The sequence below is a fragment of the Pezoporus flaviventris genome, unplaced genomic scaffold (assembly GCF_033815535.1).
Source record: "Pezoporus flaviventris isolate CSIRO_AGI_PZ_B2104156 unplaced genomic scaffold, CSIRO_AGI_Pfla_v1 ptg000040l, whole genome shotgun sequence".
Lineage (NCBI taxonomy): Eukaryota > Metazoa > Chordata > Aves > Psittaciformes > Psittacidae > Pezoporus > Pezoporus flaviventris.
Genome location: NW_026892588.1, coordinates 6,293,856 through 6,438,034, shown reverse-complemented (window position 1 = coordinate 6,438,034; position 144,179 = coordinate 6,293,856). Strand labels below are relative to the sequence as shown.

At 36.9% G+C, this 144,179-nt stretch overlaps 1 long non-coding RNA gene across 4 annotated transcripts; it reads left to right on the top strand.

The window, feature by feature from the left end:
* The first annotated feature begins 76,425 nt into the window (after nucleotides 1–76,425).
* LOC133275539 (uncharacterized) lies at nucleotides 76,426–137,341 on the top strand. 4 transcript variants are annotated; one of them, XR_009745581.1, is made up of 6 exons: nucleotides 76,426–76,978; nucleotides 105,925–106,038; nucleotides 115,999–116,112; nucleotides 133,170–133,461; nucleotides 135,752–135,890; nucleotides 136,543–137,341. It is a non-coding gene; the product is annotated as an uncharacterized LOC133275539 (long non-coding RNA). The 4 variants fall into 4 exon arrangements; XR_009745579.1 differs by lacking the exon at nucleotides 115,999–116,112 and having other exon boundaries at nucleotides 76,446–76,978; nucleotides 136,543–136,755; nucleotides 136,840–137,341; XR_009745578.1 differs by lacking the exon at nucleotides 115,999–116,112 and having other exon boundaries at nucleotides 76,450–76,978.
* The last annotated feature ends 6,838 nt before the right edge of the window (nucleotides 137,342–144,179 follow it).

Below are 144,179 nucleotides of genomic sequence, written 5' to 3'. Positions count from 1 at the left end.
AAGCTTGTAGAAAGACAGGTCATGAAATGAACTCCCAAGAGATGTGGAAACCTATGTTATCAGTCCTTTTTCCACTGGAGGGAATACACTCCGATATGAATGTCGCTCTTGGAAGCTATAGTTTCATGTGTTAGCAAACACATGCTTCCTCTAGATAACCTGGAGCATATTCATCATCATATTGACTCTATACACCTATTTTATAAAGGAATCAGCTACATAACAACACGAGAAAAAAAATAATTAAAAAAAAAGGCGTAAAACAATAGAGTCTACCTTACTGCAAAGCGGTGTTTTCTGCACTTATGCTTGGGCAGAAAGGATGACTGGGAATTCTAAATCCAGGACAGCACCTATTTGAAAAACAGATTGTCATGCGCAATGTATAAGATCCTGCATACTACTGTATTCAGCAAACACAAAAGAACTTTCAAATCATACTGTATGCCAGGTTTCAACACAAAACAGGAGCAAGAGTAACAGATGATTACGTTATAGCCTCTTTTGCTATGGTCCAGTGCTACCTCATGCTGCCCTGCCCCATGAAAGTCACCTGTCCCAGTCACATTCTGACTTCTCCCAGTCAGGGTCATAACAGAGTCACACCAGCTCCTGACAGCCAGACTGACAGTAGATTTAATACCTGGAATCAGAGTGACCGTAACATCTATGTGTGCAGATGTGTATGCATATATACATGGAAATATAGACTTATACACACATAATCTATATATGATTTATTAATACATATTTTAAGAAAAATAACAGGGATTGAAACCTTTTTTCTTATAAATGAGCATTTGCTTCAAATCCTGCTTAAACTTGGAGCAGAAACACAGAAAAAATGGCTTTTGTTAATCATGCTTTAGGGCAGTCTCCCAGAGAGATACTGGCCTGGCAGGAAAAACTGTGCCACACCTACAGAGGATTACCCAGGTCATCCCGGGGAACAAGTCCACTCAACACTTCTCAATGTCTTTGGAGCAGGTCAAGAGGTGCAGCCCCCTCTGCTCTCATCCATGTTAAACAAGGACTCCACTAAGAATTCCTGACACATGCATATGTGTCCTGAGACTACCCACAATAGGGATTAAAGAAATGTACAATTTAACCTCAATTCATAATCCTGCTTAAATCAGGAGGAAAATAAATCACTAAGAGCAATGACAGTACTGTTCTCTGTGCTCTGCCTGTGACCCCACCAGATCCCTTTGGAAGTACAGGAAAGACTGCTGCAATCACTAAAGGAGCATGCTGCATATCCACTACGTGCTGCACGCTTTCCGTGTTTCCAGATGCAAACCATGGTACAGTTAGCAATCATAGATTGCTGACTTTCTCCAAGAAATAAATTACTTACTAGACCAAGTTAACTGAATCCCATATATATTCCCATTTGTTAGACAAGGCATGCCTCTCTGCTTCTGCAACTGTTGCTTACCCTCAGAGGCTATCCTTCTTTCTGCTTTTTCATTACTAGTATTAGCAGATTTTTGATTCCACAATCCTGGGTGCCAGCTGTGTCAGGATGCCTTCTAATCAGGATGTTCCATTTACTGGGCAAATTTACAGGAAGAATGCGGCAGTCATTTAACAGCTGAGATCACTGAAAAGATGAACTTCAGGATTTCCAGCCTTTTTGTGGGCATCTTAGCATTTGCAGTTCACTGGGCACTTGTGATCTGACCTTATTCAGGTCAGAGCTGGCAAAGCATAGCCTTTGTGTTTTCTTTAAACAGTGGAGTTGTTCTCCCCCTTTTGTGAGGAGAGGATTTCTGTGAGATTCATCCAGTCCAATATCAAACCATAAAGTTATTTCTGTAACAGCATTTGTATCTAAACAAAATAAATACCAGCATTTAGAGCTATGAAGACATTTTGTACCACTCCACATCATACTGAAATGAGTTTTCATCCTGATTCAGTCTATGCAGGTGCCCCCTCTTTGCCTTTTATTAAAGTGCATTTTTCTCGGTGTGTGCTCGTGTGTGTAACTGGAATACTATTCCCTGCCAGAAACCTATGGCTCTGGAAAAAAAAATAAAGTAAAAAATTGCCTTTTAAGGAAGAGCTTAATCCCATTAAAGGTCTGATACAGCTGCAGGAGAGATAAACTGGACAGCCATTTAGAAATTTAGGTTGGTTATAATAGCCTAAGCCAATCTATTTCTTACTCACTGTATTTCCTAATTCCTTTCCTAACACATTGCCTACAAAATTTCATGGCAAATTACTATTTTTTAAACATTATATGTTAGCAATAACTGGGGTGTTCAGATCTGCACCTTCAGAACATTTGAAGACGTGTTCAGAGATGAGTTTTTTCTCCAAGCATGTTGGATGGGGGATGGGTGCAAATTTATATTGATTAGATTTATTCATAGAAATAACTTCTCAGAAATTTGACATATAAGCTGATTTTTATAGTCTCTAGGAATTATTCAACTCCCCTCATCCAAACTCATGAAATCTCTCTCATTCTCTCTCATCCATAGTCAGATGATCTAGTCAGTAGTCTGATCCAGCCGTGCTCTACTTTCACACTGAGTGACAGTAAATGGAAAGGAGCATTTGCACCACTTCATGATAGCTGCAATCACACAGTGATAACGGCTTTGACTTGGATGGGATGAGACAGAGGCTTCACATGTGCCACAGTGACTGCAAAAATGCTTGCCTAATACAATGTAACACTACATTATATAGGCACCTGTGCAAAGGCGGTGTAAGATACTGCCATTCAGATTCATATTTAGAGAGAATTTATACCCATTGTGCTGTGTTTAGAGTGGCTTGTTACTTGGGGGAAGCACAGCAATGGATCCATCTCGTTGTTGCTGGGCATAGATGAGTGAAAAGACCACAGAATAAGAAGATACTCTGAATGTATTCTGTAAAAGCAGAGAAAGAACTATTTTTCTTCTTTATTTCCACAATACCTCTTTTCAGATTTATAAAACATTTATATGAAAAGTTTGGCAGGAAATGCAACTCCTTCTCCTGCTCAAAAATGAGCAAGGAAATTTCCAAGGAAATTTGTTGTTTATTTTGATCCAGCTGTTTCTTATTTTGTTTCCAAGCAGAAGCAGAACAAAAGTTACAATTAAAAGAAAATTCCAATCCAAAAATAATTAATTACTACTTTTACCAGACAAAACTTCTGGTTTTGATTTAAACTCCAACTTTTGTTGGCAAAACATTTTCAGGCAAAACATTCCAGACAGCTTGAAACTTGAAGATAATTCGAGAATTAGAAACATGACCACCCACCACATCTGTAAATGCTACTTGTTGCAGACCTTTAAAATGTGAATAACCATCCTTGCAAGTAAATAGACTTGCCCACAGACAGGACTTCTTCATCCTAGGTAACATTTCGAAAAGCTTCTTAACTGAATATTTTGGGCTCTTGATAGCCCTATTTGTAATGCTAATGGAGAGCTTCTGTGCATGAAAGCTGAAATCAGCCTTGCCATGCAAAGGTTTCAGAAGCTCTGTTGCCTGTGAGCAGGGACACACCATGCACAGCCTAGAACAGCAGAAACCCACCGCCCCTTGGCTCTAGGGTTTTCCTCCTGTTCACACTCATCTTTTAGTGCAGCCTGCATACTAAAAAGGAGCAGATAAACCATCTGTAAAAACCACTTCTACCATGCAACTTCCAATGTTGTATTTTAAATCAAAATATATATTTTCATACAGATGTAAAACGTAAGGAACACCAACAGTGTTCCATTTTAGTAGATGCACTTTAGTTTCCAAAATCATAGAAAATAATTGCCAATAACCACCTCAGTGCAGACGCATTGGGGTGGATTACAGTAAAATATATTTCATTTCTTTCATTTCTTTGTTCTACCTTAGTGCCATTTAACTGTCTCCCTCTTTACACATATCCACACTGCTTTTGTTTATCCTTCATCTTATAACGTGTGCTTCACCAACAGGCTAAGTAAACATTTACAGTGATATATAACGCTTACTGACAGCGTCAAGCCAAATAGACTATGATCCAAGAACAGGCTTGATTCCCCTCAGTCTCCTCTCCTCAGGCAAAAGTTTGAGTGAATGGATGAACCCTGTTCTGCACCTTGAAGGTCGAGAGAATAGCTTTGACAAGCCAACAGGGAAACAAGTTCTGGGGCTGACAGACTTACTCCAAGAACCATCCGCCTCCAGCATTCCAATAACTGAACTTAAAGATTGCTAAGAAAATAACCCATTTAATATCTATTATCACAGCACAGGATTAGAGAAAATCACTGACACCCAGATAATCGGCATGCAAGCTACAGACCCAGAGCTCCTAACCAACATTCTAAATTAGGCTACTTGAATGTTTGGTATTTGAGAGCAATTTCTTGTTTCTGCTACAGGGTTTTCGTACAGTTGTAGAGGCTTCAGTGCTCTGGCCTTGATGTTTTTTAACCCCTTCAATAGTTCTAACATATTTAAATATCAACTTGAATTAGCAAGTTGCAACAAACCATCCCCTGTGTACTATCAAGCTGCTTCTGCTTTTACTTGGTTTAACATCCATTTTCAACTCTTCCTTAGATCCCTCTTTCCCTAAAAAAAAAAAACATTAAATTCAGTTCTCACCCTGCCTCTGATTTCTAATTGATTTTACAGATGTACCAATAGTTTGTCCAATGGACTACACAAGCTGTACTGTGAGGTTCCCTGGCAGAAGCTGCAGCTCCTCATTCTGGCACAGCATGCTCACCAGCCCCACGCAGGCAGAGGGAATGATCCTAATGAGCACGCACAGTGTGATTGCCTGGTTCCTGGGCTGCACAGTTACGTGCTTTAGGCTGTCACACTATCAGCTAAGCAGCTGATGAGCTGTATAGCTTCTGCAGCACATGGGTCACTGATGCCACTTCTGTGGCCACCTTTCTCCCATACCCTGCATGTCTAGGCTGACTTCTGAGGCCTTCATGACAGCACAGGTATAAAAACGAGAACATGGCAGAGAAAAGCTGACATAATGCCTTCCAGGAAAGTGATGCAACAAAGAAATTAATGTTTGGATTTTTGTCCTCTTTGATAATATTAATATTGCTATTTAAAGCTGTTTAAAAGACAGTTCATCTGCACTAGCTTCCTTCAGGGGTTTCCGAAGTCAGGGGTATTTTGGAAGAAAAAACCCCAAATCAACCATGAAACATTTAAAAATCTTTCAGAAAGATATTCCCCTATTTCCAGTCCCCATCTCCCTCTTAATTTGCACCACTCAGCCTTATGTCCTAGTGTGTGGTCTAAGTGTAGCAGGACCCTGCTGTTGATGCCAATCACAACCATCCTGAGCATGTATATTCTTGAACTCCTGGTTCAATAAGAGCCCTGAAATACCAAAGCACAAAGTACCAGCCTTGCTCCTGGTTCAGGCAGTATTTGCACAGCTATCCACACACAACACCAGCAGGAGGGTGAGAACCACCTGCAGCTACTGGGGGCACCACCAGCCAGGAGGCACCGAGCTGCTGCTGCTGGGGATAGGAGAGGGCTGTCTGTACCTGCCTGGTAGACCCTCAACAGCAATCCTCTCCACTGCTCAATTCTCTAACCAGAGGAAAATGAGCTTTTCCATTTTGTCTATTTAGTCACACCTTGGCACACTTTAGCTGGTCATAAGTTAAACTTTGAGATACTCTATACTAACCCAACACTCCTTGTTCTTTGTTGAAAAGCTTTAATCAAATGCTTCTCTTTTGTTGCTGGTCTTCTTTGTTTGTTAATGAGGGAAAATAATATAGCCCTGAACATAAAGTCACAGAAAATTCATTTTTTTAAAGTGTTGTCATTCTTTCACTCGCTGCTTAAAGCAATGAAGAGTAGCCTGAGACTTTTCTACAATATAACTGCATGCACTTTATGGAATTCATGCCTTGCCTTTGATTGACTTAAAATTTAGCTTATTTCTGTGTTCTCCATTTTAGTCATTTTCCCTAAGGTCCTAATAGTAGGTAAATTTTAGTATAAAACATTCTACTCATACTTCTATAAATTATTTCCATGCTGCCATCTCGCTAGCAAAAAATGAGAGTGGAGATGTCTGCTGTAAATTTAATGTAGCTGATTATTTTTGTGCAGATGGACACAGTGACAAATAGTGTCACAAACATACACCTAACCTGCCTGTTTTAGGTATTACATTTCTGCAACTCAATTTTATTTAAATGCTAGGTAGTTCTGTTTTCAGTACATGCCAGAATACAGTGCTCCAATCATTCCAGGACAACCATTAAATCTTCTGTCAGGCAAAGAACACTGAGTTTCAGCTAGGAATCATGCTGGCATTAGAGAGAACAAGTTTGTAAAATGGAAAGGAAGTCCTTGCTTTTTTGTCAATGAATCCTGCAGCTTTATATTTCCTATAGTCTTAGAAAACTATATTCAAGATTTTTTTTGTGAATTGCCCTCCTACTTTCTTTTCTTTCTCATCAACTCACACCCCCCCGCCTCCCTTTATCTTCTCCAGCAACTTGCACATTTCCTTTTCCAGAAGCTCTGAGAGAAAATACCTCTTCAATGCACTTGGGACATCACGTAAGTGATGCTACCTAAATAACTGACCCACTTCTTAACAGCTTTTAAATGCTGTTGACATTTTTTTATTTATTTCTAAATCTTAGTTGGGAAAACTTTTAAAGAAATTTCAAGATAAATGTCTAAAACCTTCTGGGTTTGAAAGTCTAAATCCAAATTCCTTTTTCAGTATTAGATTATTTGATTCTCATGACAGAAAAGCAATTTTGCATGGTCCCAGCATATTACAGGGTTAAGAGAAACTCACTTTGCACTGCACAAGCAATTCTGGGTTGAATGCATGGAGGCATGACTGCCATTTCCTTTAACTTCACTCCCATAAAGCTCAGGAAGGTGGATTTACTCCCTCCTTACCATGCTTGCAAAAGGAATACAAGCTTGCCAGAATGAGATGGCATGGGCTATCTCCTCCTCAGAAGGCACATGGAAGAAAATTGCACTAACACTTCGGTCAAGTCTGCACTCTAACATTATTAGTGAAACTACATAGCACCTACTTTTCTTCACAGTATTTACTGCATTCTTTACAATGATATTAAATCACTTTTGTTTTAGGTCCCTTCCACAGATCCTGGTTTTAGTTCTCTTTGCTAAGCTAAACCAAACTTTTTTTTTTTTTTTTTAAGAAACTAACTCATTGCACATCTCTTTTGTGTCTGTGCTGGAAACTGCAGGTGCTCCTGCAGTGCTAATGCACATATGCCACACTGTCCCTTCACTATTGCAGCCTCTCCAGTACCGCAGGGTGCAGATAGCCATCATTTTTTAAAATACTGGATCCTCTGTATTTGTCTGGTATATTGTCATATCAGCTGGATGACATGAATCTGTATGAAGAAACCCAGCAGCAGCACGGGTGTCCCTTCAAGTGTCGAGTTCTCATGGATCTGTTTGACTATAGGTACTTAACATAACTGGAGGGATGAACAGAACCCTTAGTTTTTATTTTCTTCTTAAGGGCTGTTTTTAGTGTGTGTTTGTACATACATTATCATGGGGGAGGGCACTCCCTCCCTGCTCCAAGAGGCCACGGCTTCCCTCAGCTCCCAGCCATCACATCAGGAAGGATTAGCCTCACTCCCCCGCACTGCAGCATCTCTGAGCACAGTTGTCCCACTCACCTCCCTCCACGTGGCCTCACCTTCTCTCCCCTTTCGAGTCCAATTTCAAATGACAGGTTTCCTCCTGCTGTCGCGCTGGCCCTTGATCTACAGCGGTAGTGGTGCAAAGAGACCAATCAACCTCTGACAAATATTGTGATGGGCCTGGGGGATGGTTTGCTTTTTGGAAAGAGTTTTCCAATATTGCTGCTTGAACACTGCTGTGAAAGCCATTTGACCCTCTAGTTTCACAGATTTGTGGTGGAAAAGAGGTAGTGTTTTCTGTTTTGGCTAAAACTACCCTATAAATACTTACAAAGTTAATCATGGTGCCAAGTGCTAGGACTTGGAAAAAACCAAAATCATAGGTGCTGTGATAAAAGGAAGTCAGTAGTATATTGTAGCATTCATTGCTTTTCTGATTCCAAAGTTCTGTCTCCTGCTTTATGGAAGTATTTTCTAGTTCATTTATTTATCTTAGCACTATCAACATACCACTTAACTTTCATTTCTCACCCATCTAAACTGCTGATAAAATGGAATACACTGCCTGATTTTTTTTAACCCGCTTTTTGATTTGAATGATTTAAATATTTCAAAATAGAGTACATGAAAAAGAAAATACTTTCGCTTTCTGCTGTCACAATCCTGTTACAGGGAGGCCATGCAGCTCAGTTTCCCATTGTAAGAAACAGACATTCAGCTTGTATCTGTACTTCCCCCCTTCTCTCTATTTTAGGCCATGCACAGAAGGGGACACAGTCTATTAGGTATAAACTGAGCTCTGGTACATGTTCACAACAGTCATCATCACTCCAAATTTCATTTTAAAGGAAATTTTACTGTGTGAGCATGTCTGAAAAACACATAAAGACAACATTGTTCTACAAGTGAAAATTGGAAGTCAAAACCTGAACTATGCAGTATAAACACAAACCATACATGCTGATGATTCGAAAGAAGTAAAATGGTGTTTTTATGAACTCTTTGCAGTACAATAATGTCATTTACATAGAGCATGGAAACTTCCTACGTTAGTTCCTATATTTAGACCAGCTATAACCTACCAGTATTTACCACAAGTACATTCTAAAATAACGTTATACTTTGCCCTGTTATCAGCTTTTTAATTACAGAACTTCTGTCACTTAAAAACTGCTGTGAGAAACTGAATGCATTTTAAAATTATCCTCAATTTATTACAAAGAAAATAAAGATAGATCAAGGTCAGTTTCCTGATGTTATATATATCTTTCAATTTTTTAGTAAAGCAGGAAGCTGCAAGAACTTCTACCCATCTCTTCGAGTCATTTGTACTTCCATATTTATTCTCCTGACCTATAAAACATGCATAAAGTTTCTTTCTACTAATAGCAGCAGTAATATAATTTTAAGCAGTCCTAGGGATCTCTGAGTCTAAGGAAGATGGAGGTCCTTCTCCCACATCCCACAGGCTCTGCAGTACACCCTGCACTGGTGTTCACATGCATGAGACAGCTGTACTTGGCAATATTATGCTTAATTCTGCATTTTGAGCTCAGGTTTCAGTGCGGCCCACATGGTGCTTAGGGCCAGGAAGAGCATCTGTTCCTGTTGCCCAGACACACCTGTCCCCTGCCCTGGTGTGGCGGGGTAACCTGTAGCACCCTTCAACCTAGCCCTGCTGTCTTCCCCTGAAGAGCATGGAAAAGGCTGCTCTCCACTTCAGCAATTTTTCCTTCTAAAGCTCATGAAAGATCCAGAGCAATTCTGCTCCAGAGTTAAACAATATGGCAAATATGAGTACAAACAAAAGTATGGTTCAGAAAAAAAAAAAAAAAAAAAGACTAGATACTTAGAATAACTGCAGAATTAAAAAGAAGGAAGCAAAGACAAATGTGTCAAAATAATCATAATTTACAACTCCTGAGTGTTCATAATTGCCATGAATCAGAGAGAGGTATTTTGACAGAAGAAATACAGAAGTACTATAACACGGGTAAAATTCCTCCACCAGCTTTGAGTCTGTTAACTTGTATTAACTAATTTTGTTGAAATTTACTCATACCATGCAAAATCCTATGATTTAAACCCACATCATACCACAGAAGGCCATGGTAAAGAATTTAACCACCAAAGAAACAGAGACTGCAGCTTTAATCAAGGTAAGAATTAATTTCAGCAGGTGCTCAGTTTGAGTAAGTTCTGCAGATTTACACCTGCAAACTTGTATGTTGGTGAACCATAAAGTTACATGCTAGACCTAATATAAGATGTTGAAATACTATTTTTGTCTGCTAACTAAGTAACCCCCCCCAAACAAGCAACACAACCAAATAAAATAAATGTTTAAAAATCACCACCAACCCCCTCCTCTAAACAACCAAAGCAGAAAAACTCCTAAGAGGAGCTTCACCCCTTCTGACTAGAAAGTGCAGAACTACTGAAAATGAAATAAGCTTATGGAAAGCAGAAAAACTACTTTAGCTTTTTCAGGGGCGAGAAAGCCAGAGGCAACATACTTAGGGTTACACATGACAAGTGACTCTGAAGGACTGTGAAAAGGAATCTTTGGCATCCGAGCTGACGGAAATAGCTAAGGAGAAAAGGAAGCAGAGGTCAGGGGAAAAACTATGAGTTAGGTGGTATCCTTCGACACTAAAGTAAATGTTTTTTCAAAATGAGAAACAAATATGTTAATTTCTCCTCTCAATAGCATAAAATGTCTTGTTTTCTGCAATTCATTGATGGATTTTTATCTGACTTCCATGAGAAAGGTGCTTGAATGCTTCACAAAAGGTGATCTAGTCACCTTCAGAATATATTAGTGAAACAGGGCGTTGCTGCTCATTTTACAGATTGAGAAGACAAAGAAACTAAATCACTGACCCAATGTGTCACAAATAATCCCTGGTAAAACACAAAATGGAGGCCGCACCCTAGATTATGTTGCTAATCACTGCAGAGCCATCATTTCAAACTGAATTACGCCGCGATTAAATAATACCATAATGAGAAATGGATAACACATGCAGATTTGGAGGTTACTTGGCTCTTCTTATTTTTTTTTTTTTTTCATATACCATACATCCCATTAGCATGCAAGACAGTTTGGTGGGGGTTTGCAACTGACAGAAGAAAGTACTGGCTTGCTGATGGACAGCTGAGGGTTACAGTAAGCATCTTCATGCCATAAGAATTATGTAACTTTGGTAACACAATCTCAACATTGAAACACCAGATGGAAAATAAATTCTTCCCAACATGCCTAAGAAGGCTGTATTCTTGCTCATGAATGCAAGAATTAGGACAGTTCCCTAAAATATTTTACAACACGGTCTGGTAAACAGGTGCCCAGAATGTATAATCTAAAGCTGTCAACAAACTGAGCATTATTGCTTTTCTCTCTGTAAGGCATAAACTGAAGAACACTTTTGTACTACTATTCCTTAAAAATTGAAGGGGATATTTTTTAGATCCAATACCCATCTTCCTAAAGTCTCAATATAAAAAAATGTCTAGGCAGAAGCAAGGCACTAGATCTATCTGAAAATATCAGAAAAAAAAAAAATCACTTTAACAAAGGAAGTCTATAATCTAGTCAACATACAAATATATAGAACAAGTCAAAAAGCATGAACAGACAACTGTGCATACTGCCAATAAAAAAATCTCGACATACCATGCATACATCTTCAGTAGCTTAGGATTCATATGACAAAGACACTGTAGCCAAATGAAAAAGAATGAATGTATAATTCATGAGGAATGGCTTTTTAAGACACTAGAGCTTTTGGCTGTCTAAAAATGGAATTGTGAAACATAAGAAGCAATAATATTGTCCCTAACATTACAATCATGTTTTACTTTTCTAATATTGTCCTCAGTAAACCCTATGGTTTGGAGATGATTTCTGTGTTTTGTAGAGACTTTTTCTCCTGTTGACTTATGTATCTATACTACAAGGCATAACCTTATCCTTACCTTTATTTTGTTCTATGTAAATGATTTAGAAAAGACTATATTTACTAGATTTAAAACATTCCTTTGAGCTATGATTTTCTTATATATATATATGGCACATATAAGACATGAGATCACAAAATGCAGCAAAACATATTTCACACAGTCAAAGCTTTCTCCCATTGTACACGATGTACATAAGATAAAGCAACAGTTGAGGATGAATGCAATAAAGACTATCCAATCTGACCCTTCAGTTGCCCTTTGGATCCCCTTTTCCACCTTCCTCTGCCTTTTCTTTTTTTTCCCCTATTCAATGTAAAAGTCTGTCATATAAATGAATTGCAGTGTTACTAAAAGAAGAAACCCATCTTCTTAAAAATATATGCAAAAATTAAAGGAATTTATTGCTAAATAACTAGACAAAGTAGAACAACAGAAGCAATGAAGAACAGAAAGGAAATATATAAACACAGACTTATGTAAAATAAAAATGTAACGCAAGGAAAACTATAAATTATCTTTTTGTTTTTTAAATATAGCAATCAGGTAGCTTTGAAAATTAAAATAAATCTCACCCAGCTGACAAGAAAGCACCTCTTAGAGGAGATTACGCACAAGTACACAATTAATGTTAAATACTAGAGACTTCCATCTTTATGTTAATACACAGATCTTAAGCCTACTACAGCCCAATGGACATACAGAAGCTCAACCCCAGAACTGCCAGGTTATATTATTTTCAGTACAGCAATTATTTCAGTGACCTACTTTTTACTTGACCACTTTCCTACTCTAGGCGAGAATCAAAGCATAAAGCAGGAAAGTTTTTGTTAATATTATGAAAGATTTCCTCTCTAGTTTAGACTCTTACCTTTGAGTCAGCAGGAAAGAAATTTGATGTGCACATTTCTGGTTAAATTCTGCAATTGTAAATCAAAGCAGGTAACACACAGGTTTCCCCATGTAGGAAACTTGGTTTTACATTGATTCCTCCTCTAGCTTTTCCAGTGATTAAATGGTGAATGGAGAGGCCAGGGTGTGGAGCAGTGCACTTAGTTTTGCCAGTTGAGGAGTCATAACAGGAAACGTGTGACTTAATGCAGCTCATTACTTTGATTTTAATATGTACTTTCAGCTTGAGAAATAAGAGAATTAATAATGGTCTCATCATTTAAATGTCATGTCCTTATTAACATAAGTTTACATTTCACTGTTATTTTCTGGTTTCCTCCTTGCTTCAGGAGCTAAAGAAACCCAACACATTACTGGTGCTTTATAACTAGCAGCTTGCCTCCTGGTTATTCAGAACCACTTACACTAGGGATACATGTGAGCAAGATAAGGGCTGTGTTTAGGAAAGGCTCTATCCTTATGTACCATAGCTGCTTCCTATCACCTGCTGGTGAGCATAACCCATTCATAGCAACAGCTGTAATTTCAAATTACATCACTTTTCAGGCTATGATAACTAAGGACCAATCTTGTCCTTTATTAAATCTTTTACATGTGTCATCAACAGAAGTTTTCGTTTATTATTTAGATTTCTATGTAGGAAGAAGCCTCCATTCACAGCTGTCTGTAACTGTTTCACCATCAAAACTGTCACTACTTTTAAACTTGCCAAGGGCTAGTTCTCTGAGCTCTATTGTCACTGACTCATCAAATCTGAAATGATGTCTCTGACCTTTGAATCAGTTGTCTTATTTCTCTTTTGACACCAATGACAACTAGAGGAAAAATGTAGATGAAAGAGTCAGAAAACAACAGTGAAAGCAAGCTGACAATGCCAAACCCATCCAGGAAAGCATCAGTTCTTAAAATATTGAATGTTCTCTGTGAAATAAGGATTCTCTCAGCAAATGCTGCTTCACTGGAATTCATTTGTTAGGCTCTAAATACTATAACTAAAAAAAATTGAAAATCAGAGGAATACCTGCAGCCTTCTCCAGTAACTTTCAGTGAACACAGTGGACTCAAAGTCCTTGCAGAAAGCCTAGTTTTACATAAGGCTCAAATCTCTCACAGACAATGGGGCCAAAGTAAACTATACAGAGCATCTGCAACAGCCAGTCCCTTTTCAGCTGTCTCCTATTGCCACTGTATTCACTGTACCTAGCTAATTGCAGCTCCCCAGAAATTAGGCTGTGAGGATGCCTCCCCTCAAGCAAAATTATTTGATCTGTCCACGTCCAATATATTTGCCCTTTTGGACCAGCTACAATGTATCCTAAAATTATGGAAGTTGTATAACAAAGCACAATAATTAACTTCACACAGCCCAACGTTTGAAACCTGAATGCTAATAAATACTAAGCCAGTAAAAACTCATTTGGGGTCATCCAGCCCGAAATGCTCCGCTGAGCTTTAAACACAGTCAAAATTCACCCCAGCTATTGATCTATAGATGAATCTCATTTAGAAATTATGGTTCCCTTTAAGAATCAATTTGAATTCTCCCAGGCAAATGGGAAGACTTGAATCTCACATGTTCAATAGGTAATATTATCTAGGAAGGAAGGCAGCTCTCGCGTATGGTAACAAATCAGTTCTGAATAATTCTTCCTCCAATGCCTGTCCTTCTGATCTTTGGCTTCCTTGCAGTGTACTTTAAATATGGACATCACCTCTCAGATGTTTTCTTTTTTGTTCTGATCTCACTGGCAGAGACTATCAGAACAAGGCAGTAACGTTTCAAGAGAAAATAAAATGCAAAACTCCAGGGAGAGCACTACTCTGAACTGTCAATTACAATAAATTTTAAGTATGTAACAAGTATCAGCAAGATAAATGAATTCTAACATACTGGGAAAATGAGGATGCTGGGAAAAAAAACAAGTGTGTTGGTAGTAAGAAATGTATGAATGGAAAAAGAGAGAAATGCCAGAGGAAGAAAGAATTTATCCTACTTCTGTGACTTCTTTAACAAATGAGCTATTTCTAGTTTGAACCTGAATTCTCCCAAAGAACTACCATTACCCCAGAACTGGTTCCAAAGTTCAGGCTGCAAATTAGTCTGATATTATTGACAGTATTAGAGAGAGTTTGCTTATTTGAAATAAACATGGATATTAATCAGTTGATTACTAAATTTAGGCAATTAGTGTGAAGTTGTAAAACAATATATTAAACCCACTCTCACTGTGTGATGTTGTCTCAGAATATGTAATTCATGTACAGAAACAGAAAGAGTTAGCAATGAATGAAGGACTTGTGTTCCAAGATAAACCAAGGACAAATGCCTTCATGCAATATGGGGTAAATAAGATAATTACTTGCTCCAAAGCAGAAACTTCTCTTCATTCCTTTTGTAGCTCATTTCAAGTTTGTTTTTTGAAGTTTCATGTCTGTGCTTGCCTTGGGAATTACTTTAATTTCTGTTCCAGCCACAGGGTTTTTCCTCCTAAATATCCATTTTCAATAAATATTTTTGAATAAAGGTGTTTTATGATTCTCACCCACCTGCTTACAGGCATTAAATATTTTACTTTTTTTTTATTTAATTTAATTAAAGGGCAGTACAAGAAATAAAACAAGTTGTTTCTAACAAGAGCTTTAGGAGAGACTTTGATGAAAACATAAATCTAATTATAACTCTCATTTTCAGCACAATAAACTATATAACGGTAGTATTTTCACCTCATACATTATAAGGAAAAAGGAGTGGGCATAGCATTACACACAGCCTAAACCAGCCTGTAGTTTGAAAGAGAATCATAAACCAAATTTGTATATTCCACTTGATTTAATTTCCTCCATTTAAAACTTCTCAATACTCAAATCGATCATCCTGAATATGTATCATCTCTAAATTTAATATTAGCCGCTTCAGGAAATGTCTCTCAGGCTAACAATCAGCATGATACCATAAGCACTGTGTAATATCTCATGTTACTGAACAAAAAACCAATCCAGCATGTGCTCTATACTCAATGGATAGTACAGATATTTATGATGCATTACTGAATGTAATTTAGTCTTGCATGACTTCTAAAATACATATTTCAAAAGATTCTAGCATACAAGTCTGCGGTTTCCGTAAGTGCCATGAACTTTTTCCTTGCCCCTTTTCTGGCTTATTTATTAAGCAATAAATTCAAGTACTGAGAGAACTCACAGTTTGTCCATCTAGCCACAACAAACATGTAACAGAAAAAAACATAACCATCTTCATAAAAAGAAAAGCTAAATGTTGAAAATTGCATTATACTCACTTAATGATGTGTTTCATCCATGGTGAAACTGCGTTATTACATAGGTAGGCTGATTTTCAAATCTATATTAAGGACATATACACTGGTTTCTTGAGAATAAGGCATTCAAACCTTTTGAGTGTTTAAACTGTTATCCACTTTATGAAGAATTAGGGCAAACATTGGTTGCCAGAGATAGTTTGCACTGCCAAAATCATTACAGTTCTAAATGTCACCAACATTCTGTTCTGCAGGTGTGAAAGGAAAAATTCCTATAGGAACACTATTTTGTTTGAAACATCCACATACTTCCAATAAAAATTCTTCAATTTTTCAGTATTACTGAATTATGCAAAAGAAATAACATCTACTTACCAACTCTGTTTGGATATGTATTGCACATTTTAGGTTCAAGTATTTTTGGTAAAACAGGTTTCCAAGCATATAAAGGCATTCAGAGATTTTGTAAAAGACAATACAGGGGAACATCAATGTTTTTGCAGGGTCTATTTTTTAAGAAAGCTACAATATTTCACAGTGTGTCATAAATATTAGCTCTAGAACAATTCTGAAAACCTCTTTTTTTTTTTAAAAAAAGGGATTTTCAATGCATGTTTTCTATTTCACATAAAGTCTGTCTGTCACGTATAAGGAACACTGTGTCCTGGAAAATGGGAATTTTATTTTATTCTAAACAAGAGAACAAGAATTTTCAGATACAAAAATCAGTTTCCAGCTAGCACAGTCATTAAAGAATGAGCAATTTACTAGGGTAACATATGCAGGAGCTTGCTTGTATATATTGTCTTCTGCCTGAAAAGAGTTAAATAGAGCATATAAATGATGAATACAGAGCATCTTGGGATACAAAACAACTAAAATGGGTTAATTAGTGAAAAACATGCATCAGAGTGTAAAGACTGAACTGTAAAGGTTATGTTTTTTTAAACCTATTATATCTGCTGATTGTATTTAGGATTATGGGTAATACCAAAATAAGAGATGTTAATTTTCTATCAGAGTTGAGTAGAACATATTAAAGAGTAAGAAACATTCATTGTCTGAATAACCGTTCAGATGCATTCCCATTAAACATACATTAGTGAATATATTTCTTTGACATGCTCATATAGAAGCGCAATATGTAAGTGACCTAGATAATACAGACCTTGTATAATCAATGACAAAAATACTGAGACAGATAAGCCCTGAGATCTTTGATCAAATATATTCTTTGGCAAATAAACAAAACATGTTATCCTGACAAAAAATATTCTTTGGAGTATTGGAACTATGAATCCCCCAAGCACAGTCCTCAGAGGCACTCTGCGGGAGGCTTGCTGTCAACACTAGATGGGTGAGAAGATACTGGTCTGGCTAACAGCATCCCCCTCTACTCCAGTCCCCTTGTGCAGGGGAGTGCCCTCATTCCTGTCTGACGCTGCCTATTGCCAGCTTTCTGAGTGAAGACTGTATATCCCTTTGTGCTTTGCCATGTTACATAGAGCTGACCCGGCTGCTGTCATTTTGACAAACAAGAAATACACTCTCAGGCTGGTAGAAAGATAAGTCTTATACAGAGAAGTAATAATCTGATTCCTCTCTGCTTAAGTGCTGGCAAGGTGTGTTAGGATTTTAAGGACTTTTTCCTTTTATCTAAAAGGGTCCTCTCCTCAGTGCTGTTGCTTCTAAATTGCTATGCTGTTCTCTCCACCAAATTAGTGAGATGTGTAGGCTCTCTGAAATGCATGCTAATATGCCATTTAATTCAAAATGCTCCAAGTTTTCTCCTTTGCCTCTCTGCTTGATTTGCTGTGTACATATCTGTGGGCTTTGGAAGGAAAAGTCATCAAAATATTTCTTTAGAAGAGATAAATCTCCTCAAAGATCTGTAGACTCATGAGAGCCCAAAATACACTAACTCAAGACAACAGCAGTCATTTGGTTAAAACTATCTCCTGGAATTGAGAAAATTTGCAGTCATAATACTGTTTTGTAAAGTCTTTGGAATGTAATGCATCATGACATAGTTGTGTGGCTATCCATTACCTGTGATCACCCTGTTAAATTTATCATCTGTATAATGAGCTCATAGAGAACCCTAAGCAGGAGACAAGAACAATGCTAATAAAACGTGAACTCATCAACAGAGCAGTAAAGTTTGCCATGGTTTAAATAAAAGAATTAGTGACGTTTTCAGTATTTAAGAAATACATGTGGTTTTTAATACCAACACTGAAGTAAAACTGTTAAGCCTTCTTTTTAACACATGCATTTTAAAAGTAAAAACCATATAACAATTCTAAACATGTAGACGAAGTCTTTTTTTATATGGATGTTCTCAATTTGGGTTAGGCAACCGATATTTTAAATAGGGGTTGGAAAAGGATATACATCAGAGTATGCAGATAGAAATGTTAAAATACATATTTTATTTTGACAAGTAAAAGCTCTGTCAGGAGGTCTTTGATTCACAGAGCTGGAATACATTCACAGTTTTGAAACATGATCCTCTATCATATTCATTTCTTAGACAGGTTAATGTCTTAAATACAAACAAATGTACATCAGACAGAATCCTAGCCTGATTGCTTGAAGGGCTGTAAGAATAATAAAAAAGCCCCATTATTAAGTAGATTTAGCATGAAATGGAGTGATAGGTGGTTTTTTTTTTTCAATTTTTACCTATTTCTCTGAAAAATGAACTCTGCCATTATTGTGTCTAATACAGGAGGTATCTAATAAATGCATACAAATTATCACTTTTTTCATTCAAATGTGCTGTCTAAATATTTCCTATTTCCCAGATATAACTGAATGGCAGTATTACAACCAAATATTTCAGAACAACCCAAATAAATTCACCGTACAAAGAAAATAATTATGGCTTATACTAAAATATTTCCATTGGAGAAACAGATTGCAGCTAACATTCAGTAAGAGAATTATTTTTTTAGGAGAAGTATTAAATCACTGGTTCTTCTGAAAGTGCCACCTTCCAGTGCTAACAGTATTCCAAACTGTTTTCTTAAACACTGCAGATTTTTTTTTGTTTTACTTCTTACTTTTAGTCATCTTGTAAATCATCCAGATAGATCCAATATGTAACTAAGTATGTATAAAATACATAGAAACTAAGAAACTATCAAAAGTCCAGGTTGTTTTTTTTTTTTTCCTTCTCAACAACTTTCCTTTCAAACAACTGAGTATTTACCACCCCCAAACACAGTGTGTAGCTCCTTATTATATCCTAGGAAAACTCCTTTACTTTGAGTACCAATGGTGTGAGCTTTGTACCATCAGCACTAGCTGGCAGGTCTTCAGGGCCTTTGGACTGATTTTGTTGTACTTACTAACGAGCAAGAAAATCATGTGATAGATTTTCCTGCAAAATTCTGTTGATAAGCTTATGATAGTGTCCCAAAGCTACTAATTCAATTAAAACCACACTGAAAACCAAAGTGAAGCTGCAAAGTTGCTGTGAGTCGGTGCCTGAACAAGCTGCAGATCTTTTTCCTCACAACTATTTTGTGATGACAACATGTAATAAATAAAAATGGATACAACAGAGCAGAAGTCTACCCAAGGAATTTGTATTCCCAAAGCACAAAGTCACTAGACACCATTTTATCTGTGTTACTGTCAACATCATCCCGATAAATGCTAACATTCTCACTTGCCCATGGATAATCTTTGAATCAAATACAGATAATCAGCACAGAGACTACCCAGTACAGTTTTCTGTAGTTTCAGAAATGTGATTATCTGTCAAAAATCTGTATCATTTCCAACCCTTAACTTGAGCTGGCTTGAGGCATGGCATGTTTTAGAATCATAGAATAGGTTGGAAAGGACCTTAAGATCATCTAGGTCCAACCCCCCTGCCATGGGCAGGGACACCTCACACTAAACTATATCACCCAAGGCCTCGTCCAACCTGGCCTTGAACACTGCCAGGGATGGCGCATTCACAACCTCCCTGGGCAACCCATTCCAGTGCCTCACCACCCTAACAGGAAAGAATTTCTTCCTTTTATCCAATCTAAACTTCCCCTGTTTAAGTTTTGACCTGTTACCCCTTGTCCTTTGACTACAGTCCCTAATGAAGAGTCCCTCCCCAGCATCCCTATAGGCCCCCTTCAGGTACTGGAAGGCTGCTGTGAGGTCTCCACGCAGCCTTCTCTTCTCCAGGCTGAACAGCCCCAACTTTCTCAGCCTGTCTTCATACAGGAGGTGCTCCAGTCCCCTGATCATCCTCATGGCCCTCCTCTGGACTTGTTCCAACAGTTCCATGTCCTTTTTATGTTGAGGACACCAGAACTGCACACAATACTCCAGGTGAGGTCTCACAAGAGCAGAGTAGAGGGGCAGGATCACCACCTTCGACCTGCTGGTCACGCTCCTTTTGATGCAGCCCAGGATATGGTTGGCCTTCTGGGCTGCAAGCGCACACTGACGGCTCATGTTCATTTTCTCAGTCACCAACACCCTCAAGTCCTTCTCTGCAGGGATGTTATGAATCACTGCTTTGCCCAACCTGTAGCTGTGCCTGGGATTGCTCTGACCCAGGTGTAGGACCTTGCACTTGTCATGGTTAAACTTCATGAGGTTGGCATCAGCCCACCTCACAAGCGTGTTGAGATCCCTCTGGATGGCATTCCTTCCCTCCAGCGTATCAACCGAACCACACAGCTTGGTGTCATTGACAAACTTGCTGAGGGCGCACTCAATCCCCCTGTCCATGTCAGCGACAAAGATGTTAAACAAGACTGGTCCCAACACCAATCCCTGAGGGACACCACTCCTTACTGGTCTCCAGCTGAACATTGAGCCATTGACCACAACTCTTCGTGTGCAGCCATCCAGCTAGTTCTTTATCCACTGAGTGGTCCATCCATCAAATTGATGTCTCTCCAATTTAGAGACAAGGGTGTTGTGTGATGTTCTATTACAGTATAAGCAAACATACACTCAAACTACTAGCAGGTAAACTAGTGAAAGCTAACCCTTCTCCTGGTTTGCATGCTCATGCAGTCAGCCACAGTATCAGGACTCTCTGAAAACAGCAGTGAAAGCACTTTCCCACCTCACATTTAGAAGACAAAGGTGAGCTCTGCCATACCTATCCCTCTTGAAGTCAAAATAAAAGCCAATATCTTTTTAAGTGTTACACTGGATAAAAAGGTTATGCATAGCCTCAATAGCAATATCTCTTTTATCCCTATACAATCAGACTCAGTGACCTGTTTTTTACTACAAAACTGCATAAGGACTTAGATAAATTCATATAAAAAATCCTTTGAGCTGATAAAACCATCAGCAGGTGTAGAGAACGAAGTCAGGGAAAACATGAGCTCGTATAAAGAGAGATTTGTCTGGTTTTATCTCCACTGCAGGGGACAGGGAATGCATGTGGGCTCAGGGTTGCAGGAGCCCCTGTAGCTACACCAGAGCTGCTCAGGCTCTTTGTCAGAGGTAGTGTTTCAGGGAGGGCTGGAGTTGTTGCTTGACTGGAAACATCAGATACCACATTGATACCATGGCTATGCAGAAGTCAGAAATAGGCAGGCAAAAAAGCAGGATATGACCTGTAGTGTGAACAACCAGAGGCTTCACTTTTGGGAGACAAGATGATGACAGCAGGTTATTTCTGCAGCAATTAGAGGAAAGAAAATTCCTGTGTACTTTCAGTACACAGGAATTGGATGTAGAGTACTATTACTCTATTATTGGATGTAGAGTACTATTACGGCCATGGAACTAGATCCAGTGCCTGTACATATACAAATGTACCTCAGTGTTGTTTTCTTGGGAAATTCCCATACCAAATACAGAGTAAACTGAAATTATTTCAAAGGTATATATGACAAATAAGTAATTGGTTTTGCTGTGCAGTTACACAGAAGTAAAGATGTCCCACACCTATATAATAAAACTCCACTGAGCACTGCAGCATATGTGGCAATTGGCCAATTGCACAGCTGGGACACATTGGCACTACGTTTCTCAGTAGATGGGTCAGTTAAGTTCTCAGGACATAAGGACCATCTGCCTTTTTAAGTTCATATTTTTCCTATCTTGCTGTCTATCACTCCATACAGCGATCATCTGTCTCTCTTAGGGTGCATTTCCCCACTTTTATGGTTCAGTAAAACTAGTTTAGGTTCTTAACCTGTTGCTATCCTGCTGGGACTGAGGGAGAGCTCCCTGCCTTACCCCTTTACTTATCCCTTTAGTGACTGAGCCTATGAAGCTGCTCCTGACACTGCAGAAGAGGACAACCTCTGCAACTGCTTGTGGACTGTATATAGGTATAACAAGCTTTTTATATTCCTTTGTATCACAGCGATGCCCCAGGTATCACCAGAAAGACCCATTCAGATAGGTAACAGGAGTTAGATGTTTTAGGAGTTAATCAAGTATTTCTGGAATGGATAAAAACTCTATCACATAACAGAGCTAAATGACAATAGCCTTACCTTATTCTGGGCTAGAGACTTCAAGAATCTTCTCTTACACTACTACTCTAAATGAAGGAATAAAACAAAGCAGACTACGTAAATTGTCTACTAGAAAAGCTGCAATTAAAAATATGACCAGGCAGGAGTAACCCCGCCTTTAAAACATAATTGCAAAATTTGCCTTATTAAAAATCAAATATCCTAGCCACAGCCACAGAGCAAGAATCTGGATCTTCAAAATAAAATTTCTATTCCATTAAAAGAATATTGTCCATATTAAAAGCAATTGATTCGCCGCAATCAAATTTCAGTCTCTCATTAAAAGAAAATGCAAGAATCAATTAAATACAAAGAAAAGTTAGAGGGAAAAAAAAACCAAGATGGAATGTTAGCAAATGCAAACTCCAGAGTTTAACCTTTTCTTGTAGATGATCAATATGCTCAAATTATTTAATTGAAACATCACGTGTCCTACAACATGGTGTTCCTTAACCAGTGAACACATACATACTATGTTTGCAGGATAGAAAAATTCTTGGGAATCATGGCTTTTATAGGGAGATGAAAATGACAGATGCATTTTAACTTGAGGAAGGATACACAGATCTGGGGAATTAGCAATGGTCACTTTAATTAAAAGCATGGCCATATGACCTGTTTATATCACACAAGAGTATTATGAAAACATTTAGATAAATGTTTGCACTCTCACTTTTTAAACTTTGTCAGACTGCATATAAACCCTAATTCTAATAAAATACATTGTAAAACCTTGCAATCACTATAACAAACAGCCTTGTAAGTGGATGAGTAATTCCATTATTCCCTCTCATATTTAACTTCCCCATTAGCAGGGGTGCAATCTGATAGGCGAGCAAGATGTGTTAAATATTTTGGTTCAGCTTATTCTAAGTGCCATTCAAGAAAAAACCAACACCTCAAACAGTCAAATCCCAAGATTACATTCCAGCAATTACAGAAGAAAAAGACTGCAGGTTTGATTTCATAATACTTCATACTAATTACAGTATGTTTTCATCATTCATATGTCAGAAATATGGGCCCTTGTCTTGGTGCACAGCTACATCAAGACAAACATGCTGCCAACATATATCCAGTAGTTTGACTTGAACCTGCACGCTCATGAAGTAAGCCAATAGGAATCTTCTCCTCCCCGCACGCCTTGGCATGTAACTGCCATTCATAACGGTGGGATATGTGCACAAGCTTCCAAGTGGGAAAATGTGTTTCTGCCTTTTATATTCCACACAGTGCAGTCTGTTTACTGAATATTGGTTAAAGATAAACCATCTTTCAGAAAGCTTTATTGCATTCAACATGTGAAGGCAAGTTAAATAAGACCAAGTAAATAATCCTATTTTAAGTTGGCAAAAGAAGGACTTGGGTTTTGATACTAAATTTACCATAGAAAATCAATGGTCTGTTTTTATCCTCTCTTTAGGAAGTTTTTTGGTTGCCAAGGATTTCCTTGTCTGGGTTCACCAAATACCACCTTCTGTAACTGTGAGTGAACCTTTACCCAAAGAAATCACCTCTGAACTATAAAGCAACCTTTCCATTCATAACTGGCCAGCTGGCAAACTCTGTATTGACCTCTATACTGATCAGTTCACTAAAGTAGATATGGAAGTTTGAAAGAAGACACAAGGAATAAAAATTAAATGTAGCAAAAGGAGGCATGCTTTGTGTCTACATAAAAGCAACAAACAAGACAACTCCTTTTGTGCTGCAGTCGTATGATGCTCAGAGAGCACCACTTCTATCATGTAAGAGGAGTATAGGGAGGCCCTAGATTTGCTTGGAGGTTACACTATTGTAAAGGGAGACGGGAACAATTAAACACACTTGGCAAATTCTGTAGGATCTGAGTATATCCTGAGGGCTTCTAATTTTGCCTAGTAATTTTATAATAAACTGTAGAGAGCCTTTAATCTGTGCTTTGTGTTCAGTGAAGTCACATCAAAGGAAAGAACAGATCATTTACAACCATATGGAAGCTACTCACCATACACCTGGGCAAAAGATACTAAAGCACTGCTAAACACCCTATCCTCAGCAACCCCCCTCCTTCCCTCTGTCATTAAAAGGAAAACTTGCATACATATAAAATCAAACTTCAGGAAGTTTGATTCAGCAGACCATGCTCCCTTTGTTCACCTCTAATTACTCAAAGTCTGCAGCCTCTAGAACCTCTCACACCAATCACCATAGTTTGCACTCCCAAGCTTCTGCCCAGCCATTTCAACTCTGGGTTATGGCAAATTCTTCACATTCAAGCAATGAGATGCAACTGTGATACTGACACCTTCTAATTGCTGACTTAACACGTTTGTAGTGCATCTGGAGTCACAATGAGGTCCCTGAGCTCACTTCTTTCTTGAGCATGCATGCAACTCCATAGGAGAAAAGGATCAAAGTTTAGTGAGAATTTTCTCTTAAGAAGTTTAACAAGGAAGGAGAAGAGTTGATGTGATGCCATTTTACATCCTCTAATGAAACTCTTTGTTCAGTTCTAGGAAAAAGATGACTGCTTTTCACAAGGGAATATTTCTCTGTATCAATTAGCACTGATTTTAGAGCCTCCACTGAACAGGTGGAACAAGGGGGCTGTTATAACCTCTGTATATCTTCAAATTCTAAGTAATCTTTCTGGCCTATAAGAATCAGCTCATTAACTCAAATATCTCGTCAAGTTAAAACTGAGCTAGCTCATAAAAAAAAGCTTTCTGTGAACTACAATCAAAACTTCAGTTAAAGACAAGAAGTTTCTAATTCTTTTAGTCATGAAGATTACATTCAAAGTTTCAAAGGCAGTGTTCTAAGAAGCATATAGCAGAGGTGATAGTTTTGAGAGGGATTAGTTGTGTCAATTCACCAGAGGGAAGAATTAACTTCAAATCCATTTGATCAACTGAAATATTGATGCTAAAAGAAAATACAAAATTAGAAACGTTGCTGCTCACAAGATCTTCATGCATTTTTGTTATATAATTTTCTCATGTACTGAAAAGAATTTGTAAAAGTTCCAACATTACTAAGTTCCATTAAAACAGATTTATTCTTTTCTACACAACTGTATTCTCTTTCTGTTTTCCTGCTTAATAATTTTTACATTCCACATCTACCAGTCAAAGGACTTATTGATTTAAAGAATACGACTGTTATCACTATTTTTCTTTTTTTAAACACACATTATTCCATTAACAGTTTCCCCACAAGTGTCATACCATATATATACGTGTATATACACATTATATATATAAAAAATAGTATTTCACAAGCTATAGCAAGATCTTTCAGAAGGGTTGACGACTTCCAGGGACAGAAAATGTCATACATCCATAAGTAAAATCACACCATGTTTACATACTAAAAATGCGGTAGGATCGATTTCTGATGTAGACACATGTATATATAATAGCAATCTAAATAATTAAAAATTAGAATTGCAACTTTGATATAAAATATGTAAAATGTAGACAAATATTATGCTAAATCTGATTAAAATAAACCAAAATAAAACTGAGTGACTATTAATCAACTGTCACTTCACCATAATTTTGTTTTAATAATAAAATATTAGAGTTTGAGAAATAAGAATAATCAATGACCAGAAGTATTAAATGTTTTAAAATGTTTCAGAAAGCGGTATGACATTTCTCCTAAATGCCAAATAAAACCATATGACTATGTATACTGTGAAAATAAGGCACCTAGTCTTTAAAAGCCAGCAACGACTACAGCAATAAAATGAGCTCTTCTATAATAGCAACAACTTAAACTATGAGCTTTTTTGGCACTGAGCACACGAGAAAAAATGAAGCTCAAGCATCTCCAGCAGTGTTAAGTTTTCACAATTTGGAAATGCAGTCATCAATTCTGCTGAAAAACAGCCACCGAATCAGGCTGTGTAGAACAGCGCCTTTGTTGCACTTGGTATGCACTGACAAAAGACTAATTCTTTGCATTGTTAGAAGGACTAGCTGCTTCAGAACAAACCACTACTATTCCAATCGTCAGAACAAGCTTAGAGAAAACTAGATAAGAGCACTTGGGTGATCTGTACAGAGAGACAATTGAATTGGAAGTGAAGTTACATACACGAATGAACTGTTCTGTGGTACTGCTTTAATTGTCTGAAACAATTCCTTGGTCTTGTTTGTAATGATGATATTCTGTTTACTAAATCTCTTATTTGATGGATGTTTCAGGACATACAGCTTGCATGCTAATGGTCTTTAACAAATAGTATGCTGGCAACATGTGGTGCCAGGCACTTCCTATACAGTATGGAAACATTCATTTCTGAAATATGCAAGCTTGTTTGAGTTTAATAGTAAATGAGGTAATTTATGATTTTAAATACCTGTGCCACACAATCGCTACACAATACATGACATTCAGGAATGGCTATAAATGGAGATTTCCTGTACAAAAACCCAGATCACTATGTACTGCACCTGTTGCTACCAGTCAGACAACCTTGCACTGTAAGTCGAATTAGTATTTAGCTGTTCTTCCCCAACAGTTGGTATAAACTGAGGCACATACATCCCTTGAGATTTGAGCCAGCAGCAACCTAAGCACATACATTACTACATGCATACTTGTAGCCTCACTTGGATGTCAAACAAACTTGGAGCATAAAAGAAACAGGTACATTCATTTAATGAGGAGTCATCTTTGTACCTGTAAAACTCTGGCTGGAAGAGGCTTCCAGGGAAAGCGAGTTTTCTCCAGATGTAACCTAAGGGTGGAGATCTTTTTCCAAGTGACACAGAGAGAAGGGACGTAGGGGCACTCTATGTCAATGCTGTAAATCTAGATTAGAAATTAAGATTTCGAAATAAAGCATAATGACATGCACACAATCAGCCAAACATACTGTCCCAGATAGTGTAAGTGAAAATGAACATACAGGATCAGATTAACAGAAGTGGTATTTTGGGGGACAGCTTTCCAGTAAGAGGGCTCCAAAAATGCATAATCAGAAACACCAATGCTAAATAAATATGCTCCTTCTGGTACTGTCTATGTAGTTTACTCACTTCAGTAGAAATAATGGCTACCTAATCCCATGCAATATTTTCTGATATCAAATCATTCCTAGTTCTTCCTTTTCAGCAAGTACGAGCTTAATTAGTTTTATATTATGTGTATATATCTAACTCTGGTTGATATTTATCTGATTAATACTTATAATATTTTCTACTGTCCAGGTACTAACAGGTACAACTGGATCAAATAATAGATTTCAGTGCATCAGCACTTCCATACCAATAAGCACTTCATGCTTATTTTCATGTTTGGAAGAAGCTGAAATGTTATGTCAATAAACATCTGTAAATAAATATATAATACTCTATTGGGCCAAATGGGCCAAGAGTCCTGCACACAGAAGGGTGAAAGAATTAAGTCTGCTAGGAAGTACATTCTGTGTTTGATGTTTTTACTCCAAGCTTAGGAGATAACATCAGACACCTGTTGCATTTCTCAAGTTCTTCAGGAATTCTCATTTTAGCTATGAAAGGTTAATTTCCTTGCATTGTATTTCTTAGTATTTTTCTTACATGCTAGATTGATATAAATGCTGGGAGGAGGACAGCATGATTAAACAAATATATGTTTTTATCATTATAGCTATTTTCACAGCATGATGAATTATATTTTTAAGGGTAAATAATACTACTCCTGTAGAATTCCACATGCATAACAAAGGTTTGCTTTACAGAAATCCATCTACAGTAATACTAGTTGTGGTAGGGGTTTGTATCCTAATAGTTCACATGAATCTTCATCCAAATTAAATATTAATATGATTTTAAAAAATTAAACTCTCATGTTTTGTGCCAATTTCCTTTTGTGATTCTAATTTCCTTTTATTGTGGGAGCATAGTAGCTGACAGCTTATTCCTGAATTAGGTCCTGCATACTGTTTGCGACAGCCGTAGACTTGAATCATCCCCTGTGTGAGTAAAACACAAATTTCCTAGACGTGCATCAAACTGCGTTCAACCAAAATGTGAGATGACTGTTAAAACTATAGCCCCCAAGCCTTCAGCAAACATAAAGCCTGTCATGTGAAATTCAATGTGGATCTTAATGTGTGGTGTTCTATTGAGCTACTGTACTTGATTTGAAACTAAATTTAGGTATCGGAGAATAAAATTATAATCACAAAGCCTTAAGGGGAAAAGAGAGAACACGAGAATAAAGCAATATTTTCTTAATGTAGTGGTAGTGAAGAACCATTCCATATAAAGATAATGCCTTTCTTTCTTCCCTCCCTAAAAAATCTATGGCCAAATTTATTCCAGATATTATTCAATGACCTCATTGCTGCTGCTCCTATAGTCTTAGCTGACATTGCCAGCATTTGCCACCTTTGAAAAAAAAAAAATATAAAAAGGTATCTTGGTTCATATATGAAATGACTACACTTAGAAAGGGAATTAAAAAAAAACAAAAACCCTACCTGATCTTAGTCATAGCAGGCAATAAACCTCAGGGATCAAAATGTCTGCTGAAAGGCAGGTTGAAAAAGTGTTAATGCACAAACAGAAACCCGAGTCAACTTTCTGAAGAAACCTTGAAGGTTTCCAGAACATCACTTGAACCTGAGATACAATATACAAACTTATGGTATAAACTTTCATTGGTTTATGTCTATATTAAAGTGCACAAAAACTTTGTAAAAGCTTACTGAGGCTGGAAAAGCATCAGTATTTTTATATCAAAGCTTCCTCATTGCTTCCAATAAAGGGAAAGAAGTTATCTTGCACCCTCAGCAAGCAGACAGGCATTTTCTTCAAATCAGCCATTGCTGTTAGGTGCTGGATAAAACTATGTGCTACTTAATTTTCCAATACTCTCGGCTTTCACAACTCTGATTCATTTACTCAGAACATTAATTTCAGCTTAAAAACTCTACATAAATTTTTAGTATATTTCAGGTTTGTTTGGTATTTATGTGCTTTTAAAATTTTTAAGATGTAAGCCTTCCTGCCATTTACACTATACCCATAGTTACCAAATGTATTAATAACTCTGCAGAATTATTTTCAGCCCAGCAAGTTTAAGAGACACGGGGATATCTAACATACCTGGGAGCATGGCAAAGGAATCAGGAATAACAATATAGGGAGCAGAGCAAGTGAAGGGATACAGAAGATAAGGGCAGAAGGAGTTTAGTGATGTGGGATGTAAATCCATCGGATTTACAGGATCCATAAAACTGGACTCTGCTCTTCATAGAATGACTTGCTTGGGTTAGCCATATAATGGATGGCGTCGCTTCAAATAAGTTAACATGTATAAATACTGCAAAATACACCAAACCACGCTAGATCTATACTAGCAATAACTTCTGCTCCAAAGCTATTTCCATCAAAACTCAAGAATCACTATATTTAGAAAGGGAAAGCAGCCACAGGCTATTGTAAAATTAGAGTTGGGTGATGTTGGAGTCCAATCCCTTTCAAATCTTAGCATTGGGCCTTTCTACCTAGAGGGGGTGAGCTGAAATCCAAGATGGAGCTAACTTCTCACACTGGGAAAGTCTGGATTCAGAGCTTCTGACCTTTTGGGGTTTTGGTCTTACACAGTTTGTGAGCTGGTGTGGAGATAATACAACAGAATTTAAGAAAAAGATCATAATGGTACTACAGTTCCTTTCCAGTGCTACTGAAACATTAATTGTTTAAGATAGCAATTAAAAAATTCCCATCTGAATGTAAAACCATTGACTTACATAGCTATTAATATGGGAGCTGAGAAGATTAAAGCCTGGGAAATGCCACAGTGAAATACAGACCTGAATGAATCCAAGTAAAAGAACAACTCCTTTACCTAGCAACTCCATCACCTCACCCTCTGTCAGACAGAGCATTAGGAACATTTTCCCTTCACACTTCTACAGGATGCTGTCTCCCCTTCAGGCCTGAGGAACATTACTGGTAAGTTAGCCTGATTCAAGGTTTTCAAGCTGCCAAATCATGTTCACTCTCCGAGTATACACACGGAAACTCCTGTCTGCTTAAAAATACACTAATGCTAGAGTTTATATAAGGCTCGGATTAAAAGAGTTGGATTAAACAGCAATATATCCATCAAACTGAAATTAGGCCTCTTTCAACATCTGAAGCAGAAAGGAAGTGGGTCACTCAATGCTCTATCCTTAAAATTAGGCATTTAACTTATATCAGCTTATACCAAACTCTTTAAATCATTCATGGAAATTTACCCGTCATTCAACTTAAATATCTGAAGTAATGAGAACTAGGCATCTAGAGACAGACATTAATTACACATCGGTTAATAACCAGGTTTTGATTTAACAATCAAACATGCATCAGACTTCTCAAAGGTACGTTTAAATTACCTGTGTTTTGAGAAGGAAGGAGTAAAACAATTTTCTTCTGTTTTGCTCAGACCTATGTAGCTGAGAGGAGAAAAACAGTCTCTGTGAGGAGAGCTAGGCTGCTCAGCCTCATCACATTCTCAGCACAACATGTTCAGGTGTGACAGAGAAATGGGAATGAAAAGTGTAGGGTATTAAAAGGTGCTCAACTTCATTGCTAATGCTACAAAGGTGGTGTTAATAAAGGTCTAATATAGGACCTTACCTTATGTTTCCTTAAAGTTCAGAGTACCTTAGAAAGACCAAAGTCAGGCTAATAGATACTAGTTTCAGTGAAGAAGTATCACTTAAAACAAGCCTATACTATTAACAGGTGTGATTAATCACCACCTTGGATAATTGTTGTGGTCAAATATTATTTACTCAGAAATAGGCCACTCAATAATATTCGCAAAAGAAAATACTTAATACTTAAATACCTCAAATTTGCCATTAACATTTATTTTTAGTTTTTTATTGCAAGAGTATTTCAGGACATGTTTAACGAGGAGACTGTCCTAATGATACAAGTGTTCTTGAATTCTGGTTTTGCTTTATGCAACCGTAATGGGAGCCAGCTGCTGATGTTAGATGTGGATTGGTTTTGATCTTTACCAAACACAGGAGAAGTACGCTTTCTACGTTTCTTTTTAGTTCTCAACTTCATGGTCAACAGAATCCAGAGAAACTCATGTGTCTGACCTAACTGCTCAGTGGAAAGGGGTACAGCGCACATGAGAGGCAGCTCTCTGCAGATACAGAACATAGGTACACTCAGTAAGGGGGTGACAGGATGGTTCAAAAGGACATTTGCAGCAGGATCTTGCAGCTTTTCTTTCCATCACCTACTCTCCACAAGGTGACGTAATAGCTAACTTCTGGGGTGTTTTTCTGTGGAAACGTAGCTGTGGCTAGAAATAAGAACAGAACATGTTAGCTGATATAAAGTCCCTGAAGCTTGTGTGATGCTTGGCTCAAGCATTTACAGATTGCCAGATTGCAGCCAGGAAGAAATTTCCCCCTAGGGCTGCCTGGCAGAAGTGCCTGAGCTGTTGGTCTCCCCTGCTAGAGCAGACCCTGACTTGCATCTGAGGCTCACCTGGAAATTTCACTTAGCAAGCTCCCTGCTACTGCCGTGTCCTGTGATACCTATAAAGCTTCTGAGGTCTCCTGCCTTCTTCCTATGGCACATTGTAATAGTGACCACAGATCTTTTATCATGGTTTTAAGCTTGTTACAGGGTATTAGAAGCGCTGTGCAGCCTCTGGGAGGAGGAGCAGATGATGTCCCCTGGGTCCGCCTGGATTAACTGCTTGTTACACAATTGTCAGTCTGACAGCCCAGTTGGTCCTTCTCATGCTCGGTTTTCTAACGTGTAAATCATGAACCCGCCCTAGTTACAAGAAAAAAATTGTTGATTTTTTTTGGTGATTTTGTTTTGTTTTCTCTTGGCGTGACCTTCTCTCGATCCACTTTCTTTTATTTCCCTCCTGCACAGCAGTTCTCTTCTGAGACAAGACACAAGCAAAATCAAGCTTAAGCCTCCCCCCCCCAGCCTGTTCTAGTTAAACAGATGGCTTAAAAACTAAGGCTTAAAATGTCTTATTAACCAGTGTAAAACAACCTTTTTGAAAGGAAGAGATACATTTCATAACATTACACATATCTTGCAGAAGCACAGAAACTGAAGCTAGAATCCCACCACATAAATTATTCATTCCCTGCCAAGGCAGTTCCTTGTAAGTTTTGAATAGTTGAAAAGTTAAAAAGGTTTTAAACTTAGAAAAGTTTAGAAGTTAGAAAGGTTTTAAATACTTGCCAATATAGGACAGAAATCAAGCATTCCATAGCTTCTCAGCAAGATAAACCATACAGATATTAAAGCACTATTCTAGTCTCCCTGTTTATGTTTCTGTCTTGGACTGTTTTCTTTTGCTAAAATATAGTTTTTACTCAGAATAACAGATTATTTGTTGTTACTTTTCTCATAACAATGTAAATGAAATAGTTGTATGCGACAGATTTATGCTGCCTTCTCAAAGGAGGAGCAGTAGTTTGGATAACGAATTCAGGAGATGAAAAAAATACAAACTAAATTGCAGACCTCCCTAGTTGTGATAAAATGACACACATAAGTAGACCAGACATGCAGTTTCCTGTTCGTTTCATTTCAGAGAACAAGGAGGTTGACAAACATGTTTGTAAATATAATAATACAATGTTAGCCATCTTCTATCACTGGATCTTTTCAAGTCAAGTAACATTATAATGGCAAAAAACATTAAGATTGTACATTTTAATAGCCAGAAGTAATGATACTGATCTGACATTTACTTACTACCTGCACCCTTTTGTATACATGTCCATAACTTCTGCTCTATCTTTATAACATGGATTTCTGCATTGCAAAGACCATTTGCTTAATAAAATTTAAATTTCTGTCCAATGAATAATGAAACTGTATGCTCACACACTATGCAAAAACAGTGGCCAAACGAATTCAATTTGGGTAGCACCATTATAAAAGATTAAATCACATCTTTGTTAGTGGTCTGAGAAATCTTGTATATTAAGAACGTGTCTGACAAGTTTCTGTGTATAGATTTTGAAACTCTGCTGTAAAGAGCCCTTTCCCCTGGTTAAGAACTAACAGTATTAGGACAAAGCACAAATCACTTTTATTTGGCAAATATCACTTAAGGGTGCCAATAAACAATAAACAATGTATATTTTATGTACTATTCTTCCAGCAGAGGCCATGCCTGCTGCACAGCAGTGCAGGCTGAATAAGGATCCCCATTTTAGATGCCAAAATGTTGCAGAAAATAGTATCTTTGAGGCTAATATTAATTCTAATTACAGGGGAAAAAAAACAACAGTATTTTCAGGGCAACAGAAAAGAAAGATTATTCCATTCCTTTGAAACTTTGAAGCCATACAGCTTTTTAACGTCTCACTACCTAGTGGGTGAGAAATCCTGAACAACCTGCAACAGTCAGCTTCTACCTGATCTGTATCTCGGTGCCTAAACTAAACAGATTCATTTTGGAAAAGCCTATACAAGGAAAGAGTAAAAACTATTGTGCTTGATTTTCTTCATGACAACTGTAGACAAACATGCTCCTCCCTCATTTTCCACGCAAGGAAAACAAGTCTGAACTACATGTCTATCCTGATGTATACAAATTGGAATAAAACCCTTCCTTGTTACCTTGTAAAACCTGGGAAATAAAGGGTGAGGAAAGAGCTAGTAGTATTGTACACCTCCCCCACTACATATTTCACAGTCAGGTGAAGGTGAGGCTGCATGGCGGCCCCTCTGCCTCACCCTCTTGAGCAATATGGCTAGTGACCACCTAGTGTGTGATTCCCACATCCTTCATTCTTCTGCTCTAAGCAGGAATTGAAACTTTACCTTCATTCAGTTTATGCAGGGTGATACCAGGGTTTGTTTGTGTTTGGTTTTTTTCTTTTCCCCAACTCTTTACTGCTCCATTTAGAATTGCAGCGCAGAGACTGTATGTCTGATATTAATTATACAGTAGAATTTAATGCCCTTCCCAGACTTGTTACGTGACTGTTATCACGGAAGGGAATTTTATGTTTGAAGTCTTGTGCAGACTGAATAAAACTGCAGATTAGGTCAAAGAGAAGGTTTGTTTTAGATAACTTCTGTCATAACTTCCCAGCAGCAGTGAGCATGCTCAAATACATCCAGTAAATTCCCTTTAATTCTCAGTAGGGTAAAGAGGAGTCTCCCTGTAATTGCAATGGTTAACACATATAAAAGATGTCTGATGCTTGTTAGAAAGGACAGTAAGTCTCATTCCTGGATTTTCCTTTTCAGGTTATTTATAATTCAAATATGCTTTCCTCATTCACTCATTTAAAAACAAGGGCTCTATCAAAAGGAAACAACACACTAGGAAGAAGCACTGTGCTACATAATCAGTTTTCAGCTGAGACTTCATTTACCATACTGAACTAGTTTCACACAATGAGACAACCTTATGACCAAATGAGACAAAAGAAAATCCCTTGTGGGGATGTAGCACTGATCAAGGGAACTCCTTTTGCCAGAAAAGACAGTTTCATCATGGCAGTTAGGGGCTTTCTGACTAGAAAGAAAATTATGTTGGACAAACAATTCTGCTAGAATTGCATGTACCGCATTGTTATGACAGGGGCTTTAATTTATTTTGTACGCTACTGTAGTGTAGCCCCACATAACAAAAGAAAATATTACGGGATATGCTTATGTTCTAGTACTGAAAGGAAATGACATCTTTACATTAAATGCTTTTCAAGTTAAATATATGTATTTTGATTCCACTGTGATAAACTAACACTATAAATTGTCCTTTTATTTCCAATAGTCTTTCAGTTCTTCAACTTAAAAAGCTAAATTTAAATAGATCCAGGCACAAAGACTCACAAAAATCTAAGTGATCCCAAATCTTGTGGCAGAATCCTCCTTCACAGCATTCCCATGGTAGAAGACAGACACATGTTGAGAGTTTATTGTTTCAGACTGCTTCAACCTTTGCTGCAAATTTTGGTAAACATTCAACTAAGTTACTAAGGCTTTGGTGGTGTGGACAGACATTTACCATGCCCAAAGGGGAACCTTTAACTTTCTAATCTTAACAGAAACACTAGCCTGCACCACAAAATAAAACCCATAAAAAAAGAACATACATATTTTATTGTAGGTTCCCATATTGTTCCTGTAGCTACATCACAACAATGAACTCTGTATTCTTTCATCACAGCATATTGTCATGCTGGTCCTAGCTCTTGGAAAAAGGGAAATACAGAACACACATGTGATATAAAAGTAAAAACATATGCTTTAGATTAAGCTGATCTCACGATGTTAAATCCCAGACCAGCTTCATAGAGAAGGAAAAATGGGTATTAGCACTGTATGATAAGCATTCAGTTTAGGACTAGACCATAAATTGTAACATGGTGTATTTCCTAGATAATGCATCCTAATTTGGTTCCATCCTACTTCCGAGACACACCGTCTCGTCAACATTTATTCAGTTACATTCATTACACCAGTAAGAAGTGCAGCTATTTTTCTGGCAGCCTGCTGCTCCCTCTTTTTATCCAATGTTGAGTGAGATCATTGTTCTCATTTGTTGAGAGTCAAGCAGTGAGCTACTTATGTCTCTTGACATTAAATATTTACTGGGCTACAGAAGTTGATTCTACAGACACCTTTGGTTTGGTGTTCAATTATAATGTGTAAGGTTTAAATAATATTTGACATTTCCCTAGAAAAAAATTTTTGGTTTAAGTTCACTTTGCCTTATCTATTCTTCTACTTTGTTATAGCTGAAGAATTAAATATATTAGATTTTCATACCTTTTCTTACCATATGCATATTCACCCACAAAAACAGTATTTACCCTCATTATTAAATTCTTCTGATAGTTTTTTATATTTTTAATTGAGACTGTAAACTGGCTAAATCACTACTATATTTCTTAAATGCTCTTTGGAGCACTTCCCCCTCACAGTCCAACTTTGGGTGACTCATAAGGACAAATCTTCCTAAAACAGCTGTGAAACAATAGGTACATACGTATATCTTAAGAACGCGTGCGCAAGTAACTAATAGACTTTCCTAATTAGAATGACATAATTTGCCAGAAATATCATTAGACAATTCACCAGAGAAGAAGAGGAGAGGAAACAATAGGACTATATGAGATCTAATGTTTTCCTCTAACTAGGTCCAGTTGAATATGACTGGCAAGATACTGAGATTACCAGGTTTACAGCATTTTTCTGATGTTCCGTAATTTGTTCTATTACACAACAAAATAAAACAGACTCTTCACAATCAGTTAAAAATACAGTAAGATTAAGAGTGGTTCACTTGTTTTCTGGAGCAAAGCTTGGACCTTGTGTCACCACATGTCAGGTAATTAACACAAATACCTGGGCCTTCTGGGCTCCTCTGTTCCCCCTCTCCTTATTTCCAGCATAACCCCCACCAAAGTCAAGAGCTTCCCATGAGAAGCTCTGTTTTCAAGTAACCAAGGCTTCTGGACAGGGGAATGCTTAGTTAAAATATTTCTCACATAGTATGGTTTAGTTTGGAAAGGAGCTCTGAAGATCCTATGGTCCAACTCCATGCTCAAAGCAAGGCCAACTTACAGTAGCTTGTTATATTATTGGTTTAAATGTAAATGCTGATAACCTTTATAAAGACTTTTTACCTTCCTCAGCTATGTTCAATAATTGTGCACCCCCTTGCAACTGTAATTATCAGAAATAGTCTGATGACTATCAGTAGATCATTTCTAGTCAACACCTACGTAGAAAATCAGTTGAAGAGATTATATTTCAGGTAACACTACATCATAAATTTCCCCACTGGGTTTATTAGAATTATTGGTGCAGCCAGCACTTTCCAGTCACTCAACAACTCTCCAGCTGCTCCGTCAGGGTACTGTAAGGAACAGTTTGCGCTGTGTTCAAAGGGGTGTGTGTAAGAGGACACATTGGTGAAATTGGCCACAAGCCAGTGTTACACGCTTATCTTCTATCACACAGCTGGCCCAACTTTTGGACAGTGCTCTACAATATTATTACTCCACAATATTTACATAACCTTAAAATACATTCAGTCCTTCAAAATGTGACTATTTGTACTGGGAATGTTCAAAATTTTAGGAATGTGTAGGTACTTTCCAATAGATCCAAGTGTGAAAGGGGAACAACCACAAAAATTGCGCTGCTCAAATTTTATGAACTGTTTGCAAACAATACAGCAAGAAAATTATTTATCCTATCCATTCAGTGAAATTGAGGAATAACAAATACATGTGCAGAAAGAAAACTCCTTTCCAAACCAGGCCCTTTAATGTTTGGTTGGTTTTTTTTGTTTAAAAACTAGCCAATTCTTCAGATAGCACAGTGACTTTAATAAATGAATATCAGCAGCTTGACAATCTAGTTACTCAGACTTTGAGATTTAAACATGACCTGCCTAGAATTTAAAAAAATAATTAAAAAAGCTTCAAGTACTAAAGTGTTGTCATTGTTGTTTTAAATGACAAATTAGTGGGATGGAATTCAAGACACTTAATTATCACATTAGTTAGCCAGATGGTTTATTTGAAATACCAGCAGATGAATATCTGATTTTTGCTTTAAGTTGTGCTCAGCAAGTTTCCAAAGGCAAAGGACAGCAAGAGTATCTGACTTCCTTTTGCTTGCTTTAACAAAAAAAATTTTGTCTGCTCATCCCCCTGAGCAATGTTTCAAAAAGAATTTATAGCAATAGTGGTAGCCAAAGGAATATGAATGTTCCATGACTTCTCAGATATCTTTGATCACTTAACAGTCTTGTTACCTCTCTGATGCTAATTTTCCACTAACTTTTTCAAAGAAAGGGATTTAGAAGAAAACTTCCATAACAATAAGAAGTGTTTTAAACAGTCTGCACCATCTTTTTACTGTCCCCTAAATGTTTTGGAAACAAATAAGATTCCTTGTTGGATGACTTCAAGGGTGGTGTGCAGGAGAGAAGTCATGCATCAATAATCACAGAATAAGAGCTGCTGGTATGGCTTGGCTTGACTATGCTGTTTCAGCAGTTTGCTCTCTAGTGGCTTGTTCAAAAGGTCTCAGCACATTCACAAGAGTTTCCATTAGTGTCTGCTCCAGACGTGAGAAGAATCCATCAATTTCATTTTCAAAATGTCATAGCATGTAATAACTGCCTTTGCTCAAGCTTCTCTTAATAAAGAATGTTAAATTCTGTCTGGTAACTGCATCCCGAATAAGTTTGTCTTGGGGAACAAGTCATTATTCTTGGAAGAGTTTCAGAAGTTTTTTGGCTTTCACAGGCTGCCTGAACTATGGACAGATAGCATCTGCTCTTATAAGAATACACATCTCCAGTGTATCATCATACTCATGTAATGAAGTATATAGACTAGACACAGAAGGGCAACATCTTAAATCCCATCTCCACTGTGAAAGTAAGTGGAAAAGATCTTGGTACTTGCTTTCATTTAGTGGTTGAATTAGAGGAGTTGAGATATTAACAGCAATTAAATGACCCAAAAATATTTCTCAGATGACCCTTTAAGAACAGAAGTGGCACCTGATGTACGCAGTTAGATGCAGCCCTTTACATAATCTCTAAAGTTATAATACTGGTACAATACATGGAACAGAATATATGGCAAACACACTAACCAAAGATATTTTCCATACAATCATAAATACGGTAGCCTCTGTAAGGCGATATTCTCAAGTAGAGAAATATGACAACATGCCTTTACTTAGCGGATACGTGAAGAACAGAAATATTAAATGACTTTTCCAAAATGACACGGGCATCTGTGTCACAGCAGAGTCATGCCTTGTTTCCCATGTTTCAGGCCACATACCTTTTGGATATCTGCCCAAAGAAGTTAAAACTCTTGTTTTATGTACTGCTCTGATGTAGTAACTGGTGGAATAATGAAAAAAAAAAACAAAACACAAAAAAAAAACAACACAACAAAAAAAAACAAAAAGCCCAAACCAAAATAACCAACCTCAAAAATTCCAATCCTAGGGATTTTCAACGAGACTAAAATTTTTTAGTGATGAAATACAAGTACTTTGAGGTGTTGCCCAGGAGGAACAACACGTGGAAATATTAACACAAGCAAAACATTAACTAGGATTTCCAGTAAAGACAACACAGTCAATTGAGTTCTCTGTATCAAATAGCAACATCTGTACTAAGCTAGGTGTATACTACCCCCATCACTTTTATTTCACATAGAATGCAGATTGTCAGTATGAGAGAGATAGGGCAGGACATTAAAGTCAAGCTAATGCATACCAAATACATCATCTATGTTTTTTTATAGTGCTGTGGTTGCCTGCATAGTAGAAAAGTTGTTTTTCTCTGAGATTAAACTTGCAGAGGCTAGATATCATGAAGAACTGTAGACTATACCATGTCCCTTCTTCCAGCGGGGGGGGGGGGGGGGGGCACTTCTTTTCAGTTAACATACAGGTGCTCAGTTTTGCCTAGTCACAACAAAGTTTTTTTGATTGCTATCACCCTTCAGGAGCTTTATTCTGAATGACTGTAGTATAGAACTCGAAGAACCATATCCCTGTAAAAGCAATATTACCTAAAACCCACAAGTACCTCACTTACTATGACCATAGTTTGGGAATAACCAAAGTAATCTACAGTAAAACCACAGACTATTTGAAAGTAAAATTTCCCAAAAGGCCCCTGTCTATTATTGCCTTGAGAACCTGAATTCCAACAATGTCAAATTAATCCTGTATGGCATTGCTGAGTTTCCCATTTTCAGTTAGGCTCCAGCTCCTGACTGTAGCAGTCTGCAGCTTTGCACCTCTCAATATCCGTGAACTATCATGTCTCTGCCTTCTTTTTCACCCTTTAGCATATGACATTGTGCAGCCTATTCCTAGCATGCACATTACTCCTAGATAAAACCTTTACCTGTTAAATTAGAAATATGCATCAATACAGGATGTCACAAGTATCTCGAAACCAAATATTATAAATTAATTTATGGAAATACACAACACACAGAAACCTGATGCTTGCACTATAGAAGGAAGATAAAAAATAAAATCAGTTTTGTTTAATATTTAAGACACCTACAAATCTTAGATCATTAATTAGCTCTTGGAGAATATATTTGCGCTGCGGTTTTGCTTCAGAAAACCTCTACAAACATGCCACCCATACGCAGGTCAGTTTTCCTAGCACTGGAGAGGAGCAGCTCTTCAGTGTGTTTAAAAGACACGTTGATTTGAGTGTCACAAAGAACAATAGGATGTAGCTTCTACTTAGAGGTAGGGGGAAGACAGTCTGTTCTTTACAGAAGAATGTCACTTTAAACTGTTATTGAAAAAAACATTTTTAAACCTGAAAAGAAAATGATCAAAGGTGGGACTGCGAGTCTTGCCATTACACATACACAAAGAGACATTCACTACACAAGACAATTTACTAAATGTTGCTCCAAAATATAGACCAAAAAAAGTAGTGACCACCCTTGCCTTGGAAAAAACAAAAGCAGAAATGTCTTCTCTAAGATGATGTAACAGGCCAGTAACAGAAGTAGGACTATAAAATGCACCATCAGTTAAGTGAATCATGCACTACTCTTATAAACTATCATATTGTTTCCCTTAAATCTTACTTGAAAGAAAAATATTGGCTTAAAGAACATGCTGGCCTGCTTTGTCTCCAAATACATACTTCAAAGAAAACTTGCAAATATTTATTCCAAGGGTGCTAGTGGGCAATATTTTAGAACCAGAATAGCTACCAACAATATGTCATGTGAAAGAAGTGTTGAAGTTACTTAATGGCAGAACATTGGACATTTATGTGGGAAAAATAATCTGTCTAGTTTTTGAGACAGACTAGCAGGAAGAGGAGGAAAAAAGAGGAACTCCGAGCTCTCGGCTCAGAACCCTTGTAGGTAACTGAATGACTTGAAGACAGAGGGAAAACTTGCCCAGTCAGAAGCAAAATGTAATAGCTGAAAGAGTAAAGAAATCACGTGACTGGGTGAAGAGGAGATACTGTCATAAATGGTTTTAAATGTGATTTTTGTGTAAGTTTCACTGGCATTACTTACTGGCAAAAATGTTTGTAATAAATTAGGGAGCTATGTTCTTTTTCAAAAATCAAAGATCCACCATTTAGCTTTCACATTTTGTCATTTTCTTTGCAAAGCTTGCAGGCCATCCTGTAGAAATTTGATTACTTATTTGCAATTTATTGTTTCCTTATTGTTAAATCCATCTTTTCTGTGAAAAAGCTGAGCCTTTGTGAGAGCTGTAAAAGGACTGCAGCTAATCAGTCCTTTTTCTGGAAGGACTCTCTTAGCTAGAAATGAGGTATAAGAACTGTGGCTTTCAAGTTCTACTGCCTAAATTGTTCTTCCGCAACAGCTGGGGAAAATGCTTTCAAGAGTTTTATGTTTCTTCCTGTGTGGTGATGCAGCTTTCCTCTAACGACTATTTCCCATCAATACCCACAGACACCTACCTTCTTAACCACTGGTTTAACGGTTTGTTACCACTTCCACCTTTCCGGAAAAAAAGATAAAAAGACAAGACTTGTCTGGGAGAAGGTTTACAAATATCTGCACACCAGGCTGTTGAGGGAGATAGTATCTCGGTGAACTTCAAATTAGGTATAAAACTCTTGTCTGAAGAAAATAAACCAAAACTGTCCTGAACGTGTGCAGACAGCAGATGTGAGCAAAATGATCAGTATATGCTCTTTCCCATGCTAAGACTACAGTGGTCTACACTGAAAACTACACAGCAAGAAAAAATAAATGACCTTTTTCCATAAAGGTAATTATAGAGATAAATAGAGTGAAGTCTATTGCTCTGAATTATCCCATATTCTTTTGATTTACAAGAAACTTTGAAAAGTAAGTGTTTCTTAAAAGCAGCAAAACACATCAAAGCTCTGTTTTTTTTTTCTCCAAAAGCCTCTTGGAAAGCTGCTACTGACTTGTCTGGGAAAACAAATGTTTGCTTCATTTTCCAGAAGACTCTGGAAATCCACCCAATAAACTCATCCTGAATTAACAGAAGTATATTTAACCTTCTTAGGGTAAAATTTTCACCTACACATTTATTAAAAATTGGAGTGAAATATTTAACTAGCTGGTGTTTCTTTCGATAGTAACTGAGTGTACCATAACAGCCCAGTAAATCAGTGTGTTATAATACTGACATATACAATATTTGAATAATTAAGAGTATGCTCTCTCTCACATCTGGTTAACTTGTTGTAAAGAAAATTAAAAAAGACACCTGCATCAGAAGAAGCCTGTACATGACAGTCTGGTAACCGTTCATACAGACCACTCTTCCGCGAAGCATGCCTAAACTTCATTTAGGGTCAAAGATGATTACATGATTCAAAAATTCTAAACTATCATCTGTTTTTAGACCTGCTTCTAATGAAAATACAAACCAGTTTCTATACACAATGCTAAGGATTGCCCCCCCCCCCCCCAAGAAAAGAGAGGCATTTCTATTTAAATCAAAACATGCAGAATAAGAGTGATGACAAAATATCACAGAAAAGCTTTTATGCTTTATAAAATCAAAGGCTAATTAAAAGAAAGAATATAAAGTCACTGCTGATATCCTCTGATCTCATAGAACACAGATTGCTGACGTCACTAAAAGAATAGTGAGTAGACAGTAAAGACTAAAGCTGAAAAGTGCTAGCATTTGCTGAGTAGTAGGGATATTTTCTGCAATCAAAGGGGAAATAAATATTAAAATACCTATTTTAAAACTTTTTTTTTTCCATCTGAAAGTAGAAGGTTGTTCACAACCAGAGGATTTCAGTCAGTCAAACTAATACAGAGAAGTGGATTAAATGTAGATTAAAAATAAATTCTTATTATCCAGAAAGGTCAGTTTTGAGACAAAGAACAAGACAGCAAAATGGATGATCAGGGTTGACAGAGAATCTGTAAAGATCTGATCTGTGCATCAACATCAAAACAGTCCAGTACTCTGGCATTAAAAATCATGCCCAATCAAGAACCTCAACTGCAGCTCAGTAGCTACTCAGCTACTGCCAGTGTGGCAGCTGGGAGCACTTTCAAGGTTGGTCTCTGTGGCTCTTACAGACTTAAGGGGGAAAAGGGCATTCTAATCAGTTTGTGTTTATTAGCATCACTTGATTATGGAATGCTTTTGCTAGTGCTTAAACACAACAGTCAGCATCTCCTCTCCCTCCAACAAAAAGCATTACAGAAAAAGCTTTAAAGCAATGTGTCTTAACATTAGAAAGAGATGCTGCAAATTCAGTTTGCCAGGCTAGAGAATGGATTCAAATTTATTAATTCCATTATTGTAAGAGGCTCTGTATTATAAGAAAATGGGAAAAATGAAGAATGACTTTTGTAAAAATGACAAGACTAGAAGTTAGGTGAATTGTTCAAATCTAAGTGGAAATTCACAATGAATTGAATCCTTAGAAAGATTTTTATGGTCTAAGAATGAGAACCATTTGTGCTTGCTTGCCTACTACAGCAGTTCAGCAAGGTGTGTTGGATACTGATTTGGGGAAGTTAGTAATAGAGAAAGGACTAAAAAACTTATAGTAGGAGGAGAAGAATCGCTCAACAAATATTCAGCAAAGGCAATAATATAAGTAGGTCACTATTTTTATTCCCTCTACTTATTTAGGAGGGTATCTTGAAGAAAAATACTGAAATCCCAGGTTTGTATTTATCACAATAATTCTTATCATGCAAAAATCTGAAGATGATTAGCAGCAATGTTTTCATAGCACTTAATGACAATAGATCTACTTCCAATGCATAATTATACGGTATGATGTCAAGGTTATTCATCTACATTAATGCTTGTGTTAAAACATCAGACAAGTTCATCCTATGGTTTATGTTTTCACTTTTCTAATTCTTAAAACATTTATTGTTTTCATGTTAGAAATTCAGATGAGATACTTAGTAGAACTGACACAGAATTTTTCTGTTGCAAAAGTCTGTGTCATTTTCTGCCTTTACTACTCACAAAGAAAGCAATTCATTATTTAATATTTGCTAGTTTTGTATTTTTTTACATTAACTAAAGTTATGGATATGACCTTAATTCAACAGAAAGTTTTAACTTAGACACTAAGACCTTATTTAAATATTATTTTTAAATAGAAATTTTATTTTCTAATCTTTTTCAGTGAATGAGAACATTTGCTAGTTTTCAGAGACAGCAAAGATCATAGACATTTTTTCTTGCAAAAATCTTAAAAATTAGGACATTTTAATTATATTGTGCATGCAACTAGACTTGTAAAGAAACAGCCACTTTATACATTTTTGTTTCATTTTTTAAATAATAAAACTATAAAGTACTAGAATTAGAAATAGCTCATTGTTTTGTGTACAAACCATATGGCTGTAACAAAATGAGAATCAGTTTTCAACATGCACATTCAACAAGTAAATTTATGCCCTTATCAGATCATAAGCATTTGACTGTTTAGCTTTATACTTCACTAACAGCTTATTTGAAAATTTCTTATACACAGATATGCATATATTTGTCAGTGCAAACACTAACCACTAGCTTGCTAGCTACCAGTTCTTCTCTTCCTCCATGACAAAACATGTGCAGAAACAAATGGACCCTTTTGTCTTTCCAAGCTCACCAATGATCTGCCACAATGCACTTTGTCAGAGCACAAAACCTAGATTTCCTTCTGCATTTCCATACTTTGTGTAAACTCATTTTGCAATTTGAAGATAGAGTTTAGATTTTGTAAACAGCATTAAAAAAAAAAATTAAGATTACAAGAATGTAAAACAATCTTTTCTCATTTCTTCTTGTGCCAGCAACTGCAATAAGATGAGGAGCTTTCACTGACACTCCTTTCAGGCCTCATTCACTGCTCCCATACACTGTGTTATTCACAATTTATCCCTGCTTTCATGGGTAACAATAGCATCAGCTGATAGTATGCCAAACCAATGGAGTCTTGTTTCATTCACTTAGGGATAGCGTAAAGTCTTAACTGGTGGATTTTTGGTTTTGGACTAAAAAAGCAGGGTGGAGGGAAGGCTGGATTTTAGAATTCACATTTAGGATTCACATGCTTTCTTTTGTGAAGCATTAGCAGAAACTGAGATGCAAGCAGTTTTTGAAAGTAAAAAAATTAACATACATAATCCAAGGAGACAACACAATAACTTGAATAGCACCCATTCACACAGAAAACTGAGTAAAGATAATCCGCCTGTACTGTAGATATTTTATGCCTCCATCTGTACCTGGTCTTTCTGTAGATGGCTGATACACCAACCCTTATTACATTTCTCTAAAATCTCATGGCAGAGAGAAAACTTCTGTTTATCTTTCAGCTCTCTCCCCAAAACAGCCTGCAGACATCTCCATGCCTTCAAAACTGTTAGGAGATGACTGACAACACCACTGCAGTTTTAAGGTGATTTGTCCAAACTGCACCAGAAGGAACATCCATAAACAAGGTGTACAGCATCCCAAGGTAAATGTGCCAATACATCTCATAAGCTTAGTCTCCACTAGGATACAAGCATGACAAATTACAAAATAACTTGCAATTAAACTTCCTTTGAATGTGTAATTTGAAGTTGAAGAATTCAACCTTCGGTCATTCACACTTGCAGATGCTACTTTCAGCTCTCACTGTATGAATCAAGTCAGGACTCAAACATCTCATGTTACTGCCTGCCACCACAAGAAGAACTCAAATCCAGAGGCACAAAATTCCAAATAGGGAGGGTCACAAGAGTTTCTGCCATTCTACTGTATATTTTACGTTAAGTTTTCTACCTCAATTTATTCATCTTTGGTGAGATGAAAGGTCGGTGGTAAGATCTCGTGAATTCTCACAGGCCACCAGGCTGGCATATACAGCTGACAAAATACATGGCTGCCTTCCTCCCTCTCCTCCCATTTGAACATAAACCAAAAATATTACCTTTGTATTACACAAGCAATCCTTTTCCTGCAGAGTCTAGAGCTGTAAGCCTTCCATCAGTCTTTTTCACCACACTTTTAAAGCCACTTCAACATCAAGGAGCTCCATAACTGCATGGCAACTGGCTGGCTGCCAACCAGCTGCAAAACAAACACCCCTTGTATTGACATTAGATGTTCCTTGATCATATTCAATAAAGCACCTTTGATGTTAGCACTATTGGCTAATATCATCTTACAGTCTTGAGGGAGAGCTTATTGAGTCTGTAAGACAAATCGTAAAGCCAGAAAGGACCCTATAGTGTTAGAATAAAACAAAGTTTGTGTCTCTTGAGGCAAGAGTAGTATTTATAGGTGAGAAAATGTCAAAATACACACATCACCTATTTTTTGTGTAACATTTGGCAAACCACAGATACTAAGTCATATTCTCTTGATATCCAACCTTAACAGAGATCTCCCCACAGGACACTAAACAACCAGCCATGCTTGGGTTCTTTTCTGTCACTTCATATCCCCCTGACTGTCATCCCATATCCTCCTGACCTTCTTTACTGTAGCAAGGCAGCTGCCTCTTTCTTCCCCTTTTTGGCATGCTCTCAGAGCAAAATCTGTCACCCTGCCCACAATGTGGGACTTCAACACTCAGCAGACACAGAGCAAGACTTCTAGTGCTCTGGCACTGTGAGCTGTCCTGTTTAGTGACACCTCTTTAAGTACATGAAATTGTAAAAGCAGTGAGACTGACAAACCTCCTGAAAGTTTCCAAAACAAAAGGAACGCTGGCCCAGGAAATAAAAAGACACAGTGCCTTGCTTCAGCATCCTCTGGTCTGGGGAAGGACCTCTGGAAGCATTGAAATCTTTCCTCATCATTTACTGAAATATGGAACCTAGAAGGTTTTGGTGGTGGCAGAGTCGGCTTTATTTCTCTCTTGCTTCATTACCTTGCATGCCCAGCCCTGTAGTGGAAATCATCTCCACTGACAACTCAGTGAAATCATCATCATTTCGTCTCATTTTCGGTTTTCTGCTCTGCTGTGGGAAACACCCCAGAGGTACAGGCTTCTTGTCCTCTTTTTCAGCTATCACAAAATTTCACCTTTCCCAGCCCTCTAGACCTGGAACAACATCTAGTTAAATGTCATTGCCTGGAAGATTCCTTCTAGTACTAAACTGGAGAAAACAATTTCCCTAAGATATAGTATCTTTTTGGCCATATCATTTTATTCTGGGCCAGGTCTGTTTTCAAGCAGGTAAAACGACCCTAATGGAAGAACCTGAAGTGTTGTGGCCTACCTCCAGCATTGCTATCAACAGATGTTAGTGAACAAGTACCAAAACAACAGGTTTTCTGTTATATGCTTCTATTTTGCAATAACCAGTGGTTTATTAGCTCACAGACGACAACAAAAACAAAAACAAAAAAAACAAAAAAAAAAACAAAAAAAACCAAACTAAACCTCTTTTCCTTTCTGATAACAGATAAAATTCAGGAAAAGGCTGTAATTTACAAGAGAAAATAAGACATTCCTTTTTGTGAAGCTACACAGACACAGATGGAGATCATCATCATCTGTTAAATGCTGGATTACACTCTCATATAGGCCTGATTTATTCAGCAAGGCATAGTCATTCTCTGTCATTACACCTAGCCCCATATGAAACAACTGACATTATTCTGTTCCTTGCGCCAGTTCCTCCCTCTTACTCCTCTGTCTCCCTAGTTTAAGGACATCCGTTTTGCTTTTTCAGTCCCACCACCTGTCCACATTCAGTGATTTTTTCCACCACAGGCTCAGCACCTTGGGCACATGTGGGTCTGCAATACCTCCCACCTCATGAACACTGATAGCACAATGCTGTCCACTTCTCAACACTGGTGAGTAAAACCCTGGGAACAGCAAACTCTGCAATATAACTCACTCTCATATATCACAAAAACAGTAGAAAAGGATTTCCAGCAATAAAAATATTTCCTCATAAATTTGCACACTGGGAGGGGCACCTGTGTGTTTATTTCCCAGCCTCCTAAATGAGATGTTTAGCCTAATGATTTGATGCTATCAGGCAGATATTGTAGAACAAGTAGCAGGTGTATGCACTTCAGACATGAACTATTCAAGTTATTATACTGCATCAAGCCAGCATTTAAGCACTGTCCCACAAAACAATCTTAGCAATGAGGAATTTCCCAGTGCTGCAGCCTCTGAAAGAAGCAATAATGCCTCATTCCTGCATTTTTGTAGGATTGTTCTCCTTCAACTACATTCTTCAGGTGAACATGCGAGTTATTTTACATTCACTTTGGTGAGAATTTCTTAATAGGACTTGCTTTCTTTGAAATAGAAAACTGTTGAATAAAATAATCAGAATAAACTATGACCATACTACAATTAAAAATCCTTTTAGCAGAAAAAACAAATCATAAATGAGTAAAATTTCTAATTTCTGAAAGAACTGAGTAGGTACCCATCTCCACAAAGAGTTAAAAATGTAAGATTACCCCAATTTTTTTTTATACCATGACTATGGCTCAGTTGCCCTTTAGATGTGTGTATTCATGAAATCATTAAAAGTTGTCAGTTCTTATTAAAATTCATTAAAAAAAAAAAACCAAAACACAACACCACCAACAACAAAAAAATCAACAAACAACCAAAAAACAACAAACCCAAAGGAATAAGAAATTTCCTGAGATTCAAAAGCAAGTTTCTTCAGAAGAGGGGAAAAAAGAGACTTTAGGAGTAGCCAGCAAATTTTATAGATGGAAAGAAAAACAAATGGTACACCCAATAGCATTATTTCAACTTCATAAATTAATTTTAACCACCCTTTCCAAATATTCACTTTTGAAGTGACTCCTCAGGAGGAATGAATTCACTGAATGTTCTCAATAACTCAATACTTGGGTGCTGTTTTTTAAAAATTAATCTTCTCAGGCTACGTCCATGTCCCCTTGGCAACCAGCTCCATGTAATAGTCTACAGGACTTTAAGCTCAAATGCTTGCGGAAGATAAGTTCAAAGGCACACATGTAAGTAGTCAAGGAAGGTATTCAGGTTCATCAAAAGTATTTGCAACAAGAGTACTTATCCACTTGAAGAACAGAAGCTTTGTTACAAAGATTAACTGACCATCCTAATTCCAACAGCACACACCAATTGCTTGCACAGAACACCTGATAGTAAATCAAAACAGGATATTGCTCCCAAACAACTCTAATTCTCCCCTCCCCATAAATCAATACATTCTGGTAAGCAATTTTCTGAGCACCAGAAAACACTTCTGGTAGGGAGGAAAACCCTTAGAAGAAGGAAGAGAGGGTTGCAGTTGAGCTGTAGCGGAAAAAAAGGGTTAAAGAACAGGAACCTCTGGAACTGTCTTTTTCAGTATGTTTAAGAAGGGGTATAGAGGCATAAAAGGCAAAAATCCTACGACAGTATCAAATTGCCCTGACCTGCAATAATCATTAATGATTTCAACTGGTAAAAAAAAACCAAACCCACATGTACAAAATAATAATGTCTCTAATGGTTGGTCTCCTTTCTAAAGGAAATCAAAAGTAAATAGCTTAGAGAACATTGACGACTACTTCTAATTGTGAAAGCTTATTAGAGATCAAAATGAACAGCTGAAAAGTCTAAAGAACCCAAAGAAAGGTACTTCCAAAGGCAGACAGTTTTCAGGGGAGTAAGTGAAGAAAGAAGAAAGTGGAAGAGTTCGAGTCCTGATACTTCTAAATAATTTAACAAATTTGAGTTGAGCCAAAATGCAGCAACCAGTGTGCTTTCAACATTGGGTGAATAAAATTAGATCTTTTAAAAATACTGAAAACGTTCCCTGCTTTTTTGGTATTTCTATATCTGATTTGTGGCATATACTAAGCTATTATTTTTGTAATTCTGGCTTTACACACCTGATCTCCACTGCTGCTAAGACAGAAAGAAAACCAAAGGATCCTCCTCACATTAGACAGGATTCGGGTAAAGGGTTAGGAGCAGAAAATTCATTAAAAAAACTTAATGAAGTGAGATAACCATTTTAAGTATTAGTGTTCCAAGAAATTCAAAGTTGTCTAGTTTATATGAGACTTATCTGCCATTACAGGCAGTAAATGTTGAAGATAAGATGTCTACTGCCTACTTTCATTTTCCTATTAAAGTCTTTACAATTTATAGTTGTATTTTTTCTTTAATTTTCTTTCCATAATCCTATAAAATCAAAGAGGTATCAGTGATTTAGCACATTGCTTATATCTGACAAACCTTAATATGTAAGAAATAAATGGTATTTGAGAACATTTTAACAGCTAGAAGGATCTGCACTATGGACATTTAGTTTTTCACATTTCTGTAAACCAGACAAATTTCCTTTTTAGAATTGCAATTTAGTATAACAGTCATTTAATATTAAATACTAATGTTAATAATGGAATTTTAAAAGGCAGGACACTTGTCTTCACTTAAGTAACTACACTAAAGAGGAAGATTTTTGCTTCTTTAGTGCAAGACGAGTTTTTGGTTCACAAAATAAAAAAGCTGAAGCCAACAACCTGGGCGTTTTTGTTGTTGTGTTTTTTTTTTTCCAACCTACTATAGGTTTTTCTAAAATAACAAATTTAACCCTAAAGATGAGTATGGCATAAAAGAGGCAGTCAACTGGTAGTTTACTTTACTTTTTATAGGCACATTACTCTTTATTTTCACTGAACAAGGCCACACAGCAATTTTAAAGCCTGATGACTGTCTTTTTTTAGTGAAAACCCTCAGCCCCTCCCTGTCTCCTCCCCAAATCCTCAGACTGTCTGGTGACTTGAACAAAGTATTGCTTTTTCTGCGCAAGCGTCTCTCTCCTAAGTCAACAGCTATATACCGATCCAAACACCGCAGTCCAGCCTATACCCTGGTGAAGGTAGCTTGTCATTTCCTGTCATAGGATACACTTCTAAATTACACTTTTCTTTTTAAGAGTTCAGAAAATCATGCTTCAAGAAATGACCATTTGTATTTCCTTTCTGATTTAACATGTTAAAAATAAACACCAGCCATTCCTGTTAAATCCAGAGCTAGATGAGGTTATTGTATATCAAAAAAATAAACACCAAATTATTTCTTCTCCCAGCTATAACAACTTACATTTGAAGTTGCAAAAGAATGCAGTCTCTAGGCTGGATATCTTCAAAGGTATACAGAAAAGTAGAAATGGTATTTGAACAAATTGCAGCAAACTGTTTCCCCTCCTTTTATGTTGGAGCATGCATTCTTCATTGATAAAAAACAAATGTCTACAAGAATGCTTAATATACCTCAATTTTAAACTTCAGTAATCCAAAAGGTGTTGAAAGTAAGAGTAGTTAAAAGTTGCAGGCTTTCACACCAAGATGTTTTGCCTTGGAGTGGCCATGGGTTTAGACTCGGATGAGGAATTGCCACATATGCTGTACAGTTTTCACAATTTTCATCTCAGAGGAAAAGTTACAGCCCCAAATTCCAAGCAATGAAACTGAGAATGGAACTTTGTGAAAAATGGATCTCTCAGTAGAGTGGCCAAACCAAAAACTTTTAAGCAATAACAGATTTAAGCCAAATGGTAATAAAATATCTTCATTTGCAAATTAACTAACCTTTATTAAAGCTTCATTTCCACTATAGTTTCAACCTAAGAACGTCCTTTTTAAACCTGCAAAAATTTACTTAAAATCAAATCATATCATTACAGCAAATGAGCTATTCTTTCACATTTTCCTTGACAAGGAAGTCGGGATACCTCTTGATCCATTTTATTACCAATTTACAGGTCACTAACAACACCTGGCCAGGCAAACCCTGCTGCAGCAGAGCCAGCTGAACTTGGCAGGATACAGGCTGGCCTGTGCCTCACGGTTTGGTGTGCAAACATTCATTTAGGACACATGCTTACCCAGAAAAGAGAGATCTTATACAATCCTAAAACCATTGGCATGGCAAATTGAGGACTTCGATGCAACTTTCCCATCTCTACAGTTCTGGTCATGCAAATATGTCAACACATGTTTAGCCTCTTACGTTTGAGCAATCCTATTTATTACCAAAGTTAAGCACATGTAGATTCTGATTGTCAGTTTCCATACACAGTTAATTTTATGCCTGTCAAGATAATTTTAGAAATATCTATGTTTTAAATAAGGTCATTAATAATCATTCACCCAAAATTACAGCTTTAAAATACTTGTTGAGGATTACAATGGAAACAGAAAGTGTTCAAAGTTCTCCCATTTCTCAACTAACCAATGATGTAAAACTAATAATATTACAAAAGTCTTTGTTTGCTAGTATCCTTAATTTCTGAATAACTTGGTTTTTTGTTTTCACATCTGTTTTATATTGACCTTTCACTAGAGATTCAAATGTGGTGGTGGGACTAAACAAATGGTCATTCTTTCTTCTCTAAATCATAAGGCAAAGCATCAACATGAACAGTAAAATGTCTCATGCCAAAACAAATATATGCACACATTTTAAAACAGGGGTGTTCTGCACAGTCCCTAATTAGTCACCTCATTAATTCATCTAACTTTTACTATTAAGCCTGCTTTAGTGTGTTGGTCAGTTTCTGAGGTCTCTAATAAGGCCTCCCATCACAAGAGTGGAATTTTTCTTAAATCTGTTGAAGGTTATTGAACATGAACCTGACTGCAGGAAATTCCCTGTTATAGAAAAGCACACAGACAATTTTCCAGAAGTGAGAAAAAGCATGGGTTTGATATACTGTTAATTTAGGTTAAGGAAATCTGCAAATGTGTTAAAATCAGATCACGACTACAGATGTGTTTTCCACCTTTACTGTATCTATCTAGGTCTCACATATGACAGATCTTCATTACATTGGATGCTCCTTTATTATTAATGAACACTCCAGTTTTACCTCTTGTTGTATAAGAAAGGCTCATGAACTTGCAGAGACTGCTTTTCTTCTCTGAGATAACTGAGGTCATTACTAGCACACTCGGACTAATGCAGTGCTCTGTATACTTATTGCCTTTGCTTACATTTGACAATGTTGAGATTTCAGTAAAAACATTATTGGTGCAACAGTAAACTCGGCATAGGAAAACATTATCATTGGTGTTTCTTTTAATTATGAAGTGAAAGAAAAGCTTTAGGGTAAAATACAGCTTTTCCATTAAGCTCCTTTTCCAGCTATTCAAAAATGATTCTGTAAAAACTACAGTGGCTTTTCTAATTCAGTGACTGTTAATTTACAATCAGATCAAAAAGTAAGATAAGGTGTTTGAATTTTCTCTTTCCTCACTGACATATTTTAACTAATTTCACCAAACAAAACGTCAGCCTTACTTTAATAAAACCTCATTACTTGCTAAAAAGAAAAGTTGAGTAGTTTTCTATTTGGATCCTCTCATTAAGTTTAAAACAGGTTCCAGCTCAGGCATCTGTATGTTAGTAACTAAACAACCAAGAAAGATGGATGGCTCTTATAAAGCTGGGGGCATTTGGCATGAGCTTTTTGCCACTTAGCATGTTAACATATGGGTATCAATGACTTGGAATACAAACAAGAGGCATCACAGTATTTCACTGAAGGGACTAACAGCTACTGAAGTCCTTAATTGATTTTGATGAGAGGTCTGCAATTTTTAAACTCAAGAAACCTAAACAGAAACCTAAACAGATAAAAATCCCGTTGTAATATCTGAATGAATACGGTCTTAAATTCAGAATAACTGCAAATATTTACAGATGCCTTTTATTTAACCTTTATCTTTAACTGTACAAAACCCAAATGTTCTGCTGTTTGTTTCTATCCTTCCATGTTCTCAGCTTTTCCTCTACACTAGAAGTCAAGCATTACTTCCAATAAGGGTTAATAAGTAAAAACACATAACTGGCTTTTTTTTTTTTTAAATTAACACCAGACAAATTCAAATTTTATTACAGTAAATTTTACAATAGAAGATCTAGCTTTGAGCATACTTTAGCTTTGTTTTTTAATTTCTTCAAGAGAGAATTTTGTATTACTATTTAGAAAAGTAAAATCCTGATGTGGTCCTTAATTTTAAATCACGAAAAATGCCTTTGACTTTAATAAAATCCCACATGCAATTAAGACAATAATTGTGCATTACACACCCTAGACTTTGTCACAAAATTTCATCCTAGTACTGCATGTTCACAATAAGCCACTTATACATGTTGACATGTCAGGTTACTGTTGGGTTGTTTGTTTTTTTTGCTCATGCATGCAAGTACATAATTAATATTTGAAAATTAATGCAATCTACAGCCATAAACACAATGTTTTCTACACCTATATTACAGCAAAAGAAGCTGTCCATGCAATGTTAATGAATACCTTCTAGTGTGACCAAAATAATTTCTGAAATGATGGAATGTGCATTAATAGGCATCACTGTGATTTACATAAACAGGCTACAGACACCAGATACAGTGAGCAGAGGCTTGGACTATGCTTCATAGCATCCCTACAGAGAAGGACTTGGGGGTGTTGGTTGATGAGAAACTGAACATAAGCCAGATTCAGTGTGCCTGAGCAGCACAGAAAGCCAACTGTATCCTGGGCTGCATCAACAGGAGCGTGACCAGCAGGTCGAAGGAGGTGATCCTGCCCCTCTACTCTGCTCTCGTGAGACCTCACCTGGAGTATTGTGTGCAGTTCTGGTGTCCTCAACATAAAAAGGACATGGAACTGTTGGAACAAGTCCAGAGAAGGGCCATGAGGATGATCAGGGGACTGGAGCACCTCCCGTATGAAGACAGGCTGAGAAAGTTGGGGCTGTTCAACCTGGAGAAGAGAAGGCTGCGTGGAGACCTCATAGCAGCCTTCCAGTATCTGAAGGGGGCTTATAAAGATGCTGGAGAGGGATTCTTCATTAGGGACTGTAGTCATAGGACAAGGGGTAACAGGTTCAAACTTAAACAGTAATAGTTCAGGTTAGATATAACAAAGCTCTTTACTGTTAGGGTGGAGAGGCACTGGAATGGATTGCCCAAGGAAGCTGTGAATGCTGCATCCCTGGCAGTGTTCAAGGCCAGGTTGGACTTAGCCTTAGGTGACATGATCTGAAGTTCCTTTCCAACCCTAACCATTCTATGATTCTATTATCTATCATCATTTGCCATAGACTAATTCACCCGCTGCTAGCCACATACTAATAAAAGCACTAACATGGTAGCTAGACTTTCAAATCTGCAGTGCTTCTGCATAATCCCCTCTTGCACTGCCAGCAGTGTGCAAAATAAATATATAAAAAGCTTACCATGATTAATGGTAGCCAGAGGAAAAAAAGATGTAAAAGAGTGGAAGGACAGAATCAAAAAGCTTTAGACTTGAGGGAGTTACCTACAATTTGCAAAGTGAACTTTTTATTTCAATTGTGATTTAAAATTATTGGTAATCAAAAGACCGAGCTGCCAGTGTGCTCTTCCTCAAAGAGGTCCCAGAAAGCATATAAACACTTGCTCAAAAGCCTTCCCTCCCTGTCATCAAGAATTCCTTTTCCCGTCACATTCATTTTATACCACTCCTCCATTTTTCAAGCCTCCCACTTTTCCTCTTTTATGGTGGTAAACCCTCAGTGTCCTGACATTTTCTTCCTAGTCATCGACGTTTTCTACCGAGAGGTTTCTCATTACCTCTAAGGCTCACTTTTTGCACAGACAGCTCCTATGCTGCCCTCCCTTCTCCCCGCCCCCAAGCTCAGTGCCAGTCAACTGTGCTAAACCCAGACATTCCAGATGCCACAGATACTTGTCCATTACATTATCTCCCTTCAGCCCATCTGCTAAAATCAAATTCGCTGGACTGAGGACTGAACAAATGCTTCCCCTTCCCTGGCCTCTGGTAGCACTAACAGCAGAACTTTGAACTCTGGACTTTTGGTTTTGCCTGAAGATGACCAACTCAACAGATTAAAATTAAATGAACAAATAAGCTCTCTAATCATATTAAGTACTGTTATTTGTTTAAAAATATTTCCAAAACCTCATCTTTGCACTATAGTAGGATATAAGTTCAGTGTTCAAGCCCTAGGATGGAATCAGAGCTTCTTAAATAAGAAGTGGCAGTATTTGTCAATGCAGTCAACTTCATAGTCCTCAATAACCACACTACTATTTTGTATACACATACACTGCATACCATCTGCTGATGCTTATTGTAATTCACCAGGAAAGGTCTGTGTTTAAGTTGGAATTTAAGTGACAGAATCAGAACAAAAGGAAAAGGGCAGCAGAATAAACTGAATAAATTCCAAATATGACTTGTAAAGGCAGACAATATAAAAGCTATAATCTTAGTTTAATCCCTGCACTTTTTAAACATAGTAATTACTAGACATCTGCTGGTAACACAGCCTTGCTATTGGATAACCTTAATTACCCTGTAATATTTCCTGACACTCCCCAAAATATGTCCTATGGATAATAATTCATTCACAGTTCAGCCCCATTATTAGCTACTAATTCAAATAATCAAGACAAAGACAATGAACAGATGACCTTGAACAATTACCCACTCACTGAACAGAATTTATTTCATGCTTTTCAAAGACTTTACTGCTTTTCTGGTTTCATAAGTACCAGTCAAAAATTAACAAAATACAAGCAAGAAAAGAGCTGCAGAATAAAAGGAGATTTGCTGGGGTACCCCCGTTCCCTTAAACATCATTTTCTTGCATTAACAACATAATGGCTACTGCAATAGATTTCATTTTCTACGATTAAATAGAGACCTAGGCAGACTAGGTGCAAAACCCGATATAATTGTTTTATTATACTGTATTTGTAAGCTTTTTACTTATCTGCAAGAAAAGTATTGGGAAACTTGGAAAAAATAATAAAATAATTAAATGCATATAGGTAAAATGAATGGAATTCAAGCAACTGTTGCAGAAGCAGATACAGCATCAGTGCTGAAACAGATGACTGCAAATGTCTGAGGCTTCTCTGTGGGCTGCCCAGGAAATATTTCAAGCCACAGATCACACTTTTTCCTCATTTCAGCTGCCATAACTTCATGCCCTTCTTTCTGATTGTATAGATAAAATTAAATCCATACAATGAACCATTAAGCCAAATAAAACTGATCCCTAATATTTTGGATGATTACTTGTCTTATTTTGAGAAATTATTGTTTTAATGAACATTAAAGGGGAAATGGCTTTAAAAATTATTATTATTACTGTAATCAGGTTTTGGACATAATTTCTTCATCTTAAGATAAGGATAAGGTGTGAAAAGTTATACTTTTCCCTGTACCTCAATTAATTCTGTCTTTGAGACTCTAGGAGGTCCGTTGCAATCTATCTGAAAGCCAAAACATTCAGGTTCAGCTGGAAATAGGACTTGAATTGCTGAACTGGTAGGAAAATAAGGTTAAAACAAAATCCAGGAAGAAAAGAAAATGTAATTGAAAAGTCTAAGTCAAAATGACATCATCATTTCTGAAGCGGTTCTGAGAATGACACTGTCATTGTAGGAATCTAGTTGAATTCCTTAAACACTTAAAGTAAATGGCAGAAAAAAAGATACTAGAAATAAAATAAAAATATAGATGCTACAAAAGTTCTCCTTGTCAAAACCAAAAATATAGTAACTTCTAAAACCAATTTATTTTTTTATACACACAAGTCATAACTACTTTAAAGATAAGATTTTTTAAATGTAAAGTACCTAAGAATGAACAACCTTTTGGAGCTTAGAGCAGCAGCCAGTTCCAGCCAATCTGAAAGCCACAGGTAAAAGGACAGCTATAGTTCTCCTTGATCTTAAAAGGTATGCAGTCTGTAAACATAAACCACTCCAAGAAAGATGTAGTGGAAAAGGATTTTCTTCTCCAGTGAAAAACACGGGACTGCAATATCTTCAAAGAAAAATAGTTGTGTCCACATGGCTTTACAGACTACTTGAGGCTTCTTGTTGAAGCTATGGCCCTGAGCATGCTTTACTTACCAAGAATGCCTAACAAAACTTCTAATATTTAAAAGTCCACCTCCCAGAAACAAGGCATAGGTGATGAAATTTTTCTTCTAGTTCCAAGCAGAGTTTTCAACTTTTCCACTGCACATCTGAACATTGTTTTTAAGGGCAGCATTGAAGTGTTAGCACACCTCCCTATAGTGCTGTACTTTTCTACTGTAGTAAGAAATGAAATTCTCACTTCAGGACTGGACACCCTAATAAATTATTGCTTTCAAAGCATTTTTAGTAGCAATACACTGGATTATATTTGATTAATTTCTCCTGGCCTCAAAATTGATTAATTATACCAACATTCCTCCTAAACTTTTCTTTTGGCCATTACATGATTCACATACAAGCATTTAGAATTTTCATGACGAATTACATATTTAATATCTAGAACTTCTCTGGTAATGGACATTTGACATTTCCTTTCTCGAACTAAAAGTAGCCTTTCAGGTCATAATCAAGCATCTAAGAAACAAACCTGTTATCAAGACTTTGTAAGAACATTATGCTCTGTTTCAAAAATCACTCATGTAATGGATTGCCAACATCAAATATTTTCATGTGGATAAATCAACAAAACAATCTCTTGGCCATGGGTCAGGAATGGCCTTTTCTAATGCATAAATATTCAAATTATTATTTTTTTATGGTAAAGTTTGAAGTACACTTGTTATTAATTTCTATACAGACCAAATTAATGCAACTTGCCTGAAGCTCATGTCCTTGTTCATTCAGGAACTGAAATGTCATGTACAGAAGATAATCTTTTCTTCTAATTAATGTGGTCATGAGACAAATGAAACACAATAGGCAAGTAAGAGCTATGATAATTAAAGAAAATGTTGTCGCTCCAGGAACAAAACACTCAAAATAAACTAGATTCATATAGTTGATTTTGAAAGGCCCATCTGTTAAAACTGAAAGTGTTTTGCTTAAATTACTGGTTACTAATAGGTATTGTGTTCCAATTATTTCAGGGAAACTTAAAAGTCTCTGTTAGAGTTCAGGTCCAGAACAAGCTGCACAACTAGGTTCTTGTGTGTTTAATCTTAGATGCTGGGCCAAGCTCAAAATTAAATTCACATTTCTCTTCACATCTAAGAAGCTTCCTAGCAAGTCGATATTAATCTAGATAATTCCTCTAAACAAATGTGATGCAACGAAAAGACACATTAAAGAATACAGAACCTCATTTTTAAACCCTTAATCTTATGATTGCTACAAAATGGCACAATACCAACACAAAACAACCAAACTTATTTAGAGTGAGAGGTCCTTAAAAAATAGGATTCTAAGAAAAATTACCATTTTGCATCAGTGATTACATTGTTATTTAGCATGTTTGACCTAATATCCTGGAGCACATAATAGTGAGTGTCTTCACAATTACTTTAGAAAATACCCATTTATTAAATGAATGGTAGAAACAGGACAGAAAAGTGACCAGATTCACCATCAGGAATTCTGATTCAAGCATTTATTTAGCCAACTACTTCAATGGCGTCCGCTCAGACTGGAAAAGATCAAGCTGGTTACTAACATCTTCATATCAGGAATTAGACCTTCCTCCATGTTATCCAATGTGAGTTATGACAATGGATCTACAACCAGTTTTACCTACTGAACCCTTCTGGGGTGGGACATCACATACTTGTTCAGTAATCATCTGTTCCTCACTGAAGCCTCAAAGAAAACGGCTCCATCCTGTGACCCTGGAAATTTTTGGTTTTAAAAATATTCCATTTCAGTGATCTCTTTCAAGATGAAAACAAGACAACTCCATTTCCTCCAGAAAACCCAGAAAGTGACTCCAGTTGCCTGGCATACAAGAAACTAACATTTCCTGGAATGAACCAGATACAATAAGACCTGGCATGCAAATTTCTCCATCATAATCACTTGTTCTTACCACCAAACTGTGCTCTTTGTTTCACCAATCTAGACAGAGAGACCTTTTTGAATACAACCCCCATCAAAACTGTGATACTCCCAGGAGAAGTCTTAATGTCAAATTATTGGTATTTTTCAGTAACACATACTTCTGCTTGGTTTTTCAAATGAGAATACGAAGCCACTTAGAAAATTACAGGTACAGAAAACAGTCTCATTGCAGTGAGAAATTAACCATCATCAGTATAGGCAAAGACAATATTCTAACAAAATATACCTTTTAGGTGCAAGAGAGATGTCCAGACCCAGAAAATGCTTTGAGAGCAGCACAGTTTCTTTTCTTCTCAGCTAGACTGTTAAGCAATCAAGGCTTCAGATCTACTAAGGCCTAATCTACACAACTCAATGAAAGAGCTGAACTTCAATTGCTACCACCTGCTTTTAATTTCTTGTTTGTTTTTTTCTTGTTTTCCCCAGCTCCCCTTCACATGAAAGCTTATTTTTCTTTCTTAGACTCCATGTTTTTTCCTGCTTATGGTTTGGTTCTCCTTCCTGGAGTCATGACTGCTTTTATATATAAGGTAGCCAATTCCTAGTTTATACTATTACAGTGTATGTTTTTTAATTGAAATAAACAAACCTGTCTACTTTCGCTTCTCACTGCTTCTAATATCCCCTCTATGGTGCCAGATTCCATCCTCTTTTCTTAATTTCTACCTTTTTTTCTTGAAAAATTGATTTGCTATATCATGTACACCATTATTCCTTATTATCTTTATTATATTTTTCTCCCCACCTTTATTTTCATTCACTGTTTCCAATGTTCCAATTTGGTTTAGATTTCAAGGCTGTTTGGGTTTTTGTATTTGTTTGGAATTGTTTTTGTTTTGTTTGTTTTCAAAAATAATACTTTCAATTCCTTGGCTTCATGTTGAAGCAAAATATGTTTGGTTGTTTGAAATTAGCAGATATCATCCCACCTTCTGAATGGTGGATACCAGCTTGAATCATTCAATCTTTCCTCTCTGAAGCTGTGTGCTAAGATTTCTGAAGCATATTTAGAAGTTGTGTCTTTTAGTTTTGCCACTGATATATCAGTCTGTTTTCTAGTTTTTTATCTGATGTGAAATCTCCTGTGTACTAAACATTCATAATTTTAACCTATTGAAGTCTGACTTGAACATTTCTTCCTGAAGATTTTTACATCCGCTCACTACAATATAACCCGTACCACTGCAATGGGCAGAAATTATCAATATCAGATTTTTATTTCATATATTTTCTATGTGAAATAGCAATTATGACCATGCATAAGAAGCCATTGCTGGTATAAGGAGGCAGTTTTAGCAAAAACAATGGTTTTTCCACTGCTTATGTTACCCACTGAAGCTCAAACATTGTCTGGCAACTATCCTCGAGGGCAATTGTTTGGCCAACTTAACAGTGGGCCCCCTGCCATCCTAACAGATGGGCACCAAGTGTAAGTAGCCATAAGACCATATAAGTGCATTTAGTGTGAAACTTGGGGCATAATTCCCAGCCTTGATCACCATATGGCTTTTCCATACTGGGTTTGTGATAAATGGGATGTGCAGTGCTAACCTAACTTTTAACATGAACAGCATTAAGTAAAATAATAAGAATAGCTCTCACCATGTAATATGCAGGGACTAAGTTTGGAATTAGCAGGAGCAGTAGAAGAGTAGGATTATTATATGCCAATATCTTTCCCCACCCTTTTATTTCTGTTGATCTGCTAAGCTTTCCATGAGAATCTCAACTTTTTAAAACAAGGAAATCTGCTCCTTCACTTCCTCCATACTCCTTTTTCAGGGAAAGAGAATGCAAAAGTTGTGAAAAACAGCGCCTTCAAGAAAAAACCTTGAATTGATTCACTTAGTCTTGCAATTGGACTGAATCTATATTGCACAGTAACTTCAATCTTGAATTCTACAGGTCAGTTTTACAAGAGAAGCTCAGGATAACATAGACTCATTTACCACCCACATATTAAAGCTTTTACCATGTATACTGATTGGATATGGAATCCCAATCATGTCATTTCAAGGAAATGTTTTTTTCCAATAACTGCCAAGTCTAATGATCATGTTAAAAAGAAAGCCAGTATAGCCTATGTTTGCGCTCACCATCTTTATTCTAAGTAATTCCAAGTTGTGTATGCCTCAGTGAGTGTGGATTTCAGTTATTGTAACAAAATTCATTTGGATTTGTTAGCAGGAAGGATTGAAAACAAACAGCAAGTAGTGAAACACTGATTCAGGTCCAGGAATGTGAATCTTTTAAAATTTATACATTGGCTTTGAGTATTTTTAAGCAGCACTTCTGAATTCTAGTTACTGTCAAAAAAGATGCTGTTTGTGACCTTTGAAGAATGAAAATGATAAAATTTCATCAAATCTTGAGAAAAGAGTGGGAACTTGGATGAATGATTCATTCAGATTTAAGAGTTTAAATTACAGGAAACCATATAAAAAAAATTATCTGGTTTTGTTCTTGCCTTTTCTCTCTATCACACCTTAGGGCAGAATTCATGCTTGATTTACACCAATTTAAAACCATTAAAAAGGAGAAGTCTCACTTCTCCCATCCCCAGTTATATATTTCTGCTGGAAAGGGCAATGCTGCCTTTCAGTGAGGCATGACTTGAGTAGTTTCAAGTATTTGCAGAAATATTGTCTTAGATAAAAGCAAAAGAAAGAGAGGCTTACTCTGGTGTACAGTAATATAGGTGGTGCTGGAAAGTTACAGATGTGCAGCTGGAGGTCTAACAGAATATATCTCTCTAGGTTCACTTCCTAGATCAGAAAGAACACCTTTCATGAATATTCATGTGAATTTACTTGCTTTCCAACTATACTCAAATAGTCAACTCTGTTGGCCTGAACACAGAAAGCAAATGTCAAAGTTGCTTATGTGAGCTTTTCTGGAAGAAAAAAAATAAATCTGGCCCTCCAAGAATGTTGGCTGAAACATTTATCTAATTAGGAAGAGAGATAACTGACAGGCAGCATTTCATCAGAATCCTGAAGCAATCATAATAGAGAATCAGAGTCATGCTTTTGGTTGACATATATGAACCCTTTCTGAATTAACATCCTACTTACCTGAAAAAAAGAATTAAATTAGTGCCTATTAATGTACTAGTTACTTAGGCTACCAATATTTTTTCTCTTATATGGTTACATATGACTAGAGCTCATTATGTTAATTTCCTCTTAAAAAGACTGGATCTTCTCATTTTCTTTTTAACTATTAACATATAAAGCCTGAAGCTGAATCAGGTTATGTTTTGAAAATCTGGGAATTAACTGGGCATAATTAAATAGTATATTTTTGCAGACCTATGCATCAACAAGAGGCTTCAAATGCTTATTTAATAGCTGAACAGGTGGGAGAGACAAACCAAACATACCAATAGAATATGTCCTAGTCAGCATCAGAGTACAATTAATGCTGTAATATCTCCTTGGAAATACAAGCACTGGGAGATCAAGTTCATGACAAAGAGCACGTCTGTGTGCTTCAATTCCGGCTGTGTTGAGAAATGTGTCTAGAAGTGTCACCACTTCCTGTTTATTATCTTTCAGAAACTTCCAGGTCCAATTCACTCAGTTTATCTGAAAAATATTTTCCTCCATTGTCAGCACTTGAAGATTGACCTTAAATATGAGCCAAATCATGGACTCCTCATGATGAGTGCAGCAATGAATGCAGTACTGAAACCCATTGCTGGAATTACCATTACTCCCCTTTCCTGATATAAATTGCTCTATAATCTGTCCATTGTGAAGACTTAAGCATGCCAATTTTGTTACACAGAAAGAACAAAAGAAAAAGGACTTGACTAAGATAAAGCTAGGCATGAGTGAAGTAAAAATAAAAGGCAAGAAATGCTGTAATAGGCATTTATTGGCCTATAAAAGCACAAATACTGTACTTCTGATAAAACTGAAGTTACAGAAGTTCTCTTTTGGTTACAAAGACAGGTACTTTTCTTACAGCATAACTAAACCTGCAGAACTCACTACCTACAAGTGATTAAGCAAACCAAGAGTTTCATTTTTTTAATGGCTCAGATATTTGTCTATATAGTGAAATTAAAGAGGGTCTTTGCAACAAGAGAACAGTGCTCATCAACCCACTGTTCCATGTCATAAATCACAAGCTTGTGTGAGGCCAGGGCTGAGCATAAATTTCCTCAGTGGACAGCTGACGTGCAGAAGTTTCTGACGTTGGCAATTATAAGAGCAGCGAAAGTCACGCACTGAAAGTCACACACTTCTTGGCTGCATTTACAGGGTTTCAGCTTCTTCACATTCTCCACTTAGTTGAGGTGTGCGGCTTCACTGCCAGCACAGATCATGATACAAAGCAAGCCAGGAGGGACACAGTCCTCCATCTGCACCCTGTTGGGCATCTGCAAACCAGCACAGTGTACATGCGCTTTCCAATGCCCATGTGACCTCAGAGGTCCAAAATCAGAATTAAAGTTATGAACCTGCTACAAAAGTAAATTATAAAATATTGTGTGCAGCAGATACATTCAGAATATTACCCACATTTTCAGAATTAAGTAGCAACCTACTCTCTTGGAGAAAGCAATACATCTTTGAATGAAATTGCATTGCATACAAAACTATCAGAAACACACTTACAAACTTGTGGCAATTGTAGAAGTCTCCAAAATGCCTTATTTCTGCTTGTGTTTGCTAGTATGGTTTCAATCGTTGTCAGCCAAAACAGCAATGCATTGCAATTTAAGCCTTTAACTGCTGGGATCCCGTCAGTGGCCCGCTAACACTGACTGGCTGCCCGTTTGCTTTCCCTCACGTCACAGCTGTACCGAGGGGCTCCTGAGCGCTGCTCGTCTGACCCTTGACACAGCCGGGAGCTGCAGAGCAGGGGGGCTGAGGAGGCTGCGCTTGCCTTGCTGATGGCAGTGCTGAGCCTGGGGCTCTTCCTCCTTCTGCTGCCCCCATCCCTGCACCAGCGGTTCACAGCAGCACAATGTCTCCAATGCACGCCAACATCCAAAATGCTGTAGGTTGCTGCTACTCCTCACTAATACAAAACACAGTGGAACCCTCATCAGACAAAACTAGACCCATAATGGAAAGAATGAGGGAATTCTAGTTTGTTTCTTTGTTTTGCAGTATTCATCTCGGGTCATAGTTTTATGTAGTCTACTGAATAACCTGGTGTCCTTTGCTGTAGAAAATAGGAATTAAACTTCTTAAAGACCTTTTGGAAAATTAATTTCAGAAATAATACTTCCTTATTGCTCACCTTATAATAAATTGGCAACATTTTAAAATGTGTCCAGATTTCTCCCTAACAAGTTTTGGTATAAAGTGTTAAAGACCCTGAAATGAGAAATAAAGGCAACAGAAACAAGGTGGTTGGTTGTTGTGTTTTGGTGGGGGTTTTTAATGACATTTTTCTTTTTTCCAAAATATTTTATTTTCAAAGGAATTGATCATTTGTTAAAAATTGCAAACTGGACAGTACACTGCCCCTTTCAGATTCCACTTTTATAATCCACAGAATCTTTGTGGTTAATCTTCTGTTAGACCCTGAAGTTCTTTGATGCATGCACATTATTTTCTAGAGATCGCCACCACATGAAAAGGGTGTTAATCCTCTACTAATTAACAACTTGTTGAGGTCGGTGGGGGTCAGCACTTTACATTTTTGACTTGGTGAATTTTTTGTTCATTGGAACTTCTTGTTCTCAGCAGTTCAGCTATTCCATCTTTTTTTTTTTTCTGGGTGTATTTTGTTCCATGTCAGCGATAGCATCTCCCTGTGCTGTTAGCCCACTAAGAACATACTAAAAGCTATTGGTTTGACATGGGATTCAGTTTCTTGTGACATTTGAGTAGCCATAGTACCTATTCTACAATTACTCTGATTACAAAGCCTGTTGCTTCATGCAGTTTAGGTGTTTTGTCTAGTTAGGAAATGGAGTTTCCACTGCTTTTGACAGCCATACTATGGACACATTTCACTGCATGCAACATTCCACAATAAAAATATAATAGAATACTTCCTCAAAATCATTAACATATTATAAAAAGTATAAAAAATGTTGCTATGGTAGAAACAAAAAAGTTAAAGGTCATCCCTTTTTATATAATTGGTGATATTTATATAAATATTTATTAACCTGAATTTAGTTTAATTAACTTCAGATAATACTCTTTCACCATTGCCTTCACTGAGTGCAATGGCTTACACATACTTGAAATTGTATTAATCAGATTTCAAAATCAGACTTATTTCCCTTGGTGGCTTTCTTTATGGAAAACGATACATGGCAAAAGTGTTCTTATATAAGCAACATCAACAAGATCTACCTTAGTTTTTCCATAACATGCCAGTGAATCCTGTTTGTTTTCCAAACGACCACATAACCACCTTTCAGAGTACTGGCGAAATATAACTATGCTGCCCTATCTGTATATATTTTTTAAAAGGTTCTGCAGTTTGAAGCAGTGTAGATAGCAAGACAGTAGATGTTTTGTTTTGCATTCAGATCCCTCAAACTGAGAAAGGTACGTGAGAAAAGGCATCATAGAAGCAGATTAACAAAACTTGATGGGAAGGGGGGGGGAGAGACTAAGAATGAATGAAGAACAAAATAGAAGAGCATCAAAACTGTCTGTATCCATACAGTAATTAAGAAACAGGTCTAACCTATGACACTTCAACAATTTAATTACACATTGTATGAAAAAGCACATCCTTTCCTAAGAAAAGAATTTGATTTTTCTCTATTCAGATTAGATAGAAGACCTCTCTCATCCCTTTGGAGACAGACAAGGAACATAGGCATTCCCAATCTCTCTCCTCTACAAGCTTCAGTATTTGGCAATTTTATTTTCCTCATAACTCATTTTAATTCTTCTGCCTTCTTAAATAATCAATCATTATCTCTGCAGTCTCCTTCACCTAACTCCCCCCCCCCCCATTTACTCGATTGCTTTCGTCATTATTTGAACACCCATATTTCTAAAATAGCCTAACAAGAATGAGGAAATTCGTTTTGGAAGCTTGTTTCTTGGTCCAGCTTAAAATAAATGGAAACTGCTTAGAAAGAAAAACAAACAACAAAACAAAAACACTAAAACAAAACTCAAGGGAGCCCTGTGGCTTTCACTCATAATGCCTTCAAAAACGCTTTAAAAAATACTAAACCATCATCTAAAACTGAAGTACAGATGCAGCAACATGCCTGCCTAGACACTGTGACTAATTACATGTTATGTAAACGGTATCTCGCAGACAGCACTGTATAGATGATAGACCATTAAGACAGTTTACAAAGGGAAGTGAGTGATCTTACCCTTCTGAATCTTGATTAAAGGAAAAAGAAAATTGTATAAATTGCTTGTCTTAAAATGATTTTGTTATCTGAAGCTCTGTAAGATCTTAGCACAACAGAGGTGACTCATGATCCAGAACTTGCCCTTTCTTTTGTTTTTGACAAGCAAAATACCTCCAGGGTACTGAAGCTCTGTGACTCTTCCTCAGGCATTATGAATGATGGGAGAATGAAGGTTTCCCTGAAGTACCTCTTATGAGTGCACACCTTTGGCTCCTATTACACAAAGCACTAATTATCTCCATAATTATTTTTGAACAGTTAATATTGGCTGTTGAGAAGAAGCAACTTCTGAGATTCCATTTATGCAGATGTATGTAAATATTAAAATAGCTGAAGAAAAAAAACAAAACACTTGTCTTCCTTTTCAGTATTCTCTTTGCAGAACTTCAGGAATTTCCCCTTTTTATTTATCAGCATCACTTTTCATTCCTTCACCTATTCAACAGTAGTAATAGATTTTCATGCAGATAAACTAATAATTCATTTGAAAGGCAATTCTTTCCTCAGCCTGTTAACAAAGTAAAGAATTTCCGTGTAAATATTGGCATTAAAACAGAGCTATCATTTCAGCATTTTAAAAAGTTTCATTACTTGAGGAACTGAAGTATTAGATAAAGTTAAATTAGGCCACAAGAAAATATTTTTTTTTAAAAAAGACGATGACCTAAATGGTGAATTGCGACAGCAGCCAAGTAAATAAGTTAACAAGAAAAAGCTTTGCAGAATATTGATTTAATGCATCACTTAAGCAACAGAATATCTCAAACCCACATTATCCATGCTCTATTTCCCTGTACCTTGGACAGTTTATCTATTCACCTCTCTCAAAGGAACAAGCACATATTTCTACATGAATTGTTTGCCTATGATGTACAGTTCTTAACAGTATGATAATTTTTAGTAGAATTCTACTTTTGTGAAGGATATTCCTTTATACCAATTTTAGCATACTGGAACAAAAAAGCTACAGAACTTTAGCCAAGATACCTTATATATTAATTATCATCTTTACTCCATGAAAAGGTATCACTGCAAAATAAGGATTTTCACTATGTCAAAGGACTGTAAACCGCATAGCACAGAGTTTCTAAAAAGGCATTAAAAGAATGCCAAAAATCTGATACAAAATTACACTGATTTTAAATCATGGCTTGAAATGTTACATTCAGGACAAAGACTGTAAAGGCAGTGCTGTCTCACAGAAGGAGGAACCAAAAGCAGGAAAAGGTACTTACTGTTTTAATTTTTTTCTTTTTTTTGTTTTTTTCCCTCCTTTTTTTTTTTCTTAAGAAATTAAAGATTTTTTTTCCTAACAGCCTGTATTATTACCCAAAGTAAAATCTTTCTGTAAAGATTTTTTTCAGTGGAAATTCACCATTATCAATGTTAGGCCATTTAAAATGCATAAATGACAGCTTGATAGCTGGAGAGGCATCCAATCTGAATTCTCTGGTTTCCTTTCTGTGGCTGCGGAGCTGAAGCTACTACTGCCTGACTCCATGGCACCCAGCTGCCACATCAGGTTCTGCATGTAGACAGGACTGCTCTAACATTATACACTAACATAGTCCTACCAAAGCCCTACATGGATGATGAATATAATGAGTGAGGCCCTTTCCTACATGCCTGTCCTGAAGAAGTGTTTAAACCACCTTTTATCCAATAGTTTTGGTTTTCCCTGATTAACCACTCAGTTTTATGTGAAATGGGCTAAGAAGATGAAGTTACTCAGCAGGTGATACAGGAATTGCACAGGGCAACAGAAACCCAAAGGAAACTATCATTTTTATGGCATTTTGCAAAACAGTAAACGGTCAGAACATTTTCCCCAGAACAGGTTTTGAATCTCTATTTGTTCGTAACATCCTCAGTAATTCCCATCACTGCTACCTAGTTTAAAGATTTCTTACCGGAAACCAGCAAAGAACATGGAGGTAAAGTTAGTGCTGATGAAATGAACTGCAGCTGAACTCGTTTTTAGCAACTCCCATTTCACCAATAGAAAAACTGGTTTAAGTTTTCAGGTCTCTTCTCACTCTTAAATGAGGTACACACAAGATCTTACTTATTTCCCTCCCCCTTTCCCTCCATGCTGTGGTAAAAATCTCCCAAGCTATTTGTATTCGACCCTTCGTGATATCTGCTAAGCAGATTTAAGGAATTACAGAAGTTACCTCCTGGCCAGTTTTATTTATCTTTTACAACTAAAGGATGCTCCAAGAGTATTGTGGGAGCCTATTTGACCACCCTTAGTGATCTCCCCAGCTGAGCAAGGCAGGGAATAAGACTCATCTGTTCACCTCATGTTGATTTGTCATTTGACATCTGTGTCAGAACAACACTCTCTAAGAGCAGACACTTTGATGCCACTGCAGCTTTATCTCTGTCAAAACTAGAGCTGGGTGGACTATTACTGTGAATAATTTATTCAGCAGATTTCACCCTTTCTTCAGTTTAAGAGTTCTCTATACACATCCTAATTAAAAGAGATAATTGGCTTAATACTCAAGCACTTCATTCTTGTTCTCTTTGTCCAGAGGTGTCCTGAATAAAGGCAGGGGTGAAATCCTGGAGCCACTTAAGACACTGAAACCCACTTTCCTCCTTGATTTCACTAAGGTCAGGATCTCGGTCAAGGTCCCTCAAGCAAGAAGCTTCCAGTTTCTACTGTGATATATATGAGGTCCATAATTAAACAGTGGGAAGATACAAAAGAAATGGAGCAAGGGATACAGTAATAGGATCTTTAGATACCATCATGTCAGCTATACTTTAAAAAAAATAAAACCCAAACAAAAAAAAATAAAACCAAAACAAAAAACCCCAAACAAAACCCCAAACCAATGCTATAGAGATTACTTAAATTAGGAGGACATTTAAGAGGGCTCAGGGTTGGATTTTGTTACCATACAAGAACCAGACAAACGTGTGAGAATACTTTGGTGACTGTAATTATTTGAACAAGTGCAGTTTGAATTGACTTCCCCCTCTGCCTTCCCACCTTCCTTCCCTCTGCCAACAACCTATTTTTTAACTAGGATCAAAACACCCCTGTTAAAGGAATTATGTGGTCTTTAGTGTATAATAAATTCATTAATCAATATAGAATATATAATGGAATATATAATTAAAGATTAAAAGTCATTACTAGAGTAGCAGTTCTGTTCAACTTTTCTGTTCAACTAATAATCTATTTCTGAAAGCATCTCCACCCTGCATGCACCTAGCAAGGATCAGTGCCTGAAGGCAGCATTGAACTATATTCTCTGAAATGTCTAGTGTTTTGCTAGCAACTTCAAGCTCCTCTGTTCTTCAATATTCAGTCACTAAACTATTCTGCTTAAATTATTAAATCCTTTTAATTTAAATTTTCATAAGCTACTACAGGAGAAGTGCACATCCTTAAAGTAACAGGTCTGGCTTCTTGCAGGAAAACTATGGTATTAGTATTGCATTTATGCAGTATTAACTCCCCTTAAGAAAAGAACAAAATAAATTATTTCATTAAGGAGTAAAATGTGGAGGGCAGATGCTTAAAAAAAAAAAAAAATACAACCCTTTTGAAACTCTCTTGGTTTAAGACCACCCAAAATTGGAACAGAAATGGGACAAACTAGTTACTATCTAACCCCTAAAAGACTGAGATATCCAACAGGAATAATGAATCAAGAAGTCACAGGTCTCTTTAGATCAAAATTATTGAAAAAGAAGAAAAATCATTTCCAAGATGTATTATATTGGTCCCTGAGCAAAAGCTGACTTTTAAAAAAAAGTTGTAATATATTTTAATTTTAATATATACCAAAGAAAATGTTGCAAGTGCTAATGATGTGTTTCCTTGCAATGCTTTAATCTCACCAATAACACTGTAATTCTTTTGCTGACAGTACTATAGAGGTAGGACAATGGAAGGATTCCTCTATTAAATTCTGTTACATATAGTGTAAAATACATTCATCTATTTCCTCAGTGAAGAGATTATTTATCCCAAGGATTTATATATTAAATAAAAAAAAAAGTATTCAAAACTAGACCACCCATGGCTTTTGAATGAAAAGACTTCAACATACAAACCATGACCTGCTAAATACTATCATTCTTCACCAAATACTGAATAACACAAAATACTGATACATTTCAGATTTTGAATCCAAGAGAATATCTTAGAACAGAAGGAAATTAGAATATAAAATGCCACTTGCAGACTTCTATAAGGAAGTAGCAGTTTGATAGAAAACTTATAAAATACATATGTTTATTTATTATTATGGTTAAATTGGGAAAGAACTTACTTGAAAAGCAGAAAAAGCTATGTAACCTGTAAAAGTAGTCTAAAGAAAAAAGACCTGTTGTGATCACCAAGTCAGGCTGCTCCTACAGAGTCAATTGGTTTTGTTGTTGCAAAAATTGGGCAGGCTGTTTCAGGCCTGTGTATTTGAGGGAAAATAGTTTATCATGAAAGGAATTAAGGGAAAAAGATGACCAAAGAAAAAGAATAAAAACGGAAGGATTCAACAAAAAAAAGTCACAAAGGAAAAATAAATATATAAATAAATAAAAGGAGCATCATTTAAAAGAAATCATTAGACTTCCTGGAATATGCAGATGTGATATAAAAATTGTTCAAGTATCTTTCATTTCAATAGTACCTTAATGGTAACAAGGGATTTTATCTATTTTAAGCTTGAGGTATGTCAGCTTAAAAGCATGGCTGATAACTAGCTTTACTGATCAGATCTTTATGGGTGTCATAATTCTATGGCGCCCTAAATTTAGCCAAGCTTTCAGATGTTTGCATCACAGTTTCATCTGAGCAGTATTGCAGTTACCAATCCACTATTTACATAAAATTCTGTTTTATCTAGAAATTTTCTCCTCAAATACATTTGTTAACAGATTATTTTAATATTCACTTGTGTAAACGTGTAAAAATTTTAGAATCAAATAGCTGAAAATCACGGATTTTTCCTGATGTTATCAGTTCGTCTGAATGAGATGTTGACGAGATATGAATTCCCCACCAACAGTCCTGTAGCCAACATCAGGTTTATAAATACAAAACTTATAGCTCAAACTATACATGAATTTCAATACATAAAGTTCAATAACCTACTGAATCTGATATGGTTTTTGTAGTAGGTATATCTAGATTACCTAAACTATCCACCAAAACTTGGCCCTAAACAGATCATGCAGCTAAAACAGGAATACATTTGGACCTTCGGTAGTAACTGGATACTAGTTTCCTCTCTACCTGCTGAAAATCTTCCCAGTATCTCACATGGTTTCATTCACTTTGTCTACTGAAACAGAAAAGACAGAGGTATAAAAAAAGTCTAGGTTGGAAAAAACCTCTACACACAAAACAAACTCCCAAAAGCTGTATAAAATCAGTTATGATATTGACAGCTTTGCTGGTGATTTTTCTTTCTGGAAATGGTAGATATTGCAACCTGGCCAGCTGGTTCATGTGCAGCACAGATGACTTCGCATTTCAGCTACTTTCACCCCTTCAGGTGCAGTAGCAAACCTTCCTTAACAGCCCTCCCATACAAGATGCATTTGAAAACCTCCTTATGTTAGTTTAGGCTTGTAATTCACTAGTGTATAAAACCATTTCCAGGACAAATGCACACATGCACACACTGCAAGTGATGCGTCCTCCCAGGCTCTGGTAATTCCTCTCTTTGAAATGGCTTTTGGGTGCCCTTTGTCCACTTGCCTGCCCTCAAAGATTTTCAATGACTTTGCTTCTTCTCTGCCTTTTTCCAGCTTCTCCAGTATCTTCTGGTTTGGGTTTTGACCGATTTCTTCCTTCCTTATGCATTACCAACACTGAGGGATTTTACTAGCAGTGACTAATATAAGATTTAAACTTTAGCAGATACCACCTACTGCTGAATTATAAAAAGCAAAGGTGTATAGAACAGCAAGAATTCTCTGGCAGAGTTGCAAGCAAATCTGTACAGTAAAGTTCAATTATTTTCCACAGAAAGAAAAATGGAAAGGCTTAAAAATGCTGGGCAACATGAAATCTACATCACACACATTAGAACTGCATTTGATTTTCTGAGGAAACAGTTAAAATGTTTTCAGAAGAATCCATTTATATAACGCAACACATCAACATGCAAGCTGTGTAAGTGCCTTCATTCTAAGCAGCTTCTGAAATAAATTTATCTGACTCTTTTGATTTTTTGCCTTTCTAAATGTAGCACACATTCCTAAAAAGAAGCCAAGAGGCAAATCTCCTCCTTCCCCCCAAACAGTCTTCGAGCTTAGATTTACACAAGAAAAAAAAAATCACTAGCTTTTTTGTAAAGTTGTGTGGGAATGCCCTCCGTATGAGTGAATAAAGGCCATCCTACTTTTGTCCCCTCACACCCTATGCTTTCTAATAATTCCAAAGAATTAAGAAGAACTATTGTAGTGACTACCATTTATAACTGCTTTAGTTGTCTCCTTATTTTCCTAGAGTTCCTGGACAGGGGACAGTGAAAATTCTTAGGAACAAGATCCCTATTAGGCAGAAGTTAAATGTTTTTACCACTTTGCTACATCAGAGGAAAAAGCCCAAACCCATAAATAGAAGCCTGTTCTGTCAGTGGATGGAATCACTGAGGACCACATAGCAGTAACAGTACAGTCTCCATTCTAAGCCAGCCCTGTTCTCAGAGCAACATCTTGGCTCACATCTTAAATGTCATCACAATGATGCTTCAATTTGCAAATTAATGCTATTTTCCACACCATGGTAATTTTATGATGCTCTCATTCTTTGTCTCTTACAACCATGAATGCTTCTCTAGTGACCAATAACAGACAAAGCGGTAGTTTATTTTTCAAGAAGAGTGAACATAACTTTTTAATTTCTTTTCAATAGAGATAATATGGACAGTAAGATGTCCATTGAAATACATAAATACATGTAAATATGCACTTCTCTCTGCAGGCAACAGCCATGCTAAGTATTAATTTGGAGTCTTAAATACTATGAGTCACAAAAGGATCTGCTTGTATCACCCAAGTCTTTGATTCATGCCTCAAGAAGCACAGGTAAACAATCACTGCTCCAGATTCCCTAAATTTTCCTGAAATTCACTCATGATTTGTTTGAATGAATACTTCAAACAATATTTGTTTGAATACTAAATGAATTCAGATGTTTATTCCTTCTCTTTAAATAGCTTTTCAGCATTTTAAAATCAGAAATTGACATTCATGACAAAGATGTATTTAAGACGAGACCATGTACTGGTCTTAAAACCAAAGAGTTTACAGCTCTCTGGAGTAAGGTTTCTTTTATTAGTATTTCTTCCCATTTTAATTGAATTAAAGAAAACCGAAAAAAAGGAACCAAAATTATGAAGACCACCAGCGCTGTAAAAAAAGAAAATGTCTCCCAGGGTTTCCAGTTCTCTCTCCTCAGTGTTCTGGAGTCCAGATGTGGAAAGCCCAGTGGAGCTGAAAACATTTTTGGAGGGTGGAGAGAAAGTTTTGATGCTACTGCTGTAGCCTTATTTTATCCAAACCAGACAATTACCTTTCTTCATTAAGAATAAAAAGCCAAAGGCAACCACCACCAAACCCCACCTTTTGTATATTAGTACACAAATTAATTTTAATTGAGCCTGGTAAAGAAAAATAAATGCTGTGCAACTTAGCACTTACAAGCAAAGAGGCCTTGCAAGGCTGCTGCCTTAACTCAGACCATATATCATCTCTGAAATCCTCTTTGTCCAGCGTGCAAGTATATTTTTAAGATACATATTTTTCCTGCTCCCATATTGAGCAAACACATATTGATTTGCTGCAGTGACACCAGGTCACAAGCTATGTAGGAGCATTCCCATATCTTATGCAGCTACACCTGGAATATGGTGCTCAGCTAAGTGATGACAAGGGTGGTCAGTGAGGTGATGATAAAAGTCTATAAATAGCTCAAGAGGGTGAACTCTAATGAGGAATAAGTATTGTTTTAAGGTGGTCTGAACAAGCTTGATTGGTAGAAACAAAAAGATGTCCTGACACCCGGGGCCAGGCACAAGTTGCTGAATAGGAGCTTGCACATGGTACAAATGCCAGCAGTTCATTTGGGCTTGGCCTTGCATGCACCACAGGCGTATAATGAATTTACTATTTCAGAAAAATCATTATGGTAGACTTCAAATATAGTAAAGACTTTCAACTGCTAAATTAGTCCCTAAATTCAATAGTCCACCAACAGGAGCCACATGTTCAGGGTATTTAGCTACACCAGACAAAGCCCTAGAAACAGAGAAGAAGAACTAAACCTGCCCAGAAAGGAGAACAGACATAAACCCTGACAAATCTGTCATACCTTCACTTTCCATGGTTCTGGAAAAACCTGCACGTGGGACTACTTGGGAAAGGTCTTTTTAATGAGGGTTAATTGGAGAAGTATGTCACACATGACTGAGTACCGTTTCAAATAACTGCTCATGCTGGCATAACTAAATCAGGCAAATGACAGAACACCAAAATAGGGAACACTCAATCTTCTTCCCTCCTATTTAATCTTTATAATTTCATTATTCTCAAAATATCCAAATATCTGACATTATAGATTTTTATTGAATTTATTGCTTCTTTTAAAATATTATGAGCACATCAGTATATTCCCCAGTGACCCAATAGTTCTATTAAATATATTTTCTATTGTCATTCAAATTATTAGTCTATGCTAATTGGAACTGCTGGATTTGTTTGTCCGGCTTCTGTGATGCAAAAGCTCCAGTTATGTGATCCTGATAAAGCCCTTTCTGGGCTTAAAAAAACAAAAAAGTCTAGAAAGGAGAAAATAACCACACTTTAGCCAGCCAGAATAGAGTTATTCCTGCAAAAATCATTGTACAACCTGTAGCACTGCATTACTTAAAAAGTCAAGTCCCTAGCCCTGAACGAAGTCACTTCAGTTTCTCTGCGCTGCCCAAGTTAACTGCAAGCATTTCCTGACACCCAGAGCGCAGGCAGAAAAAGGAAAAACGTCGACTTGAGAAAAGCACAGCTTCCAATCCCCACCCACCAGCTTCAGTCAAAGGGATGACTTCAGTCCCTTTCTTAACTAATCCTGTCACTGTAAAATCCTACAGTCATTCTTCCACACATAAAGGGAAAACGGACTCACTAGGAGGACTTAGACTCTTTCAGCTTGAACTGTTAGCCAATGGTGGAAATGCAAGAATGCTGAAGTTGTGCCTTCGGAGCCAATAGAGTGGATTTGTGTGTCCCACATGACTGTGTTTCCCCTGTCTTTCACATGGGCAGTATTTAGTTCAATTCAGAACTGCAGATAGTATAGCGTGCAGAGCAGCAATGGGATGTCTGAGCACAAGTGGCTGACTTCCAGGCGACTTCAGGAAGCGCATTTGTAATATTTCTCCTGAATTAAACTGGGATTCTGCACTCTTGACATCCTCCGACCCTCCTTGTCTCTGCAGAAGGAGACAGCGACCTGCACAGCACAGCAAAACTGTGAGTACGGAGTCTATTTTTATTTTTACCCAGAAAAACAAATCTCTTCAAATTGTTAAAATGCTGTCTGCAACTGAACTGATGGTTACTTTTTCTGATGAGACAAACAAGTAGCTAAAGTGTTATTCAAATTCAGACAGAATTTTTGCATTCTTCAATGAAAAAAAAAAAAGAAAAAGGAAAAAAAAAAGAAAAAAGAGAAAAAAAAGAGTTATCCTCCAGGGCAGTGCCTGCATGCACACTGCATGCCACACTGCTTCCTGACATAGCCAGCATGCTGCTTTGTTCATAAAGAAAAACAAAGACAAAAAGCCCGACACACGTATGTTGTTCACTTTTATTTGTACTCTGTGTCTAATCAGGCCTGATCTGTCCCCAAGGGGCAAAAAATAAAGGCAAACTTTAACTCTGCCAGCAAGGGCAGCCCAGACTTTCCAGACATCTGACAGTTATTATAATTAGCTATGAAAGACAGCGAAGACACTTTGGGGCAAATAGCTCTTACATTTGGAACAATGAAGTCGAGCAAGGTTCCCATCCCACCCCTTCCACGGGGGGAGGGGGAGAGGCGAGCCAACGGAGGGGAGTGTTAGGAAAGGGTTATGGCTGGACTGAAAAAACACAACTAACATAATATCTGGACTCACTCAGCACAAGGAGAGGCTTTTTGATAAGCAACTTTACCTCTCGATAGCAGCTTGCATTCACTTGGATTCCTGGCAGGGTGGGAAAGGGTGTGGGGTTCTTGGCAGCATAACGTCAGAAGGTCGGGGTGGAAGGGGCAGCGGGGGCAGAAAGAAGAGAATATCTATAACAAGAGACATTGCAATTGCTTCCCAGAGCTTTGCTGGCCAGATCTCCTTAAGCCCAAGTTGCTTTCTGGGCAAGATTTACGAGAGTTCTCAAACAGAAGCAACAGACAAAGCAGAGTTGTTTGGTTTTATTTTTCTTCCTTCTTCTCAGGAAAAAAAATTGAACCCAAATGGATAACTGTGTAATAAGAAGCACTAATTTGCATTTTTGTTCAGTTTCTCTGCCCCCACATGTTCATGAGACCTTTAATAAGATCTCACCCCACCCCCCACCCCCCCCCCCCCCCCGACTGCATGCTTCTTCCCACCCCACCTTCCCCTACCAAAAGTTAGATTCTGAAAACTACCATCAGAAGGGAAAAAGCAAAGACAATAGAAATCTGACTCTGTCCTGGCTGGGCTGGATCTCTAATAGAGCATGAAGTAAAAACAGTTGCTAAGTGAAAGATGAGCAGAATGCTTTAAAAAAAAAATAAAAAAATGAAAAGAAAATAAGTGCAATAAGGAGAAATTGCTGAAAGACTCCAGACGCTACTAATTATGGCTTAAATAAATCTTCCTGGACAGATGTTTGCTTGCTCCCACTGCGGGAAAAGGAACGTTAAAAGAACCCCCCCCCCCCCTTTTCTTTTTTTTTTAAAGAATTTGACATGAATGTCTTACCTTTTTAAAAAAAAAAAAAAAATACACCATTTTATTCTTTGTCTGCCCTCCTGTTATCTCCCCCTCCCCCAACCACCGCCCACTGTGAGCTGAGACACCTGAAGGCTAGACACAATGATCAACAGAGCACTGCGCTCGCCTGTCTGGATTCCAGCCAGATTTCTTTTTTTTTTCCCCTTCACAATCAAGGAGCCTGCACGCAATGCATGGCAAGCCCCTCACTCTGCTATGTGCAGATCAGACAGAAGTCTGAACCGCGTTGCAGAAAGATTAAAGGCAAACACATGCCTTTCTTCCTTATGTCGGCCAAGCTCGGTTTCAACTTGATTGTGATTTGCAAGAAAATATGAAATAAGAAACTTTGCAAACATAGATAGGCACCTTATTGTAAAAAACATGTGCGTGTGTGCACACACGTTCTAACACGGTGTAAATAAGGGCATCCACTGTTCCCCATTTTACAGTGGTTTACACTCTAGCTGTACAGTCAATGCAGTATTTTATGTTAAGTTCATGCATCACTTACATAATTTGCCATGTAGCTCAAATACTACGAACAGATTTTGTGTATGTACAGATTACACTACAGGCAAATAGATGGTGTACACAGACCTACATCTAAAAGGCAGTCAAACTGAAATATTTAAATATATTTGGGTTTAGAGAGATTAGCAAGATCTCCTAGACAGTTTTGTGGCAGTTTTAAACAAGACAGTAGTAAAATGCTTCACAAGTAGGTTGTCTTCAAGCCACAGAAGGGGAGCGTAGCAGGGGACTAGCTAGCTGGCCTCACAAGCCTCCTCCGCCTTCCTGTTGCCACAGCCCAGAGAAATGCTGACTGGCCCAGTGCCATAAAGTTGTTCTTGGGAATGCAGTACTCCCCAAAATAGTTGCTCTCCGTTTGGTGTGGCTATGGGTGGGGTTAGCAGAAGCATACAGGGAAAAGGGAGATTCAAAGCATTTATTCTATTTAATTTTTAAATGTATGGTGTGCAGACCTATTTTCTAAAAGTTCTTTGAAACTGCATTGTCTTTTGGTACAAAGTATGGCATGATGCACATGGCAATTATTTTCTGCTTTTCACTATGTATTTTGGGCAAAAAAAGACTCAAAAGGAAAAACATGTTTTAAACACATGCATACGTACACTGCTTCTAATTTAGCCCTGGAAAGGCTTAAACTATATTTTAGTCACATTAACAGGTATTGTAATACAAAGATAGGCTTTGTTTTGTTTTGATATATAAAACAAAAATGTATTGCTTATAAGCAATATTAAAAAAAGGAAACCAGTATAAGTGTCCCATAAATTTAGTCTTAGAAAGAACTTCCTTCCAAATAGCAGTAGAAACATACAAACAAAAGGTTACATGTGGTGGCAACAATATCCACAGGCAAGGTAAATATACTAGAAAAGAGATTTCAGAGAAGTGGATGGAATGAATTTTCTGCTGTCAAATTTGTATTTATGGATTGTTTGGGGTTTTTTAAACAACAGATTTATCACTTTTCTGAAGGAACATTTACATACCTTGAATGAAATATACAAGCAAACTTAGTGCAGTGGTCATATGATAAGTATATACTTGCAAGTTACATGTATATGCATATACACATGTTCACTAGTATTAACATGCTAAATTCCTTTCTACTTTTGCTGGCATATTATTCTTGAAAAACAAAATTTGTCACTTATGTTTCACAAATGTGTTTCAAAATAATGCCTGCAGCTACATTTTGAAGTGCTGACACTGAAGTGTATTTTCTTAAAGGTAATGACAATAACCAACCATATATTTTTATCCATTTCCTAAGACTGAAATCCTATGCAAATCAATTCCTCTAAACTTTAGAAGTCATATACATCCTTTTATTATAAGGGATTTCAACTGGCAACTTATTTATTGTTTACCAGTGCAAAAGCAACAACTAATCACATAAAAGCATTAGACCTGAGTATACGAATACAGGGCCCTTGCCTTCATGTTTAGTTCAACACTCTCCCCTTCTTCCAGTAATGTCTCTTGGGTTTCGTGAATGCTGGGAGTTCAACAGTTTTGGCTTAAGTAGATAGGAGATATAAATGCCCAGTGTTTTTTGCAAATACGATATTATCCTCCAGCTGCTGTTTTCCAGGCACCCGAGATTTGGAGCTGTGTGTTTTAGCTTTTTATACAAACAGTTTATTCATCTAAATGTGAAAAATTCTGACCTGTGTTTTTGTGCTGACTTATTTAAACTTTCAAATAGTTGATGTTGAGACAAAGCAATCATAGAAGTTTATGCATATTTTTGACTCCTTTCCCTAAGAAATTTATGTCTGTTACAGCTCATCTCTTAAGTCTATGGCCTTCAATTGGTTGTGCAAACTCGATGGTGTTACTTGCAGAAACCTCAAGTTCCAATTTCTGTTTTTAAACTCTTCTCTCCCCTCTTCCCCCATACTTCCTCTGTTGCATCTGCTTGTTTGAGCTTTTCCTAGTCTAAGCAGAAGTGTAACTTTTAGCCATAAGAATAAAGAGCTCAGGATTACTTCCAAAACTTTCAGAAAACTGGTTGTTTCACCTATACCTTTACACAGCAGAAGTAATTTGAGAGCCTACCAGAAACATCCTCGGTCTCAATAAGGTAACAGGTCCAAATAAGCTCATGTAATTACAGATAGGAAGAGAACCGTGCATTGCATTTTTATAGATAAAAAGCACAGAGTGCTTTAATGTAAACAGATTTCTCTGCGATATTTTGCCAAACTGCTGCAAAGCTCAAACTACAGTTGAGTCAAAATGACTTTCAGCATGGTACAGTTAGACCAGATGGCCACGTGTTCTTTTCTTATTTAGATGAGACTTTTCCTTTCAATAACATCTTTCTTCCTGACCTGCTTAAAAATTCCAGCGAATGAAATCAGCACAGGATTTTCAATTCTAATTGACCATGTGCAGAGGAAGGGCCAGTAGAGAAATCAGTAGGGCCATTGTAAGGCACACTGCATCAATCTCCCCTTTGTCCTGAATCTTTTCTAGCATGAGCTAAAATAATTAAGATTATTTCATTTATATTATTTGTACAGAAGTAAATCTAGTCATGTTCCGGCAAAAATCATTGCAAGTTCCTTTTTTTACAAACACATGTAACGAGGAATATGTATGTCTATTACACACCAGATAAACAGGTACCCAGCATCATTAACAATCAAATATTTAAAAAAGAAAAACAAAAAAACATACCAAAACTCAAGAAGAGTGAACAAAAGAAGGAAAAGTGTGGGTTCATTAAAGCATGAACTGCTTTGCCTTTTCTAATGAAGTCAGAAAGTCTGAAATAAAAAAAGCCTAAAAACCAGAATTATTTTTTTCACTGTCCAAAATGCTCACCCTTAAAGTGTCTGTAATCTTCAATCTATTACTTTGCCTGCATAGATTTTACACACACCACCCACACTATGTGGGATGGTGAACATGGTCTCACTTGTTTCTGTGTGATCTAGATGCAAAGTACAGATTGTAAATACTGTATATATCACACACAAACACCTATAGAAATATGAACACAGATGACATCATTACAGTCTTACCTTACTATTTTATTTGGATTTAGTGAGATTATCTGTGAAGCGACATAACAATATTGAGATTTAACAAGTAGTGTATGCTAAAGATGCACAAGGTCCTATCCACATGTTTACATAGCTCACGGATAAGGTAAGTGGGTAAAATGAATCCTTTAAAGGAAAAGTTGGGGGGGGATCAATTGAAAGCAATACAGAGCAAATTGGGTTGGGTTTTGGCTTGGTTTGAGTTGTTTGCTTTCTGGTTTGTTGTGGGTTTTTGTTTGGGGAGGGGGGTTGATTGGCTTTTTTTTTCTTTTTACACGAGGAAATAACTTAGTAACAGATTTATTATTCCTGTACTATTTTGAACAATTCCAGCTACCATTCACAGTTTAATTTTGAGGGCCTGATGGTTTCAGATTGTAACTAGAAGCCTGAATCAAGAAAGAACCAAACAGCTCTAAAAAATAATTTCTGAAATATAATTATGGAAATGTTTTCACTAAGGTAGCCTTCTTCAGTTTAATCAATTATTTTTTTTCTGAAAAAAAACAGGTTTTTATTAAAACCCTGATCAGTTTTTAAATGTAAGGTGAAAAACAATCCAGAATAAAATGCAGTGGGTAGCATGGCCTTTGCTGTATGTCAAGCATCCAGTCCAAGTTACACATGCATGAAGAAACATGCCTGAGAATATAAAACAAAGCACAGACTTTGGAACTGGCCAGGCAGACATGGTAAAAGGTCTGGTTTCAGCTCTCTAGTAAGATGTTTTGTTGCCTTGGGCAAATCATTTAACTGCCTGACTTCTCATCTACGTCATATTAGTACAATTCAAGTTTTGAATTTGTGATTATTATTGCGAGTTCAGCATTGAAATACCACAGCAAAGGGTACTAGAGACACCTCAGATGCTTGAAAAGACTATAAAATCCCAGACAGAACAATAGCATTTTTGTTGCTGTTGTTGCTATTAATTGGGTTATATTTTGTGCAATATTTCTATAACTAGACAAAATACAATGACTTGCTCAAGAGGTTCATATAACTCAATTCTAGTTCAAGTTCAAGTTTTTCCATGTACTCGAACACTGACTTTTTATTTAACATGCAACAAAACATGAGAATCAAAATAAGTGGAAGATACTACTGCCTGTAAAGATGCTCTATATTCAAATTAAGGGCTAAGACTAAGTCATGCAAGGCCTAACACTAAGAGGCTAACTTTTGTAGAGTAATAACTTGTTTAACAGACTGTTCCATGGTACCAGTGAGACTAACTGCAGACTGAAGTGCTGCACTGCATGACCAGGAATACCAAGCCTGAGCCTTACGTAGACATTTACTACCTCTAGTATTTGTGCACTAAGGATTTGATCTTGTTCACAGCATTGATCATATTTTCACTTAGAAAGCCTGAAGGCCACCTAGAGAATCACTTCCATGCTCAAAGTTCAGCACATGTGTGAAGCATCATGTTGAAATAGGTTTTTGATTTCTAGAGAATCCTATGCTACCCAGCATTTGCTGGGTACTGGCCATTTTGCTGGTGGTCATTATATTGCACTCCCAGTTTCACCTTTCTGTTTCTCTTGACAATTCTTTGATTCCCCCCATTAGACAGACTGAGTTAGAAACCCTTGGGCAGCAACTCTAAAAATCACAGGAACAGAGACCAGTGGGCCTGAAACAATGAGATTTCACAGAATATTTTGAGGCTGCCATTTTGTGACTACCTGAAGTGATAGTATCACACAAATGGACCCAAAAACTTCCTTTTCCTTCAATGAGCAAATACAGGGGGTCGCTGTGCAAAAGAAGAAAAGCAATTTCTCTGCTGAATGTTTCTATTAAACAATGCTCATGCACAGTACGAAATACATACTCAGACGCTCAGCTACGCTGTGTCAGTGCTGTTCAGGAGTTCAGAAAATTAATTAAGGCAGTGTGACAGATCTGCTGGTCATCTCGGCAGGTTTGCAGAAGCGTAGGGGTAGTGAGATGCAGGAAAAAAGAAAATATCCTCCGTGGAAGTATGGCCTCATAGTGCTTCTCAGAACAAGGAGAGGAAGTCAGCAAAAAGCACATGGTTACGTGCAATTGATGGACTGTATTTCATCAGCCTATTTTTACTGTCAAGGCTCCAGAATATATTAGGACTCTATCCAGTCTCTTAAGCTATTGGATGGGGATGATGAGATCAGATAAAATGATTAAAATCAGCTTGGTTTCATGATTTCAGATACTAAGAGTAATAGGTACAAAACAGTTACATGATAAAAGTACAAACACATCTTTGTGTCTTACCTCTGCATTTTTCCAGTTTATAGGAATTGATAAGTTTTGTTTGGGTTTTTTATTTAGCAAACCTCCAAAATGGCAAGCAAGATTATTTTCTGAAGCATCCCTTTTGAAACTGGTTTCACTCATTCAAAATAAAAAAAGCTCAGAAGATACTGTAAAAATAAATTTTATGTTGCATCCCCTGTGATATTTTATATAAAGTCTGTGGTTAAGCAGCTTTAAAATCCCCAATGTATTTAAGTTGTTTACAGAGTTTGATGACTGCCTTTTATTTAGAAATAAAAATCTGATTATTTTCCATAATGTCTTATCCATGCAATGAACTTGTGTTACTGCTTTCAAGCTTTATTTTTTAGTTGATGTGAAGCCACTTTTCTAAGAGAATAATTTGCATAAAAGTATTTTAAAAGCTGGAGCAGTGTAATGAATGACAACAGCGAAGAAAAGCCGTCCCCAGGGCAGAGAAAGGGTTAAAATTTCAGATCTTCATGTAAGACTTAAAAATGAGAGTTAAAAATGGGATGGGGCGGAGAGCTAAGCTGCTGGTGACTTGAGTGTATTTATGGATTACTATGTCTTGAAAAGAAGAAAACCAGAGTTGTAAGATGACACTGCAGGGGTTGTCTGGACTTCTCACCGAGTGTAAAGTCTGTTTAGTCAGTGTCTTAATGCCTAATGCTGACCTTTGCCCTCTTCACTCCTCCCTGCTCCAGGTGCAACAATTTAGCAAGTGCTTTAGCATTACTGGGAAGTTTGTGCAGGTTTCACATGCTGCAAAGTGCGCAGAGCATTTTGTGCAAGGCAGCATCCGTTACACCCACCCAATATCAAGGCTTAGCACATTTGTATTATCCTAAGTACACAATGACTTGCTTTCCCCGTTTTCCCTTATTAGTTATTACTCCATTAAAGTAATAAAACCAAAAGAGTCTTTGAAAGGGTATTCGATTGGCATAATTCTATACGACAAGATACAAGATTAAGCTCATGTCACATACTCCCCAGCACCATGAATTATAGCAGGAATAGGCAACGTGTGCCAGCAACGCTATTGATCTCTCAGATTAATTCTCTTTGCTATGGAAATGGGAGACAAAACCAGAACCCATTGCTACAAAATAGCCAACGAATTTCAGCTCATTTTCCTCCAAATAAATTTATGGTTTTGTAGTTATTCATTATATTAGGACTGATAGAAATTTTAAAGCAAAACAGTTTTACCGACTAATATTATAAAGAGCTAAATTACACAATGTCTGTATAATTTCAATTTTTATAAAAATGAGTGTAGCAAAATGCATATTAAATATGAGATGCTGTAAATTCTCCAGTTGTCAGCGATGCAGATAATATAAAAGCACATGCATGTTTAATGTTTATTCATTCATGTCTTATATTTAGGCGGTGGTTGCTAAGATTTCTGAGGGCTTGCAATTTGACATTCCTGGGGAGAAAGTATACATAGGTACCATCATCTCTGAGACCATTTCAGGTTTCATGTTGTTTCCAGAAAGCTTACATGGACATTCCTCGTTGCTGTGGGCAAGGAATCCATTTTTCCTATTCATATTATGCTGTGGGACTGATGGCTTCTTAAGATGTGGACCCAGCGTTAAAGATCCATAAGTTTTCTACTGCATGATACAGTGTACTAAAATGCACCACCGTATAAAACTTGCTGGAAATAGAAGACTGTCCACTGCTGCACTTTGTGATTTATTCCAGCTAAGTCTGCCTTAAAAATATTTAGAAATTATGATTTAGACACTTAAAAGCTTTAAATAGCTGATGTCTCCCACATTCCTTCCTCACTGAGCTATGCTGCAAAATATTCATTAAGCTGAAGGAAAAGCACAGTGGAAAAGGAACGGTTTAAGAGGTGAACAGCAGCAGGAGTAGGCACAGGTCAAAGGATCAAAATATTCTGGGAAGTGCCCTGAAACAGTTCTCTTATACTACTTCATTTCATTTATAACATTTGGGCTACAAAAGAATAGAGAAAAAACATATAAACTGTTGTTTATTGCATGATAAACTATTTCTAGAGCTGGGTAGCTTTATCTCAGCACAAAGAGAGCCCCTGTTCACAGTGCAGCTGCTAAGAACTCATCAACACCCCTTGTTTAAGAGTAGGGTACATAAGAAGTCAAAACTTGAAAGCAACCTGAAATGTTATTATTGTAGTAAGCTATGCAACTGGATTTGATTTCTAGCCAGACTGTATCCCTTTGCTCCTGACACTGTTTACAAGACATATTTAGTGCAGGTGGTACTCTCCTTAATTTCACTGAAGGTCAAGTGTACTTGTCATAACTACTTTTTGCACAGCTGAGAATTCAACTACTGTAGACTGAAAACAGACATTGTTTTTGTGAAGGAAACACATAGTACTGAAGAGCTGGACTTGAGATAAAAAGAATTAATTTTTCACACTGTTTTCTCCTACTATCTCATCAAGATCATAACTTCTGAGCTTGCTGTGTATCCGTAGAAGCAGTCATTGGGGCACTTACAAAAGCTTCAGAATCCTTTGCCTGGATGAAGTGGTTTCATTTGTCTTGCTTTAGGTGGCTACTATGAATCTTTTTCAGGACTGCAACCTGAGATTATGCTCTTGTAATGCTTGTAAATGACTGATTTTAAAATTATTTGTAAGTATAAAATAGACTGAAATTTGAATTAGTCAAGTTTCTAACTTAAGCAGAAAAAAAAATAGATAACCAAAAATCTAAATTCATTTAGTATCCTGCTATTTTGCAACAGCAAAGTCACATCTTTCAGAGACTACTCATGTAAAGCTTATTCTCTGTAAATTCTAAACTGATGTTACAATTGTTACCGTACCAAATCCTCAGAAAAAATAGCAGGGTAAAACACTATACTTGTCCTGATTCATTTGCCCTTAATAATTAACAGTTCCTGTCTACATGCAGTAAGCGCATTTAAAATACAGGAAATTGTCTATGGAACCTGCTTTTTCTGTTAATACATATTTCCCTTTTCTGACTTAAAACTGTTCCTAATGCTTTCCCTATGCGTTTCACCTGAAGAAAGGAAATTAAAGAAAACTATCTTTGAGTTGTGCTTGGTTTTAAAGGGTTTTTTTCCATGTTAGTTGAAAAAAAGCCATTAAAAAAACCCCAACCAAATCCAGGTGTCTCCTGTAATTCTATACTACTTTGGTCTTGCATAACACAAATTTTCTTCCAGTAAACGACTCCTAATATATCACAGATATGGAAGAGATGAAAACCTTCCTTCCAGATCTGTGTACTGCCAGAATCGGCACCCAGGTGTGCTCCAAAGCATCAGTTCACCAAATTCTAAAACTAGAGACAGATTCCCCTGTGAAATCCATTTGCTGGTGAGCTGCTGCTTACCCATCTCCTCTACCCCCATCCAACCTTTTTCAATCACTCTGCCCTGAATCACCATATTCCTCTGCAAAGAGTAAGGAGTAAAGATGTAAAAATTGGAACTGCCTGCCATAAATATGGACACTTACTCTAGATAGGAATAGATGGGTTGTTTTCCTTTTTTGTTCTTTTCTTTTTGGGGGGATTTTACTTAAAAGCATAAATGCAAGTAAAATGCAAATAAAACAGTGCCTTTTGTAGGGCAGTTAATTTTCAGAGATGGATAAATATTGATATTCAACTGACACAATGAAATGTAGATTCAAAGTCCTAATCTTTCTTGTTAGTGGAAACCCCAAATAACCAACTTGCAATCTGATTAGCGTCAGTTTTCCTGCTTGCAAAATTAGAGCCAAGTTTCCTCAAAACACAGAATAGTACGGTAAAGCAAGCATTTTCTCATGAAATTTCACTGAGGGAAAACATGGGGCATCATTATTTCAATTTGTGGGATTCACTGAACATTTGTTTCTAAACCCAAGCTTCCTCTTTCCTCATTTCATCAGTGACTCATGAACTTTATTTTTTCAATTGAAATTGTTTAAGTTATGATTATTTTAAAGGTAAATCCACATTTTTATTCTGCAAATCATGAAAAAAAAAAAGGAAGAAATTCCCACTAACCATTATTCTCTGCCAGTTTTGTACTTATATTGGGGGAATAAAGTTTACATAACTTCATTTAGAGAATCATTCATCATGATTATTCTCTCAGTACCAATATTCCAGCTGATTTTTTCAGGCTCAGTTGCAAAATGTTGGTAAATTAAGACCTTCTCCATGGGAAAAAAAAAAAGGATTGAAATCTATTGGTCATGTTAATGAAGGAAGTGAAACCTGAGTTACTCAAAAAGCTGATAAAGTTCATGACCTTTTCAAAGCAGAATTCAGAAGTATTTTTCTGAAAGACTGGTTTAAATTTGTAAAAAACAAATTCCTGAACTTTAAGAAAGAAATAGCTCAAAGGAAACAAGGACGAACACTGAAATATCAAGTTCATTAATATATCTTGGTTGCATAACAGTTTAAGTTGGTTCTACAAGGGAGGTAACACACCTGTACCCATGCAGGTCATGTTGGAGCAACTAACACAGGGGATTACATTTAGAGTCATCCTATCAAGCTTCAATGGCTTAGGACTCCAACATGCGTTTCCAGCACACTCCTGGTGGAGGGAAACTGATGCCTTGCATGAGCAGGTTTATGAGAATATCAAGGCCATTGAGATTACTTTTCTGAATTCACAAATTATTTGTTGTACTAAGACCTAGCTCTCTACCCTGTTCTACTCCAGTGCTTCTTTCATTACACAATGCTTATGTCCACTCCTTTTCTTCTCTTCTTTGGAATTTACGCAGAAGAGACAGCAATAATTCCCTGCTGGATGCCCTCAGGATTCACTGCATGCTTTGGACATCGCAAAAGGACAGCAGACAGTCAAGAAAATTTGGGACTTTCATAGGAGAGGGAGTTGTGGCCTTTGGCTACAAGATCTTAATGAGCTTCCTACTCCTTTTTTCCTTAGCTCTCTACAGCAGGAGGTGGCAAGCATAACGAAGGCTAGAATTGTTCATATCTCTCTGCCAAAGATTTCTCATCCATTACTTTTAAGTTTAGAAACTTAACTTGGCTGGCATTTCTTCTACCACGCATGTAAAATAAGTGAGGTTAACATAGCATGAAGGAGAAATGTGGGAGAGACCTACTTCTCAATTGTTCTGTTTGAAAACTCATAACTTCAGTTTGTGACTAGCAACAAGACTCACTAAAAAAAGGCATTCTGCATTGAAAGATAGTGGGCATTCTTCATTATATGAGAATATTTCTGAATGAAGACCTCCTGTATTGTTTTCCATTTCCTTAAGAAGGCCTCAGACTGTACCAGCTGTCTAAACATATTTACAGTCTCTCCAAACTGCTGCAAGCCCACTGTAGTGGAATTTGTGCAAGGGTCAAAGGTAGCATGACTGAAGAGGTTTTCTTTTGGTTTGTTTTTAAGACACAAGATAGCCATGCATTTTCTGCAAACATAGCTACACATACAGCTGGCTCACTACAGAAACATTTGTTAATCCAATGTAGACATAAAACCTCTCTGAATCACTACTAACTGCTTGGCATACCTTTTTCTTTTTTTTTTTTTAATTCGGTGCTACTTTCTGCAGCTTACATTTGACTGATTTAGTCAAATTTTTATCTCTCAGTGTACTTGCCCAGTTACATTCACTTTTACTTACTCATTTAAGTTTTGGGGAAAAGAAAAAAAAAAAGAAATATTTTGATCCCATAATAAATCCACATCTGAAGCCAGGAAAAGCAGATAAGTACTAAATAAACAATGAAGTATATTTATCACCTGAATCAGTTTCTCAAGGTTTGACAGTTAATATCTTTTCTGAAATTGCTATTTGGACAATCCCTCCCCCATCTTCCAGAAAAGACATCTGGCTAGTACTGAATGGAGTTTAGTGTTTGAACATCCCATCTGGTTTCATCATGTTAACACATGATTCCAAGTCATTCAAGAAGTATGAACAATGGATATTGTATTCCACATAGTGCCATGTGGATTTAATCTTTAAAGGATGGTGGCACTGTAGAATCAAACTTTTTAGTTAAAAGTCAAAACATTTCGCATACTGAAAACTTACTTCTCATAGCCTCAGAAACTTCTCATATATTACCCTACCCCAAGAACAACAAGCAGACCATGTCTTCCTCACAGTGTCATTTCCATTCTTACTTATCATAGTACCTATCTTAATAAATCAAGAACACATTTCCTAAACATGGCAGTGAAAAGCAACATTAAGATAGACTTTTTAACGAGAATACTATTTTCATCCTCAGATTACTTCCAGATTGCTTAAAAACATACTCAGAAGTTTGCTATGAGGCAAGTGGAAGTTGGGCACCTTTGCCTCCAGAGCTACCAACTCTACCTTTCACTGAGATTAACAAAATCTATAGCCACTTTTCAAAATAGATGCTAAGTAAACATTTTCTTCAACAGACCATCACTAATCTGTTTTAATGATGCTGAATGAACATTCAATTTCTCTATCCTCTTGAACAAAAACATAACCAAATTTCAGTTATTAACATTTCCTATTCAAACACTTCTTTTAAATTTTTATCTTCATAAGGATTATTAACCCATTGGGCTGTAACACTGATCTTAACGTATATTTCTGTATTAAATGAATTATCCCTAGAAGGAACAAATATTCAATAAGTAGCTTGTTAAGAAAAGTTAATAATACTGATTTCAGACTGAAAGAAAATCACAGAAACTTCAAATGTAGAGCAGGTATTTTCTAGCTGTCCTTTAAGCCACCTAATATATTTGTTTCATTTGAGATCCTGGGAAAGCAAATGGATTTTGCCAGCTAGGGCAAGAAGATGGGGGAAAAAAAAAAATAAATAGGTTTGTTTGTATGCTTTTAGTGGAAAGAAGCAGGGCAAGTATACTTGAAAATTTATACACTTGTGATCATGTCCTTTTGCTGAATCTCAGCTCATTTTATTTTTGAGTTAAGATTCTAAAAGATTTGATTTCTCAGAAACCGCTGAAACTGAACCAGAAAGAGGGACTAATTTATCCTCAAAATTGTTAGGCCAGAATAAGATCTGTGCAACAAGACCTTATAGCTTTGTCTGATGAAAAAGAGACAAAGAATTCTGTAAAGACTGATAAAGAAGATTGAATTACACCATCCAACTTTTTCTGAGCTCTGTTGAACTCTATCCTTTCTTTAGTGTCATCTTAATTACCAGCCAGCTCACAGGGTGAAGTCAGATAAAAATGGGCAAGAAAAGCAAAGTGGCTCTCATTACATTAGTATTTTCACACCAATACCTTAATCAAGCATATTCAAGAGGCTACTGATGATACCTAAAAGCTCACTTTGCATTGTCTGGAAAACTTGTTTACCCACTATGTTACTTCAGTTGACAGAACTATCAGGACTGTATTGGGAAACAGAAGGCATGAAGGAGGAAGAGATTTACTCCAGATTATGGAAACAAATGAGTTCCTTGTGGAAGGAACTGGATATGTTCACAGCAAAGCTGGGTTGAAGGTTAGCTATACCAGGTGAAGATTTTACTTAAACTTACAGAGATCATATAGACTGATAAATTGGTGGATTGTAAGGATTCGACAGTGCCACCGCTAGTTGATTGCAGCAGGAAAAATACTGAACTCCCTAATTTGTAAAGAACTATAAATTGCAAGACTGGAATAGAGATGACCAAACGGATTTTTTTTAACAATATTCCACTGTTCCTATCATCTCCAGTGATTAAATCGGAGATAAATTAGTGACTATGTTTATTCAGTACCACCTTGGATTTAGAGAACTGAGAATTGTTCATTCCATTTGGCAATACTTCTATCAATACTTTTCAAGTAATACTGGTTGAGTACTCGGCAGATTTACACAAGCTATAGCAGACAGTCTGTGTTAGAAAGTCTGGGGGGTCTGTTTGCTTAATTCAGGTACTCTGTCTAGAAAGACATTGCTTTACTCAAAATCTATTCATTCAGTTCCTTCCAGGCACAAAGCCTCCAAAAATGCACAGTACTTTTCTGCCTCTAATTAACATCAAAAGTATTAGCTACCTCCAGCATCTGGAACACCTGAATTACTACAAGCACTTGTCTTGCACTGAAGAAAAAAGGGAATGAAATAAGGGAGCTCAGGAAACCAAAGTCCTGAAGTGAGTCTGCCCGAATATACTTTTATGAGATCTTACATTTCTGTAGCCTTAAGACATTAAAAGCATGATTTTGCTTAGGAAAAAAGAAAACAAAAAAATCCCTGTCTTCTAGAATTTAGGCAGTTGGTTAAATCTTGTTGGCTTCATACAAGCATTTTGCACAGCTTGACTTTTTATAGTGGAAATGCCTGACTTCTTGGACAAGATCTAGAGTTACAGTTGGTTCTACTCATGATCAGTTTCACTTAAGATGTAGCAAGAGAAATTTGAAGAGGTAACAAGATCTTCCAAAGGAGATAGTCTAACTTTCAGTAAAGCATTTGAATGAATTATGTGCTGGCCCAGGTAGTCAACGCAAACTTATTAACAAACATTTTTAGTTCTTAAATGGAGTATTTATTTTCTAGAACACTGTATTCAATAATCTTGCTCCTAGTTATGACCTTTTAACGTCATAAGAAATAGAAAGCTTTCACAATTCTATTACGCACTACGAGGGAGGAGTATCTCGGCAGTTAGAGTTTCAGCATTAAGAGAAAAATAAATGGCTTGATCAAATATATCTGCTCCTGCTGGATATCAACATAGAGCTACCACCATTAACTGAAACTAGTGTGTGGTCCTGACATCAAGTATTGCAAGGGCAGTCTGAGTTCTAACCTGGACTTTAATAATTTGTAACTCATGGCCAGCCTTACAGAGGCTTTCAGTGTGTTATGATCCAAATCACTAAACTCGAAATGTAACTAAGGTATTTGTGCACTGCAGAAATTTGATATCTCAGTCTCTCCTTCTTGCTAATACAATTTTATTTTCCACGCACAAATGGCAAGCTGCCAATTAGGGAAGTACACATCCTGTAATGCAAAGAAAAATAAGTAGATATGTCTATATGTATTAACTACAACTCAGTATTGTCTAGTGCAGCTGGAATGAAAAACACACCAAAAAAGCAAATTACAACTCCATTATTTATATTATAAACAAAAGTTTTTGTGAGCTAGAGTTACATTCCTCACTGCATCTTATTTCTTGGTTTTAAGTCTTACTTTGTTTTTCTTCCTCTGATTCAAACACTTGAAAATAAAATTGTGTCAAAGCTATCAAAACAGCACCAAAAATATTACAAGGCAATTTACTGAAGTATAGAACAAAGAACAAAATTCTCTTCATCCATTCCACTACCTCTGTGGTTGAACCTTTTAGTTGCTTTTAGCCAGATGTAGAACAATTCCTATATAGACACTGGAACGTCATTAAAATAACTAATAAACAAAGCCTATTAGTACTGATTGAAGCATTTTTATAAAGCTTTCTTACTCCCTTCTTAGGGAAGGAAAGAGCAAGCTACTGGTGAAGCCAGTAGGAGACCAATATTCATCTGGGCTCCTGTTCCATATTCAAAATGATATATCATGAGAAACTCCACTTATTCCTAATTGTCAGGCTGTGGGAAGGAATATTAAGACTATTACACTTCATTAATTCCACTATAAAACAAAGTAAATTGAGACCATTTTGGACACTGCTATACAGTAACAAAAATATAGGCAATTCTCTATGACATATCATACACACAGCTGTACATTACCCTCAAAACCTAGCAGTAGTAATCTAGATCAGGATACTGGTCAAAATATAGGACTAACAAAACTAAAACTAAAAAAAAAAAACCAAAAAACACACAACCCTATATATTATCTATTTGTATTTACTGTCAAGGTACTGAAAGCATCTTTACCATGTACAAGGTTACCATCTTAGCTGAGCCTGCTGAAGTATAAATATAGCAATAACTTTATTAATCCTCCTCCAGATTTAGCATAACTGTTTTGTGGGCTCTATAATCTCCACTTGACTGTGCTGCATTCTCTCTTCATGAAATGGTTGGCTTCTTCTTGTGCCACACTGCTCAGCTTAAGCTGCTTTTCTGTAATTCATACACCACTTCTGTACAGGACTGCTGTTGTTTTTCATGTGCAAAAGCAGCTATAGGAAGCGATAGAAGTTTCAGAAATGGAAAAAAAAACCATGTCTTTTAACTTAACAGAAAGTGGCATTTCATCTTCTAGCTTTGCCAGTGTGCTTGTTAGTAATGTGATGTGTCATGTAGGTTGAAGCGAATTTGTTTGCCTCAAGGATCAAGTGCCACTTCCAACCAAAAATGTAAGAAGATTTCACTTCATGTTTGACTCCTAATTCACAAGCAGTGGAGTCTTTGAATATCACACTTTGTCAAGCTGAAAAATATTGATTCACGAAGTTAAACTTCATGTGGGTTTGTACAATTTTTAAAGAAAACTCCTTCAGAAAATATTTAAGGATTAAAAGGGAGTTTATAGTCAAAAACAGAAACATTGACTCCAAAATAGCTGTTTCCAATTCAGTAACAAATTGACTGCTTTAGACAGATCTCTTCATTCTGCCTAAATATCACCAAAATCTAACACAGAACTAGTTTTGAACTCTAAAGTTTTCTGGGATGGAAAAAGGGAGTTTTCTGCTTACCTGTGGTCATGAAATATTTATCAGTTTACCAGTTAAAAAAAAAAATGAATGGCTTACAGTGATTCATTTCTATATCTGAAACACCTCACATAAATTAGCAATCTACCATTCAAGAGTCACATGTATTCAGAATCATGTTACATTATATCTCATCCTTATAAAAGCATAACAACATGGCCTCCCACTAAGTTTAGTCTTTAATGTAACGGGCCAGAAATACCTCAAAGTTGATTGGCATAAGTAACAACCCAAGACAGAACTAAACACACAATTTGCGGGGAACTTCTACGAGACATCCTACCTGCAACAGTACCTACCACATAATTTCTAAATAAAAATTTCTAAGTAAAAAGCCTTTATTGTATTCTGGACAAGTGCAAGTCCTGGTGCAAACTTTTTAAATTAAATACCCAGTAAAACCATTTAATAAAGCATAAAAATGTCCTAACCAGTCCCTCTAAGTAGTTAATTTTAATCATGGAACTATCACTATCCCAGATCCAAACCCACTTCAGTTATTTAAAAAGAGAATTGCCATTGTTAAGGGGTATGGACATCTATTAGTCAGAGAACAACAACTTTTAGACTGACTAGTGCAATTTTGGGAGGAAGGGTCAGTTCTGTGTTTAAAATAATTCTTTAGCTTCCAGAAGATTCTGCCATGACAAAAGAGGTAATACCTGGAACAAACCAGGCATGATAAATATCTCAGCCTCTGCTTGTGACCAGAGCTGAGCAAATGCCTAGTTGATGAAGGGCAATTGATAACCTTTTCCCAGGTCTTTGAAACCTTCACCACAGTATTATATATAACAAAGCTTAGGAAATAGTATTCTTGTTTAAATGCATCTTCAACAGTTATCAAAATTATGTCAGTTACAGTACTGTGCTGTTTGGATGTCAGGCATTGCAGGGGACTTCACACAGAGAAAGTCCCCAGGTTTCACAGGAATCCAGCAGGATAGCCTAGCTATTACCAGATCCAGTGCCTTCTATTTTAAATCTTTTAGAAGGGCTAGGTACACACCTGACATGGATTTTTATAGAAGGTTCTCTATGCTTTTTAAGGCAGAAGTATCAGTATAATAATTTTAAAAAATAATCACTAAAAAGACATGTAATTACACATTTAAGAGGGGAAAATGCTATTAACAGTCAATCAAAATAATAAGAGGAACACAGAACAGGTCTCAGCTCACTAAGTACTACTTGTGTTTGCAGAGAGAAATTTTGTCTAGTAACATGCAAAATGCAAAGAGTCATAGCGTTCTGCAATGTCAAAACTCAGTGTCATGAGGTACAATGTTTTTGCTAGATATAGACTTAAAACCTTTTTTTCTAATTAAAAGAATTAAGATGAACTGTTACCACCTCTTCAATGAACCAATGTCACTACAGCAGACTATAGTATCTGCAGCAGCAGTGCTATTTGCCAGGACACATGCTGTTTTCCCACCATTGGAGCAACCTGTGATGGAGGAACAGAACCAAAGGCCAAATTCTTTCAATCGACCAAAATTCAGTATACAGCAATATATGCCCCCCATAGGTTTTTGTTCCACTCTCAACAATGACCCTATTGCAGACAAAGAGCAGATTTAAATTCTGGAAGTAAAACAAGATGAAGAAAAAACTAAACATTGTTTCATATCCTAACTTTCAGGCATGGAATATTTACATAATAATGTCCATACATGCTATTTTAGTTAGTAAAATCAAGGTATTATATACCATACTACTCAAAAGCAAGACTTGCTCCATGCACCAAAATATTTGGCATACTGTGAAGAAAATTCTTTACTAAAAATTCCTTGTTGAATATTACATTTTCTGTAGTTATGAAATACATTTGCCATATCAGTCCCTCTTCCTATGCTAACTTCAGCCAAGAAAGAAGTATTCTATAGAACTTGCTGCTTGTAAGAATGGAAAATTATAATCCGTTCAGAAAAAAAAAACCCTCACAAAAAAAAAAAACAAAAACCAAAAAACAACCCCACAAAAAACAGAAACCAAAGAAACCACACGCACACAAAAAATCAAAACCAAAAAGCCTAAACCCTAAAACCAAGCCACAAAATAGTGGAAGAGCAAAGTATCCCTGACCTTTTTTTTTGTCTCCCCATATTCTGTACTACAGAAAGCAAAAAACTCATTTATCTAGTCACATATTTAGGTTACCTGGGAGAAATAATGCTTCCAGAAAGAAGCAGCCTGAACTAGTTATAAAAACCTTTGAGAACATTCAAGAAAAAAAAAAAAAATCCAGTTTCATCATCACATAATCACAAAAAGCCTGGGTGTTTAAAGGTGTGAGACTATTATACACCTTGATTCGATGACTGAGATTAAACTAGGACATCAAGAAATAATAACAGTAGCAGGTATCCCCTTACTCTGTACCAAATGAAGAGGCAACTCCTTACTGCACCTTATTGCTTCCTCCAACTGACAGTGGTAGATGTAAGTTTGAGTCTCTGATGGTTGCAATAGGTATCACAATTTTTTTTTCTTTTGTTTTTAAACTTTTGTTATATGTAAAGCAAAAGAAGTTCTTTCCAGAATCAGCACTTGGAGTACTGGAATTTTTCTCTTTGTTGGACACTACTACTGACTATCATGATAGAACAGCACAGCAAAGACTCCCAGGACATTGATCCTCCTTCTTAACGCCTTCTAGGATGTATGACAGACAGGAATATTTCAGAGAGCCAAGGACCTTCTTCACTCTATAGCATCAGCTTAAGTAAATACAGCAGTAAGTGTCAAGCACTTCACTGAAAAAAATAAAAAAATAAACAAGAAACCAAACCAAACTCCAAAACATTTAATGTTCCATGTTTTACAAACAAAAAAAACAGAAGTTTAGAACTTTTTTTTAATTGAATCTCTAAAAAGAGGATCTTTGAATATTAAATGCCTGAACTCACATCTTAATGATAATCCATGGTTTTTATTACCTACTGGTAGCCTGGAACACTTTTTGCTTTGCACTGCTTACTGGTAGCCTGGAGAGCTCCTACACACAGTAGGGTAAACTTTCCAAGGGCATGTTAAAAGTACATTTTAGGTAAATTCTCTAAGTCCTAATCCATTTGCATGTAATTCCACACATTCACAGTAATTCACATTATTTTCACCTATACAATCATCATTTCATTCAAAAGGAAGAAGAATGGAAATACCTTTTTTAAGGCATGTGCCAAACTTTGATTCTTGCTTAAAAGAAATAAGCAGAGCTTCCTGACTTCCATGAATTAAAGGGATTTGCAAAAAAATTCCTACCCTGATGTGAAGCTGTATAGAAATAAACTCTTAGAATACTTAAATAACAACCTGGAATGTCATTAGAAACTTAAATATTTGAAGTTGAACGCAAATGCATTTTCCTTCACTTTATTCTACTTCAGATAAGGAGCCTACCACTGAATCAGAAATAAACTTCTCTTTACCCTTGATTAAATTAGAAAATAACAAATATTTAAATTTTGGTGAAGGAATCCATCAGGTCCAATCACAAACACTCAATGAAAAAATGCTCAAAGTAATCAAAAGTCATAGAAAAAAAAGAGAAATTGTGTGTTAAAAGGGTGTGGTATAATCACAGTACCTACAGTCACTTTGAACCTGTGACTTCAACAGTGTGAAAAAATAAAACCACATAAACAGCCTTCATCCTTCCAGAAGAATTCACAAGACACTTCCAATTCCATATAAAATAAACAGAAATCTAGATAATGTCTTGGAAACTGCTCATTATCCAGAGAGTTTCACTCAGAAACTATGTACCTGTAAAGTTTAAGATTCTGTTAACAATATCCTGTGCTGTTAGGACTCTAGTTTTTCATATTAGACTCTCTTAGATTAAACTGGGTCTATGTTAGGAACCTTATGTTATACTACTTACTATGCTTGCTGGTCTCTGAATTATGCATTTCAACAACCTAAATGCATTTGTGCACACAGCACCAGTCACATATAATCTGACAATCCAAAGAATTAAAATTGTCCACTGATGGACCACTTTTCTTTCTAAAAGAATCACTCCTTAGTAATTCAAAATGGACATTGAAAGCTGAATACAAAGATTAGCCTTGATAAGAAAATTCTCTCTGGGATGTGTAATTGAGGATACTCAAAATGTTTGTTAAAATGTCTTGCATATGGTTCTATTAGAGACATTTCTTACCCTAAATCAATTATGTGCAGCATATAAACATCTGATGTTCAAAGGTCCCAAAGAAGTGAAAAAATCCATACAATTTTCTTCCTAAGCTTTATTGTGTAATGTAACTTTTTTGTGGTACAGAAAATGCATTTTCACCACAATAAACTTCCCTCAGAAATTGACTAGCTGTTACAATTCTGAGTTAGGGGAATCTCTTTACATACCTTATAGTTACCTCAAAAGTGCACCTTCAACAGTTGTCTTTTTGACTTTTCCCTATTACAGTAGCTGTTTGAAGTGACATCTGAGATATTTATTTGCAGTAAGAGAACCCAAGCATATGTGTCAGGTATCACCATATTCCATAAACTGTCTCATTAAGAGCTGTGAGTCTAGCTGACTACTGGTATGTATGAATCAAGGTGACAGAACTCAGAACTTAGCAGGGAAGGGAAATGCATTTAAAAAACAGCAAAAGTCCAACTCTAAACTACGAAAACACAATCTTATGCAGTTGAACAGGAAAAGCCTATGCTTAAAGTTAGGTTCCTGAGCTCAAATATCTCATTTAATCAGTCAACAGCAAAGGAACACTTGCATGTAAACATTTTAACCTGGCAAAATATAAATACTGTGTTTTTTCTTTGGATATACTCTGTTGCTTTCATAGTATTAGTTACAGTCAGTGCAAAAAAGTAGATAAAGTTATGGAATACAGTGTTGCGGTATTACCTTTGAGTTTACTCAATTCCCTCCAAAATGCCTTATGGATGGGCTATTTAGTATTCACTGCCATGCTCCTGTACAGCAACGGCTCTTAATCTTCAAAAATGTACAGAAAATGAAAAGCGTTAGCTCTACAATCAGGCTTATTCTGGCCTATCCTGTCAGTTTTAGTAGACAAGCTGTTGGGCTTTCTGCGGGGGGGGTAATTCCTGTAGTTAACTGTAAATTAAACAGGTAAAGTAGGAATTTAGTGTCTAATGTAGCGAAGAATCAGTGAAACAAATACACTTTTCTCTTTTCAAGGTCAATGCTAAGGTGACATGCAGTTGTATCATAGTCAACATGCCAGACAATGAACTGCAATTCAACAAGGTCAGACTTAAGGTGCAGCTCAAACATGGAATTAAACGTCCTTGTGCTTCTGAATACTGCACTCGGCCATTGCTGCTCCCAAGGAAAACAACTGCTTCCCGCCACACACAGAAACCTCCTCTTTTTCCTCCTCCTCCAACCTTTGCCCCTGCAGTATAACCTAAAAACCAAAGCAGCTCATAAGTATGGCAGGCAAGACTGAATTTTTGTCATTTCAATGTGGAGTTGCTGAAATGCCCTTAGCAGCTCGGTGAGATAAATAGCACTGCTCTGGTTTTACACTGGTAGAGATGGGGATCTAACTTCCCTTTTGTTGTTTAACTGATTTTAACAAGAGGAATTGGGAAGGTGGAGGGAAGGGTTTCCATCTACTTTCTGAAAAGCTGTCTTTGGAGGGAAAATACAATCTTCGACAAGAAGGCAGAAAATTAAAGGCTTTTCCTCAAGTTTCCTTTCATTTCTTATCTTCCTAAAATACATATATACAGTTTGTTCCAGGAAATGTCTGAAATGCCTTCTGGTAGCTTTTAAATAAACATGAAAATCTCTTTTTGAGTTCCAAGAGTTTCCAATGCTGATGGGGGAAAAGTTCTTGGAGTATAACACAGATGTAAACAAACATCAGAATTCACTCTCAATAATTAAAAAGCATTATCGTTACTTTTGGACTTTTAGTCTGCCATCACATAACTGAATTAGACTTGAGCAAAGCTCTAATGCGCTTTCACAGCAATCTTTTCCGGTACACTAAAACCAACAGACCTCAGCTACATTTCTCAGCTAGGAGCTAATGTTTCTCTGCACATGTTACTGTTGCAGTTTCATTTGTCAGTAAAGCCCTATTTACTTGCTTCCTGTTATTAATAATGGGAAACAGGATCTCTTCATACTGTAAGAGAGGCTCTTTTAACTCCTGTCTAGACTTCTCAAGACAAAATATGGATGAGCCCTTTAATGTTTGTGCAGAGACACAAACTGAGCAAAAACCCCACATTACCTCAAACAGCTTAAGACTCCTTATCATACATGCACAAAAAAAAAAAAATCCTTTAAATCACTTGGGCTCACATCTTGTTAGCCACTAAAGTAAGGTTTTCTTTCATAGTTGGATACTTTCTTCATCTGTCACACTGATTAATTAACAGTTCACAGTATGAGCCCTGAGCTTAAATAGCCTACTAAAATGAGGAGGAGAGATCAATGTTAATATTCTGTAGGAAGCTGAAGAGGAAAAATGCTTTCTTTAGTATGAAGGGATATGTCTTCTAATAAAAAAAAAAAAACAACTAACTTCTGTTTGGTTACATTTCACAAGGAGATGAAAGCACACAGCCTGCAGAGGAAGATTGCAGAAGAGGATTAGGACATGAGTTAGAGACTTTAAATGTTTTAAGTTAAGCTGTTGGCTGGAAACAAAAAGCTCTTGAACAGCAGTGAAATATTTTCATTGCCATTAAAAAAAAAGCTAGTTTATCAACACGCAATAAACCAGTCTATAAACACAGTACCATTCCTGTACAGATACATGGGGGAAAAGCATGCAATTACTTGAAACAGAGTTGCTAAAACCTTAAACCTAAACCTGGTTTTAGCCAAAACATTGGAAGCCCATTCTGCCCCCCCCCCCCCCAACACACCTTTCCCAGACTGTTACAGTCCAGCAAATATTTCAAGAGTTTGACTTTCAACAGCTATGAGCTCTCCCCCTTTTTTAAGCCCCTCCAGTACTGCTGAGTGGACGAAAATTACAGATGCAAGAAAAGCTGACAAATGAGTGCAAGGCCCCTCCTCTCCAGTGCCTCGACAGTCAGAGCTCCTGCCAAAACATGCCTGAAAGCTAGCGAGGAGACAAAGACACAAAGATTCCATTTTCTCAGGGAAAATACATTCCATGTAGTAACTACCAGGGAAAAGAATAGCACCCTGGCACATGTGTTGTTTCAAAAATGGAGCAGGAATGAATATTTTAAAAAATTAAAAAATAAAAATTTAATCCTATTTGATTATTCAGCAAGCTCAAACACCGTTTAACACAGCTCTTTTTAAGCTGCTAAGTGCCACAGGGGGTGGGAGGCGGAAAGCTCCCATAAAGCTGGAAAAACGTTTTCAGTCATGGAGAACCATCAGTTCAACGTCGTCCAAGCAAGGAGTTCACGGCTGTTGCTCTAAATCATCTCCTGATAACGCTGTAGTATACACACAACCAAAAGAAAGCAAATCCAACTTTTTTAGCTCAAATCCGTTTCAGTGTGTTTACTATTAAAAGATTCTTCCCCCAGGGTGTCATTAATAAAGTTTCAATGAGTTTGAAACCCTGGCACCTAAGCACTTCCAAGTTTGCAAGCTTTTCATAGCAAGTTTACTACTTTTGGCTTGTTACGCTATCGTGACTGGCATTCATCACTGAGCTGGAGCAGGACTGCCTGTGAGCAGGGAGATCAGCGACCAGGTGAACACAGGCAAGCAGAGCAGACGCAGCAGCAAGACCATGATTTCTCTGCGACTAGTCAGGAGGTTTGAAGTGGAACTGATGGTGGGAAGATTTGGGATGATTCAAGTTTCTCACTAATTTAAAAATAAAAAGGATATTGACAACAGCAACATATGAGATTAAAAACTATCAATAACTTCAAGCGTGATTACAGTCCATTAAGGCTCAGTGGCAAAAGTACCTACTGCTAAAAATAACATGAACTCCCACTTGACTGGGAATTTGGGACGGAGAGTTGTAACATGGAGGCTTAGTCTCAAAACACTCCCAGCTCTGATAGTTACTGCTCATCAGCATGTAACATTATTACAAGCTCTTCACTTATAATAACCCTTTTTTCTTTAATGAGAGGCTGCTTCTACATATCTGATGGCAGACCCACACCCAAATTCAGCCAAAGTTTTCCAATCTTTCAGCAGAAACACTAAAGAAGCATAACTAGAACATAAAAAAAACATTGCATAGTGAAAATATTAAAAAATGTGATTGACAGGGTTCAGACTGAGGATAAAATACAGCTGCTGAGAGCTCTCTGCAACAGGACTTTCAAGGGATCCCTGCCCTGCAGAGAAGACTGCAGGCAGTGAACCCAGCTCTCCATCTCCTCATCCTCCCATTACCCTCCCTTCAGCCCAGCCACACACTGTGGCACCTTCTCTTACCCAGCCAGATGCAGGCTGTGAGCATGTGGCTGGTGATCACCCTGACCCCACATGCTGCCTCACACTCCTGAAGACTGCTCCCCAGAAAGTGCTGGGGATCCTTTGACTAACTAATAAAACCATTTCAGGAGATCAGCACTGGGCGTAATACGGGGATTGAGATAATCAAGAAAAATATATGAAAAAGAAAGACTGCTGAAATACTATCTCCTTATGACATCTGAGGTTAATCTTTTTTGTACTTTTTTTTCCCCATTAGATTTCTTCACATTCTTTGGTTGATCCCACTATCCTCCCAATTGTTAAGACTATGCATATTTTCCATGTCTCCATAGCCAGACTGTATCCAAATGCTTTTGGGTTTGTTTTTTGTTGTTTGGTTGGTTAGTTTGTTTTCTTTTTAAATGCATTTTACCATCCAGCTACCACTCGAGCCCCTTCTTCATCTCATGTTCTCGCTGTCACAAAATACTCTCATCTACTCTGAGAAAATGACACTTCTTCATGCACAGCTATATGCATTTGGTCTCCATTCTCAACCAGACCATGCCACCATCAGGTTTTCATTTCATTACTACAACAGGATCCTAAATTTTGGCTCACAGAGATGTGGATAAAGTTTGCATCTACCAGTTTGATCCTCTGATACTTTCCCTCTTCCTCCCTTCAAATTCTTACGAAATTGATCCCAACATCCTCCTGTACTCTTACTGAAAACAGAACCACTGCACTGTAACACAGAGATCAAGTGATTTGATTGACCAATTTCCAGAAATATTGTAAGCGAAGGAAACTTAATTTTAAGGTCAAACTCTAGAAGGATTACTCATAGCAGAGCTATATTTTAAAAAAGGAGAAAAAAAAAATAACGAGCTGCAGTTACTGACTAGGTGAGAGATACAGAGCAGGAAAAAAAAAAAATCAGGATTTATGAATAAAGTTACAAACATGCTTTCTTTTATACAGTTTGTAAACTCATTCCTCACACTGCCATTACAAAGGAACCTTCTGAGAAAACTCAAGTCATACCAGACTATAGAAATACTGCAGCAGCTGAAAAATATCATTGCTTGATTTCACATATCTAGTGGCCTGTTCCCTCAGTTAGCACTTCCTATTTGAATGGTTTTAAAGACTATTTGAAGACCAAATCCTAAAATTATTTTAACCTATAAAAGGTATTGAAAATCCTGCATCTTTGTCTAAATTCTGTTGTTACAACCTAGCTCATTTTAATGACCGCATGTCCAGGCAATATGTGGCACAGAGCTTGTAAAGGAAGGAGACTTATGTTTTAGTTGGCACTGGTACAACATAGGTCTTTAGCATAAAATTTATTAGTACTAATGGGCATTATGTAATTAAAGCACTGTACTTTAATTCCCTAAGGGGTGGCAGGGTTAGGTTGGTTTTCTTCACATCCTATAAAATAAGCAAATAAATGTGAGATTTTTCAAAGCTATTAGAAAAATTCCAACTTGCACTTTCCTCCATTAATCATAGTGGAGAAGGTGTAGCTAAACAAGATGGATCTGAAATTCTCAAAATGTCTTCCATGGAACTACTGAAGTTTGATACTACATAGCAGTCTTTTTAAGAATGCTGTGCAATTACAGTATTTTTCAGACCACAAACTCTTCAAAAAGTCATCATTAGACCACTGAAAACCATAAAATTAAAATTCTTTTTAGATTTAATATATACCATATTTACTTGATACTAGACTTATTTAGATGATCCCAACCTAATAGAGTCACTTCAACAAGCAACTGAAATATTTGTTACTTGAGCCCTGGCATTTTCAACCCTGAATGCCAAGAATTTAGAGCTTTGGGAATCCCACATAACCCACTGCACTTCAGGGAGAGGGGGTAGTCATTTATGTAGTTCCTTGGGTACTTTTGAACATTGCAGATTAAGGCTGGAACAGTTTTCAGAGCTGAATTCTGCAGGTTTTAATCAGAATTGGTGCATGGTACCAATAAAGATCAGATTATTACTGAGACCTGTATTTCAGTATTTAAGTGAGATTATTTTTCTTTAAGACAGAAATGAATTTAAAACTATCTTGTGGAAGAAGACCAATGCATGCAGGTTTAATATTTGAGCTTTCAGAAAAGGATTTTATCAACACTAATCTGCAACACTGAAAAATAAGCCTACATCTCGTTATCTGGTAATTTTTTGTTTCGTATGTCTGAATAATCTCACAAGAGCAGCAAACCAGAACAGCCTGAGACAAATATTACAGGGCTATGTATTTATAATGCTTAAATTATTGAAAAATATAAGGCTTATTCACAGCGTTGTGTCTCAGTTTAATATGCTAATAATATAATTTTACTCAGAGCTAACTTGAAACATATCTTACCAAAAGAAAAACAAACATATCCCATGAAGAAAAGAATTTGTACAAATAGTACTGAACCACTCAGACCTTTATTGCAAAACTAGCAATTTTTCCTTGGGTAATGTCAAGGCCAATTATCAGCTGATCTATTGATCTTACCCTAAACTATCACACAAAATCATTTATTTCTTTGTCTTCTAGACAAATCACTGCAGAGCTGCAGACCAGCAAAGGAAGTGAACTGAGGGCAATTTGACCAACATCGTCTGTGTCAGCTCCCCAGAGGTTGATGAAACATGTTATCAGGTCTCCAAGGTACATCCCAGAGATTACTTGGTTGTGCCATACAATTAGTAAATGATTAAAACAAGCTGTTTTTTTAATTACATTAAGATACTTGCAGCAGTGAGAACTATTATCTTCTACAGAAGAATGAACCTCCCCATATTATGTTGTTTATTAGCACCGCATTAACAATGAGCCACCTCAGCCAAATGGTCAGGCAGCACTGTGGTCTCAGGTACAAGGAAAAGATCATTATGAAACTCCACCTGCCTCATTTGTGCAAATCAAGTAAGTATGTACTTGATACAAATCACTGATTGAACAAGAATACTTAAATGCTAGTTTTCATCTTGGGCTTTGTGTATTTTGTGCCAAACCCATAAGCCTTCTTCAGAGGAATCAACAGAACAGTGTAGAGACTAGATTAAACAGATGAGTTTTTAAACAACAAAACTTTGTTTGCTTTTGACAAGAATAGGACCCCAGGTAAATGATGTTTTCTAATATAGCACAAGAAAATCTCAATTATAGCAATCATTATTCTAGGCGCTATGTGCCATTTTATATTCCCAGCAGGATGTTTTTCATCTCATCAAGAGTTTCCAAGGCTGTTTAGTGTCTCTGTATACGCAAAATACATTTAAGCCCCACCCACCCCCAAAGATCTGCTAATTAAAAAGCCTAGTCAAGTGGTCAGACAGACTGGAACTTGGGGATTATAGGTAAGAGGGATGAAATGAAGGCTTGGAAACTATAATTTCTCTGGTAGCAGTAGAAGCAGCTGTTATAGACCAGGCAAATTAAAGATGTGGCTGACTAAGCCAGCAGTTTGGAAACAAGACATTGCAAAACCATAACAGCAAGTAATCTACACCCCACTTTTAAGAAGCCAGAAGTGCTGGCCGTTTCTTTTTCTCTCTCTCTCTCTCTTCCTGTTATTCTTATCTGTCACAAATATACTCCAGCTGGTATACTTCCAAGCCTTTGCTCACCAGTTTTAATTTTCCACCCCATCTTGGGGAGTTAACAGTAATTCCTAGGACTGCAGGCAAGTGCTCCACAGAGGGAGTTGTCAGCAAAGAAAGGACACTTGTAAAAGAAGAGCAGGTGAAATAACAGTTGCAGTTCTACTCCCCAACCCCCCCCCCCCCCCCCCCCGAATGTTGCTCATCAAACATGTAAAAACAATCTGCCCATACCAAAAAATATTGACCAATCCTTGAAAGAAGTTTCTTCTGTCCTCTAAAATCAACCTCTAGATACAGAACGTTTAAAAACCAGACAGACTGCCACCACATTTTTGAGATACACTGATTGAGTGTCCTGTAATTTACTATCTTCAGTAAGAAGCTTCTCTTCAGCTTCTAGTCTGTTTACCCTGATTCTTCTAAAAATAAGTTTAAAAAAATCATTGTGCCATGAATTAATGAGGCTGTATATTGTTTTCCATATCAAAAGTGATGAAGGATCTATGAATTACTGAAAAAAGCTACCTAAAAAAAAACACCACTCCAAAACAACCTTCTGTTTCCTCAACAGCAGGTATAGACTTCCTATTAGAAGGAGAACCAGCATTAGTAGCCTTAAACAGCATTTAGGTCAGTGTTACAGTCCTACGTCTCAATTTATGTCAGCACAAGCCTGTAGACTATTTTTGATCTCAGTTTATACACCATTAATGAATATCACCCAATCTATTTCCCCTGTTTATTTGCACCCAGAACAACTCATAATTTCAGATTTGTGGTAGATACTGAAATGGCAATGCTTAAAAAAATGTATTACTCTAACAACTTTGTTAATAATGTTGCCATATTGAAACACTGCATCTGATTTCAGGTCTTTGCTAACAATTATTCATTAAATATATCTCAAATCTTTGAGATCCATACCATAAATCATTAACAGACAAAGCTGATACAGGCAAAATAAGTGCCCCATTTTTAATCAGAAATTTATTTCAGATTGCCTGGGGCCTTTATCCAATACCTTTACCTGAAACAAATCAATTGCCAGTTTGCATTTTCATACAAGTCTAAGAATGCGATAACAGCAAAAGAATTCTAAAGGTTAAAACCCATAATCAGTACCATCTCCCCCGCTGCCCCTCTGTCAGAGTGGGTATTTGAGGAGATTCTTTACATTTCCTCCCACACGGTTTCTCTGCTTCATAAGCAGAAGCCAGCTGCTGGTTCTTTCAAGTCTAGCCGTTAGTTGACATTTACCATTAGTTTATGGTTTGCATTCTATCTTAGCAAGCAAAAGAGCTAGAAATCTTCACTCTTTAAAAGTAATTAACGCTTTATATTTCTAATTCTTCCCAAACTGGAGGCTCCTCGAGCCAAGTTTTTTTTGGTGAGGCATAAGGAAGGGACAAAAAGACAATGCTGTGCACCAGCACAATGAGAAAAACCAACAAATCCTGGCTTTAAGGTTACTATTCTTTCCCCTGGAAAACACCTCATTGCAACTCTTGACCAGCAGTGTTAATTTTGTTATTTCCTTTTCAATCTCAATCGCTAACAGTGCTGCGCAGAGTGATTACATCTCTGACTTTGCAAATTGGACAGCATTATTTAGTAACTGCCATAAAAAGAAAAAGGCCCACATACACACCTATGATATAGTAATTGGAAGGAAGAGATGGGAGAAATGAGTTAAAGGTCTAGAAGGTCTAGAAAACACTTTATTTTTACTTTTTACTTCTTTTTTTCCTATCAAATCCAGCTCAAACCTATACAAAGTAATATATCAACTCCTGCAGACAAGCCTTGCATTACATACCCATGGAAAATACTGCTGCTATAGCTCAAGCCCCCCCCTCTAGACACACACACAGCTATGATACAGGTCTGACATCCAACTAGTTTGCAGATAAGTGCACTGACACAGGTCTGTAATCTTTTTCCTTCTGAAATTTATTTTGAAAACAGATTCATTTATGAATTTTATGTATATGATATTTTGATACCAAAGTAAAAAGAGACATGGCCACTATTTTAACAATAGAATACAGTTTCTAAAATGATTTTCAGATTAATAGATATTTTTAACTCAATGAAGAAAATATTTAAAGATTGTTTTCCTTTAGGGCAAGCTCATACATGAAGGAATCAGGAAAACAAGTGCTCTCACAAAGAAAATTCCTCCCCAAATTAGGAAGTCAAAAAAGCCGTATCTGTAGTTGTTAAAAGCCCACTATAGCCTTCAGTAAAACTAAGCTCAGAAGTTGATCAGCTGGTAATACTGTGTTTGTTTAATGGACTTTCACAGAGCAGAAATCCATAGTACATAGCCTTTTATCTGATGATATGTACTAATAAAGAGCTTTAAAAGAGGTAACGTTAACAAGATTGCTGTAGATATGGAAAGGGACTTAGAATGTACAATTACTGGAAGGCTCCAAAGTTTATCTAATGTGTTTAGGAGACACGGAAGAAAGCCATCCAATAGCTCAGTACATAGCGTGCCAGAAAATACCATACTGTGTTGCTGTAGGTCTAGGTCAGGACATTTGAAGACTTCCATGACTTAATGGGTTTTTTCTCTCCTAAGTCAAGGCTTCCATGAGTGATCATTGTTAACTGTAGTTATAATAGTCATACTGGCTCTCAACATCTGCAGGAACTCAGCAGTGCAGCTGTTCATTGCATACGTTAGACAGCTCTAAACACTGTAAAATCAGGTCAAAATAAAACAAACAAGGCCCCAAAACTAAGAATTTCAGACAGGTAACTGAGATAAAATGTAGCAACAACCTTTTCCCCAGGTCAGCAAGCTGAAAGCATTAAGAGAAAAAGCAGTTTGCAGCAATCCACACACAATAGGTTCTGAGCATTACTTCCTTTTATTGTGCATTGCACTTATGGGGCACTAGATTTTTCTAAACACTATCCAAAGCATACTTTCAAGTCCAGCCAACAAATATCTCAATGTCACAGCAGCCTTTCAAGAGAAAGTTACAGCTCTCAGTTTTTCAAAAGACAGGATGAAATATTTCAGGAGACCAAATATACCCCAATGCTATCTCCTCTTGTTCCCTTGAATTAAGGGAGGAACAGCTTATCTGGATGGCAGAATCTAACTAAAAATTCTCATTTCTAAAGAATAAAGGAGAAAAGTACCAATCATTTAACAAGGTGGGAACCTATCTGGATGGGACAGAAATGTGTGTTTCTTTTTCTAAAACAATGATTCAGAAACACACCTGAAAACACATTAAGTGATGAACATTAAACATTAAGTACTAAAAAATGAGGTGCATCCTGTGGAAGCATGATCCAACCATCACCTTTCTTTTCCCACTGATTGAAGCTTTAAAGCAAACCAAACATACCTGCGTTCAAGTACAAACAAAAGTAATCTACAGTATTTTACCATGCATGCTGACCTTACGGAAAGACACTTTCCAAAGTTCAGTTAGCATGTACTTCAAAAGAGCTGCTGTGTTAATCAACAATAAAATTAAGCTAAAGTTTTGCATGGTTTTATATCTGAATCTTTCTTTCATTCATACATCAGACTAATTATTTTTTACTCTTCCACAGAGTCACTTCAGCCTCATGACCGGGATTTTCCCCCTGCTCACACTTTTACTCATTAGTTTTGTATTTTAAGGCAGTCCTCACTTTTTTAACATTAGTTCCAGGGGTTTTTTTTCTAGTTTATTGTAGTAAAAAAAAATATTAAATAAATATACAAGTACTCAGACAGCAAGATGCTTTCTGCAGGACTCAGTGGAATAAACACAAGAGTTTTCCACTGCTCTAAACAGAATTCTTCACCCACAGCTACAGTGCTTTTCTCTCCATACATGTATATGGTGATTTCACATCACTGCTAAAGGAAAACTACCATTGTAGTTTTCTTTACTAGAAAACATGAACATTGAATATATGCATTACTGTTACAGACTGACTGGAAAAGAATATCTATTTCTTAAAGGGAAAAAAGTTTTTGAATTGTTTATTTTTTTTTCCATTTGCTGTTAAAGAGAGGTATGGCTAAATTATTTTAGTTTTCTTTTGGGGAGAGGAGATTTTAGTAAAGGAATGAGGAGGAGAAGAGCTAGGCAGCATGATCACTTTCCAGACAGATAGCAGTCTGATCGGTAAGACTTTCACACAGAGTATCGGAAACCCAGATTTCCAGGCCCCTCTCTGACAACAGAGCTCTGACATTCCAGAAGCACACCAAAAGCACCAGGCTGTCAACCATTCCAGGGCAGCAAGGGGTCTTTTTGCTTCTTTTCACATAAAAGGCCTTTCCAGCAAAAAGTCCAGTGAAAAATATATTTCTTCAAAACATCCTATGTTTTCCCCGCAGGGGAAAAAATTGATTAAATTTTCAACCGAATGAAGCTAGTTTTGTATACATCTGCAATTGCATGGAAAAACTAACAGAATCAGAAAAAAAACATTCTTTCTATAAAGTTCTAGTAATACCTTTAATCATATTACAAGCTTAATGCATTACATTAATTTGTTAAATTAACACAGTTGGACTTTTAGATCAAACAGGAGAGAGAAGATTGTGATCCAACAAAAGCACGTTATAAAAGCACTGCTGTTCAAAACAGGCCAAGTATTTTCTTGTGCTTGAACTCTAACAAAGGGGTGTTTCCTTCAAACAGTTATTAGGTGTTTCAATTTTGTTACCTTTTTTTTCCTTTTTAATGGTAACATTTCATACTGCATTATTAAGTAGACTTTGTTCTTATTCCTGTGAATAGCAATTTTCTTAGGACAGTTTTTTGGTATTAGTAATAGTTGTGGTAGGATTGCTTTCTCTCAAGTTTGTTTTTTTACAGAAGACCACAAACCTCAGAAGATCACTGTGTGGAAGAAACACACTGGGCCAACCTATCATGTCGATAGTACACAAAGAACAGCCCAGTTTGGTATTCTTTCTACTCTGAAGTCTCATGTCAGGTAGTGGAAACTAACTCACTCATCTCTTTACTGATGAATGTTTATTTTTTTTTCTCTCCAGCATCTTCCCTTTTAAGAACAAATTACATGTACAGATTCTGGAGAGATACCTGCTGGTGCCTAAGGGCCACATTAGATGCAGTCATTCCATCAAAATGTGGGGAAAGAGGCACTTGTTACGGGGTCCCCACACCTCTCCTTTTTCACATACCCAAGTAAACTCAATTATAATTGATGCAGTATGCAGAAAACTGAAGAGGGCTGATTGAGTTTAAAAGCTATACAGTTGCAGCTTCATTCAGGAAATCCCTCCAGGCATGCTTGAATGTTTAGTAATAAACCTAGACAACAAAGCGAGTATTCAACCCTACATGCCCAGAAGGAGGGAAGATACTTTTCTCTATACTCCTAAACCCATGTTAGCCCCTCCAGTCTTTCTCCAGCCAAGCAGTATTCTAGGAATCCATGAATTGTCATCTTCACATTTTTATCCTGAAGGCAGAGCTTGATTTGTAATCTTGATTACAAATTTCTATTGCAATGATACATCAGCATCATCACCTGGAATCAGGATCAAGGTCCTATTTTGCTACACCTTGTAAAAAAAAAAAAAGAAAACCACAAACAAAAAAACTCAAGCAAAAGCCCCTCAAAACAAACAAAACACCTTTTTTTAGGCTAAACAGATAAGGAAAGTAGAAATAGCCACACAGAGTTTAGGGACAGAACAAAAATTCATAGGCTTTCCTCCTCTTCCACAAGTACCAGTTATAGCTAGTAGTCAAGAAGCTTTCTTCCCTTGATTAGCTGCTCACTAGGGCACTGAAAATTATTTATGTGATCTGTAGTTATGATTTAAAACAAGATAATCCACAATCAGAATATCTGCAGCATTTAATGGAATAATTATGTGTGATCAAGCCCGACCCAGTCATGAATATGTTCAAGAAATTTTAACTCATGCAATTTCAACCAGGGTAGAAGATACCCTAAAATACCCCCAGATGTGTATGCAATGGGTACTACTCAATTATCTGTCTATTCTGTGTGAAGTATGTGCACACCATCCTAGCATCTCCAAATGCCCTTAACTAAATTGTCAGTTAATCCTTGAGCTTTTGGGTTGTTTTTTTTTCCCACTGATTACATTAAAAGTTCTCAGAGTACAGAAAAGGAGCAGATGCAACATTACTTTAAAGACTCTAATTCCTTCTTTGATTCAGTCTTTGAGGTAGCATCAGCAATCATATTGCAGCTAAGAGATCAGTACCCAGTCCATCACCATGAAGTATATATTGTCTGATCCTGAAGGCAGAAGTTATGGTGATAGAAAAAAAAGCCCAAACAATGAAATACTTCTTCTGTGCTATTCAAGCTAATAGTTTCAAAGCTGTTAATAACTTAACATGGACAAACATACGACCATTTCTGAAATATTTAAAATAATCTTAATTTCAAAGTTTCCTTCTGAAAAATCATCTAGTAGTCAGGCACAGCCTCTTGAACATTACAAAGAACATTAAGGTCAAGTGTGTCAAACATACTGCAAACTTTTCTAGCATTTCTCCTAATTTTCCTATCAGAACATGTTGCAACTGAAGGTTATGGATATAATATTAAAACATCAGGCTTTTTTTTTTTCCTCAAAGTTTGTGACCCATCACAGTTATTAGCAATTTGGTTTGTGAGCACCTGTTACAACACCACTAAGCTCTTCCATAGACTCTAACTATTCTTAAAAATACTTCCACTAACTTGAAGGACAATTTAGCATAGGTGGTGAAGGCACTACATAAATTCTAACTTTCTGTGGGATTCAAAATGCAGGGAAAAGAATTCTAACCTTCCAGGCTAAGCTTTTGTGACAAGGGTGCTAAGAAAGAGATTATTTTTCACAGGTCACAAGCAAACCTGTAAGAATTTTGCAAGTAGATAGTGCCCTTCAATGCTGCTTTCAGCAACTGATTTATACATAAAAGTTCTACATTTAAAATAGAAGCATATCTCAACATTTTAATCTTACATGGAAAGACATGATGGAAATTAAAGAAACTAAAGTTTACCCAAAATTCAAACTTGTAGGTTGCACATCTGTGTAAATAGTACACAGCAAACCATGAGCTACTTGCACAGACGCACACAGGTCTGTAAAACACTGAACTTGAGAGGTTTAGCATGAAGTCAGAGGCCTCTAGGTATTTCAATTACTGCGTTGGGTTTTCTTTTTTTCAATAGTGTGTACACCTTAGGTTGGTTTAATCACTGTGACCAGCCATAGCAAGAAATTCAGTCATGCTAAGCCAAACGATAATGATTCTATTCAGACAGCAAGGAAAAAAAAAAAACACAGAAGAAACCAGAAAAACAAGAATTCTCATTTCTGTTTGCATGATTCCTGTTGCACCATCAAGCAGAAAGACATACAAAAGTGCAGGGCAGTGAAAAGAGAAACTAGCAGTAAGTGTAGGAAGAGGAAATGAAAGGAAGACTTGTTTTCAATATTTGTACCTCAAGACTCAGAATTTTGATACTTAAGATGCTTCAAAATAACAGTAAGAAAGAAAATTATCTCTACAAAAAAAAAAAAAAAGCTAGAAGTGGTGCAGTTCCTTGACATACTTGAAGGTTATACCTGTTACATTCGCTGTTAGAAGTTGAGAAAACTTAACCTTATGGAATTTGTAACTTGCAGGCACTATTTCTAGTTAAAGTCTCGGACTGTCTGACAGTAAACTTTATTTAGAGCCACTAAACACTTCTGCCCACTCTGTCCCAAGTAAACTCTTCTGCCTTTCTGGATATTGGTGAAGAAAAGCAACAGACAACTGCTTTCATTTGGTCAATGTATCTTTTTGCATTTTACTTACAGTCTTCTTCTAAGAGGTAGCTACACATGACAAACCAGGTAAAGATATTTTTCAATTAATGACTTTTGCTGAGATACTGCTTAATTGATGCAGTAGCTCAAATTTTCTTTACTTCTCTTTATCTTCAGTAGAAAGTAGATCCATGTCATTTTTCAACAGACAAATAGGTATAATTTGTTTTAAAGTGAGAAAAAGAAAAGCATACATACCATGCAACATTTACCACACTTAGCCCTTGGGGCTTATGCAATAAAGAGACAACTTTTCTGAAGCCCCCTAATTATCCCTTCTGCAACCATTACTATTGTAGCTAACTTTGTAAGCACTGCATGAACATTTTAAAGAGTCCAGCAACTTAGCTAAAATTCGAAACAGCTAGCATTTATGTGGTCTAGCACCAGACATATATAGAACGACCCAGCTGAAATTAAAAAAATGCTCAAGTGCAATTTACAAACAGTACATTCCTCTGTTTGCATCCTATCAGTGTAAAGAAATAATGCAACTATTATGACAGTCTCCTGCTAGAAATGGAAATGCACTTTAAACAAGTTCCACTTACATGGCATTTTTTTCTCTCCTCTTTTGAAATGCATGCTTAAAGAAAGCTTTACAATTAACATATTGTGCACATTTTGCAAGGTCCTCAAAAATCAGGAACTGTTTCTGGAAAGACTCACTCCAGTTTGGCAAACAATTATAGCATACATTACACTAAGGTGCATTAAATGTTTGGCTTCTGCGAGGGCAAAGAAACATGTGCTTACCCACAGCTAAGCTCAATAAGCAAAGTAAAGTAAGTTATAATTTAAAATGGGGTTAAAAGAGAAAAAAGTAGAGAAAGGGAAGGAACAACAGATCTAAAAGGCAGAGAATGTTACAGCAGTCAAATGGAAACAAATGAGATATTATAATGCAGTCACAGGACTATGTGTAACTCTGTTACAGCTAAACACCAATAGCTTCTGGTGAAATTAGTTCTGTGGGCTACTTTAGTAAAAGTATAAAGAAACATATTCAAAAGCCAACAAGCACAAAGAAAACATAGTCATGACTATTCACAATAGCGAATTCTGCACCGAATGTGTGAATGGGACATGAGTTAGGCAAAATACAAGCTGCCTCCCTTTGCCTGGGATCTTTGTAGTGACACAAGCTAAGCAATCCAAACAGAAAATGTCTGTCTGTGCTAGGAGGAGGGGAAGAAATAAGCCACTACAAAAACAAAAACTGCTTTCCTCATGGAAGAATGGTAACTTTGGACAACATTTGGCACCACAAGTTCAAAGGGCTATTTCATCTGCATTGTAAGTACAGACCCAGAGATTTTAGAGTATTCCTGTCTCCGTGTTATTGCTTTTTGTGCCGTTAATGGCATTTAAATTATAGACCTGCTGCAGCCACGTAGTCAAAACACCACATCCCCCGATGAGACACTGTATCATAATGTCAGTGTGTCTAACTGTTCTTTCGTATACTGTACTTCTCGTCAATCACCCTTTTTCTCTGCCAAAGAATAGATACAAGAGACAAGTCTATCTTTAGGCTTCACTGAAATTTCTTAGTCAGCTGCCATACACTTCATTCATCACATAGGCAAGACTCCTGTTTAGACCAACAAAATTTTTTGAGGAACAAGTAGCACAGAGCCAGATGGTCATTAAGAATTTTAAATAAAATCATAGGACACAGGGAGTCAGATAGAAATCAAGTGCTTTACAACAAACTAACATCTAAACTAGATCAGGTGGGATTTCTTTGTTTCTTTGGGTTTTGCTTGTTTGGTTTTTTTTTTTGTGGGTTTTCTCTTTTTTTTTTTTTGTTTTTTTGTTTGCTTGGTTTTTTGGTTGTTTGTTTTGTATTATTTTTTTTTAAGTATTTTTTCTTTCCACTTTCAGTAAAATAGTCCAGATGTCCTGTGACATTCTTTTCCAGAAGCAGGTATATATTGACCTATACAATAAGTAGTTATTCACAATAACAAATATGGATTAAACAACAATTTTCAGATTGACAGCATCTGGAAAAAGAAAATTCAAATTTCTAAGCAATTGTGTGACAAAGTCTGAGGCATTCCTTTTTCTAAATTTTTCTAACAATAATATTAAACTGGTCATATGAAGTCATTAATAGAGCTAGGTACTCAATTCAGACTTTTGGTCTGCATTTATAAACTTTTCTCCATCTCAAAAGACCATGAAAAGCTGTTTCAAAGTTACAAAACTTTTCGGGGGGGAGGGTCTGCTCCTATAAGTTCTTCTGCTGCTTACAGCTGTCAAACAGCCACATCCACTTAGATGAAAGCATTTATCTAATGATGAATTTTCAGGATTCCATAATTACCTATTTTCTGCAATGTAAATTACATGCAGTTAATCAGTTTGAACGCTCAAACCCTCAAGTTACAGTTTCAAAGTGTTCACACTAAGAAAAAAAACCTAACATTATTAAAATACAGTCAGCCAGTTTTATTTGGTATTGGCTTATTTCTGATGCCCAATGCAAAATATGAGTGATTTTTGCTTTTTGAAGGCATAATCCCAACTCAGAAGAGCTAGCTATCAGGAATCCAGGAAGTTTTTTGCACGTATTTAAACTTGCCAGGGCAAATCAATATATTCAACAGTTCAACTAACTTTTTAAAATTGTTTCCACCACAAAAAGGGGGGGCTGGGGTGAAGGAGCAAGGGGCATGAGCCTACAATTTTCTTTTGAAATGCTAAAATAATTTTACTATTTACCTAGAGGAAACCGGTATCTTTTAAGAGTGACCTAGCTTCTTTATTTCTTTTATTTCCCCCGTGCACTCCATTTTATGCCATCCAACTCTACAGTGATTTGGCACTGGATAGCAGAGTATGTAAGCAAAACAAAACTTCCCCCAGCTCTTCACCCACTCCTTCTCACAGGCAAACTACTGCAACAAATACCCACCACAGTACAGTCATTGGAAAAAGTCATGCACACACATGAAGTTCAAAAATGCTGGGTGGTTTTGTTTGCTTGTTTGTTTCCAAGTGTCGATAGTCAAAAAGATACAATTATTCTCCCTGACCTTTAGAACAGAAAGGACTGAGCATCCTTTGGATATACAAGTTTTTCCTCAGCTGACAAAACCACATCATAGAAGCAGATTTAGCCTTGAGCTGTCTGAAATATCTTTATCAAGAGAAGTGCCTCTGAAGCAGTTCTATCAAGACGCATCAATATATACTCAAAATGACTGAAATAAGAGACACTTGCGCATTAAGTGAGGTCAGAAGAGACCTCAGCACCTCACCTAGGCCAATGTCCTACTCAAACCAGAGCACAACCTGGCATTACCCTGTGCTAGGTGTCTTGTCCCATCAATTTTTAAATATCACCAAGAATGGAGAAACCAGCCTCTGCTGACATGTCAGTGACAATCTGAGGCAAAACCTTAAACATTTATTAACCCTACATACAGGTTTACATCGTCAGCCAATGACTAAAGTGAAGAAAATCTATGTCTTAACTATAGCCTTTAACTGTTCTTTATGAATTATCTCCTTTGAAAAGAGAAAAAGCTGCAGTATGTCACATACTACCCCCATGGTAACTTTTGGTAAATGCCCTCATTTTAGTTTAGACCACTACATAAGGGTATATTAAACGACTTACTAATGATCACTGAATCTAGCCGTGGATGACCCTTTGAAGATACTTTCAGTTTTTTGCACCGTTTTAATCTAAGCACACTCATTAATGCCTGAATAATATTTAGTTCTTTTAAATTGTCATCCACTAGAACTGCCTCAAAGGGTCTTCAGAAGTTCATGCAGTCAGCCTGGGCTGGATTCATTCCAAGTACTGATGGCTTGTTCCGACAATTTGATCTGAAAAATCCTCCTGGAACTGAAGTACTTTGCCTTGCCTAAATTCAACTCTAAAATCCAGCATACAAATTCCCATTTGCCTTGATTGAGAGCAAAGTACCTGCCCCTGGAATACCTCAATATTTATAAGTGAATATGACAACACCCTTACCCCCAAAATCGTTATTAAAAGAAACTAGATTTGAGGACTTAACAACTTGTGATCTTCCACACAGAGTTTGCCTCCTTTAGTTGGTTCAATAAAGATTTTGATCTCTGGCCTTTAAGGGTGAAAATACTAAGTATTCTTTTCAGATACCTGCTTGAAAAGATGTGGGTTTGTGTGAAAGCTTTACTTCATGCTTGAACACTACCTGGCTGTAATTTGTGTTTCAGGTATAATATGAAAGAGCTTACTGGGGCTCATTTGTTTTAAGTATTTCAGACCTGTTTGTCTGTTTTCTCTAAATTAATTCCTCAACCTTGTTCCATTTTTAAAATTGTGTGCAGGGGTAGCACAACCACCTATAATACCCAATTTGTATATTCAAAAATCCAGCCATAGGTAGTTAATTTCCTTACATAGTCAAGTAGCAAGCACCAATATTCAGAGACAAGAGATGTGACGGGACTGAAGGGAACAATAACATAGAAGCTATGTGTCCACGCTGGGCTTTTCACTGCTTATCATCACCCATGCAAAGGACTATAAAGGAACATGTAGCAGGGATACTGTACATATGTACCTCTTCAATATTGTTGTAAATTTAATGATATGAAAAAAAAAAGGTAAAAATTAAGCTACCATAGTAGAGAGCAGAGAGTTTCCATATCAGTTTAATTATTACTCTTATAATCAAATCTCTGCCATAGACACTCTCTGGAGTTAACATGAATTAACATAATCTGTGACCTATTTTGCTGAGCTCATCCAGACACCTCAAGATGCAAAATTTTTAATGAAATTAATTACACATTTTTAATCATGTACCTGGCAGATAGAGCATTATTTTTTTTCATTATTATTTGAAAAAAATATTGAGGGCCATACTTCAGGAGCAAAGAAATCAAAACCAACCCCAAACAACTTCCAAAACCCATAACAACGTCTATGCCTGCATACTGGTCCTGAGAAAAATGCCTCTATTGCTTGTCCTAGGACAAGCTTTCTAATTCCTTCCCCCCAAACTTCAGAAAACCAGAAAACAATGAGAATGCAGTATGATGAAAAAGACAAATCTAAAGAGAGTTACACCTCAATTGAATATCCATGTCAAGTTTAACAAGAAATTATATAAGTAGCTCACTACGTTATCTTCAGTTTATAATTACAAACTTGTCAGAAGTCACAGACATGTAACCCCTTGCAATGCAATCTACATTGCCACAGATCACAACAGAATACCTCCTGAGGTTATTTCCCTTTTTTCCTTCTTGCAGTGTATTTCTGCAACATATTTCTGTGTTCTATCATTAAAGTCCAACTGGAAGCACGCTTCTGTTGCCAACTAGTATTCCCCCACAAACTATTCTTCCCCATGAAGTAAAGATGTAAGGACAGTACTGCAAAGGGCAGAACAAGAAGTAGGGAAGGTGAAAGGAAGAAACACATAGTAGTGCTACCAGACTTGTATGAGGCAGCATCCATCTTAGTCATAACAGCCCTTCAACTGCACCTCATCATAAGCTATTGCACACCACACCTCTTACAAGAATAGGCATGTTTTCCATGCTTCTGCATTTGTTTTACATAAGCAACATTTGTTCTCCTTCATTTTCTCAAATTAAACACTGAAAAATCAAATGCAAGAGAAGATTCATACTATAGTACATTTTTACAATTAATTTTCCCAAGTATCCCCAAAGGCAATTAGAGAGAACTAGATTATTTTCAGTTACCTGATCTTCTGAATAATAAGCAAAAAGTTTTTAAAGCAGCCTAACAAGATACTTAAGCAGGTGAACGTGGATAAGGAAGCTCAAAACACAGTTAGCTACTTCCAGAGTCAATTAAAAGTAAAATCCCTTCTTAAAAAGTTCTCATCTGAAAAGGAATACACACACACACTTTTTAAGACAGACTCTAGCTGGCATACTCAGAGCAGAAAAAACTGCTTCACACATTTTAAAGTTTGACTTTGTAGATAAGCAAGGCTTAAGACTCCCATACAGTGAAGTTCAATCATAACATTATCAAAATCAAGGTTATTAAACAGGGCTTTTTTTTTTAAACACAGAAAACAAGCTGTCTTGAAGGTGACACATTGCTTGCATTAAGTCTCCACATTAACATTTTAAAAACAAGAAATCTCTCAGAGCTGTTTCCCACCATTTTAACTGCAGAAAAGAACTTGTAACCTACAAGACTTCTGTTTCTGTCTGAGCCATTCAACTACTTGCTGGCAAAGTAATAAGTAAACTCTAACAATTTAGCACATAATGAATATTATTTTCTTTTGTCTTCTCAGGTTTATTTTCAGTGTGGCTTAACTAAAAGTTAATTTGTATTCTAAAAAATAAAAATAAAAAATAAAAATCTTTCTCAGACCCTGAAATTCATATGGTAACATTTTCAATTATCAAAGTCACATGCACAAATACTGGGTTCATTCACTAGATTTCCAGAATTAGCAGCTGAAGCTAATTCTTTTGATAATGGAAACGGAGTTTGTGGCTCTGTCTTACCTGCTAAACCTCTTCCTGGAGAGTTATCAAGCTGGAGAAGACATAGCCTGTGTAGAGATTTCCTGGCTGCGCTGTGTTACACATCATGCAGGAGCTGTCACTTCAGTAGAAGGAGCAATATCATTAGGCCTAGGAAGAAAGCAGAACTTTCAGCAAATGATACATCAGCCTTTTAGTTAAAAATAAGAGGAGTCGACCAAAACCCACAATCATGACATCCATTTCCTAATGAGGGGGAGGGCGAAAAATAAGAAGCCCTAAAGATAGATTAAGGCAACCAAATGACCAAAGCCACAGAAATAATAAATGTTGAAGTTATTTTCCAAGGGTCTATACCCAAAACATCCAAAGATTTATATCTAGGCAGCTATGTGATATATATTTTTAGATATATTGCTTAAAAAACTATGAATGTAAAAGGACTCTCAGAAGTTCACAGGTTGAAAAGAATGCTCCTCAATCAGGTGGGAGAATGTTTAGAGTCACAGGCCTGGAACAGCACCTTGAAACTTTGGATTTAATGTTGCTGCCAGTACAACAATATCACCAAGAACTGTCTCTTGGCAGTGAAAATACTCCTGACAAGGTCACACTCATTTTTACTGCCTCCCTCTCATGTAATAGTTTACCACCCAGGGTACGGAAGACCTGGATTCAAATTCCAACTTTTCCAATGGGATTTTGAATACAACCCTCCCCCCTACTTGTGACCAGATATCCTAATTGTGAGAAGTTCTCAAATGTCTCCTCAATGAGCTTACACAATTTGCAAAGAGCAATCAAATATTCAAATGGCAATAGAGAATATGCTCAGCCACAGCTCGTTAATTGAGATACTAACTTCCCTTGTCTTTAGGATTTGCTCCAATGGCTGCTCATAGAAGCAGAAAGCACAGGGGAACAGAACCACATGCTTCTTCAGCCTGTTGTGCAAGACATGCTGAAACAAGGCCAGCTTGGCCTTTGGCAAGAATTTGGTTGCTGGGGGATTTGGGCACTTCCACAGTGAGATAAGCACAGAATAAAATCTTTTGAAGATTCACATTTTTAATGTAGGCACTATGTGCTACTGAAGCACCTAAGTCAGCTGTGCAACACGTTTAAGCAAAACAATGTAGCTTGATCTCATTTACTCTAGGCTAATTTTGTAATGATTAGTTTAAATGAGTACTAAAACTTGTTTGCATATTGAAAGGGCGATTGTAAAATTCATTCTATTCTTTCTTATACAATCAAATGCCTCTTGGTTTTTCTGGAAGGTTCCCTAGATTCTAGAAAAACTGGAAATGCCATGAAGATGCATTTCAATTCTGAAAGGCTTTGTTTACGCATTAGCTTCAGCACTATGTTTTCCAAGTTTAGTTTTAACGCTATACAATTTTAATTTTCAGTGTGCCAATTCTGTACAGGCATCATGTGGGTGGTGAAAGCTGGAGGTAGCTAAACTGCTCTATAGGCATTCTCCTGGCTGACCTTCTGTGCATGTCCAAGGCAGTTTAATATTGGTGTTTAGACTGATTGGCAGCAAAGCACTTTGTTTAAAATAGAAGAATTTCTAAATTGACTAAACTGAAGTCTTGGCAAGTAAAGAACTCAATGACAAATACACAGTAGCTGTGCATCAAAGCATTCCATGTAACATAAGACACCAAAAAGAAACAAAATAGGGCCTTGCTACCACTTGAGACCTATAGACCGGTTTAACTCCTTAACCGCGCAGGATAGGAAGACATTTGTTACATAAAAACACCATCTGAAGCTGCTGTTAATTCCTGCCATCTTTTCTCTGAAGAACAGAAGATTAGACTTCTACAGACTCTGAGAGACAGGGAGTGGAGCCAGCAGCAATATTTAGCACAGAATGACTGATTTCTGGCACCATCTAGCTTCTCTACATCAGGAATCTGACAGCCTGGTAGATGCTTTACAAAGACGCTCATTGAATAGTTGATACTAGTGCTACAGAAAGCACAAGAATGAGAATGAGTAAGTCCTAAGCGGCAGCACTACATTATTCCCTCCCCCACACCTTTTTTTCCTTTTAGTTTTCCTTTAAAATAAATAAACAAATAAAATAGTGATAAAGAAAACCTGGGCCGAATGCCAAAGTCAAGAGAAGGCCGACCCTGTTCATCATTCAGCTTCTGACTATGCATCTCTGACAAAATATCTATAATAAATATCAAACATGCCAGGCACAAAGAAGCCTGCAGAAAGACTTAATTTTTATGAGACACTGTATAACCTGTGAAGCACAGATTTTTTTAACAATAAAACTATCCTTATTTCCACTCAGAGCTGTAGAACTTCAATGAGTCAGTGTAATTAGAAAAATAGTGAATTCATACTCATTCATTACACTTAAGGAATTTTGAACTATAGAAACTCCAGTTCATCAACTACCTTCCAGCGCTGCAGGGAAAACTGCTGACAGTTTGAGAATAGCAGCCATGTTTTGCTGCTGAATGCCAAAATGGAATCAATGAGATGTACAAACTTTGAATGCTCATGCGCTGTGAAGTTTTCAAGAATTATATTTACTCATCAGCATAAAAACAGGCTTACAGACTTGCACCTTGGGAAAGCAAAAAGGAAGACAAATGAAATTGATTTATGTCCTCAGTAGAGAAGTAAAAGAGGAAAAAGGTTAAAAACCCCATCTTTGGACTATATGAGGCAAGCAAGCATACTCTCTCGAGTTCGGAATGTTTTTTCTTTTTCAGTTTGCACAGTTAAACTATCCATTTGTCTGAAATCACCTGGAACATGCCTCAGGCACTAATCCCTTCACATTTGATTTACTCAGCATAGACCAAATCAAAGCAAGGATTCTTAAATGTGTGACCAACCCAACTCACTTTATCATTTACTTGGTCTTTTCAACTACATGCATGCGCAGATACTGAAACAGAAAGTTAGCTACATTTACACACAACTAATACATCAGAGTTTCCTAATGGAAAGAATGGAACATAGTTATATGCTTTTTCCCAAAAAGTGATCCTTAAAGTGACATTTCTCTGCCTCTCCCTCAGTGTCTTGGCTTAACGTACTCAGTCTGTATAGACCCATTTTCTCAGTAAGGAGGTCTAGGTTTATTCTGCTGTTGATTCATTCATGATCTGCCTTTGCATTTTGTGCTTTCATCCAATAACTGAAGTGTACATACAAGGCAGACATTGTTGCCTATTTGTTTTAATTGTATTGCAAAGGTGTTTTGTTTGTTTGTTTTTAAAGAGGAGTCTTACGTTCTTTTCACTCCAGGTATTTATGTTTCTTTAGACTACATATTTTCCACTTCTTTTGATTATACAAGACTATAAAGGACAATATATTTTCCATGGCAAAGGGGTAGTTGATAACTGAATATTAGCAAGTCAGTATTTGGTGTGACATGAATTAAAGTGTCCAAGTAGGAAGGAATTTCAAGACTTAGATCTGAGTAAGAACTCAGATGATCACAATCTGAACTGCAGGCAGAAGTCCAAAATGAACTTTGAAGCTACTCTCAAGAGTTAACACCTGTTATCTGAAGACACATTAAGCTCATTGAACAGTTACAGATCAAAATGGAAGAGCAAGTAAAACAAAATTAGGTAACAAGGGCAAACCAGAAAACGTTAAAAAAGAAAGAGATCGGAAAATTGAGACATCTGGCAACAGCCCGTAACTTGGATGTGTTAATGGACTTATATTCAGTTATTCAACTGTAATTACTACAAAGTGTGAGCGTCTACATAGTTTGGATAAGCCTCAGATACTAAAAGAATTTTAGGCTACTGCATAGTCTTCAAAGATACACTGCATTGAATTTAGCACATTTCTATGATACTCTTGCACTCAGATCACACTTTTCAATGATAGACAAAAAACACAAGATTGTTTAGCAGAAATGCCACTGACTGTCAAGGGAGAGGATCTTTCAAAATTCATTGGTCCTCTTGAAGATCCCTGCATGCAGTTTCAAGGTAACATACTGGTTTAAAAAACCTGGTATGCAGTTTCCTAGAAAATAGTAAAGCACTTGCACTAAGTCTTTCTCACTTTCTGTTTCCTGATGAGCTCTTATGCACAGCTATCCTGAAGCAGAGTGACTTGCACATGTGTAAACACACACATGCTCTTGGCTGTTTACGTTTGCAACCATTTTTTTTAGTGGCAGCATACCCAATCTGAAGTTGCTTGCCCTATAGCTCAATAATCTTTGTTTGAAGATGTTATGGCATTGCTCATGTCCTCTTTCTAGAGCGCAGCTCTGCTGTTCTCTTCCCCATGAAATTAGATTTCCTGGCACGCACATATGCAAGCCTTCCCCTCTCCCCTCTTCCCCCTCCCCCCAAAACCCAGTCAAATGTGACCTTCCTCTCTCTTGTATTCTCATAGACCAATAAAAATATTAAATATAGGAAAAAGATAGGGGGGACACATGACACAGACAGATAACCCACATCCACCAAGTACTGGGCTTATGTAAATATTTTCAGAAGATACTTATGCAGATAATCCAGTATAATCATAAACAGCTGAATGATTCTGATCCTAACCTTCAGGTATCCAAAATAGGCGGTTGAATGTAAACATTGGCAAGAAGGCAATGAACAAAAGAGAGGGGAAAAACTGTTAAAAGTATTATAGTACTGGGGTAGTGCTACCCTTACTTTTTATATTCAGGAGGAGTTTGTCATGACTACAGTAGCCCACTCCCTTTTTGCACTGAATAATCCCCAGCATTTCTGTATTACCACATCTCAGATACAAATATCAAAGACTTAACTTTCTAATCTTGCAAGTGTGGGCAAAGAAAAGGCAAGGCAGGGCAGAGCAAGAAATACCAATAAGTTTCTCTCCCTTTTGCTCTCATGTTACTGAACATTACTCCTTTTTGTCCAAATACTTAAAGAACTCACTGCTTCTGCAATAGAGAAGACTTAAAGGTGACAACTGATTTATAAATGCATGATGTTCCTTTATAATTTGAAAGTATATTTTATATGTATATTTTTCCAATAGCAGGGGTGAAATTGCAGTTCCAGAGAAAAAAGTGACCAGGATTTGTCACTCTTATTGCCTTATTAAATGGCTTTTATATATTAGGAAAGAATCTAGAGCTCAAACAATTGGTTTTCAACTTCCTTCCAGTTTTTGCCCTAGGAAAGGTGGGGCAAAATGCTAAGTATTTTAGCTCTCCTTTATTCTCCTTCCTCACTTCATTGTGTCTTGCATTTTATTAGCAGTGCTGTGAACAGCATATGACAGTAATAATGAGCTCTTACACAAGACACTCAGACTAGACCCTCATGCTAATTAAGCATGATCCACATTTCACAACAAGAAAAATAAGTTCCAGAGACATGAACGGACTGGTTAAATCCTTTCTTTGGCCATATTCTGTTATTCCTTCCTTCCAATTCATGAATTTATTTCTTCCTCAGTCTCATTCTGTCTCCCACAGCCTTAAGGGACAGCATTTGGAACCTTAAACCATGGGACCAGCAAGATTAGAACGTATTCATCCCAAGTCCAAGTGCAGTGCCCTATTCAGAAAACTATGCTGCCTGCTAGTTACCAGGTTGAATTGAAAACAAAAGTTATATTAAAAGACATCAGGATCATTATTGCTCCCTTCTGCCTACCTCCTCAAGTGCCTGAGGTTATTTTCCACAACAAAAATGAAAGCCCTTCTTGGAAGTGTTTTTGTGCTAAACAGCAGTGGTTAATTTCTTGCAACTAATTAGTTATTCAAGTGAAAGTATAATGATCCTCCAACATGATTGAAAGTGCTTCAACTGAGTTTCCTGCTAACAGCATACTTCTAGAAAAGATGCGATAAATCAGCAGGGTTATGGAAATCTTTAAACAAAGCAAGTCTACAACAGGAATCCATTAAAGATACAGCCATGTAATATTTATGTACGTAGCTGACTTGTGCTTTTAACCTAGCACTTTCAGCTATAGCTTTTTAGCACCTGGGTCAAATTCACTAAGAATGAAATCCACCCTATCTGCTAAAAGCCAGCATAATGTCTCCACATTAGGTGTTCAGAGTAGAGTTACCACAGGATTTAAGCAATGGAACCTTCCCACCAAATGGGATTTCATCCAGATTTTTCTAAAGAAAAGTACAAGCAGAACACCTTCAAGCACCACAGAAATTTTAATGAGAGCCTCAAACTGCCTGCTTACCTTGAGCAAGAAAAATCTGTAGGTACCCTAAAGAAAGGGTTTCTAAATCTACGAAGGCACCAATGCAGAAACAAAACTTCCCAAAATAGCCAGACACTTATGACTGTTCACATCACAATTTGTTGATTAGGAGTGGTTACTGAGATGGTAATAGCAGATCTCTAGAGATTCTTAGAGAAGGTATAGACTACATAAAATACTATCCACTTACTCCAAAAATATGAATTTATTACAGGTTGCTATTTAAATGTATTAGGAACTACTGCAGAAAGGCAAGACCCAGGGGTGTCTTCTTTATTTTGTTTGAGCCTTTTGGATGTTACAATTCTGATCCCTTTAAATCTCCAAATCAAAGACATTTCTTTATCTTCCATCACATTAAATTACATCTACATGTGCGTTTATATGTATTTTTAAAACACACAAACATACATGAAGCAAAGCGAACAGTTTAATAATCACTGCTTTTGCTCTATATGTTTTCCCTCATCCCATTCATTCATTTACTTTATTGCCAATATCTCAGTCAGTCTTCCCACAGCTTTGGGACGCATGATATGGAGTCATAAACCAGATTCAGTAGAGGCCCCAAACACTACTTCTTGGCCTACTCTTCCTTACTGCAGCAGATGGATGCTGCGGGGCTGGAAAAGGGAAACTTCAGAGAGGGATGTAGGAACTACACTTTTCAGGAAGCCTGGAGGAAACAAGAGGGTTATAAGTTAACAAGAGAAAAGGATTGAAGGACAGAGAGAAAGAAACCAAACATCACCCCCCCTTCCCAATAAAACCACCTTTGCTCTCACTATAGGTTTTTGGGCCAATGACCACTTTCAACTCACACTTTCTGCTGGAAAAATAAATTAGGAGTCCAGCTTAATTTTGTCAATAGAAAGCTTAAAGTGGTCACTGGAGCACAAAGAGCTTTTCGAAAGGAAGCTGAGTTCAACAGGGACAAGGAAGAGGAGGTTGAAAGCACCACAAAAATACAGGCAGATTAAAAAACATTAAGGTTGCACCAGTTTTGAAGAATAAATATAAGGCTTTTGTAACAGTTCCCATAATCTTGTATCTATCTATTGCAGGCTATTTTTCTTTTGATTAATATCTATTACTTAAAAATAACTTTGCCAGGGCAGAAAATAAGTAGTTCATGTTGGTCTTTATAAAGACAAAACCCAACAACAGAAATTAGTAAAAGAGCTAGGCATTTTCTCCCTGAATACACAGGATTATGCTTCGCATTTATGCTGTAAAACATTGGATCCAGTACAAGCAGTTGTACTGCAATGGGGTTTGCTATGCTAAATACTTAAACTGTGTGCCCAGTCCTTCAAAGTCTGAGCTTATTCTCTCTTCAGAGCTTTGTAGCGTTGAGTCAATAGCGTATTTGTTTTGAATGGCTGTTCCTAGATAACAGTAATAAAAATGAAAAACTTGTTTATGCCATTTAACATGTCTAAAAGCTTAGCTCAGGACACTAAAGAAAAAAAATACCAAGCAAGCAGGAAACTGCAATTCTTTAGAATAGTCTCCGTTATTGAAAATAAGTTACACCAGCAAAAAGAATGTTTTGCCAACACTGAACCAAATCCAGTCTTGTTTATCAACTGGAGCAATGACTGGCATAAAGAGATTTCAAGGAATTTCTTCTTCCCCCTGCAGATATCCATAAGCTTTTCTACTACCCCAGACTGCATGTTGCAGTTATTGCAAGATGGGTCCTAAGCAGTAGCCTTTATTTACCAGAGCACATAGAACATGTGATGGAGAGGCAATTCTACCAGTCTTATGAAAACTTCTTCCCCCATTTGAATAGTACCTTCAGATCTAATAAATGTTAGATCAGCCATTTAGAAAGTGCCCCTCCACTAGTTTTTTAACTTTTACTAGAATTAAGATTTCACCAACATTTATACACAGATACCCATGGACTGTTCAACATTCTCAAACTGCATTTGTGGTTCAATTTCTGTAAAGTATGGTGATATTTTCAGGAACAAAGAGGAGGCATAATCTCTCATCTGTTTTAAGTTACACATGAAAAATACTGAGTATATTAGCAACAAGTAGATTGGCATGCAGAAATTTCACAAAGGAAAAACATAAGAATGCCAAAAAAAAACAATTAGAGCAAAGGAAATAATGCAAACAGGCAATGATTTGCCATCCTTGCATTTTCAAAATCACAGTTCTAACTGAATGCTGCCTACCCTCATTTAATATCTGCTACTGTGTAATAAGCACAGTATTTGAAAAAAAAAAAAGCAACAACCAAACACATACATCTTCATATTTACATGCTACCTAGAAAGCTCCTGATAATCTGGAAGCAGACAGAACTCAAAAAGGTGCCTCTTTCCCAGTAAGGACGTTATTTCCCCTCTAAGGGCCTGGGGCAGTGTCCCTCAAATGCTAATAGCTTGAGTTGTGTGTGCAATAGCCCTATATTGTTTATATAGCACTTCACATGTTCAAAGCACTATGAGATATCAGCCACCACTACACTTTTATGAGGCTGTAAGTATTACCCACTAAACATTAGAGTTCAAATGACTTGCTCTTGATCAAAAGAAACTTTGTGCAGCAGGACCATAATTATTTGAATTTGGCAATTCTTGCAGTCCGTTCCTATGGTGACTCCGAAAAAAGAGGGGGGTGGGATATTGAAGCCAGTTGCTACTGCACTCTGCTCCAGCAGTGATAGGCAGACACATACAGAATCCCTAAGGTATCTTGTGCTCGAGCAGCACCTTTTCTGGTAGCTTCCAGAAATAATTTTAGGAAATCAAAAGCACAAATTAATATACGTTAAAAGCCCCCAAACATGTTTTTCTGAATACATTTATTTCATATGATCAATGTGAAGAATGTATAAGACAACATACAAATTGTACTGAAACACTCCAGAAATCCTAAGACAGGGGTCCCTATTCATGTTGAAGCATTTTGGGCTTTTTTTTTTTTTTTTTGAACAAAAAGGATTAGTGAAAAAGGTACAAGTATTCAGCCCATTTTCGGCAGGTAAAAAGCTGCATTTCGTTTTCTAACACTTGACTACAGGAGAATTCAAGAACGTAGAAATACAGAATATTTTTAATCCCTATTTTCATCGATACTTCCACTCTATGAAAACTTAGTTGTTATGCTAACATTTATAAATATAACCTTATCAAGTCTCTATTCCCATAGAATACATACAAAGACAAAAAGAAATGTTGAAAAACAACCAATGGATCCAGTCTGAAATATATAAATGGTTAACACAAAATGGGAAAGATGCTAAAGATTTTTTTATAGCTGAGAACACTTAATGTGATGCAAACACTGATATTGAAGACAGAATAAGAGAACTCTTATCCGCTGCCTTCCCACCCAGCTCCCATCCTATCATGCAATATTGTCTTTCCCACATCTTACATTAACTTGTATGGAAGTCTTGGTTTCCACATGTACTATGTTTTCTGAGCATAGCTTCAGTTACTGGGCTTTAGAATCTTGCCTGTGGGATCACATGGGAAATAGATCATAACACTAAAAAAGTAGACCGCTACACACAATCCAGATTTGTCAAGTAGGTAAAAGATGCCCATTCAAGGCTATCACAGGAAGAGGGAAGGTAAGAAATACCCTTCAAAGGTAGTAATAAGTACAGAGAATTACTAACAGAACCTCTAGTGTTTTAGCAGAATTGATCATGTTGCTCTTAATATTTACACCACTTTGTCACACAACTTCCACTTGATATTTTTTGGGTACAGGCCACACAGAACTCCATGCCAGCGTGTTTGCAATTTCTACTGGTTTGACTTAGATTGACTGAAAAGATAAATTACTGAAATGTTTGCTAAAACATTAAAGTTTAAGCATAATGTCAGTAGGTGAGCATTACTTCATAGATATTAATGTAAAAAGCACTTACCATACTCCATCTAGTGATCTAAAGAACAGATGTTTGCATATGCTTTATGGACACTGAAATACGTGCATACCTTCCATAAATAGTAATGTGTTCCAGTTACAAGGAGTGGAGAATTGTCATCCAAAAGGCTGGGAAACTGCAGGCAGTATTAGAATTTATTCACCAATTTCTTGGCTTTAAATAAAAAGCAAAGCTTACAGGTCCAGTCCTGCAATCCTGTATTACAATTTCAAACAGGACTAACAACATGAAGTAATAAAATGCAGAGTCAAGCTCAATAAGTCAGATATAAAAGTATGTTTAGAACACATGAATGAAACTATGATTTGTTAAATAAGAGTAAGAATTTATATCGATTGAGGTACAAAAGCCTAAAGCAGTAAGCAAAAAGCCAGTATTGCCTTGGATATTTTTACATTAAATTTGGTTTCGGAAGTGCCTTTAATATCAAAATGTAGCAAAATACTAATCAAGCAAAATTCTAATGGGCAAAGCATAGTTTTGAACTCTGCAATTAAATTATTTCTGGAAGTGCAATCAAATATTTGATTGAACTAATATCATTGCTTCTCACATTTGTTCTGTTCCTAAATTAGCTTGGCTAATCAGCATCCCACCTCATAGCCTGTGTTATAAACATGTAATATTATCTGATGGGTTTAACTTCAAGAGCACAGTAAATTTTTGGACAGTAGACTTGCTAAAAAACTTATTCAAAAGCTACAAACACACAAACTAGCATACTTGGAGATGTACTGGTTTCTGGGCCACCAGAACTCTGATAGGACTCAATGAACTGCAGATTGCTGTGCCATGGTTGTGTCAAACAAGTTTTGATTTACTTTAAAACAGTCCTGTGTTCATTATTTCAACTAAAAATCTGTTCTATGGTGTGCCAACATATTCCACCCCCTCATGCCACCCCCCTGCCTTATTTCATGAGCAAGAGCTAGGATGATTCTGTATAACTTTAGATTTCTTAATGCCATAGTGTACAAAAAAGCAGTCTTGTAGAATGCAGAATTTAAACAAGGCAATCACAGTTTTTCCTCCTGTCTGAGGCTGGCATGCACTGTTGCTTCAAGATGTTATACAGCTGCTACTTTTCTTCAGAGATGGCCGTACTCCAGTAAATGGTGAAATACTCCCTAAAACATCTTTTTTTTTTTTTCCCGCAGAGGTTTAGAGTGATGTTTCCATAGGTTGAAGTTAACATGAAAACATTGTGATTGTCTAGTTGGATTTCTTGAAAAACATTGGCCTTAGAATTACTGCATTAGTAATTAGGATACCAATGCTATACTCCAGCACACTGTAGAAATAACTGCAGTTAGTGTTTGTAGAATACAGTAGTCTTGGATTACAGTAAAGGTTATTTGATTCCGTTCTTGCCATTTTTAAGACCACAAAAAAATTAGCACATCTCATGGTCAGAAAAATTACTTCCTCTTGATAGCTGCACAGAAATTTTTACTTCCAGCATATAACTCAAAGTCATCCAAGAATAAATTGAATCCCTAATAACAACAGTCAGCTGGATTTAATTCCTTTTGGTGGAAGCACAGTAGTGTCAATACTTACTGAGATTTAGTATTAGTGCTAATTTATTGCAGGTGAAATGTCAATACAACATGGAAATTTGTCACTTGAGAAAGGTTTAATAAAAAAGATGAACACAACACAAAACAGAAGAGGTGATAAGAACCCATAACTGATCATTCTACTTTTTTTTTTCCAGATGAGCAGCCAGGTGCCAGCTGGTGTAAAGGCAGATGCCACTGACGTCAATGGAGCAGTGCCAGTTTGCACTAGCTGAGAATCTGATCCCAAGTGTGTTAGAACCATTTTTAGATGCTGACACTGGAATTGATTTTTGCAACACAATTAAAAATACATCCATGCACTGTATTTCTTCCTGTCTCCAGGTGTATAACTGGAAGCCTGTGGGAGAGTTGACAGACTGTGGGAGAGGGCAAGTAGGAGCTAGAAGTAGCCAACAACTGTATCCGTGAGATAACTTTGCAATACAAGTATTAATACTATTGTTCTGTTGGCTGTTATGAATATTTGCCTTTAAAAAGCCTTAACTCCATCACCCAGAAAGAATTCAATGTCAAAAGAACAAAAGATGCTGAAAGCCACACAGATTATATTTATGTATAACCATATAAACATGTTAATATACTGCTTTAATCAGTGTGCAAACTGAATAGAATGTTTTAATACATCATGAGGGAAACTATCTAAAATCATAAGTAAGTCCCCAAGCCCGAGATCTGCGTATTCACCCAAGTATTTGCTCCTAAGCAATCGCACAGCTTCATAAACAGTAATATTGTTAAAGTACTAAAACAGCTCTTTGAAGTAGGTATCAGACAGGTCTGGCTCACAGACTATCATTTATATTTCATCAAGCATTTATGTGGCACAGGGAGAAGTAATGAAGAGAGGAAGAGGTAGGGGGATAAGCGAGGCACAGTATCCCTTCATAGTTCCGGGAACCACTCTTGGATTATTGTTTTACACAAAGCAGCCATTAAACATGTGTACTGCATGACAGTTGTCAGTATTAACCAGAACAATGAAGGAGAACATTGACCTTGATATCTTGAATAAGAAGTCCAAAATGGAAAAGCTAACCAATTAGAGTTAAAGATGCAGTTCACATAGCACTAAAGTAAATTGTCTGTGCAGCACAACACCCATATCTTCAATTTAGGTCAGGCCATCAAAAGGAGGAAGAGGAGTGAAGACTGAAGATGAGATGCTCTACTTCACACAGTTGCCCTCTGGAAGGACTGGCGAAGGCAGTCACTTAAATTAAGTACAGGTCATCAGACAAGATATCTAATCTATTCCAAAAACAGGCAGCTCTAGCAATCCAAATCCCTATGGCCTTTACAGCGACACAATGAACTACTTCCTCACGTACCTCTGTCAATTCATGTTAGGTTCCAATTTTTTTAAAGTGATATTTCATGCACACCATGACCCTATTGCTCATAGCAAGGAAAGTGCTTTGGTTTATTTATGACCTACTAACCTTAAATAAAAAAAAAAACAAACCACAACCCATACATCCAATCTGAATGTTCACATGGGCCTGCAGATCTGAAGTGAAATTTAAAATAAAGCTGGCATTTGTAACAGCTAGCTAAGCCCAGTAAGGGATTAAAAAAATATATATATGAAAACAAGATGAGAGAAGATGAAAGCATTTTTACCCTACATAACCTGCACACATCAGGAATCAGGCTGAAGGCTGGAGCTCAGGAATACTTTTTGTGGTTTTGTACTTATAAGTTCCATCCTGTTTCAAGAGAGGCTAGGTAACTGAGGAAATACTGAGGTTTTTCCATTATAGAGGAGTGGGGAGAGAGCAGTAACAACCTGTGAAAGTTATTCCCTAAAATGCAATCCACCCTACCTCAAGTTCTACATCACTACTCACCTTCTCCTACTCCACATCCTAATTGCCAGGTATCAGCCAGGCAAGACCCCATACTGAAAAATGAAGTGACAGGTAAAAACAAGGTAGAAGAACATAGGAATGAGTACTGAAAGAAATGGCATAAAAAAGAAAGCTTACAATAGGATAAATGTTAAATAGGAGCCACCCTAAACCATGAAGTCAAATAATTTGGCTGAAACAAGGTGAACAGATGCACGAAAGACTGCTGAGTTGGAAAGCCTTATTCTCTCATCTCTTTTGCTGGTGTAAAAAAAACTCCTTTCTTAACATCCATGGAATTAAACTGTGAGAAAGCCAGTAAAAATAAATGGAGGGTAAAACTAAACAAATAAATGAAATAAATCAAACTTCAGAGATGCTGCTGTATCAGAGAAAAGTTAAAAAAAAACAACTGAAAAAAAAACCAAAAACAAAACAACCCGCTACCACCACAACCACAAAGGATTTGTTTTGAATTCCGGTATATTCATGATCACTGTGGCCTTTATAAACAAAATATATCTAATCTACTATAAAAGAAAATCAGTTGATTCCTGTCTTGTCTAGTTCTCCAACAGGATATATTAATGATTCTGTCCTTTAGAGATATTTGACAGAAAATTCAATTGAGTTAAGTGATGCAATAAAAACCTCTACATGCAGAGCAATTAGCTGAAAGAGCTAAGACAGTCCTCATCATGGTTTGTTTACAAAACAGCATACTTTTGACTTGCAATCTTTTGGTGCTGGTTTTCTCTTTGCAAGTACAAAAGAAAATAATACCCAACATTTATAAAGATTTTGAAAATAACTAGAAATGGACGAGAGTACAAGACATCTTTTACCAAAGGTAAACTAGCAATTCACAGAAACCAATGCATTAGTTGCATAATTTCAGCGCAGAAAGCTAAGAGTGGACCTAGCAAAAAAGAAGTCTGACCAGCTGAGCTGCGAGACCACCTTCTGCAGAAGAACCCTGCTCCCAAACGTAAATCAGGTAAAATTTCTGTTACCATGTTTTGCCTTCTAATCGAGCTTCCAAAACCCTTCCCCTATAATGTGAAAACTGCAACTTTTATTTATTTACTTTAAGAATTAGGACAACAGAGTTTGAAAACTCAGAAGACTGGAAAAAAATTGTTGTACCACTGTGGAAATATTTAGGGATAAGCACTTGTCTTTGCAGTGATTAAGTTCTGGATATATACAGCATGCTGCCACCTAGAAAATGTGTGTAAAGAAAATTAAGGCCATCAAGCCTTGATGTTAGTTTGCCTTTTTCCCCTCCCAAAAACTGTCATAACAAGTTCTTCAGGTATAAATTTGTGAGGAAAAAAGGCCTTCTGTCCAAGACACTCATTTTGAAATTAAAACTTCTTAAAAGGAAAATGTAGATTTTATCAATCTTAAGCAAGTTTAAATCCGATTGAACATGTCAGCAGAAGAAGAAATTTTACTCGGTAATCTATAATTGGTAACACTAATTCATAAAACTCTTAGCCATCTCTGTTTATGTATAGGATCTTGCGTTTTGGTTTGCTATGAAGTTCGGATTTGTGCAACAACAGACAACATTAATCCACTTGTGCCTGGATCCTAACATATAATGTTGAAACCTGAATAAGTGAAATATGTTTTCTTTTCATAGAAAGAAGTTTAGAAAAACTGGCAGCTCCTTTCACAGAGGCTCAAATAGGATGGACAGAGAAGGTTGTTGGTAAGAGAAAAATGAGTGAAGTTGCATCATCTGAATAATTAAAATCATTGTGTGAATTTTGATTTCCCCCCACCCTCTTTTCAGACATTTGAGGATGCTGTCAAGTCAATGAAGCTCTGTTGTAGTGGTTGCTTCAGTGAACATTCAACGCTGTCGGTGAGTTTGGAATTAAAGTGAAAACCATCGACCGTTGATTGTACCCTCCAGCTAACCATCCTCCTCCTTACTTCATGCTTTCAGGCCTTAACATCGAAGATAGCAACCTAATCACCACATGATGTTTCTTCCCTACTCTGCCAAGCTTTACAAAAAAGGTCACAATCAACATTCATTGCTGTCGGTGGGTTTAACTATGTGGACAAGCTCACTGAACAATGAATGCAACTGTGGCCCCACATTTTGCAGTTACTGATGAGAGGAATATCAGCTCTGAAAGCAGTAGTGAGCAGCAAATATTTATAGGCTACATTTTTCTGTTTAAAAAAAAAGTGTGGTTGGGATATCTACTTTTTGCTTGCTTGTTTGTTTTCAAGTTTAACTTAGCTGACTAGAAAGAAAAGCCTGTTTTTTCTGGAATATTGTCCTCAGTATTGAAACCATAAAATCTGTTATTCAGTATGTACATGGAAATAAGTAACAATACAGGGAGCTTTGTGTGTGTCCACTCCTGATGTCTCTGAGCACAAGAGGATAGAATATTTAAATGTTTTAACTAGGCATTGTGAAATAGTTCAGAAGTTCCTTCTATATTTGTCATAATACAAAGGAGTGCCCGAGTTCAAAGATACAGATAGAATATTACATCAAATGAAATATTGATTTTATGTGAAACTGATTCAGCACTTAAACACTATTAGATAGCAAATATTATTACATTTGCCTTTTTTAAATATCTGAAAGATGACAAATACATATCCAGAAATAATAATGAAAGAGTAGTTAAATTGTAAAATTGCTGTAAACTTTAGGTACCTATGTCACATTCAGTATTGCTAATAGTAATAAGAAAATAAAAGTGTAAATAAAGCTCAAGATTTGTCCTTATTTCCTTACAACCCTTTGTTACCCTGGTCAGACACGCAGGAGGACCAGCCTACTTTCTTATATTACATGGTTATGCAAGGTAAGTTCAGCCTTTAGACTTGATTCAACTCGAATATTCCAAAGCAAGAATTACTTTCAAAAGTTAGGTAATCATATATCATTCATATTGTCATAATGTGGGGTCCATTAACAATACTTAAGTCTGATGATTTACAAAGCTTATTCAGCACATCAGTTAAACACTTGTCTTGTGCACTGTGTTTGCTCGATTTATCCATACGTCACAATAGAGCAACTGAACAGATACAGGACCTTTGTGTCAGACTACTTAAATTATAAAAATATATTTCAGTCATGAAAGAGATCAGTCCTCAATCATATGAGAGACTGATGTTTATAGGAATAAAAAAAAATAATCAGTTCCTCAAAAACAATCACACTAACAAATTAACTCCTGGAATTGTTTGGGGATATTTTTTAAAATTGATATTTGGGAAGATTATATTTTCTTGTTGGAATATTTACTAGAGAAGAACCCACAGGGTCTATTGCTCACTGAATATTATTGTGATCAGAGGCAGAGAAGTAGTAAAAGGAAGGGTTGCTATGGATGTATGCATACATGCATAGTGTCTCAGGTACACTGTTCAGAAGTAAGCCAGTAAGTTTACACATTTCTACAAAAATGTGAATTTGAATTACTACCAACTTATGTATTACAGATGAAGATCATATTAAAAGCAGGACTTAAAGGTATATACTCTATCTAGAAGGAAAAACTTTCAAATTAAGCTGCTCTTGCAACAGTCTCTGTCAAGGTGTCTTATTGGAACCTAAAAATCAGGTCTTGTTTCTACCATATATTTATATTATAATTGTATTATGTATTTTTAGCAAAGAAAATGCTTATGAAGATAGAAGATTCTGGAATTTGGCAGCACTGGAAAGAGCAAATGTCCTAGAGCATGAGTTGTTTCTCTATATCCGTTTTCTATGCTGAAAATGTCTGAATAATTAGCATCGGGAGAGATAGATTCCAGTGCAGGAAAAAGGTAAACTCACACCCTTTTCTAAAATAGTATTTTTCCCCCTAAATACATGTTTTTCTCTCATTTCTATCAATTTTCATACATTTGGTAATATCAAATAGTAACAACTCAAACCCTACTAGAACAGGGTGCAGAAACTTTAGCCAGCATTGACCTGGGCACAGATAATCAGTTGACACCCATTAGAAATACAAAACAAATATTTTCACCTGGACTGCAATTTTTTACTGGCTTCTGAAGAACAGACTCCACAATAATAATCTCTTCTAGTGATGCCTAGGCTAAGTTTTACTAGTAATTTTCATTACATTGTTTTCATATAGATACAGAAAAATGTCTTAATGTATGGATATATAATTTCATATAATACTAAAAGCCAACTTCTACAGACTAGTAATTTACAGAATGTTCACTGGCAAAACAATACCATTATTCCACAGCCCACTAGAGATGCTGGTTCACACACATCTTTGCTTATGCTGTAAAGCCACAGAACAATCCCAATTTGGTAACGATAGCTGTGAAATACTGTAGAAAGGTTTCACGGTCATTTTCATGTGTTTTTGTTAATGTAATACATATGTACCCAGTGCAATGCCCACAGGCCCTAGAGACATTCTAGAAAATTGTTCCTCAATGTCACTGTAAATAATGCACTCACAGCAGTATTTTTAGGTCAAGCCTATCAAAGTTGCAGTAAATGCAATGGACCTTGACATAATAGGAGCACTAGCTTTGCAGCAGCAGCAGAGGAGAAGAAATATACTTTCTACACACAGTAGATCAGTTGCTGCTCCCCTTTGCATACAGTACTGTGCTTGAAAACAGTGGAGGTAGTAACAAGGCCTTGCTATAGGGTTTGGAGTTACTGGGTTTTTATTTATCTCTAAATGTTCTTTTCTTGTTCTTGCCTGACTTCTGGCATAAGATGGGTCAAAACATCCAACTTAACAGTTTCTACATCAAGTCTATAACTCCTGCTTAGCAAGTACAGAAGGACACTTGATTACACCTCTAAAACTACAAGTTAAAGAATTCCTGGGATAGAAATAGTCTGCTATTCAGGACCATGGTAGGATGAATACACTAGATTCACTTTCTGGCACAGCCTAACACTACCACACTAACATTTCTTGCTTTACAGATGGTGAAGCGACATAGAGCAAGTTAAAGAGTCAAATATAGTAGTAGTCTATAATTGAACTGGAAACAGTTTCTAGATTATCTTGGACTATAACCGTGTGTCTTCCTGGGAAAAATATCCTATAATCCTGACTTTTCCCTAATGTGAACACCATGTTTCTGTTGCTGACCACCCCCTTTTTCTTTTCTTTTGATGTATACTTTTGTTACTTGAAAGAACTATGATGAAAATGAATTTTTATTTTAAGCACTGGCATGCTGACACCCACTCCAGATTAATTTTTATAGCTTGCCCTTTATTTAGGTTTGTGCAGTCTTTCCTTAGCTTCTTCTGGTTTTTACTAGTCTTCCTGTACATCTTCCTTAAGTGCGAGTGCCAGAAACATAGACCACATTCCAAACTGCCCAGCCAAGGCTAGCTGAACTAGTCTGATGTCTCCTTTTTTACAAGCAATCACTGGTCCTTTTCAGCCAAAAATAGCATTTGCAATGGTACCACACAGTTAACACATTTAAATTTATCTAACATTATTCTATAGATACATAAACCTCCAGAAGTTCTTTCCTAGTTTGCAGCAGATTATTTCATCTCCTTGAAATGCAGCATTTGTAATTTTTTGAACTAAGATTTGTTTTTCAAAATACAGCTCCTCCTCTCCCCAGAAAATACTCACTAGGGTTTCAAAACATAGAAACCGTGGCAGCATTTAGTAGAAGGAATGGGTTTCGAATATCTTCAAGGTGCACAGCCATAAGAGAACCATTAACACATTTGCAATTTGTCACTATTGGGAGATATTGCAGATATTGCCATATAATTTAAGAAAACAGTTTCTGGAATGCAACTACAAAATTTAACTCCTGTTCAATAAGAAATTTATTAGATATACTATTGCTATAGTAAGCAGAATAGTTAACTACCCCCTCCTGATATCTGCATCCAAAATGTATCTACAACCTCAGTATTTTACCTTTACCTTCATAAAAAAAAAACCTGTTCAGATACCAGGTTAGGCAAAGAGGCAGAAGAGCTGCAAAACATTCACCTGGCCATTAAAATAGTTCAATTTGAGTGCAAAGAGAAACTTCCAGTACAATATATACTAGTTATCTAACCTAAAATATCACCCAATAGGTAATAGCAGGTTATCCCAATAACCATGTTATTAAGCCGATTGATTGCATGGATCTATTATTTAAGTGATTGATCTTAAAGTATTTTATCATATTCATTTTGAAACACTGAAACAAAAATACAGAAATATTAATTTTAGCTAGCGAGAGCTGAGCCCAGGTGGTTTCCCTCAAAAGTCAACGCCACCATCTGATGTGTAAAACATTATTAATTATCATAAAGTACACCCCATGCTAATCGTTGCGTTTGTCTCAAAATAACAAGCCATGATAAGCCTAGAGTTCATGACAATAGATTTACAATTAAATGTCATTCAGTTCATTGTCAGTGTCAATGTGTTGCTGGGTATCACACTGATAGACATGATGAAACTACTCCATCCACTGTACCACAGTGGGAGGCCACAAACTGCTAGATGAATACCAAAACTAAAAGAACTTTCAGACAGACATTCAGGATATAACTTTAGAAGAGAACAGGAAAAAAAAAAGACAGTACTTTGAAGACAGCAGCCAGCTGTGGCCTACAAAACATCTTAAAGTCTTTGCAGTCTCTACAGGAAGATCTCTCTATATCCCCAAAACAACTGTGATAGGTCATTCCAGAAGTTCACATGGATCATGATCTGCAAACTAACGAGTTCAGATTCTCTGCTGGTTTTAATCAACATACTTCTGTTGATTTCAGTGGAATTATGGCAATTTGTACAAGCTGAGGATTTGGCAAGTCAACACAAGAAAATGTGAAAGAAGTATGGTCCCACACATCCTACACTAAATAAAATGCAGTCAGAAGTAGATGTCACTCTTGAGAGGGCAGAGAAAGAAACAAAAGAACATGTACTTGAAAAAACACATGTTCTCACCTACAGAGAGTGCATTTCTGCCCACAGAGAAACTGTGGGTGGTCCCTGGACACACAACACTTGGACACCTAACTACTCCATTTGTGCAGATTACTGCTTTGCAGGTACAAATAAGGAACTTTGGAACACAACAGGCAGGAGAGTATTTTGGGGCAGAAACATCACACCCACATTATGATAATCTGGCCTTTGCCACCACATGACAGTCTCTGCTTCATGAAGCTTTAGGTATGTGGGTGGAAAGAGCTCACAGTATATTTTTGTCTGACGATGGCTTCCACAGCACAAGTGCGCATACTTGAAGCAAAGGTAGCTTGTTTTCTCTCTCCCTTCACGTTGTGCACTTCACATGATTTCCGATTGACACAGAGCTAGTAAAACTCTCCCAGTCATTGACTGCATTTGAGGAAAAGAAGAAGCTCAAGGAAAACATTATCACATAATTTAAAATAGCTTCTGTCACAATATCCAGGAGCATCTTCGTTTGCTGTGCCTATTGGCACCCATCTCTGGCCTAGAACTATGTACTGACTTCAGACTTATATCAGCCTTTACAAAAGATGATTTATGTTCTGCAAAATTTTAGACATTGGCTGGTATATGTACAAATGCTTGTAACTGCTGACTGGAAGTGTCTTCTGGAACCATATGACATGCATCAAGAGAAAGATAACCAAACCACAGGTCTGTTCAAAGCAAATACCACAAACTGACTGTTAAGAGTCAAAGACCCAAAACACCAAAAATCAATATCTTTGTGGAGGCAGACAGGCCTCTAAGACACTGCATACTTCAAGAAAAAAAAAAAAAGCAAGCTTTCCTTCCTCCTTATAGAGACAGTCATTGTGTGGGAACACAACTTCTGCTTTAAAGCTTGCACTGAGATTTTGGGGTACAACTGTACCGATTGCTAGTCAAGAGCAGTGCTCAGGAGTAAACTACATCTGAGACATCCATACCTGAACAGATTCTGGTTTTTTTGCTAGAACTTAGGTGCATACCTTTCCAGCCAGTATTGACCAATCAATGTCTAGTGCTACTGGTTCCTCTACTTAGATGAGGTACCTCAGCTATACTTTCCTGAATGAGAAACCTTCCTGCCTTGTTTTCTGAGGATGCTATGAGATTAGCTCAGGATAGCCATCATAAAATTATTTGCCAGGAGGATATACCAGCTTTTGCTGAATTGAAACTGAAAAGCAATTCAATAAAGTGCCTACACAAAATACACCATGCTTTAAGCACTCCTTTTAGTCATTACTATTAAATAGGCTTTTGTTTTGCCAGCTTTCTAACCACAAACTAATTGATGCAGGTCACACCTACAAAGAAATCCCAGATCAACAATATTAGTAGCTTGCTGTGCTTGAGCTGACAGGATACTGGTGTCACTATCCTCCCCACAACAGGAAGAGCCACAGTTATAACAGGCCCCCTAACTGCTTGAGCAATTAAGTTGGTATCTCTGCATTGCACAGACAAGACTGGTACATTCCTGAGCTGACTGCAGTTTATATACCTTTATTATCATCAAAAACTGTAACAGTCAGTGTTAACACAGAGCCTGCATAGTCACAGGCACAGAATACTGCAATATGTGCTAAAGCTCTATGATCACTTTAAGACTGTTGGCTGCTACATTTTATCATCTCTGCTTAAAATAAGGTTGCTCAGTAACTGCTTTCCAAGCTTTCACATATGTACAATTTGCATCAGCTACAAGTGTAAATTTGCAAGCAATTGGAACACAGGCACTTGCACAGCCTGATGGAATCTGTATAGAAGGTAAAGCTGTCACCAGATGGCATTTTTAAGTTTTGTGCAGCCAGATATTCAGATGCAGCTTCTGAATTTTGGATGCTTCATTTTTATACTCCCAAAACACAACATTTGCCCCTAGAAATAACTCCTGTGATATCTTGTGGATAAACCTCTAACAGTTCATTTTGCATGACTACATACCTAAACTGTAGGAGCCCTAAATTAGTACTTGGGCAGAGACCACTCAAAAATTCAGTCCGTAATGGCAGTAAATAAAGTTTTTATGAGTATAATTTTGAGCCAGCCCTAACAGTAGCAAAAATAAGTAGGTTGCGTGTTCCTTTCCTACAGGGAAATGTTGCCAAAAATATATAACTGTCACTTTTCATCTTCAGAATAATGTTAGCTACTGGAAAAAAAAGATTCACAGTGAGCAATTATGTCTTCATCTTCAATGTCATTTTACATCATTTCACTATCAGCCATCCTCAAAAGCTTAGAGGCAACATTCTAGGTCAGTGACTTCTGCAGATAGTTTATTTGCTGTTTGGTAATTAAATTAGATACACTTTAAATACCAGAT